This window comes from Diplotaxodon limnothrissa, linkage group LG19 (assembly GCF_057381915.1).
Source record: "Diplotaxodon limnothrissa isolate DT_005_m linkage group LG19, D_limnothrissa_male_GT1.1, whole genome shotgun sequence".
NCBI lineage: Eukaryota > Metazoa > Chordata > Actinopteri > Cichliformes > Cichlidae > Diplotaxodon > Diplotaxodon limnothrissa.
Window position 1 is genome coordinate 5,928,881 of NC_140614.1, and position 140,596 is coordinate 6,069,476.

A 140,596-nucleotide genomic window follows, 5' to 3' on the forward strand; every position below is an offset into this window, starting at 1 on the left:
GCTGATGAGGATGCTGAAGCTGGACCAGGCAAAGCAGCTGATGAGGATGCTGAAGCTGGACCAGGCAAAGCAGCTGATGAGGAAGCTGAAGAGGAGGCCACTGCAGGTGATGCGGAGGCTGGACCAGGCGAGGATGAAGACACGGAGGCTGGACCAGGCGAGGATGAAGCAGTGGCTGGACCAGGCGAGGATGAAGCAGTGGCTGGACCAGGTGAAGCGGATGAAGCCGAAGCATGCGCTGGACCAGGCGACGCTGAGGATGCTGAATCCGGACCAGGCGATGGCGTGGAGGATGCAGCAGAGGCCGGGCCAGGCAACGGCGTGGGGGATGCAGACGGAGGCGCTGCAGCAGGTGGCGGCATGGATGAAACTGCTGCTGCAAGCGTGGATGAGGCTGCTGGTGGAGCAGCTGGTGGTTGGACGGGCTCCTCGGGCCCCCCAGCTGACGAGGAAGAAGGCTGGACGGGCTCCTCGGGCCCCCCAGCAAAAACAGTCTCAGAACCAGTGGGCACTGGAGCCCCTGGCACACACAGAACAGAACCAGCAGGTGCGGAGACCTCTGGCAAGAACACAACAGAACCAGCAGGCACACGGGCCTCTGGCAGGAACGCAACAGGACCAGCAGGCACACGGGCCTCTGGCAGGGACAGAACAGGACCAGCAGGCACACGGGCCTCTGGCAAACACATAGCGGCCTGCAGCTGCGCAGAGCATTGACCCTGCTCAGGCAGCGACAGCTCTGTGCAGTCCTCAGCTGGCTTCTTAAACTCCAGGGGTCCAGAGTCTAATGGGGGCTGAAACCCAGCCTCTGGGGAGGCCCTGGAGTGCATCTCAGTCTCAGAACTGGCCAGCCTTTGAGGAATGTTGACATTGTTCTTGGGTTTGTCTCTCTGCTTAGAGTACGGAGTTGTTGAACTGTCCGTTATGGGTTGGACTGACATGGCTTGCTGTACAGGAGGAGTAGGTGAAGGTGATGGCTGAACAGGTAGTGGAGCAACCGACACAGGATGCAGGGCTGGTGACTGCTGAACTGAGGATAAAGCTAATGATTCTTCTGCTAACCGGGCTACTGACTGGGCCATGGATTGTAACAGGGTTTGTAATAAGTCTGGCTGTGACTGTAATTGAGCTATGGATTGTGAGGCTGAATGTGGCGGAGGTGGCGACTGGGCTTCTGGCCGGGCGGCTAACTGAGCTTCTGGCCGGGCGGCTAACTGAGCTTCTGGCCGGGCGGCTAACTGAGCTTCTGGCGATAAACAGTTTTTGTCCAGTGCCGTACAGAACATCACCCCTGAGTAAACGGTCCCACAGTTCAGACCAACAATACTGTCCTGTCCACTCACCACAGCTGGCTGCTCGGAAATCCCCAGGTCCGACTGTGGCGAGGAGCGTCGGCAGCGTGAGCGCCGTTTCCTCCTCGAAGGCTGGGTTGACGGGCCGGGCAGAACATCCTCTGTCGGACTGGGCAGTGAAGCATGAGCTGCAGGGTGGGTGGTAGCAGCCGGGGGGTGAAGACGGAGTCCATTCAGAATGAAATTCTGTGCAAGCGGGTGAAGTGAGCTGAGCAGCCAGGGGAGACCAGAAACCAAGCGCTGTAGCCGATTAGCCACGGCTTGGCGAAATTCTCTCCCCTCGTGCTCCAGCCACGCGTTGATTAATTTGTCCACGGAGTAAACAATGTCCTCCCGGAGCTCCTTGGGCGGGTTGAATGCTGCTGGGTCCATAGTGGCCGGTTCGTACTGTCACGGCTGCCGAGGCGAGCCGTGTGGATATAGAAGGAGGACCCAAGATGCAGGCAGTGGATGAGATACCGGTGGTTTTATTTACAGAGGTGTAGTGGCAAACAAACAGTGGGGCATAACAAACAACTAAAGACACCTAAACTGGGAGAACTAAAATAACAGACCTGGGAGCATATGACAACGGATGATGAATAGCAGAGAGACGCAGACGAGGAACAGGACACCGTGGAACACAGGGTAACAGACTGACACAGAGTTACACAGACTGACACGGAGGAACACAGACGAACCGGCAACAGGCAGGAGAACACACAGGGCTTAAATACACACACCAGTAATCAAGGGATGAGAGACAGGAGGGCAACACAGCTGGGAGGAATCTGGGCTGACGGGACAGGGGAAACGTAAACTGATCACACTCACATACGACACGGACCTTCACAATAAAACAGGAAACTCAGATACATGGAACCAGACAAGACATTGAACTAAACAGACAGATTCACAAACAGATGGGGAGACACCATAGACAGACAGGTACAGACGCAGACTTAGAGGCAGATCGAAAATAACACAGAACCTAAACAATCATCATCTAGAAAATGATAACAAACCAAAAGCGCTGGGTCACCGACCCAGGACCATGACAATTTATATAAAATTGTGAAATTGCACCTTTTTTTCTTATATTAAGACATCTCAGGTATTAAATGTGTAATTAAATGTCTTTACACTGACAGAAAGGGGCGTTTCACTGGACCACCTTGAGATTGAAGTGGGTTGTTTTCAGCCTGCGGTGTAGATGTAGATGATGCATTGCCAGGTTGACTACCATTTGCAATAACTAACCCCAGCCTGAAAATGGAGAAACACACACACACACAGACTATTGCATCATACCTCTCCGTCTGCTCTGAATTTAAAGACGTAATAATCCTTTCTCTTTAAAAGCAGATGGAGTAATCCTGTTTCATATGCAAAAGGAAAAAGATGAAACATGTGGTCAGACATGTGGTCACAACAAACTCTCTTCCTGTCATCTGCTCCACTCTTCCTTCTGTCTCTCTGAAGGAAATAAAAACTCTCCCTTTTCTCTTTTTCTTCCACTCACACTTTGTCTCTCACTCTCTCTTTCTGCCCATCATTCAGCCTGTCACAGCATGGCACAGGACAGGGACTGTGTGTGTGTGTGTGTGTGTGTGTGTGTGTGTGTGTGTGTGTGTGTGTGTGTGTGTGTGTGTGTGTGTGTGTGTGCCCTCCCCTTTATCACAGCTGCAGCTCTAAATCCTTTTAACCAGCAGCAGACGCAGTGAACAAATAGAATGTTTTATTTATTTTCTCCTTTCTTTGAATAAAATATCCATCCAGCTTCCAGTTTATTTTGTCTGCATGTTTCACTGTGATTTTAATATAAATATTTGTTTTTAAATAAAGCACTTCTGTAGCAAAACTATCAGGGCAAACAAAGTAAAAGCATCTTTTAGTATTTTCTATGTCAAAAAGATCAATTTAAGTAGTTATTGTGCAAAACAGGTTTCAATTTCAAATCGCCAATCTTTACTGAATAATCTTAATAATGACAAATCTACTGAATTATCAGCAGAAAATTTCAGCGATCAAGGTAGCCACACACACACCTGTAAGAGAAACAGAAGATCTTCATATTTCAAGTGTTTTACACGAATTCACTGGATTTCTCTGACTGACTAATCAATTATATAATTTCAGTCGTGATATTTCAGGAAGATCAACCTGTCACATGTGTGCAAATAATGAGGAAAGAGTGGCTCAAATATGTAATGACTGAATGATTACACTAGCGAGTTCAATACTGCACCACAATAATCCATTTTAACTGAGCGTTTTACTAAAGACGGTAAAAATTCATTACCCGTAAGTTCATACTTTAGTGGATTAACAGGGAAAACTTTCACACACTTTTAAAGTTATTGATTAAAAAGTAGAAGATGTTCACTATACTTTGTTCACTCAAAAGAAAAGTAATGCTAGAATGTAAAAACTGTGAAATCATTTCCTTTCTTCATTATAGACACAAAGAGTGAACGCACAGGGTGACCAGTAACCAGCAGCAGTGGTTATCATGTTTGCTGTGCTGGGATGGTTCAGGCTCTATATTGATCAGGATTTGAGGCAGCAGTGAAGCAGAGAAACAATGTCAGTGGAGCAGCAGAACAGAAGCCAGTCAGTGATAAACTCAACCTGCCTGACACGATTAATGCTGGTGATACAGTGTGACCTAGATAGGTGAGGACATGGCTGAGAGTGACACTGCAACTTCATTTTGACTTTCTCATATGTCTGTTTTTTAACTGCTGTTGCTTGTTTTTGCAAATGAACCAAACCAACTTCTCATTGTTTGGAAAATGATGTTTTAATTTAAGAGTGGCACTCCACAGGTTCACACAGCTCATGCTAAAAAGGCAGAGCGCTGATGGAAGCGGGCTCACATATTTACTTGTGACCTGTGATGTCTGCCTGCAGATTATGAGACTCCAGTTATTTGTGAAGCTTTGTTAGCCTGTTATGAAGGAGATACTGATAAACAAAGAATTGTAGCTACTAGTATGTAGACTTTTCAATTCAAATCAATTCAGTTTTATTTATACGGAGCAGAGAAAAACCCAACAATCATATGACCCCCTCTGAGCAAGCACTTTGGCGACAGTGGGAAGGAAAAACTCCCTTTTAACAGGAAGAAACCTCCGACAGAACCAGGCTCAGGGAGGGGCGGGGCCATCTGCTGCGACCGGTTGGGGAGAGAGAAGGAAGACAGGATAAAGACATGCTGTGAAAGAGAGATAGAGATTAATGAACTTTTAAGTGTTAATCAAGGAAGTGGCAGTAAGCCAACTTCCTTTAGTTACACTAACAATGTAAGTATTCAGACTTTGAGCTAGAATGTTGTATTCTCTACTATTCAGACATTATTGTTACTGTTCATGCTCAGCTGCTCATTGATGCTCACAACGCTCAGGCTTCAAACATTAATATCAATGACAGGTGCTCTGTTCACACAAGGTTGGTGAAGCTTGGCTAATAACACTGCATCAGGTGAAAAATTCCCATCTCACTACAGACACTCTGCAGTGTGTGGTTTTATATTTTTACAGTGTCTCTGTATGACACTATAATGTAAAGTCAGTCTATACCTATTATATAAATATAACTATTTACCATGCCGTAATAATAATCCAAAATGTTGTTTACTTCACAGATCTTTTTCGCTGCGTGTTACAGTGATCATTCTAAATACAAAGTAACATGTAATTCAGAAAAAACAGCATTGATTAGAGAAAACTGATCAAAATAAAGATTATTGTATTATTTTTAATTCCATCTTATATCATGACATAAGATAAATACTCTAAATACTCCAAATACCATTTTCCAAAATAGCTATTTAATACAAAGCAAGTTGAAACTCTTGCATGTATGACCTGAGCATCCAAATTTTCTACATTACATTTATTTCTGATCAAATTTCATGACTTCTCATGGTCCCCACTTCCTTGGCTTTAAAAACCCTCAAAATACCGCAGCTCTTCGGGAATGAAGTACAAACACTTTCCTCTGTCTTTCTCTGTAACATTAAACCCAGTGAAGCACTTCCTGTATCCAACATGATTCAGGATGGGCTCAGCAGGCGGGAATAGACATGATGTCATTCACTATGACCTCATCAGTCCAGTGACCACAGAGGAAGAAACGCAAGTTGCAATGATGGAGACAGAGTGGGGAAGTACAAAGGCAAGGCAAGGCAAGGCAAGTTTATTTGTATAGCACAATTCAACAACAAGGTGATTCAAAGTGCTTTACAGAGACATTAGAAACAAGAACAAATAAAAAGCATGATTTAAAATTGAATAAAACAAGCAAATAAACTAACTAACTAATTAACAAACAAACAAACAAACAACAGTATATAAAATCAAAACAGATAAAATCAGAACAGTAGATAAAATCAGTAGTTAAATGTAAGTTTTGAAATTTAAGCTTAAAGTGTGGATTTGGTGCTTTATTCAAATGCAGCTGAGAACAGGTGAGTCTTCAACCTGGATTTAAATAAACTGAGTGTTTCAGCTGATCTGAGGCTTTCTGGGAGTTTGTTCCAGATATAAGGAGCATAAAAGCTGAATGCAGCTTCTCCGTGTCTGGTTCTGACTCTGGGAACTGATAAAAGACCGGATCCAGATGACCTGAGGGATCTGGATGGTTCATACTGGGTCAGGAGGTCATTGATGTATTTTGGTCCTAAACCATTCAGAGCTTTATAGACCAGCATCAGAACTTTAAAGTCTATCCTCTGACGGACAGGCAGCCAGTGTAAGGACCTCAGAGCTGGACTGATGTGGTCCACTTTTTTGGTCTTAGTGAGGACTCGAGCAGCAGAGTTCTGAATGAGCTGTAGTTGTCTGACTGATTTTTTAGGTAGACCTGTAAAGATGCTGTTACAGTAATCAAGCCTACTAAAGATGAATGCATGGACTAGTTTTTCCAGGTCCTGTTGAGACATCTGTCATGGTTGGCTGTGTGGCAGACGGGCAAGCAGGAGTGGTGGATCCAAAATGCAGGACTCAGACACAGAAGTTCAACTTAAAGCGCAGCTTTATTGCTGGAAAACCTCTTACTAACTAAACTCACCAAAAGACAAACAAAAACGCTGGTGGACTAAAACACTGAAGCAGAAATACTGAACTGGAACTAGAGCTGGAAACAAAACACTGGTAACACGGAGGCAAAACACACACAGCTTGTTGAGGGTACGACGCAACACTGACTCAGAGAAACACAGGGACTAAATACACTGGGAAGTAATGAGGAGAATGAGACACAGAAGGAGGGCACAGCTGGGGGAAATTAGAACTGACGAGACAAGCAAAGCAGGACACATTCACATAAGACACGGACCTACAAAGTAAAACAGGAAGGATCACACAGAGACGCGAACTTGACACAGTGGAGACAGCAACTAAGAAAAACAGAGACATAAACCATAAGGCAGAGGACTCTAAGAACCGAGAGACACAGAGGGGAACTCAAACATGCAGACACAGACTTACACAGAACAGAGGGGACATAGAGAAACATGAAGGGCAAGGGATCGAAACTAGAAACCATAGAAACTCACACCAAGTACAATAATACAAAAATCACAATGAACTAAAACGCTGGGTCAGGAGACCCAGGACCCTGACAACATCAGATCTTTTATCCTTGAAATATTCTTGAGGTGATAGTAAGCTGACTTTGTTATTGTCTTAATGTGTTTTTCTAAGTTTAGGTCTGCATCCATCACTACACCCAAATTTCTCGCCTGGTTTGTGGTTTTTAGATGTATAGATTGAAGTTCTCTGGTGACCTGTAATCGTTTTTCTTTGGCGCCAAAGACTATTACCTCAGTTTTGTTTTTGTTTAGCTGGAGAAAATTGTGGCACAACCAGTCATTGATTTCCTCAATGCATTTACCAAGAGCCTGTACAGGGCCTCGGTCTCCTGGTGACATTGTGATATATATTTGTGTGTCATCTGCATAGCTGTGATAGTTTATTTTGTTGTTGTTTATAATCTGTGCCAGTGGGAGCATGTAGATGTTAAACAGAAGGGGTCCCAAGATGGAACCTTGGGGAACTCCACATGTGATACTTGTCTGCTCAGATGTGAAGTTACCTATTGATACAAAGTATTTCCTGTTTTCTACGTATGTTTTGAACCAGTTTAGTACAGTTCCTGAAAGACCTGTCCAGTTCTCCAGTCGTTTGAGTAATATGTTGTGGTCACAAATACAAAACAATACAGAACAAAGAGAATGACTCAAAAATGATGCTAATAGTCGTCATGATGAGGACAGGACGATACCACACAACTAAAAAAAAACACAGATCTAATCACCTGTAACGAGATCTGCAATTACAACTCTTCCACAGATTTTTAGTGAAGGTTTGTGGAGCAGTATGGCCAACGCGTCTCTACACAGGCGATCTGAAACAGACTGAACACAGCCAATCTTTGGTCTCACAGGGCTGCCAAGAGGTCTGCCATGCCTGCCCTTCACCCTCAGACCAGTCGATGTCAGCAACATGTGCACTGGAGCCTGAACATGTGGAGGAACATTATGTTGAACAATGAGTCCAGATTGTGCCTTCTACAGTTGGACTGTAGGGTCAAAGTGTGGAGAAGACATGCAGCGTGCTATGCCCATTGCTGCACTGCTAGTGTAACAGCTTTTGTTGGAGGCAGTGTGATGGTGCGGTGCAGCATCACCCTCACTGGAAAAACAAGGTTTGTCGTCATCGGCAGCAATTTTAAAGCAGAGAGATATCGAGATGAGATTCTGCAACCGGTGGCAATTTCATATCTCCACAGTCTGGGACTGAACTCTGTCTTCCAGGATGACAACGCCCCCGCAGACTGGGTTTATCACCTGCCTGAAGTTCTGACCTCAAGCCCACTGGAAACTTGTGGTATCAGCTTAGGCGTGCACGTCATGCCAGAGTGACCAAGTTGAAGAATGGGATGCCATCCCACAGTAATGTGTGATCAGCATGGGGAGGAGGTGCCAGGCTGTGGCTGTGTATGCTTCTTCCACATTACTGAGGTCCCTGTTTGTTAAATGAATATATTCTTAAATTGCCCGTATTTCTTGTTCCTTCAGATCAATTCAGTAAACGACACCAAACAAGATTTAATAGCAGAATAAGCTGTTTGGCCTTGGCAGAGAAGATTTGGCAATTTTTTATGGGCACAACCCACACACTCAACTCTGCTGCTCAACCCACAAATGCATTTTCGTTACAAATCTGGCACCATTTAAAAGGGAATAAACAGGCTTTCCAACAGATTGCCAAGAAGCCCTGTTACAACAAAAGAATAATCGACCAAACACAGATGTCCTTATTTTTTGTGCTGATCTCCAATAGCAATGTCATTCTCCTCATCATGTTTCTGCTCTAAATCTCCTCCATTCTTTCTCCAAATTCTCCTCTCTTGAAAGTTACTCACTAAAACGGTCAATCTAAAATATATCGTTAGTTTGTTCATATAAAAAAAAAATTATAAGGGTTATTTTAAAGAAACTCCAGAGCTATGTGTTAGAGGCTAATCAGACAGCGTAGACTAAATAGGTCATTTGCTTACGGATATAGGCTGGACATGTGAATCACACATGTCCAGCCTGGGGTAGCTCAGGGGGTAGAGGAGGTCATCTACTGATCGGAAGGTTGGTAGTTTGATCCCTGGCTCCCCCTAGTCTGCATGCCAAATATCCTTGGGCAAGACATTAACCCCAAGTTGCTCTCCGATGCATCCATCAGAGTATGAATGTGTGTGAATGGGTTAGTTACATAGCACTTAAAAAAGCACAGAAGATACATCTTGTGTGATTGGGTGAAGGTGGCATGTTGTATAGAGCACTTTGAGTACTCCGGGAGGGTAGAAAAGCGCTATATAAGAATCAGTCCATCTGCCATTTACACACGTGCACATCCAGGGCAGAAATACAAAGACACAGTAGTATATTATACATCCTACATAAACCACTGTATATCTGTTTACCACACATTGATACATCTGTATATATGTAGCACATGTATATCTGGCCATCTGTATAGCAATATAGAACATCTGTATGCTATACAGATCATCTGTACATATGTACATTTGTCCATAGTACATCTATATATTTGCTCTCTGTATAGCAATATAAACATCTGTATACATAACTTATTTGTACATAATCTGTTCATAACTATTCCCACCTTTTACCCTTATCTGTATATAATCTGCTCCTATTGCACTTACTGCTCCTGCACTTCTGATTAGATGCAAACTGTATTTCATTACCCTGTATTTATACATCTGTAATGACAATAAAGTTGAGTCCTAATTCTAATCCTGGAAAACTGACCAAACATCATCCATCTAGGGGTGAAAAACATCCTTTGACACAAAGCTAATGTCTCAGACTGCTCAGGAACTAAAACATAGCTTGTTGCATCAGGATGAACTGATCTGGAGAGACATCGGCCTAATCATATTCCAAGGAATGAAATGAAAAAAAGACGCTAGTTTTAGATCAGAAACCATTAGTCGTGTACTGTATCTGCACTAGAATAAAAATAATTCCAATAATAATTATAGCTTCGTTTTAAAGAATTATACTGCTGTCCTGTGTTCATATCACAATCCTTGTTTCTAAATACTTCTTAGTTTCTCAAAATGCAAATGTTTCAGGATGTAAAACATCTCCTCTGCTCGTCTCATGATTCAAAGTTCCACAGCTGTTTGTGAATCAGCAGTTTGCAGTCTGACGGGAGAGTGCTCACATGAGATCCCTTTCATCTGTCTTTTGTGAGATTAAAGTTGGGATTAAAGCCACGCTGGGAATGGTTTTTATGTAAGGCAGTAGGTGTTTTATCAGCTGAAATCACAGACTGGGTGTTCCCCAAATGTTCCTAAACTGAAGCTGTTTTCTCCCCGGGGGAACCCTGATTTGTGTAAAGATGATAAAGCAATTTAAAGAAAGGAGAACGCTTTAAAAGAAAATAAACTACTGAACAAAATCCATAAACACAAAACACTATGCTAGAGCACATTATTACATATTTTTACAACTATATGTTTTTAACATTTGCTCTGGTATTTGGAATGTAAAGTTTCTTGAGAAGAACAAAATCTATCATTCACATTGGCTCCTGGTGTGTAACATCCACCCTTCCTTGCATCACCTTTAGACATAACTAGGTCTCCATCTATTGGCCCCACCCAGACCACATGGTACACTCGCAGACAGAGCATTCAGGGTGAACTCATCTCTCCGCCGACGCTGTGTCATAAATCATTCAAACGAAACCAAAAATTGTGTGTTTCTGTTAAATGCAGTAAGAGGGTGTGCTGCTGTGACACCAGAACTTACAATAAATGGAGTAGAGGTGGACACATGGAAAGAAAAGCCAGCCACTAGACAGACTGCAGCAACAGAGATATTTACAGGGCGTGTGTGTGTGTGTGTGTGTGTGTGTGTGTGTGTGTGTGTGTGTGTGTGTGTGTGTGTGTGTGTGTCCCAGAGGTACTCGAGCCCTGCCTATGAATAATGCATAATAGGGGAAAGGGGAAGAAGATCTTCTGTCCCTGATCATTAATCTTTCCTCCTCCTCTGTCTCGTGTTTCTGACCAAAGAAATGCAGGAAAGGCTGCATCAGCAGCAGAAAACCACCCTGCACCACCAAGACTGATACAAAACATTTACAACATCCCTAAAAACATAAAAGTATCATTTCAAAAGCTAAATCGAAGAAACCATCAAACCGTTTTTGTCAAGTATTATAGTACATGTAGGTTCAAACACACGAGGGACGAGCTCTGGTTAAAAAGGAAAGTGCAGTTTAGCATTCCTTCTGAGTGTTTGGCCTAAGGATTAATTACAGCACATTTTAAACGGCATACTTAAAGGCTATAAATGCCATCCCCAAAAAGTAACTGAAATTGAGTGATACTGACCTTGAATACTGAAAATGTTCAACTGCTGTTCTAAATTAAGTTCATGAGGACAGAGGGACGTTAAATAAATCTACAACCAGGCAATATCTGCTTCCTTACATATAAACAGTTGTAACAGTTAATGCAATACTTTGGTTAAACCCTTTGAATTAAAGCTGGAAATCACATCTTGAATGTTTGATTTAAACCTGCTGTGTTGGTGTACAGAGACAAAATTATCACAATTGGGCCACTGTCCAAATACTTGTAGGCCTAACTGTAATCATTTATTTGCAAATTAATAAAAAGCGCTTTTTTCCCCTCTATTTAACAATTCCGATCATATAACACACAATTAACAAATAACTAAGCTCAGATTTGAGTCCCATTCCAACACATTTCACCATCAGTGATTTGGAGGCGACCATTTAAGTCTGACCATTAAGACGGAGAGAAATGATCCAGCCAAGCAACATGGACAACAAACCAGTGGAAGTCTGGATTTTTGTCTCATGAAACCAAATGTGTGCAAAGCTTTTAGTCAAATTCATCTTACAACAAAAAATTGAAAACACATTGAAAACTTTATGCATTAAAAGGTGAAATCACACTCACTGTAGCTATAAATATTAGCAGCTAGAATCCTCTTAACATTTTTAAGTTAATGCACCGTCACAAAATGTTTACCATGTACTGACTAACTAATAATATCTATTAATATCAAGACACTCCACATATTTTATAAAGGCCACACTTCATGCAATTAAGTAATTAAGTCTTATTAAATTAATTCCACAGAACTGGTTTAACTGTACATTACATTATAATACATTCCCCCCTTTACTTTCCAGTTCAGCTTCCTTCTGGGACTGGACAGAAGCATTAGTGGCACAAGCCATGTTTTTTTTCCTCCAGTAATTATGGATAATATTACACACACACATGCACACGCACACACACACGCACACAGGAATCAGACCCTCACACACAATGTGAAGAACACTTCCAATCATCTGATACATTCACGGATGATAAATGTTCCACGTCTCTCTGCAGGAGCTGATAACAGTTTCGCTGTGAGTCGGCTTTCTCTACAAACTGGCCGAGCTGATCCAAAGTAAAAAGGCAGGCAGAGAAAAAGAGGGAGGTCAAATCAAAGGACATTGTCTTATTAAAGATGATTATTTTGTTGAGGAGATTTTGGTTAAAAGGATATTCGACTGGTTCCCTCCCAACAGCAGCGGCTTGACTTACAAGCAGAAGCAGAGAATATGACGCTAAATGTGATTCAGACCATTTTTGCTTATAATAATTTGACAGTATCATTATAAAATATCTGAAAAGCTTCTGTGTTATTTACAGTAGAAGCACTTTCAACAGAATTTGAAACAGAGACTAAGTGAGGCTGAAGGTTGCTGCTAGGTCATCTTAGATCCATCGTGTGATTTGGACCCCCCTTGGAGGGGTTGCCACAGCAACCTCTTACCTTATACCTATTATCCCCTACTGTCACGCCAACCCTCTCCATGTCCTTCTACACTATATCCATTCTGTCCTGTTTTCACTGACTTTCATTCCTCTTTTCTCCAGAGCATACCTCCACCTCTCAAACCTCACTTCCATCTGCTCAGTACTCTCACACTCACTACAACAATGTTATGTGCAAACATCATAGACCATGGAGACTCCCGCCTGACCTCATCTGCCAACCTGTGCATCAGGACTGCAAACAAAGGGCTCAGAGCAGATCCTTAATGCAATCCCACCACCCAACTTCAAACACCTCACCAATGTCTCACTGTCCTCATAGTACCACCGTTGTTGGTACTTCTCTGCCACTCCTAACTTCCTCATACCCAGGTATTACCACAGTTCCTCTTCTGGTACCCACTTTGCCTTCTCTAGATCCAAAAAGACAATGTGGAACTCCTCTGACCCTCTTTATGCTTCTCCATCAACACTGTCGAAGAAAGGCTCTCACCTGGAGTGCATTTTCTCAGCATGTAGTCATACCGCTGCTTGTTGATCATCACCTCTCTTCTTACTTTCTCTACATGTCTCATCAGGTTTATCCCTCTGTAGTTACTACAGCTCCCTCGTTACTGAAAACCAGTACCACTACAGTTCTCCATTCCTCAGATGTCCTTTCACTCTCCAAGATCATGTTAAACAGTCTGGATAAAAAAAATCCACTGCCCCCTCTAGTAGACATCTCTATACAGGTTTGTCATGTAGACCAACCACCTTTCCGCTCTTCATCCTCTTCATAGTTGCCCTCACTTTCCCCTCACGCCTTTCTTCTCACTCTCTCATTTTCATTCATCAATCTGCTCCTCATAGTACTTGTTCCACCTTCTCAGAACACTCTCTTCACTTGTGTGTCTGTAAACGCCTCTCACAACTAGTTATGATATTTAGCAGCATAAATGAATGTCAAAAAAAAGTGTCTTGGAAATAAAGTTGGGAAGGAATTCTACACTTTGTGGAGTAATTAGTACAATTTAAGGATAATTTTTGTCAGCGTAAAACTGCAAAAACCTTTGATTTCGTCATCCAGAGCACATAACATCAAGTTATAAATTCAACATCTGTAAGGATGTTTTATAGCGAAATGAAAACGGTGAAACTCATTCTATATGAGGCCCTTCTTTTTCGGTTTCTGTGCTACAAATACAATTCTGTATTGGTAATTCATGTACGGGTTTATCCAAACTGTATCCACAAATGCATTCATTGGCTCCTAAATAAAAATTATAACCATAAAGAAGTATTGGAAGAAACACCCTTCAACCATGCTATGATTGTTAACACTGCATTATACAGCCTTTCTGCAACATGTCTTTGGAACGCCACAAAAAGGCAGAGGATAAATGAAGTAATGCTCCTCCCCTGACATTAACATCAGCACAAAAACTGTTTATCAGGAGCTTCATGGGTTTCCAAGGTTGAGCAGTTTATGTAAGTGGGAAGTGTTGGTAGCACAGTGCTTTTTTTCAGCATACATTTCTGATCTCCAGGAAATTTGTATTTTTTTCTCAAAAACAATTGGGTATTGTACAATAAATGGGTTCATCTTATATTCAGAACCAACAGCACTTGAAATTAATACATATGAACTGCTTCACCTATGAGCACAGAGCTAACATCCAACATTCAAGTGTTCCTACATTCTGCTTTTGTGGAAACAGAAGCAGAATAAACCTTAACCCTAACCCAGATCATGTGATAGCCACTCCAACCTCAGACACACATACACTATGGCTGGTTTGTTCTAGTTAAACATGTGGGGGTGGTGTGTGCCACAGACACACACACAGCACTATTGTGTTATAAAGAAGGGCAGGGAGACCTTCTGGTCTCTCTCTTTCTCTTTGAGCTTTTATAAAGCTTTATTACCATATCACAGCTTGAATGGTTTAAGCGTCCTTCTTAGAGCCACTTTTAAGGAAGCACTATAGTGCTCCTAAGGACAAAGCAAAAAACATGTAGGAATGACCATCTGACTAAACTACAGTGCAGTGAAAAAGGATTCCTGCTCGATCATCGTAATGCCAGCAGCTCACCAGCCTCTATCTTTACTGTTCTCTCCCTGCTGGGGCTGTAGTGCATCAGCTCTGCAGAGAGAAACTGCGAGGAAAGGGAGCTGACAAACCAACCAGCATGCAGTTCACCACATCAGCAATTAAAGAATGACTCCTGGTTTCTGACATGTTTTAGCAGCTGTAAACTGCAGCACACCTGCTAACACAACCCGTCTGTAAAGATCTTTCATAATAAGGTAATAATGGTCATAAAGTCTTGTGCCAACTGCTCCAAAATACAGTAAATAAGACCATTTGCTCAAGAATAGATGTCACACCACAAACCCATCATAAACAGCATTTCACATAAATCAGACTGAGCCAGTCATAAAGAGCTGTCTTTTGACAGACGTTAAGGATTTCTGCAACAGATCTGTTATCCTCATAGCAGCCTGATAACAACATCATTATTACAGGATTAGTGCGAGGCACACAAAAGCTACAGGTGAACCAAACATTCCTGATCGATAAAATGGGGCGAAACTGCAAAAATGGTTCATGAAGTTGGTTAAAAAGAAAATGCTTTATGACATTATTTAACCTTTATTTGTCTTTGAAACCTTGTACATGACTAACCAAGTAAAATCTGAACAGACATTCATGCAGAAAAGTTATCTTTACGCGCAGACTGCTTCTATAAAGGTTTATGCATGTTATCCCTAAAGCTTTGTCCAGATTTGTTTTGTTAAATGCCTTGAAAATGAACTTTACCAAAAATCAATTCAGGTCAAGGCGATGGCTGCTGGCTAATTAAAGGTGACCCCGGGAGAGTCTGGTCCTCTGTGGTGAAAGATCCACTCATTAGCCACCTCTACACTGTGACTGTGTTACCATAGAGCAACTGCAGGCAGGAGGCCAGGTGTTGAAGGTTAGGGGAGCAGGTTTAGCAGCAAGTAACAGGAAAATGGCCATCTTAGAAAACAAGTACACATATATATATATATCTAATATATACTCAAGACAGCAACAGAACAAATCACATCATGCAGACTTTCAGCTGCATTTCCACGTGTCTACAGCAGCAAAAGCTCTCACACTTTGCAGTTTGATGTCTGGAGTCTGAGAGCTGGTGCTAACAAAGATGTGTGGAGTGAGTCTCCTGCATTAATGCCAATCATCCTGTCGTAACCAGCACAGTAAGACACAGAGCGGCAGGCTTGTGTCCAAAGCCAAGCCTTCATGCTATTTAATTGGCTGAAATAACACCCGGTCAAGTTTCTAAGTCAACATGGGGGAGGTGCTTTCATCAGAGTAGCTGATGCTGTCTGAAACAGCAGCAGCCGACCTCCAGGAGAAAGAAGCAGACCAGATGGTGACGATAACTACTTCATTTTTAACTACCGTTTTTCAGGATTGGTGCAATGCTAGAGATGTGCTACAACAGTAGAGTAACAACCTCTTAATCTTTTTATATGAAGCACAAATGAAACACTTTGAATTATCAATGTTTTTATGCATTATTGTTGTGCAATGTTATATTTTACTGCTTCGATTGCGTATGTGTTCATTAGTTCACAGACACAGATGACTCCTTGGACTACTCCAAGTCTGTATTTTTAGTCAATTATCCTGGTAAGCACCTGCTTTTAGAAAAAACATCCTTCGTTGCAGTCTCAATACTCTGATATTCTTGCATTATATATCTAAAGTGCAGCACTTCAAAGCAAACAGAGCAAAACTGTGCAAACAGCGATTCTATCTGTTCCTATAAGTGCTCTTCTTTTGCATAGAACATTTCTGCAAATTCAATATGTGCCAAATGAGGAATCCAGTTCCATCCATCTTGGTTATCAACACTGGTAAAGCAAACCTGGTCCACAGTGTATTTCTAATGTGCCTAATGCTGTTTGTGAAAAATAAAACATGTCTCCAGTGACAATCAGAGTCTTACTGCTATTATCAAAGTCACACGGAGGCTGAAAACCTCACTGCACCAAGATAAAACTGTCCTCTTTCTTTGTATCTACTAGTGATATTCATTTGTTTTCATTTAAATTAAGTCCCAGTACTTAACCTGACCTGTAGTAAAAAGACATTATCGGGTTTAAACTTATTATTAGAGGCCAGTTTAACATGATAATGAGACTTTTGCTTTCTACCCAGCTCTAAGTCACTATGTGACCAACATAAACTCTTAAGGTTACTGTTTCTGAGTGTCATCATCACCCCATAAGATTAAAGCTAGTTCAGGATTAGTCCTTAAGAAAGCAAAGGAGTCATATTTCTTCTCTTCCCTCTCTTCTTTGTTTAAGCCTGGAGTTAATCCTATAAACCATCTTTAACAAGAGCGACCTACACCCACTTCACCCTCCATCACCTTTCTTCTGATGTCTATGCTTCTGTGCATCTCTGTTTCTCTCTCTCAGTCCAGTTTTACAGCTCAAGCGATAGTTACATCATATCCTGTGGAGTGGAAAACAAAGGCAGTGATCTGGATTGTACTGACCACGAACACTATACAGCTAACCAATAGGAAACAATGCTAATGACGGGCACACGGGAAATCGTACGGTCTACGGTCTGCGTCTACAACTACAACAACTTCAGACTTAAACACAGTTAAAAAACGACAAAAAAGCAGACGCAATTAAGCATAACTGAACTGATGTGAGGAAAAATGGAAAAGAACAACACTCTTTGTCAGAATATAGACCAATATGGGATATCTATCTGAACCCTGTTCATCAGAGAATCCACAATAAAATCTGAATACATGGAAAATAATGTTTGAAATCTAAACTCTAAGCACAGGACTGGAATTCACCGTGTGCTGTAACTAATGGCGAATAAATGCTCCAAATAAACACTATATATTTGGTTAATGTGAAGATATGTCCCTCCTATCAAGTTAAACTGATAGCAGAAGAAAGAAAAAGAAGAAATGCACACTTTTTGTTTTGCATCCAACAATTTCTATAAAACTATGCTGTAAAAAAGTATTGTCGTCCTTCCTGGTTTCTTATTTATTGCATATTTGTCACACTTAAACGTTTCATAGGATGAAAAATAAATGTAATAATAGACAAAGATAAATTGGATAAATGCAAAGAGCATATTTTAAATCATGAGTGAATTTATTAAGGGAAAAAAAGCAATGCACACCTATCACCTATCTGCATCTCAACCAGATTTAAGTCTAGATTTTGATTAAGCCACTCCAAAACATTACACTTTGAGCCATTCAGAGGAGGCCTTGCTTGAGTGTTTCAGCTCAGTGTGCTGCTACATAAACCAAGTGTCCTTGGGCTTCCAAGCATGTAGTAAGGACTTGATGTTTTAGTGAGAAGATTGATGATTCCCTGAATTACGACACATTAACCAGGTCGTGAAGAAGCAAAGCAGCCTCACACTATCACACTACCACCACCATGCCTGACTGTGAGTATGATCTTCTTTTGATGAAATGCTTTATAAGTTATAAGCCAGATGTAACGGGACTCGAACTTTCCAAACAGTTCAACTTTTCTTTTCTCGCCAATATTTTCCAAAAGTCTTGGGGATCATCAAGATGTTCTTTGGCAAATGTGGGACCAGCCTTTGAGACTGTGTTGGCTTTGGTCGGCAGTGGATATCATTTGGCTCAGTATCGTTTTTCCTGTTGGATCATGACTGCTGACCATAACTAAGACAAGTGAGGTCTGCAGTTCTTTAGATGTTGTTCTGGATTCTTCTATGACCTCCTCGGTGATATGTTGAGACGCTCTTAGAAAAAGTTCTCCATTTGTGAATAATGGCTCTCGCTGGGTTCTCTGTAACCCTTTCCAGACTGACAGGTGTCAGTGACTTTGTTTCTAATCTGCTGTTGAGTTTCTTTAGATCGTGGAATGATGCTTTATGAGATAATTTATTAAACAGGTATGGCAGTAATCAGGCCTGGGTGTGGCTACTGATTATTAACCTCAGCTTTCCAAAACAAATGTGGTTAATCACACTTAATCCATCCCTTGATTTAACAAAGGGAGCAATTACTTTTTCCCTTAATAAATAAAATCAACATTTTAAAACTAAAGGTTGTCTGAAGTTTTTTTGATCCGTCATCAGGAAGGAGACAAACACTTTTTTTAAAGCACTGTACTTCCATCACTTTGAGAAACTGTCAGTACTACAAATCTGCTTACATTATGCTCCTTTCAGCAAAAAAACTGTCCTGTATTCTTCCCCTGAAAAGGACAATGTTACATTTCTGTTGCAGGAATTAAAGCCTTTTGTATGCACAGCACTTTGCTGTCTTGCAATGAGATACTGTGCAAACTATAGTGATCAAACATGTGAATAATGAACTCTTCATTTTCAAACACAGCACAGGGAGACAGACCAAACAGGAGACAGGAAACCCGACTATGCTTACATTTGTTTGTTAGACTGGGTTAAGTGGAAGTGAATGAGAACTTTGTTTGAGCCCCATTTTGCATTAAGAACCTAAAAACATTCTGAGTGTTCAAAAACATCAAAAGCAGGCACCAGGTCCTAAAACTGCCAAGGTAGCAAACCAGATTTTGATATGAGGTGAAAGAGAGCAGTAAGAGAAGCAGGGGAGCAGACTGGGAACAGAAAGGAGAGGTGTTGCCCTCTTTCTGTATGCAGCAGGCAGAGCGAGCTTCTGCAGAACAGGCCTCCATAACAAAAGCTAAGATAGAGAGAGAGAGGCAGAGATTGGGAGTCACCTCCCTCTGCTTCTGTCTCCCTCTATCCATTTCCTTTTCTCTCTCTTTCTTTCATTTGCATCAGTTTGGGTGCGAGAGCGTCACACAACTTATTAAATCAGCATTCCAGGAAGGATTACAGTGACACACACACACACACCCTTTCATGTAGTCAAAACAGAAGAAAGGGTACTCAGAGCAACAGAGAGCAGGTTTAGCAGTACATACCACATCTCTGTTCATCCTTTAGTCCATCTCATTTCTTCCTTCTCTGCTTTTCCGTTAGAGGATGCAGAGTGAGGAGAAGGGAGGTGCCGTTGACGTTGTGGCAATCCCACTGCAGAAAGAGAGCGAGCGAGAGAGAGACAGAGATGATGCTAACACAGGAGAGGCTAAAGCTAAACTAGCCACCAGCTCAGTATGGGACGGTGGGGTGAAAGGACGGATGGGAGGGATGATGATGATGATGCGGCACCTTTCAGTTTGGAAACAGAGAGGGAGTGAAAGAGAGAGAGAGAGGGGTCGCCCTGTTACCTTGGAAACTGAGATGATGTGATGGAGAGGGTGGAGCTGAGTTCTGATTGGCTGACAGGGTGTGGTGCTCCCCTTCCTGAGGGAGAAGAGAAAGGAGGGGGAGGATGACAGCGCAAAGGCTGGGTTGTGAGAAGCAGCTGCTCTCTCTCTCTTTTCTTTTTTTCCTCTGATGCCAGAGGACACATAGGGAGCACAGGAAGTCCTCAACGCCCCCCACTGGACAATCCTGGAAGTGCAGAGGAAGATGAGGGAAGCCAGCACAGTACAGCACATTCCCTAACACCAAATTCTATGTTACACAGGTTTCTCACAAAGCAAAAGCTCTGTAACATAAACATGTCCCAACTTTGGGGATAAATAAAGTATAAATAAATAAATAAATTATGAAATTTAATAAGAAAAAGAAAAAGTCTCACATAAATTTTTATATATTAAAAGTTATTTCAAGAAATGCATTACAATTTTAAACACATAGGGAAATAGATAGAAAGTATATTTACATGGAGTGAGAGATAAAAGGGGCTTAATGTGTGTGTGTGTGTGTGTGTGTGTGTGTGTGTGTGTGTGTGTGTGTGTGTGTGTGTGTGTGTGTGTGTGTGTGTGTGTATTAACTAAATGCCTGGTTAATACACAGTACATTACTGCATATGCATAATAGCAGCTCAAAGCACAAGTTTGAAGAAGAGGTGTAGTTTCATTGTCTGATAATACTGCCAACATGCAGCAACAAGCTTAAATTGTGTGTATTTTGTGTGTTTCTTTAGGTTGTAGTCTTTGCATTAGACTCTTTTAAACTGCATTCAAATCCTAAATGTAAGCATTTATACAACATATAAACCACTAGTAACAGTTATTGGTGGGTGATAATGTATTGAAACAGGCACCGTATATCAATATTTTTTAAAACAAACATAAGTATTCTGGGAATACTATGGACAAGAGGGCTCATCTCATGCACCACCATCCTGAGGTAATTTTAGCTGAGGAAATTTACATTTAATTGGCTCAACCAAAAAAACAACCAACCAACCAGCTACCTCCTTTTTCAGAGCAAGCTAATGGCTCAGTCAGACGAGGGAAATGAGGACAGAAATGTCACTGCATTTACAGAAAATTGGTGGCTACATGGTGACTGAAATTTTGATCACATTCTGTCACCTATTGCAACTTGGGGGACTAAATGAGCTTGAGGATGTTGCACACTCTCCTAATCAGAGTTAGCCTTTCTGCAAACAGTTACAGTCTGATCTGGACCGACTGCAATCACTCAGAGATTGTTGAAGGTTTGCAAATAATTGCTGTGTCATTTATAAATGCAGGTGTTGATATGATGTTGCCATCAGTCTGACTAGGACCGATGACAGACTAACGCCATCTTATTACAACATTTTTTGCAGGTTCAAGTGATCCGATAAGATCCGTTTATCTTATCGGATGAAACAAAAGATTACAAAGTTTAACTTTGCGGACATAACTTGAAGCAGAAAAATTGGTTAAAAAATCGCAAAGTATATTCGCAATATATATTACTGCAATACTAAGCATATCATGCAAGAAAATCACAAAAATAATTCACCAGATAGTAACAAACACGTTGAAAAACCTCAAATAAATACATTTTTTTCAAAATCAATAGTGCAATTTTTTGTTAACTCCAGGATGGAAAGAGAGCCACTACATCTGCTGACAAATACTTTTTACCGATTGCTGTAAGGAAATCACTATACTGTGCAAAACACAGTATTTTTTTATATTTTTCTTCCAAAAAGCCAGATTTTCTTGTCAGCAGTTATCCAGGCTACTGAAGGTCTTTTAAAGTTTGTCTTTGGACACTGGCTGCTTTTTCACTCATTGTCAGTCTCGTTCTTGCACCTGACTATTTTTTAGATAATTGTTTGTTTGACAGGCATAATGTTTTTGCACCACCAGGGTGATTCCCAAAGATTAATCTGCCAAAAACGTGGCATGTCTTGTCATGGTGTACAATGTTTTGAAGAGACTGAACAAGCAGAGGACAAAAGAAGAAGTAGCCGTTCTAGAAAATGATTTACAGCAGATGAACAGGATCTGAAAGTAATCTTCTACAGAAACAGGAAACAGTGCTACTGTGTTTTACAGATGGCTGTAGCTACTTGCATCTCAGCTCCAAACCACGGGGGGTGGTTGATTCTATTTTGGTGATTCCATCAACTAAAACTGATGGAAACATGAACACAGAAAAGCACTGTCAGAGTTTGATCCACCAAGCACTAACATCTGGGAAATTGTGTGATTTAAAATGCCCAAACAGACAACAACAGACTTTGTCTGCCGTCTTTGACACCACAGCACCATCTGCTGCCAAGAAGGTAAGTTCAGGTAGGAAACTGGAGACAAAAGGCCGCTTTACATCAGTTATTCACGGCGCATTTCATTTCTTTCAGTGGCTGCATGTGCAGTTTTTTCTCTTAATTCACCTGTTCGTTTACTGCTAGAAATCAACAAACAAACTCCTGTGTGTATGAAGAAACTTCCAAAGGGAACAATATTAACTACAAAAATCTTACATGAACTGCTCGTGTGTGTCCACTATTACTAGCCTCTGACACTTGCATTCAAAATGTTTACATTTACTTCAGATGTTGGTCAAGTGGCTGTTTCTTCTTCCTCTTCTTCGTCTTTTTTCTTGAACAGAAATTAAATGTAAAGTGCTGGAAACTTGTATCTTCGCTATGCTTACAAAAATGTATATTAAAAAAATCATATATAGATAATTTACAGAGCCTTTAAGCTAGTTTATATATGAAGCTAATAAGCGACCCTAGCACTTGCAGAACATCCCGCGGCCACCAGAGGGCCTCCTATAGAGAGACGCGATGGGGTTGTGGGTGGATTCATGCTGACATAACGTTAAAAAAAAGATCTAAATAAGCTTAGTGGTTAATAGTATGGCAAATAAACTGCCTTATATTTAAATGTTATGCTAATCATGATTTATTAGGCATAACCAAAGTGCCTCTGAAGTAACGTTTTTTTTTTTTGCCCTTATTGTAACACTAATTATTATAAGTCAGTATTAATCATATGATTAATAGCTGCAGCAAATCAAGCACTCAACATTGATGTAATGAATTAATGGAACAACTGATATAATTTTATTTCTAATGACAAAAAATAATCCAATTTCCTGTGACTTTAAACTGAGTATAAAAGAAAGAAATATGATCCATAATTTATTCGTCATGATAATTGACACACTTAAGTCAATTCATTAAGTCGTGTTCTGTTTGTCAGTAAGCATAGCTGCTGATATTTAAGGCACGATGCTGATCGTTATTGAGGTTTTACATGATTTTTTTTATGTGCATGTGTTTTCAGTAAGGGAAGATGCTGATGTGTAAAGGTTTATACCACCAGATGGGGCACTTTACATTCTGTTGGTGGAAGCAAGAGTTGTAACCGGTAAAACGAATTTCATTTTTGTGACCTAATAAATATCATGAGTTTTATCACTGATGTTGGAAAATTAAAAAAAAACAAAAAATGAAGAAGACCAAACAAAACAAACAAAAAAAAAAGGAATGATTAAAGGCATATTTAAGCACTGTAACAATTTTATATGTGCTTTCATTTTATGCTACTTTTTACTTTAACTCCATTAGATTTCAAGAAAGTTCCTTTCACTCAATTCCAAACCAGGATGTCTCATAAAAAGTTCCAACTTTGTCAAGTACAACGTTCAGATTTTGTTTGATAATCTAAGAGTAAATAAGGGTAACCCTGCAGCCTAATAAGAACATTGTTTGGAGGGACGGTTTTGGACTAATGCTTAAGAGGTTGGAGAATAATTAATTGCTTAAGTACTAGTATATATTCCTGTTAAAACATCATGTCAAGGACCTGAATTCAAAATTTCTACTGAATATACAAAAAAATATATATATCAGCAAAACATAAAGTACACAAAGCCCTCAGCCTTCAGACACACTATTATTTTTATTATTATTTGATGGTCCAGTAATGGTTAGTCGTTAGTTAAACCATTCTGATACAATTGTATTCAATTCTTTAGGCCTTTGTTTGTTTTTTTCTGAACATCTTGAGTACAGATGCCTCTTTTGTCACATCTGCTATGTTTATGGTTTACCTGGGAACCCCAAGTTTAATGTTTAATTGCTTGTTTTACTTAAAGGGACATCACATTTACTATAGATAACCCTAATCTGACAAGTACTGTAACAAGGGAGTTCAGCTGCATTAGCTTCATTGTAGTTGACAGGTTTATTCAAAGCTTATATATTTATCTGTGAGATAGGTCAGTGTAGGTTTAGCCTAGCTTAGCATGAAGACCGAAAGGAAAAAAAACGTTAACAAAAATACGAAAAGTATTCTACTCAAATTACACTTCAATAATTTGATTTCTATATTCCATAAGAACTTTTTTAATCAATTATTAATGATAAAAGCTCAACATTTATCACTGCCATCAGCTAATTCTTTCACTATCATTTTTTCCTACATATAAGTCATGCTGAAGCTAAGCTACAGTTTGTTATGGAATTACAGAATAAATATCTACTTTTTGTAAAAGATCTTTTTTGTAATTTAACCCACCGCTTAAATTGTGAGGAGGAATTTAGTCATTACGTTGCACCGCTGCTAATTGTTATTTTTGCTAAATTTAAAACACCTTCACCAGAACACCATCACAGAATAAGAGCATGGTTGTGACCAGTCACAATGCAAATGAATACACAAACACACTTTATGAAGTACAGGGTTAATTTACTTGTACTTCATTTAAGCCGTTGTCTTATTAAAAAAAATAAATAAATTTAAAAGGTGCTGGAAATGCCAGCACCGATTTCGTTTCTGCTTCGACTCCTACGATAAGAAACCTTATTAAAACACATGTCACGTTTTGGTTTTTATTATAAGACTATAAAAATATACAGAAATATAAACAAAGATTGACAACTTTGGAAAAAAGAATCTTTATTTGGAAACATTATGGAGAGCAAACAAAGAAAAAAAAGATCTTTTAGAGTTTTTCCATTTCTGAAAATCATTTTTATTTACTATAATACAGCGGATGTTAAAAGTCAGTTGGTTTGTACACTGGTGTGATTGGATAAAGGCAGATCTTATTGGGGAAAAAAAAAGGTAAATTAAAAGAAGAGTCGATTGATTGATGGAAAACTACAGACGAACTTAGTCTTATATCATCTAGCAGCTGAACCCCACCCACCCTCCCTCAGCCCTGCCCCCCAGGAAAAACACTCTCACACTCTCTCCCAGCCTCACTTATTCACTTGCTTCAATGTGCCCTTCAAAATCCTCCTCTGTCCAAAATCATAAAATCTGTAAAGTAGGGTTTGGCTTCCATTAGCACAGCTTTGACCTCATCGCTCACATCTCAGAAGAAAATATTTGCCCCATTATAGATGCAGGTCTCCTTCAAAGTGCCCTCTCAATCAGACCTGTGATGTGAGGTTAGACAGGTGTTTGGCTCCATTCCTTTCCCCTCAGTAAAACTTGTTTTATCTCAAGGTCATATGCGAAACCAATCATCTAAGTTGGTTCTGTTAATTGCATAATTGTCCACAATTAAAAACATGACATTTTTAATGTCTAACAGACCAGTTTTTTGAGCACCGACTAAAAAAAATAACAAGACTTGCTTTACAAAGCAGTGAGCCATTATGAGGTCTGAAAAGAGTGCAACGAGGACACAGAAGGAGACGGGCGTCCAAAACAGGACAAAACTACATTATATCACTGACTCGTCTCTCAATGCTGACATTCACTGAGGGATAATGCTTGGCTGTAGCGCTGGAGAAGGCAGCAGAAAGTGCAGAGAGGAAGTTCATAAAAGTGGGTTAAATTATAAATGAAAGTACTTTTTAAAAGGTTCTTCAAAAAGGGGAAAAAAAGAGAAAAAGTTTATTAAAGTGAATTAAAAATGATGAGGAGCACAGCAGCTGCACGCGAGCAGGACATTTTAGTGGAAGTCTCAGGTTCACCACAGTAAAACCCTTTAAAAATAGACATTTTCAGTTCAGTACCTACACCGACATTCACTCTGTGTCTGCTCGTCAAGCTCACTGACAGTTTTTGGCTGCTGCTTTTAAACCGAGGTCATTTCTGCTGCCTAAAATGTGTTTCTGTCCATCTGAATCCACATGCTGCACCATTAGCAGGAAGTTTAACCTGCCTTGAACCTGTATCTGTCATCCTCACAGACAGCGACCACAAATAACACATCTGGCTAGCTTTTTAAACACACTCAAAACAAATATTTACATATTATTTCGTATAAATACATAAACTAATTGAGAGTACCATTAATATAGACTTTATAATTACAGAATACAGAAGCATTTTAGGGGCTGATTTAGGACACGACCTGGAAAGATGTTGTTTTTGGTGCCAATTAAATTTCCAAATAAACCAAATTAATATTCACTTACTGTTTATAAGACACAACTATATTCTATAAAAATTGAAATGACCTGCACACATATATTTCTGACTTTTGCTGGCATGTGCAGATTAAAAGTGTGGCTATTATCTTTATTGTTTCTAACACATCAACAGTAATGGATGCATTCAGATTTAGTCCCCCCGACTACAAAAATAGTTATTTATTAAATACTGTAACTATTATGTAGTATATAGCATTATTTTATTGGCATATTTTAATTACAAAAAGTGCAATATATACCTTTAAAATGTAATTGTTCGCTTCATGAGAATTTTATTCCAAATTGTTACCAACTTGTACGTTTCAGCTCATGGAAAAGCTTAAAAATGATTATTACACAGCAGACAGGAGAACTTGGATCCAGATGGACAGAAGACCAGAAATAAGGAGTTAGATATCCTCTACGGGGCTTTATGTTCAGCACGAGAGGCTTCATTTATGTGCCTCCGTCTCCCTCAGTGTGCCGCAGACGAAGAAAGCAATGAGATTTTTATTTGTGTGTGTGTTGGACAGGTCAAAGAGGAGTTCAAAACTAACCATCTGTTATCAAACCCACTCCCATCCCCTGTGTAAACACACACGCTCACTCTCTCATTCACACTCACACACCACCCAAACCACAAAGAAATATGATTATAGCTTCTGACAGATTATAGTCCAGTACCCCGTGGTAGTTCACTAAATCAGCAACTTCTGCTGCTGATATTTTTTTTATATATTTATATATACTTATATATACTTCTTTCCTCTATTTAGGGAAAACTATATAACCAAAAATATGATATTAAGTGTTGATTTCTTGCACTGCGGAAAAAGAACAAATGCCAAAAAAAACCCGAAAATGTTTTCTGAAACGTTCCCGTTAACCCAAAGAGATTCAGATAAAACAATGCAAATCTGAACAGGAGCTCATTTAGTTTCATTTCTTTCTTCTTTTTTTTTAACGTTAAAGCTCTTTTTTTTTTCACTAAGTGGCAAAAACAGAGACATGCAAACTTTTGATTTCAACAAACCAACAGAAACGGGAGAATGAAAAAAAAATGGAAATGAAAAGATGTAAAGCATCCTCTAGGAAGTAAGCCCAACATGGAAGACGCCTCCTTGAACCAAACAGGTCCAGAATGCATCGCAACGTAGTGGTTTCCTTATTCATGTGCCATCGTCGAGGGGTTGCCGTCCCTTCCGATTGAGAGGCGGTGCATTAACAGTTCGAGGCTCTATGGAGACACTCAGGAACAGTTAGTGTGACGACTCGCTCACATGGAGCATCACAAATCCAAAAGTCCACATTCTCCGTTCCTTTTTCCCTTCTGAATCCCCTCCTTCCCCATGATGGGAAGGTACAAAGTGGCTGCGATACAAACCACAGGTCAGTTCACACAGATACACCATCACACACATCATCAGCATCATCACACACAAACACACAAGCTGGGTCGATATCTGACGTTACAAAAAATATTTTTGTTTTAAAAAAAATGAAAAGAATGGAAAGAAAAAAAGAGCTAAGCAAACAGACATGAAATTGGCATGTGGACTTTTGACACAAATCGTGCATGTGCTGTTCTTGACGAGGGTCAAAGTTCATGTAGCGGGAAGGGGGTTCTTTGTTTTTTTCTCTCTTTTTTTTGTCATTTAGGATTTAAAAGTGAGAGCGCACCCATCTCCCACCTCACCGAAACTGAAAAGCTCTTCTACAAGGCTTTGACTTCATCTCGCGCCCATGAGTGTGTTTGACCTTTAGTGTCTTGTTGATCCCTCCTTCCTTCTTATGAACAAAGGTCAAACAAAAGAAGAAGAAATGTTTTCCTGTGCTGAAACCTGCAGGAAGACTGAAATCCTCACAGTCAGCATGTGTGTTAGTCAGGTAGCCGGTCAAGTCAGCTAATGAGTCCGCCAATCAGTCCGTATCAGATAATTTCACATTTGAGTTGCAGTCGCAGGGATTCAACTTCCCTTTTCTCTTATCTCGGAGCGGGGATGAGGAGGGCGGTGCTTAATAGGGACTTCTGGCCCCCAATGTGCTATTCCGTCTGGGTTAAAGGTAGGAGTGTGTCCTGGGATCCCAAGAGTCTGTGTCTGACCCTGTGGAACGATTAGTGTTGTCACTATGTGCCAAATCAAAGCGGTTCATTCGCGGTTTTCAGCTTCTGTATCATGAAGGGGGGCAGTCAGATACAAAAATTAGTTCCAAAAGGTGACGTGCGATTGTAATTCTCTAATCCAGGATTTTCCTCACAGGATGAGCAGGTCTCACAGATTAGGTTTGATCCAACAAATGGTCGATGCGCCTCTAAACCCCCAAAGCTCATTCACCTCCAAGTCGATGACAAACAGCAGCTGATGAATCCCCCGAAAATCAGCAACCAGGTTGTTTTATTTTCCATTTTTATGAGCCCGCCAGCTATTTGTAGAGCAGAGGATGACCTGCAATTGTCGGCCGTAAGCGGCTGGCAGCGCGGGCAAACAACCACCCTCCACTTCACTTCCCAGCATGCTCCTCTGGCTCTTATATGAGCGGGTCAGGGGGCAGGGTGTGCTGGATCTGCTGTGGCTGCAGGGGGGGCGGCAGCTGCAGCGGCAGCAGGGCCTCCACCATGTTGTGGCAGTGCGGGGGCGGTGTCCCTTCGCTGCTGGAGCTCTCGGCCACCTCGCCGCCGTGGAAGAAGTAGTCGCTCTGTACAATGAAGGACTCGATGACGGCCTGGTTCAGCTTGGTGGTCGACAGCGTGTCCTTGTTCTCGAAGTCGGGCCGCATGAGCGTGGGCCAGAAGCAGATGGACAGATTGTCGGCTGTCATCAGGGTTGTTTTGCTATGCTGGCTCACTCTGCGGGGAAATAAAAAGGTTCAAAGTTAAATCAACACTGGAAACAACAGCTCCAGAAAACAGGTGGTCTAAGGTGACAGCACGTAAGGAAATGAAAAATACCTTGACTTTTTATTTATTCTTTAACTGCTAAAAACATAAGAAAGCAGATAAAGGTTTGTCAGTTAAAGTGGACTCGTGATGTTCATTTCAGGCTCCATATTTTTATTCGTGGACTCTGGAGTGGCTTAGCATGATTCACAGTTCAAAATAATCCTTATTAATTAAATAGCCAACTTCCTTCCGACTGACTGCTGCTCATAAACAGAAAGTTTAAACAATAAGTGGGTGGAGCTTGTTTGAAACAGCATATAGATGACGGGAAAGAAGGAAAAGCAGAACGGTTTGTCTTAAAGTTGTCATACTCTGCTTGGTTACTGTGTGCAAACGAACCAAAAACCATGCATTGGGATTTTAGCACTCCATGATATTAACACATACCTCGCTATATTCTCTATAAAGTGGGAACAATGTGGGACTCTTATATCACATTTAAATGTATTCAGTTACTTAGTGAGGAGCTATTGCAATATTCAGTAAATTTAGTAAGACCGTTCTAACATGATTTATGCCGTTTCACTGCTTTTCACTCATTTAGGGGATAGTCTGGTTCCTTTGAAGTGGGGTTACGTGAGGTACACGCTCACTGTCAGTGTGCTATCTTCAGCAAATGGCAGCAGGCGTGCGCCCAAGCTGACAGGAGCCCCGAATGGCACAGGAGCGGAGAAATGTACAGCTGTGAACAGAATCGAATGCAAAAACCCACTTTTCTGAGGGACTGTTTTTGTCAGTGGAGCTCGGTGCTTATTAAGAGAACGACTTCTTTCTTAGTGTGTTTCAAACTTTGACAGCTGCTGTTCCATTAAGCTGAAGTGTTCCTTTAAACTTCAAGATATTATTTGCTGGTTTACTAGTGCTGTGCAGCGAACGGTGCTGGAGACATGGATAAAAGCCACATTCTGTGATGGAGTGACGACATCGATCAGCATGAGGAATGTCTGCACTTATCGATGCATTCCTAGTTTAATGTCTTATTTGCAGCTTTTGCTTCATGTTGTGTGAATTTCATGTTCTTTATTTTCTCTTTTTTTAATTTTCAACCATCTGTGTCGCAGAAACTGTCAATTCATCACAACTTGTGTCCTCCCCAACTTAATTTTTGGGATTTGCATGCCGTTGCCCAGCTTCAGAGTGACTTCATTTTAGCACCTGGTAGAAAAACCGTCCCTCTTAAAGCTGCTCGGCAGTCTGTGTCTGTTCACCATCACCCTGTGTTGCAGCTACAGGCTGTAATAGTCTCTCATCTCATGTCTCGCTTAATGTTAGGTCACCTTGTCCGCCTCTTATATTAGTCATGGGTGTTGTTTAGAATTTCATTTCATGTCGGACATTTTCCCTCTTTACTTATCTCACAGGATAACACTGCTGTTTAATTCAAATGTGTTCAGGTCCTCTCATATGACTCTGACCCTTTGAAACTTGTGTTTTGGCTTCTTTTTTTTTTTTAAGTCTTGCCCACAAACACCAAACCGTAAAGAAGCTCTAAAAATACAAAAATCCTCTTGCATGACGACCAATGAACCTCAAAGCTCTGAAAGAAATGTTGCTGCTGTCTCTACATTAACAGGGCTGCTTGCTCTATCAGTGAAAGCTAACAAATTAAGTAATGATCCCTGGATGTCAACTAAACTAACACAGAACCAGAGAAGAAGACAAACATTTCACTCCTGTGTTTTATCCATTAACTGTAGCGCTGCCGTTCACTAGATGTCATCTCCGACCATGTCCTGTCAGTCATGATCGATATTTGGCACAAAATCAGACTTTGCTTGATGTTTCAGAGTGATTTATACTCATTCTGTATCTGCAAACTATGTAGACATTTGCGAAGAAATAATTAGCATTCAGTCGCTGCAGCAGTTACAAAGTACAGCTGTGGTCTCAACTCAAAGGAAGTTAAAATGATATCTGCAAGCGGCTCTTTTCAAGTTTAAGCGATGCGTTCACTGTCACCACAGGTATACGGCCATTTTGACTTTGAAGCCTGCAAGCATTTCACTTAAAAAAAACATGGATAAAGAAACACACAAGAGGGAATGTACTCTGTGCACGCGTGTGTGTGTGTTGCCTTTCATTTTTACCTGTTGAGGTGTGTGATGATGTATTTGAAGACCTGGTAGTTGACGGGAGGAAACTTTTTCACAATCTCCCGCAGAGCCTGCAGACGCTCCATGTAGTCCATGATTTCTAACACACACACACACACACACACACACACACAGGGAGAGAGAGAGAGAAAAGACACAGAGCGTTTTACATTTTACACACGGTCTCTCTTGGGAAAGGAAATTATACTCCATGGAAAACAAAAGGCTGAAACGCTGCCAAAAGCAGCTCCCACGCTGTGCACAAACAATACACACGCAACCACACACACAACAACACTAAACCTTGTGGGCAGAAATAAAACTAGCCTTCCCTGTATAAGGTCTGACTGTGCACTGGTTAAGACAAAACAGATCAGCCTTTGCAGATTAGGAAAACAAACATTTGTTCTCAACTTTTCAGATTTCAGGGGAGACAAAAAAGAAACACAGCATCTGATTAAAGACCCAGTAATCATAACTGAGGCACAGAGCTGGGCAGAAACACACTGGGCAGCAGCAGTTTCCCTCCCATGTGTTCAATAATTCCTCACTGTCACCTGCTTGAACTATTATTTGTTGCAAGATGTTATGTCTCATTACCCAGACAGGTTTGATGACTAACCATAGCTGTCACAGAAGCTTATCATCAGATGCAGCAGGGACCACACAGTTATTTATTAGATCAATGTGCAATTTAAGCGATTTCAAACCACAGCCTCCTTTTTGAAAGAATTTCTTGAGCTTTCCACAGTATCGATCAATTCCTTCTTCTGATTCCGCCTCATTTTTTGACTTTCAGACTTCAGCAAAGTTGAAAAGATCAGTCACAGTAGACTGATTAGCTGCACAAGCATCTACGGATTCATTTGCTATTAGGAAATCAAATATCAGCAATTTGTCTGATACCTGATAAGTTCACGCCACAGAGCTGCCAAACTGATTCGTCTGCAAAGACATGTCATTAACAATGGCAATTCAAAGAAACAGAGACAAATTATTATTGCTATTATATAACCAAGTATAAGACCAATCAGTTGAGAACGTATGACAGTTTAGAGACTGATAAGACTGCGAGGGCTGTGCTGTATGAAGCCTGAGGGGTGTATGTTAGTGAGGCTGTAAGGCTTCCCTTGGATCACAACATGTCTTTGGAGTACGACTGTACTCATCATCAGGCATCATTACCGTAAAGTGTAAGGCAATAAGCTTATCTTCTGTTTTTCTGACAATGTGTCAGACAAAAGTGTGTATTATTATTGAGTAAATTAAACTGCAATTAAAGGGACTTGTGAAAAAATGTTTCATTAGGATGATGGTGATTTTCTAAAAACTCTTTGATAGGATGCCAAAGAGGAAGAACCTGAGAACTCTGGATACAAATGAACTTCCCTTTCTGCACAGCAGGAGGAAATGTTGATAAATCATTTGGGTAGACGGGAGGAAGAGAAAAGGGGATGACGTATAGCACAGGTCCTCAGCTGGAACACACAACTACACAGAACATCTGTATGCCTTAAACATTAGGCTTCAGGATGCCCCGCTTCTTTGCCCTTTCCCACAAAATTCCTAATTGGAAAGACACAGTGTGTTTGTTCGCCACATGATGCATATCTTTGGATTCTTGACTGCGTCGTTAAAAGAGAACAGTCTGGGAAAGTGTGACTTTAAAAACAAAAAAAAGTAATCGGATTTAGCATCAGACCCTTATTTGGTTTAGTTAAATGTTAAATTTGATCGGGGAAAAAACAAAAAACAAAACATTACCAAGTAACAAGAAAGATCCTGCTATATTCCTAGAAGGTAATTTGTCTGTTAAATTCTTCAGTATTCCACAGCCTCTCCAGGGAAAGCATCACTTTCCTGCCGGCGAATGCTCAATGGAGCTGAAACGCTCCACTTACTTATTAAATATTTAAAGAGCAGATGTGAAATAAGAGCTTCTACCTTTGGATTGTCATAACAAGGCCGCTTCAACAAAACCCCTGCCTGTCCTATCTGGAATATTCTCCAGGATATTCCAGACATTCCAGGACCAGCAGGACGCCATTTATATTTGTAGACACAAACGTAAAGGCCAACGTGTACCAATGCACAGATTTATTCATCCTGCACGCCATCAATCATCCTAACGAGGAGCCAACGGGAGCCTTTGACCCTCTAATGGCTGGAAGAGGTTAAAGGTCGTTAAATGAATGCAGTCACAGCTCGACACAGTACACCACGGGACCGATATAACGACCGACTCCAGCTTTTATTAAATATATATCAGCCTGACAGCATCTCACAATGTATTTGGTTCAATAAGGCGATAAAGCTCAGTGTGCACATGTGTTTAGGCGAAGCTTTGATGATCCCCATCGGGAAAAGACCCTGCTGCTGCTACAGGAAGCTATTGTCGTTGTTATTGTTGTCACGGAATGAAAATAAATAAAAGGATTATTAAAAATATGCTGAACAGAAAAGGCAGAAAGCCAAAATCAACTTTAGAACTGACTAGAAAAACTAACACAGTTTCCATTACATGAAAAATTAGTGCAGCAGTTTGAAGCTGATCCAGGCAAAACTGCAAAGGCTAAGTGCTTATTTACAGGTATATGTATTGTATGCCATTGTTTATGTTCACAGTCTCTTTTTTCCTTCTCTGATTACAATGTTTGAAACTTTTCCATGTGTCTTGATTCACTCTGTTATCACATCTATTCAACATGACCTGAAACCAGCAACAACAAAAGCCTGATTCAGGCTCCAGGATAAGTACACTGGTGTCAAACCTGCTCGACAAGTTGGTTACCCTCCTGATGGAAACGTACTGTCGTGTTTAACTGCTCCAAGTTTAAAGAAACAGACAGGAAAGAGGCACCTCAAACTAGACCTTAGTCACGTAAGGAGCAAAAAGATAGAAAGAGAAAGTCAGAGAAGAAGAGCTGATTTAAATGATTCCTTTACCAACTATCAGTTATTTTCCTGGTCATTAATTTGTATATAAATTCTGAAGTTTCCCATGAGAGATGCTGACCAGAAGCCCTGGTTCCTGCTCTATACGAGTCATTTTCTAGAGAAGAAAAACCAGCACCACCCTCCAGATTTCTTCTTCTGTCAGTCTATGAGACTTTTTACAGTTCTCCTTGTGTTTAATTTTGGCTTGCTAATCTGCTGGAGTCAGCCTGATGGTTTCAGCATTATAGACACACAAGCGACACACACACACATACGCAGGATGTCTGACAGCATCCTAGGCCTGAAAAAGCCTCTTAAAAGTGAATGATGTGACTCAAAGCTCTGAGCATGTGGAAACAACTAAACTTCTGCAGCATTAAGGCCAGCTGCTACAGCAGACAAGAGGTTAAAAGTAGAGCCTGACTGATTGGACTGAGGACTGTTAAGGCCGATACTGATATTTGGCAATTTAATTCTGCAGGCCTCTGGTGGGAAAACTATGCAACATCAACACTCATTACATGGTTAAAGGGTGTTTCTCCAGTCTCCTCTTAACTTCTTCATTTTTTAGCTGCATGCATGTGCCTTTATCGTGGTACGACTTTATGTTATTCGCAATAGCACAATAACTCAAAAGTTTGAAGCAATGCTGATCAAACTTTTACACTATACCTACACCTAGGGGTGTAGGTATAGTGCTTCTTGTTTATTTTGAAGCTATGGTGTCATTTTACTCTAATGTAAATCGAGTAAATGTAAATCGAGCCGATCGTGGCTCAAGAGTTGGGAGTTCGCCTTGTAATCGGAAGGTTGCCGGTTCGAGCCCCGGCTTGGACAGTCTCGGTTGTTGTGTCCTTGGGCAAGACACTTCACCCGTTGCCTACTGGTGGTGGTCAGAGGGCCCGGTGGCGCCAGTGTCCGGCAGCCTCGCCTCTGTCAGTGCGCCCCAGGGTGGCTGTGGCTACAATGTAGCTTGCCATCACCAGTGTGTGAATGTGTGCGTGAATGGGTGGATGACTGGATATGTAAAGCGCTTTGGGGTCCTTAGGGACTAGTAAAGCGCTATACAAATACAGGCCATTTACCATTTACCATAATGTATCACATTTGAGTTGTAAGCGGGTAAAGGAATATTCCAGCATGCTGCCGCCCAGTGAACCTAACCCTCCATTCACTGTTTTGACTCTGTTTAACATAATTACATCATTTCCTACGTGTTTAACAATTCCTTTAACTTAAAAGTTGCACCAAGTTTTTAATGTGTCTGTCTGGGTGTTTTTGCTATCAGGGCTTACAAAATTGCAGTTCATGACTCGGGTGTGTGTTCATTCTTACTTGCGGCCTCCACCAGCTCTGGGTGCAGGCTGTAGGGGATCAGCGGATCGGGCAGGTCAGCAAAGAAAGCCTTCAGCGCTCCAGCAACGGCATTCACCGCCACATCCATCGCCACAAAGTCAATACTGTGATCTACAGGGAGAGGGAGGGAGAGAGAGAAAAGAGGCTCAACAGCAGATTCGCAAGGTCACTCTGTTTCTGAAGCTTGTTCTGTAGCATTCGTTTCATCCTCTGCATCACAAACAGGAAAACAGCAAAACAACTCCACCCACACGCAGCTTCTGGTTAATACGTTCAAACTCACTGTCCTCTAAAGTCTCCCTTTAGGACCTCACAAACAGTTAAAGCACTCTCCTTAAACCCTTTGTCACTGTGCTCAGCACATTTGTTCTTTTCCTTGCTGTTGTAGCATCAAATTACATTTTTCTGCACAGAAAACTTCCAACACAGTTCTCCAGCCCTGTTCTTAAAAAGTATAAATCACATCCTTCCCATTTGATCTTTTCTACACAATAAAGGGAAACAGCAAAGCACCCCCATATACAATGCAATGTCATTTAAATATGCATGTCTGAATATCTTATTATAATATTCTGATCTAGTTCCCTCGAGTGTAATGTCATTCAAATTTATTCACGTGTAGCATAACTTGTTGTTTTTCTGGAAGGGAAACTGTTCATGATTACGAGCAAAAACAACAACAGTATCTGGCATCACTGGAGTAAAAATCCATTATAACCTATTAGAATATTGTAATTTAAAAAGTGGTAGAGGGACTGCATGGTAGCGTCTGTATGGAATGTATAGTAGCGACCGACTGATTGCTGAGGTAAGACTGTGGTTAGATAACCTGTATTTATCACCCTGTCATTTGTCAGTCAATGTCATTACTTTATTTTTTTAAGTGGAACTGGTTGTTGATTCAATCGCCTGAGATTAGTTGACCTTAGTACTAGGGCTACACGATTTCGCATAAAATGAGAATCACGATTTTTTGGCTTAGAATTGAGATCACGATTCTCTCACGATTTTCTTTTCCAGTATAAATATTTATTGCGCTTATTAACTGCACATCAACTTCGTAACAGTTGAGACTGAACATAAAAACAATAAATAAACATAAAACAACAAATGTCTCACGTTTTGTCGTTGCCGCAAAATGTTGTACTGCTTGAAATTCCGTCTCCACCGTTGCTCGACGCTGCGTGTATAGAGCAGGTAGTGCAACAATAGAAAAATAGTTGCGGGACGGCACTGTGTAGCGTTTGTCTAGGGTGTTGATCATTTTCCTAAATCCCTCGTTTTGCACAGTGTTGATGGGAGCCATATCTTTGGTCAGGTGATAAGTGATAGCCTCCGTAATTTCTTTGTGCCTGCGGGAGTTCGACGGGTATAGGGAAGCGCTGTATGAGGTTCCCGTTATTGATGTTTGGGTGGTTGACCGGGACGGATTTTCTCCTGTCACTTTCTCGTCATCCCTGACGTGCTCTCCGTTGTTTTTCCCCTGCTAATGTTAGCATCACACGGCACAGCTTCTGTATCACGTGGTATAAGGCTCCGCCCTTGTCGTTTGTTGAGCAGGAAGAGTGAGCGCTTGTTTTCATGCAGATTACATCCCGGATCAAAATGCCGGGACGTCGTCGTCTTTTTTTTTCTTTTCTTTTTTTAAATCGTTGTCATTTGGAAATGAGATCGCACATAAGTATGAATCGAGATCGCGATTTTCTAACGATTAATCGTGCAGCCCTACTTAGTACCCATCTGCCAGACGTTGCTAATGGATACTTCACCTGTCATCATTGCAAGCTGCTCAAGATCAATCCCACAGTCTCGGGTCAGCACAACATTACCAGTGTACATATATGAACCTGAAAAGGTGTATTGGTGTTTTTGCTTTAACAAAAGACTATTCGTGCAATAACATTTTAGTAAGTCACTTCAAATACAAATTATATGTAGCATACTTCTGCACTGCAAAGCATGAAAATAAATATGTAACATGTTATGTGACAAATGGGTAGAAGACATTGAGAGGCATTTATTTGAGTATTTCAGAGGAGCTGGCTATGGTTCATGTTTCGGCGTCTGTTAAAGAACGCTAAAAAACAAAATGTGCTAGCAGCTTGTTATTAGTTAACCAAAGTATCCTTCCTTTGAACACTCAGCTTTTAAGCTCAGCGCTTAGCAATGACACAAACTCGATACGAACTGCTTTTCTGGACTAGATGACCATCGTTTGAAATGGAGGGAGGTCATCTGGACATCTATGGCTACATATTCAATGGTTAGGGGGAACAGATGGCAAAATTACATCCCAGAGACACTTGCAGCCACACAGATGTATAAGCCTGTTATATGCATGTTAAGCCTGAGTGTGGAGCAGATTTGTGGATCCGGGACCAATAACCTGCACTCGTGTCCTCACATACGAGTCAAACAGGATTTAGCTGGGTCAATGTTTCAGTTTGAAAGGATATTAAAGAGCCTGTCAGTTGTGGTGATGCAGCAGTGAGGCCCACAGCTCAGTTTTTGTGTCTGAGCAGGAGAACAGAGCTCCTCTCTGATCACAGCTAACAGAGGTTATCATGAGTGTGTCTGGAGGCACAGAGGGCCGAGTGTTTCTCTGATGGAGCAGCGGGACTGGAACAGAATACACAGCCAGCTCATGAAAGCTTTTTCTTGCTCTATTATTTCTGATGAGGGAGAATGGATGCTTCAGCTCCATCACGTTTTACTTTCTGTTTCATTCACAAATCAGAGGAGAAAAAAAAGTGGGTTGGGTCCAAATCGATCAGCTTTCTCATTAACCCAGGGTAAAAATACTCTGTAATGACAGTTCAAAGGAATACGTGGAGAAAGAAAAATGCGTATTACTTGCTGTTATGACACTCGGCAACAGCCAAATGACATTTGGAGGGAGGAGAAACGGTGAGAAAGAGGACAGAGCCCTAAGGTAACACGACAGCTGTCACAGTGAATCTGAACGCATGCTGACAAACACGCTGAGCTAGAAACACTTGAAGGAAATGGAGAGCATTGAGCAACGGAGGGATATAAACAACAGGAAATGCACAAATGAATTTAGGAAGGACAGGGTGGGAAAGGAGGAGTCGAGTGAAGGAGGTGAGGAAAGGAAGGAATTTCAAAACAAAAAAATGGTGGCAGCCACCAAAGCCTCAGCCTCAGATACACATCATCTTTCATATTAAAAATGTTTTTTAATATGAAATAATCATAGAATAACCAAGAATATGCTCGAGCTCTTCTCCTGAACAGAGGACCAGAAGAAACAGAACGCAGAAAAAAAAATAAGAAATGCAGAAATGATTCAATAATCATTGCACGCTTCATCTCAGTCAAGTCTCCATATTTCAGCACCTGGCTGTAAAATGCCTGACGCTGCTGACCATGTGCTGGTGATTTCTGCCTGTGGTGACTTTATTTATACTAACAGCCCGTTTGGCAGCTCCCCAACCATCATGAGAAGTTTCGACTGTACTCCACAGGGCATGTGTTTCTCTTTAAGCACTTCTGCTGCGTGGTCAGGTTTGGAATCGGTCTTTTGGAGTTTTCTCTGTGGGTTAAATATATTGCACACATCACACATGTGCTGTCACGGTCCGCTGTGACGGACCGAGTGGAGAATGCGTGTAATGGACCCAGGTGCGTACACAAGTGAACAGACGGGAGTGAGCTTTAACAGAAGGCGAGCCTTTATTATGGCTGAAAACAAGGTGTGCAAATACAGCAGGGATGGCGTGGCTAAACAAAAACCTAAACTGGGAACAAACTATGGTGAGGCTATGGCTTGGAAGACAACAGACCAGTCATGGAAACACGGAGGGTGGGAACACAGACGACGCGACACAGACTGTAAGAAACACAGAGACTAAATACACATGAGGGATGATCAGGGGAAGTGGCCACACATTGGAACGCAGCTGACACACATGAACTTAACGACAGGACAGGAGGAGTGAGCTGAATACACTGACAGTGAATGCAGGCCTTCAAAGTAAAACAGGAAACATGAGACATGAACCGGGGAGACGTAGTACAGGGGGAGGTGACATAACTGACAGCATGAACTTGACAGTACAAGACACACAGACATAAACACACGAAGGGCAAGGGAGACGTAATGCAAGGGTAACATAATTACAAAAAGGACTGGACTACCTTAAAGAACCTAAGCAAACAATAAACATCAAAATAGGTTAAGCATAACACACTGGGTCACACGACCCAGGACCATGACATGTGCTGCTTGATTCTGGAAATGTTTTCCAAAGAACTCCCAGGTTCTTATAACGGCACGATTTAAGTTTATGGGAAAATAATTTTGAAACACATTCTGTGAAACTAATAAAGACTGAAAATCCAGCTATGCACGCTCTTTCTTCCGATTTCTTAATAGTTAAATATGTATTCATAGGTCTATTACCACTACAAGCATGTGTCTGAGCAGATGAGTGTTTTACCTTGATCAAACTGTTTCTGAATGTTGTCCTGGTCTGTCTTGTTCCCACTGACGCGATACAGGCCCTCTGTCGTCAGACCTGGAAACACATACAGCCATTTTCAGCAACAGCTCTAATGGACTTCATTCATGTGGACTTAAAGCAGCATTAAACACACAAAAAAAACTGTTAAAGTGCTGAGCTGAAACAGATGGGCCAACAGAAGCACCGTCTCATCTAATGTGGTTTTCCACATTAAAACATACTGAGAGTATTTGGATTTAAAGCTAAAAACTATGTCCTCTTTCTAGGATTTCAAAGCCTCTAATAATATTCACATTAGACATGTTACATTTAATTAGAACTTTTCTTTTATTTCTTTTTTAAATACTTGTAAATGCTTGTTGTGACACTGGTTATGATGCAATTAGGCCACAAGCTGCAGCAGAAAGAAAAACAAAACTTCCTAGAAAACATTTACACATTTTTTAAACATATAATTCATTTGCTCTGAACAAGGGGGAGAACAGCACTACAGAAACAACCAGAGACATATATTCCATCACAATCTCCTGAAACCAGAGGCAGCAAATATTATACAGCTGTACTTAATCCACAAAAGGTAGATCAAAGGAGAAAAGAGAGAAAATGGAAAGAAACTTTAGTTGGAGTGCATTTTGTTAAAGGAGGCATTTACACCTTTCTCCATTTCTTGTCAAACATACACTCACCAGTCATTAATTACACCCTGCTAGTATTTTGCCTTTACAGCCAGCATACATTCAACAGCGTGCTGGAACATTTCACAGAGATTGTGGTCTGTGTTGACATGATAGCATCACATAGTCGCTGCAGATCTTAACATCTGAATGATTCATCAAACCAGGCGAGGTTTTCTGATCCTCTGTTGTCCAATTTTGATGAGGCTGTGATAACTGTAGCCAAGATTTCCTGTTCTTGTAGGACCAGGTGTGGTTGTCTGCTCCTGTAGTCCATCTGCTTCAAGGTTTGATAACCTGATTGTAACAAGTGGATATTTGAGTTACTGTTACCTTCCTATCAGCTCGAAGCAGTTTGACTACTCTCCTCTGACACCAAAAGGGCATTTTTGAACACACTCCCTGAATATTTTCTCTTTTTCTCTGTAAACTAGAGATGGCTGTGTGGAGAATTCCCAGTAGACCAGTAGTTTACGAAATAATCGTACCAGTTTGTCTGGCACCAACAACCATGCCATGCTCGACGTAAATTAAATCAGCTTTCTTCCTCAATCCATGTGTGACTGCATAAAACTGCTGCTGCAATGCGATGTAATTAGATATTTGCAAAACTATGAAATGCATGTGTTGTAGATTGGCTATAATCTAATCTTTTATAAACCACCATCTCCCTCTGGATGCAGTTAATAAGGTGTGACAATAGTTTAATATTACTAGTTTCTTTTTTTCCTTTTTCTTTTAAACATACATTTTGAAATGAAAACCTTTATGAGTGGGACACAGACAGAGGAGGATGAAAGTGGTAGGTTAAACATCTCTCTTACTAGCTAAATGTCAGCTGAACATGACACACACAGCGAGATTTAGTCAAAAATATGACGAGTTTTGGGCCACCCACACTATGTTATTCATTATTAAGCATCAAAAAAATATACATCACATATACTGCAAGTATATGTATGAGTGCAAGTATAAATTATGACCTTTAGTCTTCAGAAATGACAAATTCAACAGTGTGAGACCAATTTGAGACGAATAACATCACAGAAAATCGCAGTGCAACATGAGCACCAGTCATCCAAAGCAGCAACAGCTAGATCAACAATTTTGCTTGCAGACTTCAGCTGGTCTGAGAGCAGCTTTTGTTAAAACCTCGGACCATAAATATCACAGCCAGCTGGCACCTGACAGCTGATCCCAGACCAGCACATACGGAGACAGTGTCTTAATTAGAGCAATAATGTGTGTTCTGCCTGCAGGGAAGAACACACACGCGCACACACACACACAGGCACACACACATGCATGTATACTGCAGTGTGGATGACCTTGCAGCAGCCACTACACAAAAACTACTGTCGTGTGTGTGTGTGTGTGTGTGTGTGTGTGTGTGTGTGTGTCCCTGCAGAGGCAGTTAAGCAGAGACAGTATTATGTAAATTCAGCTTTAATGGATTCAAGTAAATCGTGTCAACTGTGAGCAAGTGTGAATGTGCATGTGTGTGTCCGCTTGTGCGCATGCATTGATCTGCACCTTTCAGCGTTTTTGTTAAAAATGTATGCTTGCTTGTGTTGACTCAGGTGTGTGACATGTGGTAACTCTTAAATTAATAACACAAATTGTAGTGATTGTGCCAAATCACCACAGCCTAATCAGCAACCCACTCGACCTAATTTGTGCATGCGAGTGTATACGTGTGTGTGTGTGTGTGTGTGTTCACACACACAGCGTGATGTATAAGCTCAGTAAACAGAGTGGGTGGAAAAGCTCAAATATGTTCTGCTGCTGCACCTTCAATGTGCTCCAATTACTATATTTGTGAGGACTCACTTGGACCTCCACATTACAACTCAAAGCTTCGACCTTCAGCCTGATGACACACTGTTGTGAAATAAATTACACGGTAGAGCAACGCCTCGTCCGAATGTTTCTCTGAGTCACAGCCATATAACTCCTCTGCAGACGCTGGGTGTTCCTGATCTGCTTCTCTGCACTTAACGCACATTAACTTGGCAGCGACACATCAGACTTTCATGTTTCACAGAAAACTGAACATTGAAACACTGAACAAAAAGCACAAAACTGGAAAGATGACGGTTTCTGAAGTGGAATTTTAATGGTTCAGAACATGAAATGAGCTAAAAAGGTCTCAAAAGTTCTATGTGCACTATTTACCAAAGCCATTTATGTCAATGAGGTTTTAGTCAAGGTTGACAGGGTCGCAACTTTACATGTTTTTGCTTTACTCTTGGATATGGAAGCATAAGTTTTGGATTATACTTCTTAAGTTCTGCAATCCAAAAATGAATCATGAATAGCAAATTAGCATCAGCAGTGTTAGCATTTACAAATACCGACGTCTCTTATTGACAGCATGAGGCATTTCTACTCTGGATGCGTTCTTTCTTGGAAAACAACACCTGCACATCACCACTGAGGATTTTAAATCCAACAATCAAGATGTGATTGAAGTACAGACTTTCAGTTTTAATTCAAGGAGGAGTTTACTAAACAAATTGGTCATAACAGCAACTTTTAGACACAGTCCCACATTTAATCGGACTCACAATTAATCAGACAAACAGTTTGATAGCCAGGTGTGCCTGTTCCCTTGTTATTTCATGAGAAATGAAGCAGATATAATATCTTAAGTTGATTCAAACTGCTGAATTTTGAGATGTCAGAACGGCATAATTAAGCTGAATGCACTGAGTATCTCGGCTATTCTTTGACAAAAACGCTCTTTTCTCATTTTTAAGCTGGTTTTTTTTTTTGTTGCTATTGATGTTTTGTTCTTTTTTTAATGAATGAGAAACAATCAGCTGATGATTAAAAATAAATGAATGAATATACAATAAAATATTTGGGGGGTACTTTGTGTATGAAAGCAGAAATCCTCTCCTTTCTTTTGATCTATTCACTGTGTTCATATTCATAACACCAAATATTTTAGGGGTCTTAAAGATTAGTAAATATCATTAAAAAGCCTGGCAATTTGTCCAGTGGTGAAAGTGTTTGCCAATATTTTGCTGTATATATTTTCCACACTAGTTTTGATCTTTATATGTAATGGCTCCAAAGTGTAGCTGGAGACACAGATCCTCTTTGGGTTTGTGTCAGGAAGGCCATCCGTAACAACGTAAAACTGCCAAATCGATCCATGTAGAACATAGTGATGGGCTTTGTAACTTTTAGGACAGTAATTTGAAGTCCAATCCGATAAATAATTTGGACATTTTTCTCCTCTACTAGCTGATGATGATGCAACTCATATTTACTCTTTTTTTCTGTGCCCTGAATCTCTCATCACCTGACCTTAAAATAACCCCCAAAGGCCATTGCCAAAAATGCCACCACCCTGTACATCTGTGCGTCCTTGTGAGGACATTTGATTCTCAACAGGATGGAACACAAAATACACACACACACACACACACACACACACACACAGGACCTGAAGGAAAGGAAGTTAACAGTGGAGTTCATGTTTGCATGTTGAGATCAGACAGGACTCGTCCTGCTGTGATATGATCTAATATCCTGACTGACACACACACACACACACACACACACACACACACACACACACACACACACACTATAGCTCAGCTCCTCTCACATTGCTCAATTTCGATCTCTCTCTCTCTTTTTCTTATCTATCACAGCAGTTTCACGGTTTCTCCTGCTACCTGTCTCTCTGCTCACTGGCCAACTGCCACAGTCATTTTATTGCCACGATAACCATCTGCTGTGGGAGTGGGACAGGAAGCTAGTTCAATGAGTGAAAGTCAATCATTGGCTATTTTTAACTCTTATTTTACCAGTCAGGGACATGCGTTATTTTCTTTCTGCCCCCTGTGAAAGTCGAAGCTGATGATGATAAATGGCACAACGATTCGTGTTCCATGCCTGTTTAACAATGCGTTTTGGTCATTTTTCTATCCAATAAAAGTCATCTAAACAGTTATCATGGAGGTGATTTGTTATTTTGTTTGTAGGGTTTTTTTACCCTTTCATAAGCTTAAATTTATTTTGTTGCATCCCAAATCAAAAGCATTTTCCTACTGTGAAAAGCTGCAGTGAAAAACAATATTAAGCGTTCCAGTTATGCAAAGCTGGTGCGTTCAATAATGGAACAAAGACACATAAATAACTCTGAGAAAGAAAAAACACCCCCAATAAATCCCACTTTGTTCAACACACACATGAGGATTGTTGCACTGAGTAAAACACCCAAAGTCACAACCAAAAAAAGAAATAAATAAATATTCCTTCTGTTCTGATTGATTCACAGCAATCTGCAACTATGTGTGGAGATCCTTGGCCTGAGCAGTTTAATAAAAAGACGCCTGAATGGGGCGTTCACTTGTCCTGAAAAGCAACCAAACTGGGTACAAACGTTCACTGTTAAACATGTTATTCCCATTAAGATAATTAAGGTGCTGATGCGGCGGCATCGGCAGGATCGAGGAAATCAGATTAAAGGCGCTAAAGACGTTAACAGTCTGCTGCTGGGGAAAATGAGGAATATTTTCTTCACAGACTGTCGTCCACTCAAGAAGAGGGATAAATAAAGCTCTGGGGATTGTGTCTTTAAATTGCAAGTCATTAATGTTTTATTCAGCACTCTGCATTAACATTTACTAGCCTCGAGCTGTGAACCTCGAGATGTGGCAATAGAAATTTGAGGCGTTTTGAAAAGATTATGGGACAAAAAAAGAATATTCTGCTAGCAAAATGTTAGTTTGACATCGCTCTAATATTTGCTGTGTTTGTTGTGTTTTACCTCTTCAGGACTGGAATGGATGCTTAAATAAAATAATCTAAAAGAATTATTGGGAAGAATTCCTCTATGTTGACGACTCATATCCAATGGTGGGGGTTGGTCAGCATACACTGATCTAGAGGAAGTTTTAATATTTTAGCAAAACAAAGACCCAATCAGCTGCTTAGATTCACATATTTAAGGTTTATAGGTAAGTAACATCCATCCACCACACACGTTTTTCTGCTTATCCAAGCTTCTCTAATCCTAAACTTAAAGAAAGACATAGAGCGCTTGTTAAACTAAGCAGCAAACACGCTGCTTCCTATCAGCACATCCCAGCCCTCATGTTCCACTTTCTCATATCCAGGACACTTAGCTCTTATCCTGCTCGTTATAAATGGGACGTGGCATGCTAACATGCGCTGAAGATGAATGCGCAGGTAAAAGTGCTCAGTTTTCCCCAGAGGAGCCGGAACGTTTCCCACAATCCTTCAGCTAAGAAATGAGCTGAGCTTTCTGGTCTGGAAGTGATTCTGTGGGCAATCCACTCATCCAGAAAGAGGGGGTGGAGGGTGTGTGTGTCGGAAAAGGAGCATGACCTCAGGTGAGCACTTTCTTTGTCCTCACCCTTTATTCTCATACACACACACACGCACACACACACTTGGCTGAGTTTGTGGTCTGGTGGAGTCATCAGTTTCTCCAACGGTGTGTTAATTTAACGACCGGCCCACCACACAACCATGGGTCAATATAAATCAATATGAAGGCTGCGAGGAGCGCGTGTGTGAGTATGATTTAATATCTGGGCACCTTAGGTAACGAGATCCATACCCCACACATGCACACGGTCTCAGCAGGAAACAAAACCACAGCTGTAGTCTCCTTTCAATCAGAGATTGCAGAGTATATTAACACACACAAAGGTAACTGTTGCTAAAAGATTGTTTCTTAAATTCTACATCTGTTGTTCATCTTCTTTATCTTTACACTGATTCTTGATAATAGTTATACTGGAATGATGAACATGATCACTGAAGTCATTTTTGCATGAATGAATCTGATGTTCATTTTCGACACTGGCTGAAAGAAACCACAAAAATGATCAGCCTGGAGGTTGATATGACAACTTTGCTTGCATGCACGCGCTCTCTTCATTGTTTATAGTTGCTGTGCTGTGCAGATTGAAAAGGAAGTGTTTTGCTGAAAAGAACTGGATCCGCTAATACCAGACCATGTTTCAATGGAAGCTGATAATCCCAGCTTTGAGACTTGTGATAAACACCATCATCCTGGAGCAAATCAACACACCAGGACTTCTCTGACCAAATAGTAACAAAAATACCACCTCCCAGTTTTACGCCCACAGCAACCATTCAAACGGCATTTCATATCCATGCCTATCCAGACTTGACCTTTGACCATTTGGATATAAAATTCCAAAACACTTAATCATTTTTAACTTATCCTGAAATGCTGTGATAACACTGAATGAATTCTTCAGTTGTGGTTTTATGAGGTCACAGTGACCTTCACCTTTAAATACCAAATTTTAATAGCTTCATCTTTGAATCCGAGTGGTCATTTGTGCCAGATATAATGAAAATCCCTCAAGGCATTCCTGACTGGTGTACACAAATTATTATAGCACACTGAACGCTGTGATTGATTAAATCAATCAGCTCTCAGTCCCAGATGGATATCCCATGGCTGTTAGCAAAATGAGCGTTCCAAGTCGGCAGTTTCCTGGTCCATCTCGGTAACAAATGATTCATGTTCAAAAAGAAAAAAACCCTAGCTTTTTGGAAAGCAGCAGGGAGCTGGCAGTAGACACCCCAATTAACACTGTTCACACAATGTTTTAAGTCCCCGTTTCCCCTCCTCGTCATAACAGGCACATGCAAAGCTAACATGGCACACAGAGACACACACTGGAAATAAGCAACATTTAAATTAGCCAGTTATTGTTCAATGACCTACACAAAGACTCTGAAACTCTCAAGACTACAAGATCAGCCAATAAAGTGTGAGATAAGGGATGGAAGATTAGAATGGTATACAGTTACACATTATAACCTAAACCCTGTTAAAGAGGCAATGGGGTTTAAAAGCCATGGGTCTTTATCAGATAAGGAGGATACAGAAATCTGAACCTACCAACGCTGTGGCAACTGTAGTGCTCAGCATTACTAGCTTGACCCACATTATTAAAGACGCAAGAAGTGTACCATTCAGGATCTCACTTGAAATGGTGTATTGCCTTTGATGGCAACTCTGTAGGAGTGCAATACTAAGTCTCCAGAGTGAAGTATTTTACTTTAATAAATCCATCCATCCTCTTAAATATGTATCAAGATCAGGGTCACATGGGGCTTATCGCAGCTGTCATAGGACAGGAGGCAATGGATCCCCTGGACAGATAGCACATCTATGGCAGGGTTAACACAGACAGACATCCATTCATGCTCACATTCACACTGCAGCTCCTAACACAATTCGAAGCAAACAACAACACATTTTCTCACGGTGCCTCACTAGTACTGGGCCAAAGAGGTGAGGATTCAACTTCTCCTCCTCCTTTGCCTCACTCTGTTCATGCTTTCTTTCTTTCGGCCCCATCTCCCCTTTGGCTCCTTGCCGCTACTTCAGCTGTTAAGCATCATCTTCACTTTGATTTATTGGAACTGGATTCTATAATAAACAGTCATCTGTAGCCAAAATGTAACACTGCAGCGAGCACCATAACAATTTATCGAAGAGATTTTAGGTAATGGAAAAGAAAGCAAAGGTGACAGAATAAGTAGCTGCAAACCACAGAATCTATGTAAATCACAAATAGTGTACCATATTATCTACCATCCAGACCGTTTACAACAAAAACACTCATGAGACCTCTGAATGGATCCATTTTTTCTCCCCTCCAGCTGCACAAGCCTAGCTTGAAACTTTTAAACAACTTGATTTTATCAGAGGTTTTCTTATACTTTCTTTTTAGGTAATGTATTTGTTGTCTCGCTTACAATGTATTTGGGTACAATGTCTTGAGGTAAAACATTCCTTTAAATTTGTTAACGGTTTTAAATTTTAAATAAACTTTAGGAGAAAATACAAAAAATAAAGGTATAAAACTACCTTGATATTAAAATGAATTCCTTCTAAGTAACTAAAATGCTGCATTTGAGTCAAAAGTAGGTTTTCACATTGAACACACAGCTGAATCAGGTCATAAGAAACTGTGAAAAGAATGTCAACTACTCCAGTGTGACGTCATTATAAAATTCATTTACATCTACAACCAGATGTCTCCCAGGCGCCTCTATTTATGCTCGAGATTTAAAAGTTTTGCTAATTACTACAGTGTCCTCACAGTCCAGCCTCGTGATCTGAACTCGTGTGCATTGAACTGTGTGTCACTGGGTATGGTGACAGTAGGGCAGATGTCGGGCTTTCAGCAAGCCAAGACAGCAGCGCGTGCACACACACAAATACACATGCATGCACACTAATTTTCTAATGTAACAGAGACAGATGGGCAGTATTATAAATAGAGTTGTCAAGCTATAGCTACCTAGTTACTGCTCTGTTTATACACACACACACACACACACACACACACACACACATTCAGTTTGTCCTTTTATAATACTTTTTTACTGATTATCCGTTCATCCTGCAGAAGAATGTGATCAATTATAACCACATCTAATAAATTATATTTTAGCAGAAACCATTCAAGCCCTACTAAAAAATTTAAATGTGAAAGAGAAAACTGTTTAGAAAAACATGAGGTTGAAAAGGCTAAATTTGCAGGTTTGTAATTAAAAATGAACCTGTGGTGCTGGATTTAGATTTAATTAAACAATAAAATCAATTAATCTTCAGAATTTTTGAATGTTTTTCTCTGTTGCCAGTTAAAACGGATATGAAGAGATAATGTATATGTTATTATGTACAGTAACAGACCACATGACCTCAAACCCTCCAAAAATACTTGATAAATATTTCCTTTTGTACAAAAGGAAATAAAGGCTTAGTGGTACTGAAACATTGTGCAATATTCCTTTACATTTTTAAAAGCTCAAAGAAACATTTACTACAAATATAAACTACAAACATCTACTACAACTGTGGGTGGGGGCACTTTGACAATGCTAGCATTAATGAGTCACGCAACAACACAACATGTGTCACTTCTTATCTGTCATATTCTATTAAATACACAAACATCAACACAAACACACACACACACTAACAGCATGCATTTATTTTTAGTGAAGGTAAGTGATGACAGAGAGGAGAGGAGAGCATGGAGAGAACAGATAATGATGATAAGGGGAAGAGGGGGAGAGCAATCAGAGGAGAAAGATGTGAGTGTGAGAGGTGGGGGAGAGAGAGGAGAGAGAAAAGAGAGATAAGAGGATAAAGAGAGGGAGTGATGGGGTGATGATAAGGGACTGTGGAAAAGAGAAGCTGAAGGTATAAAAGGAGATATGGATGACAGAGAGAAGATAAAAGAGGAGAAGGGAGAGGTAGGGGGAGGGTAAAGAGGTCAAGCGTGAAGTGATAGGAGAAAAGGAACGAAGGGGCAGAGAAAGGGCTGGATAAAAGGAAAGAGGATAAAGGTCGAGAGATGGATGGACAGAAGTCGAGGAAATGGGAGAAACAGAACAGAATGGGAGAAGATTGCAATAGAAAAGAGGAGAAAAGGGAGGAAAAGGTGAAATCAATCCAAGACAATTAAGTTGTAGTAGAGGAAAAAGGGAATGGAGAAAAATAAGAGAGAAGTCAGTAGGTGTAGAAGGTGTAGATGAAGAGGGAAAAGAGGGATGTGTGAGAGAAATGGCAACTGGAGGAAAAAGGGGAGGAAGGGAAGAGGAAAAATATTCAGATGTAAAGAAAGGAGGGAAAGGAGGATGGAGAAAGAGAGGGATTAGTGGATGAAGTCAGAATAGACTACTTGCACTAGGGCATGTGACGTATTTCCGTTTCCAAATAGTACCGCTTGTGCGTTTCCGGTACGTTTGCTTATCTATCGGTAGCTATGCTAATGTCGCTTCAGAATGAGTATAAAAAGGAAAGTATTTAAAACAGAACATTTTCAAAAACAGGAGAAGAAATACTCCGAGCATTGCTGTGTCCCACTTTGTTCAGCTTCAGCCAAATTTAACGGCATACTAAGTTTTCATGCCTTTCCGACCCATTCCGACTTGAGAAGACAATGGCTGGTAAATATACGCCGGGATCATTTCACGATTACCTCTCACACCAGGGTCTGCTGCAGACACTTTGCCAGTGATCAACTCATAGAGCCAACAACCCTCGATGGTCGAAGGCGGCTTATTAAAGGTGCTGTACCAACACTTTTTGAGTGGAATGGCTATAAAGTTGAACCACCGCGGCGTAGTGTTTGGGAGAGAACGGAGCGACGCCCTGAACTAGTTCCTCCTGACGATCAAGAAGAGCACAGTCTTACAAGAGATCATCAGAGGTGGGACCAAGTCATTGTTTTGCAAGTCTCAAGTAAGTCTCAAGTCTTTATCCTCAAGTCTCAAGTCAAGTCTCAAGTAATGTCAGGCAAGTCAGAGTCGAGTCTCAAGTCACTGGTGTAAAAGTCCGAGTCAAGTCACAAGTCTGAAACTTTGAATTTCAAGTCCTTTCGAGTCTTTAAAAAAAACAAACGAAAAAATAATGTTGCAGTTATGCTAAATGTAAATATTAGACCATGTAATTTTTAAATCTGTGTTTTTCTCAACACATGACAAAATAGTGAACTTAGAAAATATACACAAATTGTGAAATTGCACCTCTTTAAAATGCAGCTCAATTAAACCTAGCTCCAAGAATAATTTTCACCGACAGTTCTGAGATAAGCTGCATGTTATTCTTGGATGTGGTTGTAGGACCAGCTTTAAAATCGCATGACAAAAATATCATACACATTAAAAAAAACTGTATCACCAACGTAGCCTGGACAACATTTGCTAGTTAGATGAAGTCAGCTATCTCATCTTAGCATATTTATATGCATATTTATAATCATACGGTTCTTGGAGTGAGTGCACACACTCATGAAGTTTAGTAACTTCAGGTCACTGCAACAAGCCCAGGTACAGTTTACCGACGGATGGGTACAGGACCTTGAAATGCACCGTGTAGAACGAAAGACCATCGTACGTATCATAAGTTTACCAGTCTCACAAATCGTCTTCATAAATACACATTCCTTAACCGTTTATTAATAGGACCTTTGAGCTCAACGGTAATTAATTAGTAGTGGAAATAATTTCTGGTACCCATCACAGAAATGTAGCAGTGACAATAATATTGGATGCTGTAATCGTACTGGGCAATTAGTGATACAAAAAACCTGTTTTATCCTGTGAATAAAAGTATATATTTTTGTCAATGTACCATAATAACAGAAGCGAAACACAATATTGTGTCAGGACAATTCACTATTTATGCACAATAAATAAAGGAGCATAGCGCGACAATTTCTGTTCAGCGCCAGACTTGCTTGTAACCTATATCACCAATTATGTTAAGAAAAATGACGTATTAACTACTAAAAAACACTGACCTTCGTGTAAATGCTTGGAGCAGACTAACATGTGAGCTGGAGTGTTCTGGGACGTTATATTTGATCTTTGAATGGCTGCAATCCAGGCCATCCGTCGCGTCTTTGTTACTTCGGAAACATGAACAATTTCTCTTCAACGACGTAATCCGATAACAACCGATCTCTTTACCCGTCGGCTTCCCGTGGCTGTCATGCGACCGGCTATTGCAGTTAATAATACAACAGCTTCTTGACATTTTTGTGTTTCTTTTTATCGCTGTATAACTGATTTTAATTGAAAGCCTGCGTGCGCTAGTACCGCTTGCCACGAGTTCCCAGAATCCTTTGCGGTTCTACCCGTGAATGACGTCACATTTTCAATCTCTATATAATATGCATGCTAAATTTTATATTTGGGGTAAAATATCAAGTCTTTTCAAGTAAACCGGTTCAAGTCCAATTCAAGTCCCAAGTCATTGGTGTAAAAGTCCAAGTCAAGTCACAAGTCTTAGAACATTTTTTCAAGTCAAGTCTAAAGTCATAAAATTAATGACTCGAGTCTGACTCGAGTCCAAGTCATGTGACTCGAGTCCACACCTCTGGAGATCATGACTACTGCTCAGTCCCTGAGCCATCTGCATTGGACATATCTGCATCAGCTGCAGAAGACCTGTCCAAAGACGTGGAGACTCTGAGGAAGGAAATACAGGAGTTACGTGTCCAGCGAGAATTTGGGTTACAGCGTTTTGCTGGCTCCGACACTGACATCCGATTCTATACCAGGTACATCTAAGTTCTATTCAAGCTAACTGTTTAAAATATACCAAGGTCACCATCAGTTAAATTTAGAAAGTTTTTCCAGTCTTAATGAAAACAAAATAGAAATTTACTTTTTCTCTGCTGATTGTATGTTTTATGTAGATGCTTTAGTATTTAAACGATATCCTAATGCTACAGGTAAAATACAACACCAAATACTCTTAATCAGACTATTTTATACAGCATTCCATTAGCATATTTGTCACAGTTCACATTATTTTTATGTCAGTGTGTAATGTTAATTAATGATTGACACGATGTATGTCTCTCTCGTGAATAGATTTCCAAGCTATGATCATTTGATGGCATTCTGGGTTTTGATTGAGCCTTGCATCTATAAAATGATCCGGGTTTCAAGAGCCAAGTCAGCTGCCAATCGGAACGAAGAAGTGTTGACACCTGCACGCACATCAACAGTAGGTTATGGGTTTGTTGGTAGTTAGAACTAGAGGTGTAATGTTATTGTATTTATGTACAATAACATTACTTTATGTACAGTAGCATACATACACAGGTGTATGTATGCTAGACTCAGTATCCTTTACATACATACACCTGTGCACTACAGCACCTCATTGTTTACCCCATGGTACAGTATGGTATGCCTAACCATTACAAAACATTTAGCCAAGAAAAGAATAATTTTACTAGTTCATAGCTTAAGGAGTAACATTTTCCCTTTTGTTTTCACCTTCCAGAGGCAGCTGCTACAGCCAATTGATGAGTTTTTTCTTTTCCTGGTTTTCCTGTCAGTTGGTTTGAAGGAGAGGGACCTGGCACACCGATTTAACATACACCAGTCCACAGTGAGCCGCATTATTGCAACATGGACAAATTTTCTTGCCACTGCACTGGGGTCTCAGTGCATCTGGCTTACACGTGAAGAAGTGCAAGCTTACCTCCCTGAGGAATTCAAAGATTTCTCAGACACCCAGATGATCCTTGACAGTACAGAGCTGAGGTGTCAGACACCATCCTCACCACTTCTCCAAAGTGAAATGTACTCTTCGTACAAATCCCACTGTACGATGAAAGCCCTGGTTGGCATAGCTCCACATGGTCCAGTGACATTCATCTCTAATCTGTATGCTGGTTCGGTTAGTGACAAGGAACTATTCAAACAATCAGGCATTGCTGAGAAGTTGACTGAAGACATGGCAGTGATGGTAGATAAGGGCTTCCTAATCACTGATTGTTGTAAATGCAAAGTGTACTGCCCACCTTTTCTATCTAAGCAGAAGCAGATGCCAGCATACCAGGTTAAGGAGACGCAGGCCATAGCCAGACTCAGGGTACATGTGGAGCGAGTCATTAGGAGGATCAAACAGAACAAACTTTTTGATAGCATCATTACCATGTCACATGTTTATAATATCAACCAACTGTTTGCAGTGGCATGTATGCTGTCAAATTACCAGAACACAGCATTAGTTAAAAAATGGGTTAAGTGAGACAAGATGGATTTTTCCCAAGACACCAGTGCCAGTACAAGTAACTTATGGAAAATGACCTGCAGCTGAGGCCACTACAGTTGAATTTCTTCCTTCTCAGCTGACAATACTTGATTACAGAACTGGTACTTGAGTGCCGATAGTTGAGTTTCAGTTATTGATAATTCAAATTCATTGCAAATGTTTAATGTTAATAATACTGTTTAATTATATTACTATATTACTATTCAGATTCAACAAAACTATTTATCAAAATTATAAAGTAAATCACTAAATCGTTTTAAAATCATAAGTGACATTGAACTTTTGTAACATCAAAAATACCATTTGTCATTTTCTACAGTTCAGTTGTGTTATTGTCTAAATGTATATCAGTATGCTAGGCATGGAGTTTTAAATACTTACCATGTAAATAAGTTCTGCACAAATTCAACGTTTTAATGTGTGTTTTTAAAAATTAAATTGATGCCATTGCTTAAATAACAGTTTATTGATGTCACATAAAAGTAACATGTAACAACAAAAGAATTCATGAAATATATTGAAAATAAAACATCAGTTATTTTGTTCCAGCCAGCCTGAAGGATCTGTTTTTCTTTTTGCTGTTTTCACTGTTCATTTTTTCAAACACAGGTATCTTGGCATATATATGTAAAAAAAGAAATAGTCTGCCTTTTCTCTGATTGCATTGTGCACATCTGTATCCATGTATATTCTTTGCACTAGGTAGTCCTCTTGTGCCCACACAACAAAGTCACACCACTGCATCCCACTGATGAGCAGTTGTCCTTGCACTTGCCAGTAATATGCGTGGCTCTTTTTTAGTTTAGGGGTACCACATTCCATCTGCACATATTTGCAGTCAATAAAGTTTTGCACATTGGGACATTTGAATTCGACGAAGCCAAACTGGGGGTATTCATTGGGGTCAAAAACAACACCATCAGGAGATGCAGCAAGCAATGGGGTGAATGACCAGACCAAAGGGTGAGTAGTTAACATTCATTAGCCTACTATACTCTGCTGCTATTGCAGGCTCCATCTCAGTTCCTCTCCTCATGTCTGCTGTCTGCCTTGTTCCCTTCAATATACGCTCTGCTAGTGACTCGGCCGAGCTCTGGCCTCTGACGTGACACACCTCCCGAAACCTAGAGGCAGTCACTCTGGGCCTGCGGAGCTGATGCCACTCAGACGAAGAGCTTTGCTCACGTGTAGCTTCCTCTATTTTGTGAGCCATTTCCAGAGTTACAGACAAGCTTTTCAGATGCAGAAGCTCTTCTTCTGAGCACACAAACACACAATCTGATGGCAAGATGTCATACCCCTCCAGAGGCAAGTGCGGTGTTGGTGGTGCATCGCGGTGTAGTGTGATGTACCGGGTTGTCAAAACCGGCTGCTGATATGACAGAACACTGCCCTCCTGCACCAGCCCAAAGGCACTTTCCACAAGGGGCTTGTCAGGTCTCATGTTCATTGTGGTCACAAGTGGCCTGTCCTCAATATTAAATTTTGCATATGCCTCCGTTATTCTGAACAAGCAGGGATCTGGTAACGGACCCACCATGCCTCTGTAGAAGCCACTCCTAAAGAAAACATCAATGACAATAATGTAAGGGAGAAGGTTATTATACTGAACAACAACTAAACTAAAAACTAAAAGGTGTAAAACAGTGGTGCATAAGTTAGAGACTGGGATGTATATGTACATGACTGAGTTAGCCGTCTTCAGAAAGTGTAATGTTGTATGTAAATTAATACCTATTCTGACACATGTATGTATGAAAAAAATAGCAACATACATTTGTAACACATGAAACCAAATTTTACAAATGTAATTACCGTACTCCAGTCTGGGCCATCCTATTTGGTACTGGCTTAGTGAAGATCATGGAGTTGATGGGTCCTGGCCTCACACCCTAACAGAAGACACATTTACTATGGATGGTGTTGCTGTTCATATGTAAACATGGACTAATTCAAAAACTTTAACCTCATTTAAATTACCACTGTCCGTGGCTTGTGCCATTGCTGTTCAGATTCCGTGCAGCTATGCACAGGGGGGACAACCGGCACTCTGAGTTGTGAGTAGTGTGCTGTTTGGAAGAGCAGTGCCACTGTGTGATTGCACATAACAGCGCCTGCCACACAGGAGCACTGGCTATGTGTCAGTATCACCGGCGATGAATCCAGAAGCTTAATCTAAGAAGAAAGAACGAAAATTAAAAATGTAACATCTTCATGGAAGAGCTGAACAGGAACATAGTTCAGTGTTATGGTTACGCACCCTCCTGAATGCTTAGTGTTTCCTTCTCTCCCTATTAAAACAACTTAACCATGCTTGATAACTGTAATAACTTAGATTGTGTATATTTGCAGTATTAACTTGTTGTCAAATGTTTCTGATCACCCAAACACACGTTGATTTAACTATCTGACTAGTCAAATTAGGAGTGATAAAGCAGGGAGACAAGGAAAACATTCAAGTTGATGGGCCTTTAGGAATGAACTTAACTAATGCTTAAATGAACTGAACCCCACAGAACGGGGATTAACAACTTTACACAGCTTCCTGCCTACACTTAGTCTGTGTGGTGCCTCACTCTTCCTCATCGACCTGTAGCACAGGGCTCTCACACCGACCTCCCCTGACAACCTGTCTTTATTGGACACTGAATAAAGATACAAGTACCATTAGCATTATTTCTGTATTACTCATTTCAGCATGTCTTAAACATATATATTTTACACTTAGCAAGAGTAGCATTAGGTAGTTAACTACCTCCATAGTTAGCCAACTACCTAACGCTAATATAACAGTGTCTAACAACAAAAGTGACATTAGTTAAGAAAACCTCAACTATAGTTTAGGACGACATAAAACACCGTTTAAGAAAACATGTAATGTAGAGAACTGACATCAAATGAAGGACATAGCGGAGTAACGTAGTGTTTGCATTTGACGTTAGCTAGCGTTTCTTTGTCGGTTAATTTACGTTTTCTTACCTTCGTAGTTGTGTATATATGATGCAGCATATAACTTAAATCCTTTATCTAATTTGCTGGCGGGGGTAGTCGTCACTCTGCAAATCCGATGAACATCGGTGATGTTCAATTTTGGGAGCTCTTGTAGGCATCGAGTGTAGAACGTCGCCATGGTTTAACCGCACCGGAAGCACTGGAGCAGGACTACATAGAACGCGGAAGTGTTAGTGCAAGTAGTCCATAAAGGAGGAGGCAGTGGATCTCCTTGAGCTCAGTGTCGAGCTGTGATGTGTGATGCAGCTAGACATTAAAATCACTTCTTTATAGCAAAAATCAGCTTTTTCAGTTCACAATTTCTGCTTTCACATTTTCTAGAATGATCAAACTTGATCAGTTTTACATATTACTTATTTATGAGCTGATCAGTGATACATTTTTCGATGAGAACGAGGGAAAGTACGTGTATTTCATGTATTTTTGCATTTTGTATTGATGGAACCTTCCAGGGACACAATGTCCAGGATTGTATATTTACACGTTGTCACTGCACTGTTCACAAATCTAAATCATCACATAAATCATCATCTAATCACTGGAGATGGGAAATACAAAGAAGCTGTAAACACCATTAGCAATGAGCAGGAACTCCAGCAACACTGAGGCACAAAAAGAAGGAAAAAGAATCTGTACAGCAGACCTCACCAACTGCTGATCCCATTTCCACTAAGCTCGGGGAAATGGTCGCTCAAAGCATTCAAAATGACACTGGGATGCAGTTACAGCTACAACAAGGTGACATTTCACTCGTGATTGGCTCAGACGAGGATGAGCTAGGACAGTTTCACTGCTGTCTTGTTAGCACTGAGAAGTCGAGGACGTCAGTTTATTTTAATAGTTCAATTTCTGCTGAATGTCAAAAACGGATACATTTACTGTCTTGGCGCTCACACAACTGACTGACTGAACATGTCAAATGTTTTTGCCTTACATTAGTTATATAACTTCTTTTTTAATAACTCAGAGTGGTATGCAATGATCCATCAGGTTATGGGACATAATTATTGCCACAGTCATTCCTTCAAATTAAAAGTGACTTTTTAAATTGAAACTGCAGTAAATTATTGTCCTATGAATGCTGAACCTGCAACTCACCAGAATTGGACATGTTTTTTTTTCCTGAGCAACTCTCACTTCTCTAGAAAATAGCACTAATAGCGCTCTGTGGATGTTACAGAATACCTATTGGACTTATATGTAATTACTCAGTGCTGTAAGAAAACTAAATTTAGTTCAGCTGTACGGGGGTGCAGTTTGAGGTTTGAGGAAAGAAGAAACCACCAGAGCTAAATGAAAAAAAAACTAAACTGCTCAAAATGACACCATGCCAGCTTGCTTGACCCTTTCGCTGTCATTTGTTTAATATTCACTTTACTGCCTTTTTTTTTATCCCCGCTCCCTCACATGTTTGCTGGCGGCATCCTGGCAAGAAAGAGGAGCGAGAGAGATTTACACAAAGAGAGAGGAGGGCAACATAAGGGCTTTTCAAGGCAAACTAATGGAAGACTGGACCGCTCAACTACAGCCACAGGACACACTCTCGCTCTAACACACACACACTTGCACACAAGCCCCATTAGACCAGATGACTGCCTTGGAGCCAGGTGGCATAGCACTAGCCTCTCTCTCTTTCTCGCCTTTTTTTCCCCTCTATCTGCACAGTCTGTCCCCAAGACAAAAACACAGTTTGCAGTATGCTATTTTACCGCACACACACAGCCGCCTCCAGCCCGGCTCAGGCTGGCCTCGTCTGTCCTTGCCTCCAGGTTAGACAGGGCCCTGATACTGTGCTGCAGACACATTCTAGGAGCCATAACCAATCGCCCTAATCTAATCCTTGCATAGCCTGCCTCACTTTAAGCAACAGAAAGAGAGTCCATCATATACAGCTACATTTGACAACGCTCTGCAACCGCAATCGTCTTTCAGATTGTTTTCATAAATCCCTACATCCACACAGATGATCTGAACAGCAGGAAACCGATAAATCTTCTCATCCTCTTCTTTCAGCAACTCCCCCCCCCAAACAAAAAAAAAGATATAAAGAAAAATGTTCATCCCAGCCAAAATATTATTAAGCAGGAACTGCCTCACCCAATATTCTGCCATGAGGCTAATTCATGGGGTCCAGTGCAGAAAGCAGATGTCCACGCAGCTTTATTTATAATGAAATATAAACTGCTGTGCAACAGTAATTCAGTCTAGAGACACTATAAGGAAGAAATGTGTCAATCAAAGAATGCCGAATAAAAATCTGAAAAGAGAAATCCAATCCAACGGATTTGCTTTGCTGACAAAATCCCAAAGTTTAGTTTACGTAGCGTTTTCAATGTATCCATAAAGCAAATTAGTACGGTGACCACAGTAAAAGTATGGTTTTATCTCCCCTCATTTAGACTGGCAATTTTAAATAAATCTCTAGGAGTTACTGAAATGGCTGCAGGACTTGTGTCCAGAAGCACTTTGATACCATATCAGCATATCAGAGAGGAAAATACCACTTTCACAAGAGCAAGAAGCTCTTTGTTCTCGATGAAACAACAATAAACGATCAGAAACTGAATAAGACAATCTGTGTGTCGTTTAGGTTGTTTACAGACGGACTATAAAAGTGGGAATAACAGGGAAATTTCTGACGCAGCTTCTTCTCAAACAAGACTACGCCCACTTTGTTTAATGTTTGCTACGGCCAGCCATCCTTTTCGACTGGAGAGCTGACTGTCAGAAAACACCGAAACATGTGCTTCATCATTTTTCAAGAGCCAGAGGAGACATTGTCAAATGATTTGCTTTGGTTGACAAAGAGAAGGGAAAAAGATGCAAAGAAAGTCAGTTTACTGCTTCTATAATTACCAGGAAAACAGCAAGTCCTTCACGTAGCGCTGAAAGCAGCACATTTCTCTAAAAGCAGCTAAAGGTCAGGGATGTGAACATGTGTATGGCAACAAAAAATAGACAGCTCTTAGATCATTATCTCAATATAAGAGTCTAATAAAGACACAAAATCCTGTGATGGCATAACTCACTATAGATTAGGCTACAACCCGTGTGAAAAAAAAAGGATTTTGACCAGAAAACAAACTGTTGACACATGATTTATCATCATTTTAGCTGCCAGGGAACAAGTAATGAAATAAAGAAAACTGTATATAAAATAGTTAGTGCTGTGCTAACTCGCTAACTCGCCCAGTGTGTGGGGCTGGACGGCGCTAACACGTTAACGAGCTAACCGTGCTAGCACGTTGACGCCATGCAGCCCCATGCACGGGGCAGTCGAGCTCACTAACGGAGATTTGCCGCGTTAATGCGGTTATGGCGTTAACGTCATTTTAACCAGATTAACGCTGACAGCAGTAAAAATAGTATGATTACTTAATCGTGCCTCTTAGGTACTAATGGTTTACACCCTGGCCTAAATCAAATTGTATTGATTTTAAACAGACAACAGAACAACAAAAAGTATTAACTCTAAATTTTGGGTTGAGAAACGAACAAAACAGAGAGAAAAGCTCATAGTAGTAGACGTAGTCAGACAGAGACAAGGTCTGAACATTCCTGAAGCCCAAAACAGGTAATCACATACAATTAGCCAAGCTAAAAAAAAACAAACCCAAAAAACAACTCTGTCCTTTTTTACTCTATCCTCTGTCTCTCACTGGGGATGATCAGCACACAGAGAATAGATAAATGAGAAGAAATATACAGAGAGAGAGGAAGGAGGGCAGAAAGTGCAGAGCTTGCCCAGAGGGATAAGGTGATGGGATGAATGAGGTCAGAGTCCCTGCTTCACCTATTCACTGAAAAAAATCATAAACTGGGTGGATGGGAGAGAAGGGAGCGGCTGCTTAGATACTCAGCCACAGGCACGCACACACCCACAGTCAAGTCCACACCCACATTTTCCTGTCTCTTGGTGTGTCACTGACCAGGAACTCCACAGGGAAGAGATCAGGACTCGAGGCTACATAGCAGGATGTAAGGCTGTGTTATAAGAACCAAAAATGAGGGTGTTGTAAAGTGTCACAAACAAATCAAGCATAAGCAATAAAATGCTCTGTAGCCGCCTGATCCAGCCTCACTTGAGCGCAGTCACATGTAACCGCAAACACAACCTGTCACAAGAACAGCGAGCCTTTGTGGCGTCTGCTTTTCACGCACCCATTATCTGCTCAGAAACCACAGAAACACAGATCGCTGTCATCACCTCTCCGCCTCTCAGCTGGTGGTTTATTACATGTGGTTAGAGCTCATCCAACCACAAGCTACTGTGCCACAGCTCCTCGCTCTAACTGGGGAAAGGAATCAAACACCAGCCAGTGACTCATAAGCTTGGGAAACAGGGCTAAAGCTGTGAGTTAGACAGAGAAGGGGGGGGGAAAAGAGATGCTGGTCTTCGGTTATAAGAGCAGAATATGAATAAACAAATGAAGGTCAAAGGTAACTGCAATAGACTAATCAGAATGAATAATTTGCCTCAGAACAGCACAAAGCTAATCAGTCAGTCACTGCAGCCTGTTGTCATGTGAACAGTACTGAAGAAATTAGCTGCTGGGGCTGAAATATCACATACCTCTGAGTTTCACTAAATGCATTCGTGTGAGAAAGCGAACCAGCGACCCAGATATAACTATAAAAGGTCAAGACTTTAGTTCCTGGTAAACAAAGAACTTATAAATCTAATTTTGTGATGATACAACAGGAAAATCAAGTGTCTACTGACTCTGGGATGCATGGAAAAAAGCCAGCCTGCTCAATTTTAGCGAACAACACAACAACAATTACAATGGTTAAATAATTAAATGGGGAAAAAAAGAGTTGAGGGTGGTGGAGGGTTGTATTCATCCGCTGGGAAGTTTTTGACTCCAGGGTTAGGGCCAGTCTCTCTCCAGCCGGCTGTCTGAGGGTGCAGACAGGGGCAAAGAGAGCCCCGGTGGCAGAGGACTCGCATGCCTGAAGAACCCTACATGGCAGCCTCAGGGCAAGCTACAGATAGCCCAACAACAGTTGGTTTGATGGCCAAAGGCTATTTTTCCATCATCTTGACCTGACCTGCACTAATCAGCCAGTGAGTTTAAGCTTTCAGAAATATGAAGAAAGAAAAAAAAATACAACTGGAAAGAAACCCAGGACAAACAAAACAAAAGCATTGTTAGGGAAATGAATGCAAAAGAGGATTTGTTTTATCCTAATTGTTTTGTTTTTATAAATCGCTGTAAGGCAAAATCATAATTAAAAACCAATTAAATGCCTAGCCTCACAAAAATAATATAGTTTAGTGGCCTTACAGATATGCCTGGTTAACAGTTTGTTAATGGCCACACATCAATGGACACAAATAATCCCACAATTATACCAGAAGCCAGCAGCGTGAGTCTGTTATCTAACTTGTTGACAGGTCCTGTTTTGATACTTTGGGTCACTGGATCGTTTTATGATTGCAATATTGAAACCTTATCTGTTGATACACGCAAAAATACCATCGTCACAAGCTACTGTGTTGGAAATGGCTACTACATCCTCTGGTGGCCTAATTATGGTCTTCCAGTGTATCCTGGGAAACAGGAAGTGCTTGGTGTAATTTAACAAAAGCTTAAGAGAAAGCTTAAGAGTGCAAACGACTCTTGTTCATTGATTACCGATGGTGAGCTATCGAGTTGGCTGACAGTTGACAAGATCCAGCATAAACTCTCACTCAGGAGTTTGTGTGGCAGAAGGAGTCAAAACATGAAATGCCAGGATCTGTTTGGATTACGCTGCTTTCCACTGATCCTGTGAGGTATGATCATGTTAATGTCTCAACCCCCTTTTTTAGAGTGCTCTGTGGGATATGTACTTAAGCTTCTCCACTGTGTTAAAACTAAAACCAAATCTGAATTTCGGTTTTGCTTTCAAATGGTCGTAACGGGACTTCCAGAGCGATCTAAAAATAGCGACAGCACTGGAAGCAGCCCAGAGGTACAAAAGGACGCGACCCTCGAGGCAAGAACATCCCAAACTAAATCTATGGCTCTTGTGTTTTTATTGTTAAGCCTTTTTTGTAGAGCTCAGTACTCAGAAAATCACCTGCATGATTTAAGTGCAAATGTGAGGGTGTGATGTGTACAGCGAATGTAAACACTAGAACTGGAACAATGAGTCAATCAGCTGATTAACAAGAAATCAATAGACTGGCTGTTTTGATTGGACAATTGTTGTTTTTCTTTAAGTGACATAAATACATAAATTAAAATCAATACCATGCAGATTAATCTTAAAGTGCTGTTTTCTGCCTGTCTGCAGCTGCAGATTGTTTCTCTTCTAGTCTTCAAACAAAAGTAAAAAAAATAAAAATATATTTTTTTAAAAACAGCCTTTTTTCTTCCCAGACAGTGATACCAGAAGGTCACAGGTCAGACAGTTAGACCAGTCTCAACGGGGACCAGGCAGCTGGGAGCACTGGCTCTCTGACCATTGAACAGGAAGCTCATTTTGTGTTTCCATTGGACATGACGTAAGTCCAGCTGCCAGCAGGAAAACAACATGTGCATGATCACAACACAACACAGCCCACAGAAAGAATCCCAGCACAGGGAATGGGAAGCAGGCCAACCCGCCAATCAATTTTCAACTTGAACTCTCACTTTGGCCGATTTCCTCACTCTTCTACTGGAGCACAGAAAGCTGAAGGCGCATATCTAATAAACAGAAGTGGAGAGAATGATTGGCAGGAAAGGGTAGAAGAACACGCTATATTAGAATTATTTTTCATCTCCTGTCAGCTGTGTTTTTTAGCCTCTTATATCATTCTGAACTCTCTTTCTGCAACCCCTGGCTCTTTTGAATGACTATATTTTTCAAGCACATACTCAAAGGAGGTACTCAAAAATCTATGAATTATTTTTATAAAATCTATTTCACTCCAATGAAAATCCCTTCATTCCGCTGCAAAGTCAGGAGTGGAGACCTGACTTCAAAGCAAGGCTGAAAATAGCCAATAATCAGCTTTGTGTGAAGCCTGGTTGACATGCTTGCTGAATAATTCTCCAGCAGAGCTCAAAGTAGAAGTTAAGAACCAGTGTACTGGGGTTTCCTGCCACTTCCAGAGTTGCTCCAGCTGGCTATTCGCAAAAACTGGCATTGTTGCAATGAACTGAGGAACACACGCTTGTGCAAAACAATGTCTGGAACGATAAATGAGGCACCGAAGCTCACGCTGACGTGTGCGGTCATTAACTTACCATTAAAGGTTGTAAAGTTAGATTAAAATAAACTTTGCAAGTGAAAAATGTGCTATAGTGGAAGTATTGTGGATTTCTTTTGTTGAAACAAAATTGCTCTGGCTGTGTAATTATACTCGATGTGTTCTTACATTTTTTAAGCAGTTAATGGCTGCAAACGATCTCTAAACCTATTTTTTATAATAGTCAGTGAAATTGGCAAAAATCTGATATATTCTTATTAGAGCAAATTTAGCCCATTCATTGTGCTGTTGGTAAATGTCATATTCTTAATTAAGATTGTTCCTCATTGAGAAATAGTTTATTTGAATGACTGATTTAATAAATGACAACAATATATTTTGAAAAGCTAAAACGATAGACAAACGCATAGACAAAAAGCAATATGTGGCTGGGTTATTCATAGACTTGACAAAGGCATTTGACACTATAGATCATGATATATTAATAAGAAAACTGGAACGTTATGGTGTCAGAGGGGTAGTTTTAGATTGGGTCCGGAGTTATTTAAGTGACAGAAAGCAGTTTGTGAAAATAAATGGTGGTTGCTCCTTATGTATGGACATTGCTTGTGGTGTACCCCAAGGGTCAGTTTTGGGTCCAAAATTCTTCAACTTGTACATTAACGACATCTGTAAAGTGTCCAAAGTATTAAAAATGGTTCTCTTTGCTGACGATACAAACATTTTTTGCTCTGGTGATGATCTGCAGAATTTATTGGAGGATATGACTAATGAAATAAGTAAAGTGAAGTTCTGGCTTGATAAAAACAAATTATCATTAAATTTGAATAAATCTAAACTTATGTTATTTGGAAATAGTAGTTTAAATACAAATGCAAAGATTCAAATAAATGGTGTTGATATTGAAAGAGTCAGTGAAAATAAATTTCTGGGGGTAATAATAGATGAAAAACTTAACTGGAGAGCTCACGTAAGATATATTCATTCCAAAGTATCACGAAGCATTGCAGTACTAAACAAGGCAAAACAGGTATTCGACAGAACATCACTTCATATTCTCTACTGTTCACTGGTTTCACCATACTTAAGCTATTGTGCAGAGGTCTGGGGCAATAACTATAAAACCACATTACATTCACTTTTTACTCTTCAAAAGAAAGCAATTCGAATCATCCACAATGCAGGTTATAGGGAACATACAAACTCACTATTTTTGCAGTCTGAAATATTGAAAATTGACGATATAGTGAAATTCCAAACAGCACAAATTCTATTCAAAGCAAAAAATAAAGAACTGCCAGGTAATATTCAGAGTATGTTTTTTTTGAAAGAAGGAAGTTATAATTTAAGGGGTTTTTGTAACTTCAAAACAATGAAGGTACGTACTACAAGAAAAGGCTTTTGTGTTTCTGTTCAAGGAGTGAAACTATGGAACAAACTGAATATGGAATTAAAGCAATGTCCAAACATAAAACTGTTCAAAAAGAGTTATAAAAATATGATCTTCTCGATCTATAAAGAAAAGGAAAATATTTAAATTAAGTGAATGTCTCTATTTAAAAACAAACAAACAAAAAATTCATGATGTGATATTATAGTATATAGTATATCAGAAATCTGTTCACTATTTTTATTACAAATTATATCAGTAAGGAAGCTGACTAAATATTCACTGATAATTTATGGGACAGGGGTGGGATTAAATAAGTGTATACTTCTTCCCACTCCCTTTCAACATGTAAATTAATCAGAATGTTTTTTTGTATGTAATTTGTATAGTATTTTTTTTTTCTCTCATTTCTTTTCTAAATGTACTTGTATATTGTTCACATGTTGAAATAAATTACCAATCAATCAATCAATCAATCAATCAATCAAATCAAGAAAATGTGACATTTGTAAGAAGTCACTTTCTTAAAAATGTGACTTCTTATACATGTCACATGTCGATGGTCGTTTGAAGCGCTGAGAAACCGTCGCCCCCTCCTCCATCCTTCCCCTCCTCACATTATACTAAGTGCTGGGGAAACTAACAACCAATGGGACTTCAAAATGCATCAGCATCAAAAAGCCATTTAATCATTGCTCTGCCTCCCTCTCTCTCTCCTTCCTCCAGCCCTCATGCCAAATACCATTTCATGTCTCTGGGGAGCAGGAAACGTTTAATAAAACTTCTCTAATCGAGTTCAGCGGCAAAGAGCTGTGTGTCCTCGCTTTGTGCTTGTCATCTCTCAAAGACTTCTTCTTCTGCGAGACCCAGTTCGTCAAACGGTTTTATTCTCCGAGGCCAAACTGATGTTTTGGGGTTTTTTATGTAAGCAGACCTGACAAAAATTGACCTCATTGTGCCTTTTACGCTTTGGCTTCAAGCCCAAAAAAAAATATAAAGTTTCAGGAACAGCTCAGGGCTACACACAAAGCCTGATCATTTCATTTGACTGCCATTTCATTCAACGCAAAGTTTACCAAATGTAGAATTTAAGCAGCAGTTCATTGGTACCATGTGGAAATACATGCATCTTGAACTGGTGCACACTGGAGCCTGGAGCATGTGTGTTTTTGCCATGTTAAAATACCAAGATGTCAGCATTTTAGGTTAACAAAGAGCATTTTGGAGGAAGAAAATGTGCAAGCCGGTGTTTCGCCATGTAAAATATGAAGAATTTGCATCAGCATCCAGCATCAGCGAGTACTCAGAGTTAATTATTGACCGCTGTGGTATATATATATTGGTAAAATGGTTTCAGGGTGGCTTATTAAAATGGCAGCAGTAGCTTTTAATTGAGCTGTTTTAAAGTTTGAAAATAGCTTCATTTTAATGCCACTAAAAAGTCTGCAATTTAACTGGAATGACGGCAAACTCAAAGGCAGTGCTCGTGTCATCCTCTAGGACAGCTGGACCGAGTGACTCTCTTTGAACAGATCTGTCTTCTGTAAGCTGCTGAGACGCTCGGCCGCCTGAGACTCTGCTGAATGATACCCGACGCACCGCATGTGTTGCTGAAGCAGTCATTTTTCAAAAGCTACTACTGCTGTCTGAATATCTGTGAGTTCACTTCTTCCACAGTGAAGGGTTGTCGAGTGCGTGGGTGTAAACTTTAAGAAGTACCTCACGCTCTCTCCTCTTACTATTCATTCTCGCCTTCCTTTAAAAGCCCCATTTTGTGCAGTCTTCTTTAAAACGTTTTAGCTTTCATTTCTTTTCCACAGCACTTTTCTCTCAGGTGTATTATCAGGTCGCTGCAGCTCTGACCCTTCGCCTCCTCCCTACTGAATGCTAGCAGGACCTGAACTTCTCAGGGGGCTGCAGACTCAGTGTACGTCATTCTGGATAACAGAGTATAATGCTGAAAAGGGTACAGACTACAGATATAAGCGAAACTCTGTACTGACTGCAGCCAACTGAAAGCCTGATCCCTTGACTGCTGCATTTTGGAGACATGTACGGTCAGGGCCTTTTTGTGCACTGCAAAGGCTACACACACTTGCACACTAAAGAGAACGGCCAGGCAGAAGCACATTTACACTTTGGGAAACAGACAAACAAACTCGCCTTCAGTTAAATTCTCATATACAAATATTCCTTCATTTTCACTAACACAATATTTGGGATCTTTGGCCTTGCAAAAAAAATATATGCGCATGATGAACAGCCAAAGAGTCCAGAGTGGTCTCAGAAGGCAAATCTGACAGCTGGTAAACTGCAAAATGAAGGATTGGGAATTGGTTTATAAATCCTAATTTAAATACTAAAAAAGAAAAAGCTCAGCAAAGTGTTTCAAGTTGACTTAACGGTGAAGCTGTAAGTGGGAAACTAACACTTTTCATCTATTTGCTTCTAATTATCTGCCGTTCTAATGTGGCCTTGTTGTCAGCTAATGGCAAACAAAACAAAGAGCTGACAAAAGTGGGCGTCGAGCAGCCCATGCATCTATTCTAAAGATGTTTTAACGGGCTTTAGACATTTCCATTTAACACAATGGAACATAAACAAAATTGTAACACCGCAGATTTATACCTTAAGGATGATGACAGATTGTCATCACAGCTGTGCGACATCATGTGGTGACAGTTTCAAATCCTGTAATAGTCCAATGAAAATCCCTATCTGGAGCAAACTGTCCCAATATAAAGCTCTTATTAGACAAAGGAAAATATACCAGTTCTGATATGTTTGCAATAAATTCTGTCTTCAGATCTTTCTATGCTGTTTTTTAATTACATACCTCACACAGAAGAACATCAGTACATGCGTCCCTGAAGAAAAATCATGTAAAAAAACAAAAACAAGTCTTGAAAACCACAGGACAGTGACAAGCAACAAAAGGATCTGTCACTGAAACAGGACCTAATTGTATCAACTATCTGTTGCAATAGATGGTTTAAGATTTTATTAAGTCAAGGACAATGCTTTTTTTAGGCATTTCTTAATTAAATGTAAAGGATACTTTAAATTGTCCTTTTAATAGATGGTATAAGATCCCATATTATGGATGAGACGCCAGTAAAAACTTCTCAGGGTTTTTCTCTTAAATTCTCACTTTAAGAGTGTTATGGCACACTGATACAGGAAGCTTCAGAAACCTTGAAGCCTTTGGTTCATTATTTCTGAATCTAAAAACCTTTATGGGTTCCTGGGGCCCTTGGGATGCCTCTCAGTTGTATTCTTATTAGAATGTGGTGACTGGAGCACACAAAAAGGGATAACAAGCAGATCTCTCCTTGCAGGAAACAGAGGCAGCAAGTGCAGAGCAAACATCATCCTTATTTAATGCAGGCACTTTATCTGAGTTCCTTTAAGAGTTCTTTGGCACTGCACATTACCACAGAAAACTTTTTGACACATCACACTTAATTAGATGATTTCTACAAAACAAGCATGTAGAGCTGACGGCATGTAACTTCAGAAAAGGCTCCGCATTAAATCTAGCAGGTCGGGTAGAGTGCGTGTATGAACCACGCGATACAGCCTTAACATTACACAAACCCACCGAATAAATGTCACCCACAGAATCACATCTTTCAGTCACATTTACAGCCACGCTCTGTCTCACACACACACTTTTTTTTTTTCTCTCACAGACACACAAAGTCACAGCTTTTCCACTCACACGTTCTGTTCTGAAACCACAGGCACCACAAATAGCCATCATCACCTCTCTGCCTCTGTGCCTCTTGTCTGGCAGCTTATTACATGTAGTTAAACTCAGCCATCCAGCAGTCACCCCCACCCCCAAAGAGAGTACAGCTCCATCCTCGATGCTAGAACCCAAAATCAGAAAGCGACCGTCCTTGGTGTGTAACTATTATCCAGGAACATGTTGAGTTTAGATTGATTGACTGAGTAATTTTCTGGAGAGGCCATGAGTTCGTTTGTATATGAGCAAAAGTAAATTATGTTTTGTTTTTTTAATAACAGACATCTCCTAAGGTGGTAAATTAAATATCTTTAAAGTCTCAGATAACTAAAGCATAATGACAGAGAATGTATATAATAGTTACCAGTGCTACTGTGTGGTTGGTCGGTTCATTATTTAGTCATTTAGAAATACAACTGAAAAAAAGACTACCATCATGAGATCCAAGAGACCTTTAAATTGTTAGTTACAAGTAGATACTTCTTTTTCTGAAATTCTGAACTTCCGGGGTTTTTTTTAGACAGAAAAAGAAAGAAAAAAAAGAGGGAAAACAGTGCATTTTTTAATCTAAACAGAAACACTGGAAAAAGTGTTGAACGTCTATATTAGTTGAAAACAATTTAACCATTTTTAAATGTTTGCTAGACAGAACTTAAAAAGAAAGAAAGTAACTAATAACTAAATACTTAATCAAAAAGTATGCACACAGGATGCCCAAGCTGACCACACATCAATTTAGATATACTGGAGACATGTATAAGGTAAACAAGTATGATAGCTTTAGTTTGTACTCTGAATATCCTAATAAAGTTCCTTTCAAGTCGATGAAACACTACTAAAACAGGACCACCATAAACAGGAGGAGTACTTTTAGACTTTCACCCCCATTAATGTGAAAAGTGGCTGGTGTCTGGAGGAAAACCAACAATAACACAATATCACAGTGAGGTTTTAATGATTCCCACTTGGAGCTTGTCAGCTCAGGAGTCAGGAGTCAGATGGAGCAGCAGCTCTGGAGCTGGCACACATTCAGACTCTTACTTAAGCAGACATTAACAGGGTGGATCATTGCTGACGAGGGGGTATGAAACCATTTTTGCAATAAAGGAGGGTCTTTTTAAATCTGTACTATTACGCCAACACCCACAGTCATTCTCGAACGACTCCACCCTCTCAACTATAAACTAAACAGTCATACAGTATGTTTTAACCTCAAGGCATCTAATGAGGCAAACAGGCTACATACTAAATCCCTAAACTCCTCTCTAACATCGAATTGCAAAATTGTTCTTAAACTGTCTAGATACCAAACATCTTATACAGCAGGAGGCTTTAAAGAAAGAAAGAAAGAAAGAAAGGAAGAAAGGCACAAAGATGTTCTGGCTGTATGTGTTAAGAAACGATAGTCCAGAAAAAGGAGGGATGGGAAAAGCTGTTAAATCCACCAACAGACCGTCTGGACTTAGAGGGCTTCACAGCACTGGCCATGAAATCTCCAACACACCACTGTCAGCTGGCAGGAGTCTGCACGCACACACACTCACACGCACACACAAGCAGCCCTGGGATTAATCCTGCATTTGGTTGGCATCCACCAGCAGGCTCATGTAGATCCAGCTGAATATCAAAACATATTCGGAAGGGATTTTTCAGGACAGGAATTAACAGCCGCAGAACCTAAAAGAGCTCAGATAAAAACACTACCTCCAAAGTAGGACCAACGGCTTTTTCACACGCAATGATTACTGTTAGGAACACGGGGAAATACCTCCTTTTAATGTACATACTATAGATTAGCTACACATATGACTGTAGATGGAGAAAAATGCAGAAGAAGGTGCTCTCAGTTTAATGTACTGAAGCCGCTTTAATGTCAAAATCTAGAGCGTTTCAACATTGACACAGTGATAAAGACACTTCAAAGTTTGATAACAGAACTGACCTTGGATGCTTGAGGTTAACAAACAGGATAAAACATTTCTGGGGAAGACGTCCCAGTAATTTAGAGACTTGGGGGAAAGTTTTTTTGAGGTCATTCAGCAAGAGACTCTTTCACTTCTTAGAGTTCATTCAAAGCACTAAACACGGAAAAGTACTAGCCCATGTGTAAATACATAATGCAACAAACCTATAAAATATGAAACTTGTTTGAAATATTCATTTCAGTGGTCAGAAGGAAAAGACTCACACTTGGGCTAACTGCAAGGGGGCTTTAAAAGCACAGGAAAAATCTTACTCCTTGTGAGGCTAAATATGGACAACCAGGCTGTAATCAATCAGCGCACACAAACCTTTAAAATGGTCAGAGTTTAAAGGACTGTATAAATATGTGTCCATGACTTCACAGAGGAATCTCCCCAAACTATGGGAGAGGCTTTCTTCACGACAGCTGGGAAGGACGCCAGGCGCATACACAGCATGCACTGGGGCTCGTGTCACCAGCTGAACCTACACATGTCCAGACAGGTCGCCTTTCTTATCTTACACTTTCATTTAGACACGCTGATTCCTACAAGAGTGGCTGCTAGTGCTGCGCGATACTTCAAATATTATTATCGAACCAATACCAAGTAGATGCATGGTGTATACATGGTACAGACTAGAGCAGGGCGATATGACCAAAAATATTTATCACGATATACATTTGAAAATTTGCGATAACGATATAACTGACGATATAATTGACACTAGACAAAATACTTTACAACTCCACAACTTTATTAGTGCAAAAAGAAAAAAAACGATGTATTTTCACTTAAACAAGCAGCTGTTTTTTTATATCCATTAAGTTATATAAAAATTTAACAGTGCAAATGCAAATTCCTTGCTGACAGTTGAACCAAAAGGCATTTCCAGTGGAAACTAGCTGACATATCCTCAGCATAACCATGTATAATATCCACAAAACTTAAAAAGAGGTTATACACACACAATACGGTAATATTATGTTGAAGCATAGTACATAGCACTCCGCGAGGCTCCTGCCTACGATAGCCGTAATGCTCCGACAAGCCATCAAGCGGTGCGGCTTCGTAGCTTAGCAAAGTCGTACTAAAACATTTGACAGATTTTCAAGCGCCGTGTACATAAAATCGTTTCAAGGTCAATAAACACAACCAGAATTCATACATAAGGCACACGGGATTATAAGGGGCACTGTCGATTTTCAGAAAAATCAAAGGATTGATTTTAAGTGTGCCGTGTTTTCCAAACAACACGGTAATAATGACAGCCCGCTAACATGCTCTACCAAAAATAGTGCTTTGTTGTGTATCTGACGGACGAAAGCTAAACCAGTTCCACACCACTGAAGTTGCAGCATTTTTACAAACCAATTCTGGTTCATCTGTTTCATTCAACGATCTGCTTTCGCCCTTCTCATTCTCCATCGCCGCCATGCTTTTTCCGCCATGTGCGTATTAGGGCTGCCACAAACGATTATTTTGATAGTCGACTAGTCACCGATTATTTTTGCGATTAGTCGACTAATTAGATCATGCATCCATTGGACGTACAACTACAGCTTATTGCGCCAGCATGCATCTGCTCTTATATAACTATCATTAGCTTACAGCTTTAAGTGTTTAAGGTATGTGCTAACTAAAAATAAAGACAAGATAACAGTTTATTGAAGTTTAATGAAATTTGCAGATTATTCATTGGAGTTTAATAAACTCAGCCGTCTGCTCCTTGCTATCTAAAATATAACAGGACACCGGAGTATATTCTCGAGCATCTCACACTTCTGATAATCAGTTGTCTGCTTGACGTTTATTCAGCTGTGTAAAAACTATAACTTTAACCTCAGCCAAACCGATTTACTCAGGAACAAATAAAATACTGAAAAAAGCCAAACAATAACATTTTTAAGTTATCTAAGGCAACGTTCACACTGCAGGTCTTGATGCTCAATTCCGATTTTTTTTTAATCAAATCCGAATTTTTTTGTCTGCTTGTTCACACTACAAACAAAATGTGACAGCAAACGCGCTCTAGTGTGAACGCTCAAAGCGCAAAAGAAGACGTCACACACAACGCGCTCTTGTTAGACCCAGAGCAAACAATATTGTTTGACTGATGGCCCTTACTATAAAGACTTCGGATTTTACGTTTCCCAATTTTTGCTTTAAGTTATTTTGTTATTTACATAATAATGTAAATAACATTATAATTGGCGTCTGTCTCGTGTCAGTGACGTAAAAGACAGATTTAATGCGACATGACCATTCAAACAGCAGTCGCTTTCAAAAACATCGGATATGTATCGGATTCAGTACCACATACGAAAGTGACCCAGATCAGATTTGAAAATATCGGATTTGTGCCGTTCACACTGTCATACCATGATCGGATATGGGTCACATAGGGTCACAGCTTCTTCTTCTTCGGGGTTTAACGGCAGCTGGCATCCTTGTACATGCAGTGCTGCCATCTTCTGTTTCAGTCCGTTATTACACTCTTAAATCCTACTACTTATTCCTGCGTCTTTTGGGATCTTAAAAGCTTCAAATGACGCGTCGACTATTTAATCAGTCGACGACGATTTTGATAGGCAACGTAATCGTGACTAGTCGACTAATCGTGGCAGCCCTACTGCGTATGAAAACAAAAGCACTGCGCATGCACGTTTTACCTATGAACAGTATGATATGGCCCAGCCCTAAAACAAAGTATAGATTTTATTCTGCTGGTACTGATTCAATCAAATATCAGCCTCGGTATCGATACTATTGATATTTGCATCGATCAGCCCATCGGTCACTAGCAGCTGCTGCTTCAGATGTAACCACAGACTTTTGGGATTGGGTAGTTGACAGGTTTTAAGGGGGCTTTTGAGAGCAGTTGGCTTGTAAAAGTTATTTTCCACTGATTCAAAATGAACAAAATGAACCTTTGACCATGAGGCTGACTGACTGCAGTGAGTCAGTATTTCTATTTATCGTTGAACCTAATGACCATTTTAAGTAGTGATGAACGAGTATAACCATTTCCCTATTAATCAACGAACTTAATCTCAACAAAGATATGTAAATATAATGAAAAGCAGCACATCTTCACATTACAGCAGCGGCAAATACTTAACCTTGTTTTTGTTACACCAATTATTTGAGACACAACAAAATTGAATAACCCAAACACACTCTACCAGTCACTGTGCAATCAAACATTTTTCACATCTGCAATTATCCGTGCATGTTCTTACCGGTAACATCTCATTTTCTTTTCTCCTTTCTTAAGCAAGGCTAATTAATGGATTGCACGTACTGGTGTACATTTCTCCACTGCCATTCCTTAATCAGTTTTTTGATCTCGGTAATCTTTCACCATCTTATTTGTAATCATTCCAGCAGCGCTTTGGCAAGAAATCAAATGCCACGCCAATAAAGCATATTCAATTTAAGTTAACTTGTATTGACTGGCAGGCTGGCTGACATCCCACCATATATCACTGCACCTCCCCCATTCTCTCCATGCTTCATCCTGCTCAATTACTCATTTGAAATCAGTGCCTGAAAAACACATACACGCCTTGCAAGAGTTCTAAAACAACCCAAAAAATAAAATAAAAAAGAAAATATCATTGCAAAATGACATAAAAGAGGTAGAAAATGAAAGAACAGAGGGAATTATAGGAATTAAGGGAAAGAAAAAATAGAGAAAACGCATGACTCACCTGTGCGCTCTATGTAGTCGACACATTTCTCGATGAAAAGTGGGATGGGGCGATCCGGGGTTACTAGGTTCTGCAAGGGAACGCCAAAGTAGTTGCTCTCCCAGGTTCTTCGAGTGGGTGGGTACAGCGGTTTGGGGGGCTTGGAGGATTTCGGCTAAGATAGCAAATAAAAGAATGAAAAACAGAGATGAGATGGCAAAGATCACAGGGTGTATGAAGATAATTGAATGCAAAATAAAATAAATAAATAGAAAAAATAGTAGTGGGTGAGGAAGGAATGATGGGGGAGAAGAGAGGATAATAAATAAGAGCAAGTTGAGAAAAGAGGAGGAATTCAATAGAAGAAAAGAGGAAGCAGAGAGGAAAATGAAAACATGGAGAAGTGAACAAAAGGTTTAAAAAAGAGATTGAAGACAAGGGGTGGAAAAATAAAATGGAAAAACAGTAGGAACAAAACCGGGAAAATGACATAAAAAAACAGTAAAGGAATGAAGGGGCAATTGAGAAATAGACACCAGGGACAACAAAGATGGAGGAGGAGAGAGGGTGAAGAGGAGGCAGAACATTATCACAGGAGAAAAGGTGGAGGAGGAGGAGGGTAATCGGGGAATAGATCAGAAAGAAAATTAGTGGGATGAAGGGCATTCGAGTGGGAGACAGCATGTAGAAGAAGACAAGGAACACCAAAGATAAAAACAAGAGACAAAACAAGTCATTCAGACTGAAGCTGGGATGTGTAACAAGGTGCAACGTTAGCTTTGATTTCCCACACTCTTCTGCTCTTCAAAGTGTTGTCATGCCTACAGCAGTTCGAGATTCACTCTAATTGGCCAGAATGGTGACTAAACACCTTCCGTTTTGTACTTCCTGGTCTGGCTTTCGCTCTCCTCTCTGATTATTTAAGATGGTTTGAATATTCCAACAATTCCCTTTTATGATGCCCATGTAGCGCCGGTGGCTCTTCCTCTACTGATTTGCACTTTATTATCTGATCTGTGCTTCCATGGTTGCTGACTTGCTCTGAAGCATTTTTGTGTGTTTTGTCTGTGCAAATAGTCTTGAGAGCTTGAAAAAAAAAAAACCCTCAACTTCTTTAGGTTTTTTTTGAAGATGTTTCAAGACGTTTTTGTTTCCAAGGTGTAATAAAAAAAGTGTGGGTCATTCAAGTTATCAGCCAACAGGTGAAACAACTGTGAGACATTGCCCTACCTCACCATCAAGTGAGTCACTGAGGTCACCTGAGGCAAGGTGTGAATGGGGGTTGCAACACAGGGGAAGGCATCACAGGACTGCACTGTAGATGATTGATAGCTACTGTCGCAAGCCACCACCTCTGTTCAGTGATGGTCGCTAAAAGTAGGTGTAGATTTCCACCTTTGCCCCTCTTTCAAACCATCTGTTTTCTCTATTCAAAAAGTGAACACAAAGGTGTGTTCTTTCTCCTTTAAGCAGACATGTACAGCTGTTCTGTTGAGGTGGCTCTCCTATGATGTGCTATGCGTTTGTGGAGTGGCTGTTTGGTCTCTCATATGTAGTTGTCTGAGCACTCCTCACTGCACCGCACCACATACACTATGCTGTTTAACTTGAGGAGGACAGCCCCCACTAGGGGTTTACTGGAACATCTCCATTAGATGTTCTAAAAATGTAGAAGTCCCTTGGGAAGAGAGGCGAAACATCTTCCAAAAAACCCCTAAACAAGTCCAGTTGCAGGGCTCTAGAGTGCGACCAAATTTCTCCATGGTGCGACTAATAAAAAATACTTGGTTGCACCGGTGCGACCAAGTAAAAAAAATACTTGGTCGCACCGGTGTAACCAAGTATTTTCTCGGAAAAAAAGTTTCAGCAACCCTGAAAGTCTCCGTGTGTTCAACAACAGACACACATTATGCCCATGTCGTGTTCTAAACCAATCAGAGATACTCAGAGGCGGGGACCTCTGTGATTGGCCGTGGTCCAGATATTCCTGCAGACCTACTTGTGTTTACGTTTGAAAGTGCGGGCAGATAGAGAAGGGTGAGTAGCCCAGGTCAGAAGTGTATGAATTTGGTATTGAGAAAATATGAAAAGAACAATTGATAACTTTTTCGTTAAGTTAAGGCCTGATCAGTCCAAAATTCTGAGCCAGCGCTCTCCGTTTTTGTCAAACACTGGTCCGGAGACGGCATCAGAAAATGAGCCACATACGATCGACTCCCAGCCGGAGTCCACTGAAAGTAAAAGTGAGAAAATGTATAAATTTCGAATCGAGTGGCTTGACCAGTTTCCCTGGCTAAGATACAGCCAAGCTGACAATATGATGCACTGCATTTATTGTCGCGAGTGTGGAAAGACCATGGCCGGCAACACAGCATTTGTCACTGTTGCTAATACGTTTCGAATTGAAACGCTGAAAAAGCATACAGCATCGAGAAGACACCTTATATGCCGCGATAAATGCTCTGCCAAAATGTCCCTGCTCCCCACTGCCTTTCAGCGGCAGGCAGGAGTAAACAGGTCATCGGAGGAGGCCGAGATGATCATTAAGTTTAACATCGCCTACAATATTGCAAAAGAAGAAGTTCCGTTTACTAAGTTCAAGTCAGAAATAACTCTTCACAAGAAAAATGGCTTGGACATAAACCCCACATACAGCAATGATGTTGCGTGCGCCCAGTTTATAGGCGTAATCGCTGACACACTGAAAAAAAAAGACCTCAGTGGAAATTGCGAACAGTACATACATGGCCTTCCTGATCGATGGAGACACAGACATCGCCACAAAAGAATGTGTCATTGTGTACGCTCGTATCTTGCAAAAAGGAAGACCAGCGAATATACTGATTGGACACATTGAGGTCCAGCATGCCCATGCCCAAGGTAAGCCATGTCATGTCACGTAGCCTATGTATATCCCTGGGGCAGGGATAGCTCAGTAGGTAAAGTGGTCGCCCCATGATCGGAAGGTCGGCGGTTCGAATCCACTTAACGGCTACCCTGAGGTACCCCTGAGCAAGGTACCGTCCCTACACACTGCTCCCCGGGCTCCTGCTTAGTGGGCTGCCCACTGCTTCACTGAGTGAATGGGTCAAATGCAGAGAAAAACAAGTAATTTCCCCATGGGGATCAATAAAGTATCCATTATTATTATTATATGATTAATAATATTACGTCGTGTTACTGAATTAACCATATCTAGCATATTCTTATCATTAAAAATTAAACATAGCAATAATACATGAATATAGAAACTCAAACTGAAAAAGACTGCATTGTAAACTCTTGATCTGATAAGTAAATGGTATTTTTTTTTATTTGTTTAGGAATTTATGCTGCCTCAAAGAAAGCATTTGCTGCTCTTGGGGACCAGTGCAGTAACTGGTTGGATAAAATCATTGCTATGGGGGCTGATGGAGCTGCTGTTAATTTGGGCAGCAAAGGGGGTGTCAAGTTAATCATTTTGAAAGGTTGTTAGTTAATCATTTACAAATCAAAAAAACGTGAACATGTAAAACTGCGCTGTTAAGTAATGCAGTTAAAAAATTTGGGTACGCTTAACTTTTGTGCTTGTACGCCTAAATTTTGTGCTGGTGCGCCTAAATTTTATTTTTAGGCGCACCAGTGCAACCATGGCAAAAAGTTAGTCTAGAGCCCTGAGTTGCCTTCTTTTCAAGACTACAAACCTCTTCAATCAAAAGCAGATGTCCCTGCTTAAGAATTTTTTTAAATGACAATGTTTGTTTTAACAGTTCTCAAACATGTCTGCAGAATATTTATCCACTCTGATCACCTAAAATTTACTTTGGAACACAAAATGACATTAACAGTACCTCCATTTCCCGCCTGTAATATATCACAAATAGCACTATACCTGTAAGTAATTAACTAGGAATTTATATACTGAAGTCTGTTCATGTGTGGGCGTGAGCATGCATTGCATACTAATGCATGCTTTTAACTTCATTTTAAACACGACTGTTTGATTTGTGCATGCGTGATTTTAAAATTTTCAGCTTTTCACCACAATAAAATGTTGCTCTAACAGTAATAATGTGCACAAAGCATTTTCTTCTTGGTTCTAGGGAACACACCATGTCTGGATGTCGTCAGAAGTTTCAGGCAAGCCTTTAAAGAGCTGTCAAAGACACAGTCTTTGCTCTGAAATTATACAGACACCAACTGTCTTTAACAGTGTGTCTTTTATCAAGCACCTTTATTGCTTGTCTAGGGCCTGCAAGGTGTGGAGGCTCATAAACTACTTTAGCAATGGGGCCAATCAATAAATTATCAAATTAGTTTGTTCTCCAGATGAGTCTCAGGCCAACAAAATTCGCTCACACCCACACACATCTGCTCACCCCTTACTATATGCAGTCTTTTCTGTGCTCATTTACCCATGCACTCTATCAGTCTCTCGCTCTCTCCCATTTTCAGTGCAATAAAATGCTATTTCACTCATTCTCAGACAGAAAAAAAATCTTTTGTTTGACCTCCCTGTTCTGTAAAGCATTTTCAAAGCATCTTATTTCCAAAAAAAAAGGAAACAAAATAAATGTGATTCTTCAAAAGTCAATCTATCATAACAGACAAGTCTCACCTTCTTGGATTCTTTTGGCGTCTTGGGCGTCTTCTTCTTTTTCAGCTTCTTGTCCTCCTGCTCTGGGTCGGAGGTGATTGCAGGATTATCAATCCCACCCTTCCAAGGGTCGACAGGAGAGAGCAGCGGGTCCTCCTCGCTGCCCCGATGGGCTCTTCTGTTTTTCTTTTTCTGAGTGGCCGGGCCAGTCTCCTCTCCATCACTGTCCGAGTGGAATCGTCTTTGGTAGGCTTTCGTCTTGCTGAAAAGGATTTTTGAGCGATCTTTATATTTTGATGGCCGCCTTGCAGCCTGGGATTTCCGATCAAACCCATTCTCTTCCTCTCCTCCTCCGTGGAGAATGTGTAACCCACCAAAAGAGTTCTTTATTTTGATCAGGCGGTTGTGTGCATCTTCAGGCACAGCATATATGTCATCATTGTGGAAGCCCCTGGGTCTAAGCAGGGTGTCCACAGGGTCTGCATAGTTGTCTGATGGCTCCACATCTTCAGTGTGCATCACTGGGGCACGTGGCATTCTTCGATTACTTCGCATACCAGCTTCAATGGTTTTGAGCAGGTTGGGGTCCAGCTTTTTAACATTAGGCCTGGGGAGCACTGGTTTGGGCCGGACGGGTGGAGGCACTTTGTGGTTGCGTTCATGGTCTCCGACAGGTGTGCTATGGACTGGGTACTCATTGCCCTCGAGGTCGATCCTGTATTTAGCCCGCTCACTGGGTGTGGGGAGAAGCTGAACATCATCGCCTATTGGACTATAAGGTGGAGGGGCCTCATTGTCATCGTCGGACTCTGGGTAGTAAGTGTTGTAAGCTGGGGAGTGGCTATGGGGAGAGGTGGGAAAGACATCCTCACTGGCTCCTGTGGTGCACTCACGTGACGAGCTGTCAAACAGGAAGCAGCTCTCAATGTTAGGCTTCTTCTCTAGCACTTCATTGAAAAAAGGGGTGAAAACCTCAGTCTGTCGATGATACTGGGACAGCGAGTAGAGGGCCGTAAACTTGGCAGCAATCTCTGTGGCAATGTGCTCCCCCTCGGTCATCAACTCCTTGATGGCATCATTCTCAAAGAAATCCGCCTGGCTGTCTGTGATTGCCACCATCTGCACGGGGATTACATCCTGGACTTCTGCCAGGAAGGCTCGCAGGGTCGCCATGGAAGCTTTGCGTTTGGCAGAGTAGACCAAAATGTAGCCATGCACTAGTTCATCTTTACGAACACCAATGGCAGAGTGGTAGGAGAGGACGGTGACCTGGATCCTCCTTCTGCTGTCCCCTATGATCTTATCCAGTATCAGTGTGTTGCTCTGACCAGGCTGTCCAGCGCTACAGCAATGCGAGTCTAGAAACGGCGAGAGGATGAGGTCAACGCTGAAGGGATCCCAGCACATGGCGCACATGACTATTCTAAGGTCCATCTCTGACATGTCTTTGATACATGGCAGTGGGGCCAAGACCTCAAAGCTATGCTTTAGCCCCTCCAGCACTGCTCTGAGACCCTGCTTAATTTGGAACTCAGTGAATTTGCGAGGAAAGGCTCCGGAGGGGATGTCGACAAAGGTGCACTGCAATTTGTTTGCCAGCTGCTGACCCTGGTGCCTCAAGATGGGTATGTTTTTACAAACACTGTCTCTCTGATTTGCCAGGATGAGAATAAAAGGGAGCGGCTGAGCAAATCTATCTCGCCGACTCTGTGCTATCTCCGCCCTTATCCTGCCTATGCAATCGCCAATAGAGTTAAGCGACTCTATTGAGTTGAACACACAAAAGCAGCCGTGTGGCTTAAAAGTGGTGACCCATGTGTGGCTGAAGAGCAAAGTGGAGTTGACGTCCACAGGAAGAAGCTCCAGTTCATAGATTTTACCATCTAGAGTGTACTCATCGTCTGTAGACTGAGCTCGGATCTCATTGGCTAGGTCCTGTGAGAGACCCTCCTTTCCCAGGAGGCAGAGGTTTATTTTATCGACGTTGGCACTGTTATAGTAAAGATTAGAGCGTCCGTGGTCGAGCTGTACCAGCCTGTTTGCTAAAACTTGCTCCACTTTCAGATCCACACAGTTCTGCCCGCTCAGGCATGTCTCCTTAGTGGGATGATAAACAAACCCAATGTGTTTGAGGAGGAGCGACTCTCTATCTGGGGCAAGTTTCTGCAGTGCTCTGTATCTGGGCTCCTCATTCAGCACACTGTGAATTTCACTCATCTTGTCACAGCTGGGGGTTGCATTCAGGTCCAAGTCATAGAATAACTCGGCGTGCTCGAAAAGCATTTCCTGAAAATCCTCTTTAGCCCTTTCAACTATTTCCTGCTGGTGCCTACAGTAAACATCCCTCCTATCTGATTCCGTGATGTACTTGTAGGCCTCATCCTCCATGACAAAGCACATGACTTCCTCCCAAGGCTGCCCTGGAGTGATAAAATGAACCCTCTCCAATGTCTTCTTGAACCTCTCTTTCATTTCCCCCCTCCTCTTCTCAGACAGAAGATGCTGGACGTGATTATGGTAAATTCTCTCACCGTCCGGTGTATCAAGAAGGTCAAAGGGTATCCTACGGTCACTGTTATCAATATGGTCCGTCTCGTCCCACGGTGTATTTTCCAGTATCACAAACCAGTACTGGAAATCAGACCTGTTCCGGATCACACTCTGTGCCTCGGGCCATGAAAGGTGTTCAATCTCGTCCAGGTTATTGAGGATGTTGTTAAGGGTTTTCGGTAGCGTCGTCAGATACTCCTCCCTTCTCCTCTTAATGTGCTCCTGTTTCAGTTGTGCAATGTGCTTTGTGAACATGTTGCGGGCCTTCTTGGTGCCCTCCAAGGTAATGAACTCATAATAGTCAGACTGCCCCTTTAGATTATTCATCACAGTTTTCCAAGTGATGTGATAATCTCTAACTGAGTGTACCATCAATTTCTCAAATCTATCTGTTGCTGAGGCAACAAGCTGACGTTGGATTTTATAGGCCTCCAGGTATGGCACAGTTTTTGGCTTCCCTCTTGTTTTATCCAGCTGCTGGATTAGGGCGTTGAAGCAAAGCTCTGTGTTGACATTGGAGCGTGCTGACGTTTCAATTAGCATCAGGTTCTTCTTACTGGCAACAAAGCCCTGCAGGTCCCTCAGGTACTGGTCTACACACTCATCACATTTCGTGGCAGCAACAACAATAGGCTTCTTTGACTTGACAATTTGAGAGTAAAGGCTATTGACAAATTTCATTTGGTCATCAAACTTCCTGTTGCAACCCTTACTAACATCAATGCACAACAAAAAGGCATCGATGTTTAGCTTCCCATCAGGCATTTGCTTCTGATCAAAGTCCTGCTCCAAGCCCAGCTGGTCTGTGCAGATGTACATAAGCTTCTCTGCTGACTGGAGCTTGGTTGCTGCTGCCCGCTTTGTGTATGGCTGCAAGTTCGTACTCCGATGCGGAAGAAACGTCTGGTCATCGATGAACTCCGTTTGTTCAATGATTTGGATTTTATAGTCCAATCCCTCATCCCCTCGATGCGACACCTCTCCCCAGTACAAGAAGTGGTCGTTGTTAACTACACGACCACCAAAGTCTATCGTGCTGAGCACCGAGGTGTGCTCCGAGTAGTAGTTGTCTGCATCTGGACGCACATATCGGTTGCATAGGCAGGACTTCCCCACGCCACAATTTCCCTTCTCTTTCTCCGTCCCCGAGAGGCCAACCACGCTGACGGCGAATGTTGGGGGGCGTGCATCCTTGTTCTTGGCCATTATATCCCCCCACTCATTGCTAAACTAGTTACTCTCAGGAAGAAAAGGTCATGATATCATCCCAGGTCTGCTTGTCAGTGATACAGAGATGCATTCATTTTCATTTTCCCTGGTTCCAGTGAATGCTCTTCTCCGTATATATCTCGGTTTCTATCCTGGATCTTATTCAAGCTGGGATAGAGCAGCCCACGGCTCCTTTTATCACCTGCCTGCAAGATATGGAATTCAAAATTAGGAGAAGATACAAGCAAATCAAACAAATCCACATTTTCAGCCTTCTGTTGTACTTACTATAAAAAATATAATCAGCTTCTATTTGTCTACATCATGCTCTGGAACACACATGGACATGTAAATTGTGAAGCAATAAAAGAAAATCATACATGTTCATCTAAAATTAGATTGTGTTAACAAAAAATGAGGTAAAATACATTTTATCATATTTGAATAGGGAAAAAAAGCTCACTCGTGGGTTTGAGGAGGTTTTAGTCAGCCCTTTTATGTGTAAATAATAAACTACACTGGTTTAAAAACCCTACTACAATAGGTTTATAATGTAAAAATGTGATGCAAAGGCCTACAACAATTTTGAAAGTGAAAAAGGGAAAACTTTGTTATCAAAACTGCAATATCAAAATGGCATTCTAGGAAGACAACAACCAAAGTGTGACAGCAACATTTATATAAGAGAGGGAGAGTAGTACAGTCACGGAGGGCTCAGCAATGTCACTCTTCCCGTTGCTGAGAAAAATAAGTGCTTTCAACCAATTTGTGCCGAGGCAGAATAAAAATGGCATGCAACTCCAGCCCTTTGATAGCCACTGACCTAGAAATGATTTACTTTACTCTGAGAAAGAAACAGAAAATAAATCAGTTCTCAGATTTGTTACCATTACCAGCACAAACCAGCCTTGCATAATTAAGAGTAAATGTATAATCCTGATTACTTTGCTTGCTGTTGTCACAATAGATTTTGCCTGATATTCCGGTTCTGACTATTAATCCTGATTATAACTGTTGACTATTTGACTAGCAGCATTAACAAGCAAGTGAAACTAAACATTTCACTGTCGACAATCAGGATAATCAGCAATTCCTGATTGAATAAACAGAAAATGCCTACATGTGATTGACCGGGCAATCTTTCTGTAAATATTATCTAAATTAACACGGTCAAATACAGCTGAAACCTTCCATGACCTTACTCGAGGCTGATAAGTGATAGCTGCAGAGACAATTAGAGTCACTGTTGTTTTTACAGAACAGTTGCAATCAGTCAGTGAATCTGCCTGCGTGTGCTGGAATTTCTACATGCAGAACGACGGCATGCTGAGCCTGAGAAACTGCACCAGAGCAGAAATCTGGTTTGCTGACATAAAATGACGAGGTTTCCCCTGACTCTTCACAGAGACCAAGGTGATGATGTCACCTGTGGGATGGGAGTGTACACAGGGCTCAGCAGAAACAAAGACATTAAAAAAAGGAGGGGACATGGCTGTAAACTGGCTCATGTCAAATGACAAAAAAGATTTTAAAAGGCTCACCTTCCAAGAATCCTTTTTGGATAGACTACAAGCCAAACCTAACTTACAAACCAAACTTAAGCATAAACTGGAAGAAACTGGCTTAATGATAGAAAATGTGCTTTAAACTGCATGGTCTTTATATCTCAAAACCACCCAGATAGTCTGTCAGGTTTACAAACCTATGTACTATATGCTACAACATGCTACTGTGCCACACCTGACTGTAGTAGCAGTCAGATAGAAGTATATACGAGCTTATAGATATTTTGAAGGCAGAAATTATAATTATTCTATGTATTTTTTTCCTGTCTTTCTAACTGACTTATTGCTGATCCTGCTTTTAGTGCCACATTAACTGACTGATCATAGGCTATATCCAGTTTGTCTCCCCAGCAGCCAAAACAAGCCTAAATATAGAAATGACAATAAACATCAAACTACGGCCATCTACTGACTGATGACACTCCACCCAGGAATACATATGGAATCTTCACCTGGTTACTAACTTAAACAATCAGTTACAAACTGCAAAATCTACTCGTGTGGATTTGAAAATTAATCACTGCAATGCTACATTCCTGGCACCTCAGTGTTTGAGATCTGTCACCCAAATTCCAGCATCTGCTTTGCATTAATTTCAGATGATATCAAAGTTGTCAATCCACAAGGTCAATATGAATGAATAAGTGCCACACATGAGAAACAGTGGCAGTAATGGGCAATTAGCTTCACACTGAAGACAACCAGAAGGGGCGGGTGATGGTTTTATTATTGCAAACAGCCAACACTAGAGCCTAAACTGCATTTATGCTGCACTAATAGCTAAAAGTAGCCGTGTGCATCATGATTAGTCCATTCACTGTGAGGCTGCAGGGGGTGGATTAAGGTATCACTTGGCAAGCTGGTTTTAGAGATGACTAAATGCTGTTAAGCCCTGAAACACAGCAGAACACACTGCCAATGATGATAAACCTTTTAAAGCTACACTGGCTGGAATTTGTCAGTAGAATTAAACTTTTTATTGCTTTATTTATTTAGTATTATTATTCCATCCTAAGTCTGTGGTGCTATACCAGAGAAGGGTGTGCCAATCATTTAAAATGAGGCACAACTAGTTTCTTCTGACCTGGGTACAGACAGCTCTCCTCCCACAAGAAGTGAAGAATCAGAACTCAGAAGCAAAACAGAAACCACTTCCTAAAAGGTAGCGTGAGCTCCCTGTTAGAGGAGGAACTGACTCCCCCAAGTATTGAATCTTGTCCTCCACACTAAGGACTAGTTTACTGCTACAGCCTAACTCCCAGAATTTCTGAATTTCAACTTTTTAAAACCATTCATCATCTGCCATCATCAGAAGAACTACAGTTGATATAAAGCACCAATTTATTAGGCGCATAACGTCCACCACAGAATGCTACAAAAGATCTACCACATCCAGAAATAATCAGTATCAAAAGGAAACTCGTCACTGTGACACTGATCAAAATCTAAAAATTTGACTCCAAGTGTCAGAGTATGCAGTGGTGTTTCCCGTAAAGTGCCTTCCTTGTAAGACGCTCATTCTTTAAAAACTGTGTGTCACCCTCCTCCAAAGTCAGGTACAGACCTGAACCTGGGCGTCACTCATCTGACTTCCCCCTCCCTGGGGGTATGAATGATGTAAGAACAACAGTTTATAGGCCAAATGACACAATCACCCCCCCCCCCCCCCCCCCCCTCATCACTCGCAGGGCTTGTCAGTGCTAGTGCCTTTATGCAGTCTGTAGAAGCCAATGCTAGCTATGAATATTTGCCAGTATATTAGCATAATGCCAATACCAATATCCATTTTTTCCTGGGAGCAATGCAGACAAAACTGCAAACCCTTCCAGACTAGCCTATCCATGAATATCAATTCTAACAGAAAAGGAAATGTTAAAATGATAAAGACGGGAACTCCACTTTACCATTCTTTCTACCAAATCCCTACAGGTTTCACACTATGACACAATACATATATTATTTTGATATCTTCTAAGGAAAGACTAGGATTTATTTGACTTTTCAGACCACTGTTAATAACCGGATCGTTAGCTTTTCTCCAAAAAGGCCATCTAAGAGAAAAAGCTGAAGAGAAAAACCTGAAACACACTGACACAGACGACAGTGATGGACATAAGAGCCCCATCACATCATTTAGTGAACCCTTATGGTTTTATGGACACTGAAAAGACACAGTAGCACATTCTAAGTGGAAACAACAAAGAACCTAATTGCCATTATCAACACAAATGGGTCCCACTAATAACTGATGCTTTTAAAAATAAAGAAAAATCTCTGTAACTCAGCATTAGGGCAGTTTTTTTTTTGCAGCGAGGTCTGCAAAAAAGGGAGGAAGCATTATGATGGGGTCTTGGATAAAAGCCGGACTGCCCCTTTAATGAGAGTTTGGGAAAGGGGCAAAGGGAGAAGCAGCAGCCTGAGTCGATGCAAATGGCATGCAGAGCTGCTGCAGCAGGACAAACCCACTGACCTGCCTGCGTATTGTGAGGCACCGAAGGGGGGAAAGGCGTTAAAAAGCACCTAATGACATATGTGGTTACAACTCTTCAGCACCGCTGAGACGTTAAGGGTGTGTATGTGTAAACACACCCTCGTTAATGTCGGGAAAATTCAATAATCTGCCCAGCGGCACTCCTGGATGTGACCCTCCACTCAGCCCTCCGTCCCCTCGAGCTAATGTTAGCAGGACATTAACGCAGAAAATCCAGCAACTTCCAAAAGCACTCAAAAACAATTAAACGACCTATTAATGCGAGGCGGGCGTGAAGGCTATAAACTCAGACGACAGCTGCGATTTTTTCCCTACTCCGTGATTACTTCAAATTTTCTGCTTTAACATATGTGTAACAGTGTTATAAAGCCAACTGAAAACGGGTGGGTATCACATAAAACATCAAAGTAGTCTAGAAAAGAGGAGTGAGAGTGAGTTAGAGGAGTTAACGTGAATTAGTTATGCTGGAATTAAAACCAGCAGACCTTTATATTAAGTTAATGCGTCAATCCTTCGAGGCTAATGCTGGGAGCCCCGGGAACTGATAGGGCGGTTATGTATCTACCCTAGAGAGAAAAGGCGATACCCGGCTCGGCCTGCCTTGGCCCTGATACTGCTCCAGGAGAGGAAAAACCCACCTTTCCCAATCCTACAAGCTAGCATTAGCCGAACACTGTTAGCCTAGCATGCCAGGAGGATGAGTTAGCTAGTGGCTAATGTTAGCAACAGCCTCACATTGGGAAGACTTATTAAAATTACAACCTTGGCTGATTTAACAAGCCCGTCTCACGTCCCCATCCCAGGTTCTTTTGACTCGGGATGGCGCAGTGGTGCGGGCACCCTTCACCCACAAAAAAGGAGTGCTAGTTTAGCTAATGAAGTACCAATCCCAGTCCAAATACATTCCCCTACCCACCTAATAACATGGTCGCTCCCAGATCCACATACCACGGAGAAGAGGAGAAAGCATTCCCACATTAAAAGGCAATCAAAACTCTTTTCACAATCCACAATCCGTGGTCACTGGCGACTTCCCCAAAATCCGAAGTCAGTTTTAGTTGAAGGTGTAGTCCACTGTAGTCCTACAAGCCCGGTTAGCCCGTATTTTAGTGTATTTTGGTGCTGTTAGTGTGGTATGCGTTGAAAGCCGAAACCTGGCTCTGTATGCTCCCTCCCCTCTCAGCAGCACAGCCAGGCAGTAATGGCGACTTTCTCTCTCTCTTCCACTCCCTCTGCTGACACTATGTCGCTCTACCTTTCCCGTTCTCTCTCTTGCTCTCTCCACTGATCCACCTGACTCTCTCTCTCTCTTATGCCACATTAATAATATGTAACATGAGGTGTAAAATCAATTTCACTGGCATGCAAAAGAGCACAGAGTAAGTTAAAGGTACCCATTGGAAACTGGAATTCTTGTGTTCAAAGCTAATTCATTCAGTTTTATATTATTATGAACAGAATTTTAAGAAACGGCCACCATTACCTCGTGTTAACAATTAATTTATGTAAATGTTTAGGATTTTATCAAATGAGATTATAATACCATAATAATATTATTAGTACCAAATTGTCCCATGAGATGGGTCAACCAAGCTAGTCAGTAAGCCTTTGTGTTAACATTGGTGGCTAATCTTGAGGAAAAGGTGACAAAGCTAAAAAGAAATAAGAACAGCAGTATACCAAAAATATATTTTAACACACCCACCGGTAAAATGCTTCCCCCTGGTGGTAAACGTTTTAGTTCAAATCTATAGGGGTGATTACAAAAAGTATCTTTAAATTTCTAAACTTAGCTTTAATAAAATGTTAAACATGCACAGATTTTAACACAACATATGGAAAATATGATTACACTAACAACAAAAAAATTTTAAGACTTTCATTTTGAAAGGAGAAATGTGCAAATATGAAGCTATTTGCATCAGACTAATGATATCATTTAAAGCTAAGTTATCAATAGCTTTATCAATTGCTTTCTTAATTCACAATAACACAACTGGTAAAACAAGCTGATCAGCTTCGATTTCCTTTGTTCCATAAAAAGGCAAGTATAAAATAGCATCACACCTGACTCTTCATGTCAAATTGAATCTTGATTTTTGTTTTTTATCATCCTTCTCATATTTTTTGCCTTTAAATTGTCCACTGAGTTCTGTGTTGCTTCTATGTTGCAAGTTTCATCTTTTTCTTTTGTTTTATGTTGAGTTTCTCAACTTCACCTGTCACATCTGTTTTATTCCAGATTTTTACATTTCAGTATCTGACTTTCATGTTTTTTTATGTACGTTATGTGATGAAAAAGAGAAATTCTTCAGTATGCTATATAACAAGCAGAGTTGGCTAACTGGATATGGGGTGAGCAATGCGTCCTTTGCTTTCTGTGTTTGCTGTGTCAACCACTGTGGGTTTATGGTACTTAAAGCACTTGAAAGAAAAGTGTGAAAGACACAAGAGTAGCTATAGCCACTTGGACAATAGCATGAAAGCTTTTTGGCAGCCTTAGCATAGTAGAACAGCTGGATAAAGGCTATCAAATTGGCAGAAGAAAGCACAATGAAGAAGTGACACAAAATCACCACATTCTGTCTAGAATCAAAGACTCAATCATAAGCACAAATCCATAAAACTGCAGTGTTTATACGACTCGCATGCAACTGTAGTAACAGAATATCGAGAGATATATTCTCCCTTCTTTGTGATTTTTCACCCTGTCCATTTTTACCTTTCCGTCTTTGTGCCTCTGTCTCGTCCCTGATTCATTTCAATAATCCTCTTTATTGGCATAAATGTTAGATGAACCATGTTGCCAAATCATCTAAACACAAATTCAAATTTCACTCTCGCTCTCACTCTCTCTGTGATGTAATTAGGGATTGTTTTTTCCCAGTGAAAATTGTTTAATCATGTATAATGTGCCTGTGGATTATTCCAACAGGGAATACAGGTTCAGACAGTGAGTGGATGCAGCGTGTCCTCGGGAAGCAGTTGAGGTTAGTCAATGAATTAAGCACTGTTTTCTCTCTAGGTGCTTAAAACAACAAAGTAAATTCAAATGTCCTTTCTGTGGTGTTACTGTGTAAATACTGACAGTAAGTAAAGGAAACTCTGCACACACTGTTGGATAGTGGTGAGCCACGGTTGCACAAAGGAGTCCACACAATGAAAACCCTTCATTTATATTTCAGTTGTTCTGGACTGGGATCAATATGGACTGCTGTGGTTCCAGTGAATTCCCTTGAGTGAAATGGTGTGTTAATGAGCCTCAGAGCTCAGAAAGACTACACTCCCTCTGACAGGAGTGAACACTAAGCAGGGATGGGTCAGAAAAACCTAGCAGACGGTGAAGTCATATCAATTTATTATAACCAATACAGGGAAAGCCGTCCTTTGTCCTGAAAAAGAAAAAATGCCATTGATCGTGACCTGCATTCAGTTCAGGTGTTTGTTCATCTTTCACTTACAAAGTGTTTCTGTCTCAAACACACTTGGTTTCGAGTTCAGTCCATCACCATTTTGAAAGCTTCCATTCCAGAGCTCCCATTTCACACCAGTGATGTAACAATGCCACAGGGACAAATCCATCAGAGAAGAAGAAACACTGAAAGCAATTTGTAAACCCAAGGGACACCAGAGACCAGAGTGAAACGTGGCTATAGTGGAAAGGTTTGCTTTGAGTGTCCACAGTTATAGACAACCTGCATGGCATTATACAGGCTCTGTGGCTGTATTTGTTGTTGTTTTTTATTGTAGGCCATATTTTGCAAGCTCAGGCTTGTAAATATAATCTTTTTCCACTTCAAGAACTTAAAGTAGTTATCAGAGTAGATGGAGGTCGTCCTCGCATAGAGAAAAATCATGCTAGATTGTTTGTCCAGCAGCTTATTACAAAAATATATTTATATTTTATTGTTAAACAACCTTTAGCCTTTATTTGAGCCCCAAAATACTGTATTTGTGCTCAAGCACCTTCTAGTAGCAATTATGATGGTGCAAAGGGGAAGGCCTTTTCTTCCATTATGACAAACAAAATACTGAGTAAACAATATTTACACTGCTGGAGAGCCCTGTAATCTCCACCAGTGTGCAAACAAGCATTTTATGTTCATGTAAATATGATGGAAACATCAGTGCACCTATTTTCATTGCTATCTGTCCTCTTTCACTGTTTATTCCACTTACATACTTAACAGAACATAAACAAGACATATGTACAGTTTCTGCACCCTTTTAATGACAAATATGATATAATCACCAAGTTCTTTTAGGTTATGGTTGTTATGGACAACTGCAAGCAGTGTGATACAGCCTGAAATAATTTTCGGGGGAGTATGCTGCGAATGTAGTTTAATGTAGTTTTATTATAAGGAAAAGTCAAATTTGCTGAGAAATTTGACTTGTGTGTGTTTTTTGAGAAGTTTGCAGTGACTGCCCACAGGCGACCCCTGCTGTAGGTGCTGATGCTCGATCAGCACCTTCACACAGAATGTGCAGCTTTTTCACTTTCTTACACTTTTTGTGAGCCTTTCATGTTTCACACTTTTCTGGGGGTTTTTTAAACTCCTCACGGGGCATTTTTTTCCTCAGCATGCATCACTGTCCTTCATTTCTCTCAGTCGCAAAGTTTGTGTTGCAATAAGACAGCATCAAACTTGGCATGAGGTTTCGACTGCAGCAACAGAGGCCTGTAATTGGCTGTGTTGGGGGTGGGGGTCGGGGGAGGGTGGGACACAAGAACAAGTACTTCCTCTTTGACTCTTACTGATGAGGTTTGGGTAATCCAGGCAGGATGTAGTGGCATATAAAGAGGCAGGATTTTCATTTTTTAGATTACAGCAGCATTATTCACAACGCAGTTACTCTAGCCACTTCCAAAGGAACCACAAGGCAACACACAATAATTAAACAGCAAGTACAGCAAACCACAATGTTCCACAAAAAAGAAGAGTGAATGATGTGCCAGATTAAGAAAAAAATTCAATAAAAGTGCATTATTAAATTAAATTCTAAGCTAACTATTCTGATTTAGTCATGTTCTCCCAAACTCTCCATTTATTAAATAATCTAACTTCTTGTATGGTTAATAATCAGGAACATCTTGGAGTGCCTGTGATTTAAACACACCAACTCCTGCTTAAAAGGAACATTACCAATTCACTATTAAAGTGGGGAAATAATTATACGCGATCCCCTTCTGAATTTGTAAGTTTTCTCACTTAGAGAAATGACAAAGAAATGAACAGTCTCTGGTTTTTATGGTAGTTTCATTTTCATTGGGTAAAACACATTACATCAACGTTCTAAATTGATTTGCACGTTATTGAATGAAATAAGTATTTAAACCCATCTATCCATTTGCTTCCGCTTGTCCTTTTCAGGGTCGCGGGGGGCGCTGGAGCCTATCCCAGCTGTTATAAGGTGAGAGGCGGGGTACACCCTGGACAGGCTGCCAGTCTGTCGCAGGGTTAACACACAGAGACAGACAACCATTCGCGCTCACATTCACACCTATGGGCCATTTAGACTAATCAATTAACCTATCCACACCAACTGCATGTCTTTGAACAGTGGGAGGAATCCAGAGTACCTGGAGGGAACCCACGCAAAAATGGGGAGAACATGCAAACTCCACACAGAAAGCCTTCGGCCTGATGGTGTAATTGAACTCAGGACCTTCTTGCTGTGCGGCAGCAGTGCTAACCACCATGCCACCGTGCTGCCATGTGTATTTAAACCCCCACAACCCAATTCTGGCATCACAGACCGGCAGTGTGCACATGTGGCACAATCAATCAATCAATTACAGGCACCCGTGAGCTTAACTTTTTATTTGCATAAAACACACCTGTCCACAGAATCAATCAATCACCACCAGGAGAAAGACCAGAGCTGTCAAAGAAAATCAGGGACAAGTTTGTAGACATGCAAAAATCTGGAATGGGCTACACGACCATCGTCAAGAAACATTGTGAGATGGTGACAATGGTTGGTGCGATTATTCAGAAATGGACAAAATATAAAATGACCATCAATCGCCCTGAGGAGGAGTTTGTTAATGATCTGAAGGTTGGGGGGACCACAGTCAACGAGATCACCGTTGGTAACACACTATGCTGAAATGGACTGAAATCTCGCAAGGTCCCCCTGCTCAAAAAGGCACATGCACAGGCCCATCTCAAGATTGCCAGGAGACATCTAAATTATTCAGAGAAGGCTCGGGAGAAAGTGTTGATGTCAGATGAAACCAAAATTGAGCTCCCTGGCAACAACTTAGCCTGCTGTGTTTGGAGAAAGAGTATGACCCCAAACACGATCCCCACAGTCAAGTATGGAGGTGGAAACATTATGCTTTGGGGATGGTTTTCTGCTAGAGGAATATCACAACTTTACCACATTAAGGGGGCCAACTGACGGGGCCATGTACCAGTCTGCAGACCTCAGTCTTGTAGAAAATCTGTAGAGGGAACTGAAGCTTTGAGCTGCCAGATAGCAGCCAATAAACAGAAGAAAGAGTTTCTGTAAAAAGGAGTGGACCAAAAAGAAAAAGAACATCAGTTTGCACCGGGGTTGTTTCTCCAGTTTATCAGCTCCTTGGGGGATTTGGATTCTCACTGCACACAACATCACCACTGGACAAATGCCTAAAGAACATCCTATTGATAGAAATATTGACTTTGTGTAAATGTTTCAAGAATTAAATTAAGTTTGAGCCCAGATGATGTGAAGCCTCACTGTTGCAAACCTTTTCACTTTTTTTATTTCATAACACGACATCATCACTCCCAAGGCTGGAGAAGTAACCTCTGTCCTTAAAGCGGTCACGATTATTTTGGCAATTCTACAATTGAAACAGCCACAACAAATTTTCTCAGGTTGATTTTTGGCTGTTTGCAATGTTTAATTTAAAACCTAATCAAAAATATTTTCTGTACTGTTTTTTGTTGTTGTTGTTGTTTTGTTTTAATTAGTAGTTCAAATACACTAGAGATACCATCTACTTGATCAATTATTTATACAAAACAAAAAATAATTGTAAGCGAATTGGCCCGCTGATACAAGCTTTTCAAACGCGAACATTATCTCAGTGTATCATTAAAGTTTCAAAAATTATATATATATATTGTTCTTCAGCTGCACAGCTTGTGATTTTCCTCTACTAGTGACAATAATGTAAAGCATCTTCAGTCCAGCACTCGCAATGATTCCTATCGTTAGCATTACAAACCTATCTGCTGGAGCAAAAGAGTCATGGTGATTCATAAATGAAGGTGAGGTACATCTGCATCAAACCTGATCATCGTGATTAGTTATGGGAAATAACTGATTTGAATATTAGCTGTTTAAAAATGGGATTTCATATGTTTTTATAAAGATTATTTGTTGATGTCCACAGACTTTAGGATATGATATAATATATGATTATAATAATTCATATGCATTTTGTTGATGGCTGATTGTGATAATTAGGGCTCAGATCTCGCAGTCCTTCCTCTCACACATAACAAGTACCCTCCACATGTTACGTTGTCAAGAACTGGCATTTATGGAAGCCCATGTTCCCACTATCAAAGAATAAATAAAGGCATTCGTGCATGGACATATATACATATAAAATTATTCAAATATAAAAAGACAAGTTAATTATTCATGTTAAGTCATAACTTATGTCAAAATAATACAATAAACAGTGCGAAAAAAGTCAGCAAAGGTGTATGTTAAAACTGTAATTCTGGGCTTTTTTTTCATAATGTTTATATTTTTGCATTTGAGTCTTTTTTTCCAAGGTGTCAGTCAGTCCAGTAAGTGATCAGGATGGATCATTGGTTTGATCAGTGACCTCCTCTCCACCACAACTTAGTGTCCAGCCAATTACAAAGCCAGCCTAGCTTATCAGTTCATCCACTTTGTTGCTCCCAAAGTACATCACAACATAACCGGGGTAAAAGAAAATCTCCAGGATTTTGCTCCACACATTGAAAGCTCTCAGCTGTCTTAGGAAACGGAGCCTGCTCATCCCCCTCTTGTATACTGCCTCTGTGTAGGTCTTCCATCTCAGCCGGGTGTCAGTGTGGATGCCCGGCTACTTGTACTCTTCCACTACATCAGTATCCTGTCCCAGGATGCATGGACCATATAACTGTCCTCTTCCTTCTGAAGCTGATCATCACCATCTCTCTGGTCTTATTCACAGATGGTTTCACCCAGACTGCTATACAAAATCATTCACTTGTGCTTTGCACTCCTCCACCAGAACTTCCAACTGCTGCAGGATGAAGAGGAGACAGCATAGTCCCTGCACTGCAAATCACCAAATCAGACAGAGCACTGCCTTATCTCACATCTTTTAAAATTGCAATTCTCGTAATTTTCACTGAGCAAGCTCTGCTTTAACTAAAATATATATATTAGATTATTTACATTCTATCTCATAATCTTGTTCTAGCAAGTCATGCTCTCTGAATCACAACTGTAACAGCTGGTCAGGAAGAGCAATCACAGCTCGCCCGCTTACAGTCTCCGGGAAACAGAGATTCTTGTGTGTCACTGTGTGATGTGCGCTCACAATGCATGCGGTGTCTCTGGTGCCACTACTCTGAATGGAAGAACTGGAGGTCGAGCGGTGGCACCACTGATATAAAGAGGCCCTTCTCAAGTCAAGAGCCGTCTCCTGTTGCTTGCTGACTTTTCGAGAGATTGTTACCCTTACATCAGATGTGGAGCTGTGCTGCTTCAAATCTCACTGTGACTCATCCTTGTTAGTGAAGAGCTCCTCGGCCGTGGTGTCAGCAGCAGGTTTGGTGCAACGATTGCTCTGAAGTGTTGCTGGTCTGGGTTCATGGTTGGTGTCGGTGGATGAGTGCGGGTCTTTGTTGTAATCTATGATATGGAGGACAGTTAACCTGCAGGATTTTATTCCACAACATGTTTAGTTAGCTTGAAAAATTCAGCAAATTTTGATCATTTTACCTGTAGAAAGACCTTCTGCCCTTACATTTCTTTGTACATAAGATAACCAAAGCTATCACAATTAATTCACATCACTATCTGAGTCAAATTCACTGGACATTCACTGTTTAGCTGTTGATAACTTTCTCAGTCAGAAAATATCAACCTCCTGATAACAAGAAAAATCACAGTCAGTCATGATGACAGTTTGATGCTTTAAATACTTTACTTTTTGCTGCTAAAACATTTAAATATGACCAAAAATGGAAAGTTAATGTTGACAAAAATGCACAGTATTTTTAAATGCAAGGTTTATCCTGCCCTTATCCTCACCCTGAACTTTGCAGCATCTCTCTTACTAGAGCTCAGAGCACTTTAAAGATTATAAAACAGCACAGCTCGCTCAGAGTCAGACTAACTTTCTTTCTGTCACACACATCATTCAAAAGCAGCACTCATGGGCTTATGAAACCGTTTTTTTCCTTGGGAAAATCTCCTTAAAACCCAGTCAGAAAGTAAAGCCCCGAGGGTGTGAGAACTGCGAAAGAGACATCAGATCGGCTGAGAGGACGCCCTCTCCTCCCCTACAGCTCAGTGCAGCAGGTGCTAAGCAGGTCGACTCATAAACCGTGAACCTATTTCTTGCGTACTTTGTAGCATTATATTGTGTAAAGTACAAATGCACACATACAACCTAAAATATAATAACTTTTTCTTAAAGTATTATCAGACATGCACTTTTAAGAAGTTTGTTATTTTCTATGCTTGCCATTTTTGTTAAAATATTAAAATGTTTTCATTATTTTTGATTTCCATATGCCTATAAATTAGTGCTGTCACGGTTAATCTTGTTAAAATGACGTTAACACCATAACTGCATTAACGTGGCAAATCTCTGTTAGCGAGTTATGGCGGATCGCCTCGTGCGTGGGGCTGGATGGGGCTGATGCGTTAACGAGCTAACGCGTTGACGCCGTCCAGCCCCATCCTGCCATAACTCGCTAACGGAGATTTGCCGCATTAATGCAGTTATGGTGTTAACGTCATTTTAATGAGATTAACGCTGACACCACTACTATAAACATAAACCTTCCTCACAAAAAGGACTGTGTAAGAAAAAAGGCTATAACTATGCAAGCACTGATTGGCCACTGTAGTGCTGTAATCTGCAGGTATTCAGCTAAATTTAACTTTAGTTTAGTTTCAGCAGTTAAGTCTTACTGGCATTAACTAAGCTAGATATCTTTAGCTGGGGTTATCTGCTTGTTTTGTTTGTCACCAGCAGTTTTAGCTGCTGTCGGCTGCTGGTGTGCAACAAACTGTAAAATTGTCATCATTAATATCACCCCATTATTATACGAATGAGTATTGGGGCCACATTAAGAATAAGTTGAAACCTAATAAGTTGAAATGAAATTTTGTAAAGTTGTAATTCTGCATCTGTCCATTACCAGCCATGTCATTTTGTACAAATCAACTCTTTTAAGTTTGTTTTTTAACAACAACTATTTTTCAGAGAAAAAAGTTGAAATACATTTTCTAAAAATTATGTTCCGACTTTTTTTTTCTCCAAAATACATTTTCAACTTTAATCTCGAAATTGGAATATATTCTCTTTTTTCTATTTCTGTTGCCCAAATACTTCGTGGTATCATTATGGAAACCATAATTGAACAGAAAAAAAATGCAGAAATCTGCTAGTCACAGCAATTTCACCTGCTAGCATTTGTTTGACAAATGAGGGTGTTTTTTAATGTCACAACAGGTATGCTGGACCAACAAGTCCAATAAATGGAGCCCCCACCTCGCAGGTTACTGTATAGGACTTAAAGGATCTGTTGCTAACATCTTGATGCCAGATACCACAGCACGCTTTCAGGGGTGGAGTCCATACCTTGATGGGTCAGGACTATTTTGGCAGCAAAGGGGGGACCAACATAAAATTACCCAGGTGATCATAATGCTGTGACTGACTGGTGTATATAGCATGGCAGTTCAGTCAGGGCCTTGAGTCCAAATAATGATAATTTAGTACAAGATTCTATTAACAAACAGTATTATTTATAAGTAGTAGTAGTCTTATAATAGTAGCAAGTAGCAGTTAGTTTGTTACTGATGATTTACTTATTGTAGTGTGAGAAGTGGCAGCACTGTTTCATTACAAGTGCATTAGGCTTAATTTTAAGTTAAAAAAAAGAAAAATATTCACATGACTTTCTGTTTCTCGACACATTTTCACATGACTCACATGAAGTCATTTTAAAACCTTGAAAACACTCTCTCTGTCTCTGTCTTTGTGCCTGTTCTGTCACGCTCTGAATAGAACTATGAAGGAGACTTGTTTGATAATCCTTTATGAAGGTCTGGGCTGGCCTATTGTGTCTGGGTGTGTGCTCAGCTGGGACAGCTGTAATGCTGAAACCCAGCAGGGAGAAGCAGGAAGCTGTCTGAGTATTTATATCTCCCTCTTCTCCAACAATACAAAGCTGTGAACGAGCCAAGTCCAGCAGGATTTCGCACTGAGTCACCCCAAAACCATCCCAGCAAAATCTTATCTTTATTATGGTTTTATATTGCTTCTTATTGTACAAGTTAGATGGAACGTCCACATAAATTTGGTGTCTGAATGGAGAGAGCAGGGCTGCAAGTAACTCTTATTTTCATGACTCAGTCATTCATTAGTTATTTTTGACAATTATCTTGATTTGTTTAAAACTTGGTGGGACCAGGGGGACGTAAACATGTAATACTGTATATCCACCTGCTTACTCACTCTAATTAATAAATAAACATTTTATTTGGTAGAGTTATTTCATAATCCACAGATCTGAGCAGTTAAAGGTCTTTCTAAATTTGGATATGGTGCCCAAAAATAGTACAGATCAAAACAGAATGATCTGAACATTTGGATTGAGGAGATCCAAACAGGCAAAATATTCACTCTTTTTTATCTCAAAGTCTGTGAGATCAAATGAATGAAATCTTTTATTGATGTGAACAAAGTGATAGTTGATTCAGTGTCATACTGCAGCCTTAAAGTGCCTTTCCTCATGCTGAAAGGTCACCGGTTGGAACTAGCGTGAGTTCATCAGCTCCCTCGACTTCTATCAACGAGTCCTTGAGCGATGCCGCGAACTCCCCCCCCCCCACCCCCACCTGCGTTACCACCGCGTTGCCTTGAACCAGTGCATCATCGGGTGTCTCAAGTGTAAATGCAAAGCGTGCAGACTGTACAGTAAAACCTCTCCCAGGGCTCGTGGTAGCGCCAACGAGCAATTCATCAGACGCAGCCTGCCTCTGCCTGCCTCATGACTTCCTCTCTTTGATGTCAAACCCTGCAGTAATATGCAAAAAAGGTTAGGAAGATGCCGCCAGGCTGGGAGCAATTGCTCCTATGAAGCAAAGAGTGGAGTAGACTGTGTTTCATTTTCAGAGGTCAAAGTCTGCCAGTGAGTTTCATCTTGACACAACAGAACTGTAAATTATATAGTGATACAGCAGCACCGCTGCCTTTCCCTTCATAAAGCTTATCCTTATAAGACAGTTTCTTTCTCTGAAATCAAAGTGTAGTGATGACACACTTTTACTGGTGTATAATTTGTAGCATGAATGTAGATGTAATATGAGAAATATCCATATATAAGCTTGGGGGTCTTATTTATAGAAATATTGATTTATCTAGTACAGTTTAATGTTTTGGAGCAGCAATTTCATACACCAGTTTTATTACAGTTCTAATATTTCCTTCTGCTGGAATTAGTCCAGCAAGAGTGGACATTTACTGAGGTCACAACCTATAGACTGTATATAAAGATGGACAAAATAGCAAGTCTCTGAAAGAATATGCATCGCTACCATTCAGCCTTTCTGCCAGTTCCTTCCAGTAGTCACTTATTGTATTGTAGCTTAGTGAAAAAAACTGCAGTGTTTCCCTAGCACAGGGGTCAGGAACCTTTAACACCCAAAGAGCCACTTGGACCCGGTTTCCAAGCAAAAGTAAACACTGAGAGCCGCAAATACTTTTTGACATCTAAAATGAAGATAACACTGTATATATTGTTGGTTTTTTACCTTTATGCTTTGTGTGAACAACTAAGGTGTGTTGCTTATGAAATCCATGAAGTGCTACAGAGAAAATTACATTTTATTTATGTAATTAACACATTTTGAACTCTTAAAGAAATATAACAAAAGGAAAGCTGAACTAAAATGATCCATGTAGCAAACAAAAACAGTTGTGAGCCGCCACCCTTATATCACCATCGGGCTTTTGGAGCCTTGACCTGACTTTTAAAAAACAACTGAAAAAAAAGCACTATGCTGCTGAAAAGAAAGAAAAATAGATGTTTGCAAAATTCTGCCTAAATATGTATTTTACCTGGTTAATGTGTGTGACGGGGCGTGGTCTGCAGTGCCGCTGTACGGGAGTTGGACGCAGCTGAGCGGCACCCGCAATCACGCCTCGCCGCCTTTACATCTGTGCTCTCTTTGCTGTTGTGTTGTCGGGCTGTGAGCTGCAAAGCTACAGCCGGCTGTATGCGTACAGCAACCGTGTGAAAAGTGGTCAGTAAAGAGATGCTGAAAAGCATGTTCATGCAAACATCGTCGGGTCTGCCGTGATATGTTTACAATGGGACTTCTGCTCCTGAACCTCTGCGCACAGCGTCTGCAAATCGGGGATGTACGAAGTCACTTTCATCTTTACGCAGGACTGTAAGCTGTCGTCTGTGAGGCGTGAGCGGTGTTTGTTTTTAACATAGTTCACAGTGGAGAACAGCTGCTGACATAATGTGGATCCAAAGATCCATAATTGGCCTCTCTGGGGTTGAAAGTCTCGATAAATGCACGCCGTTTCCTACACCGGCTTCCACGAGTGTGACGCTTATTTTGAGCGATGAAAAATAATGAAATATAAAAATAAAATATAATTTTATTTTTATATTTCAATATCACAATAATCTTCCAATTTAGAACTACAAGATAAAAAAGAACTAACATAAATAAAATACACTTCATCTAAATACTTCTAATTTATTTTCCCAAACCACGCGGAGCCGCAGTAGAAGGACTAAAGAGCCGCATGCGGCTCCAGAGCCGCAGGTTACCGACCCCTGCCCTAGCATATCCAGCCTCACAGCAATGTTATTGCTGGCCTTCACTTATTTAAGCACAGGGGTAAATGGTGGCTTATCTGCTTATCTGTGGCAAGGCACAGATGGTCAATGTGGAAAAAACTGGCTGCTTACACAGTGCTGTATCGAAGCATAATAATGGAAAAATGAGTGGAAGGAAAAGGTGCACATGCAACAGGGATGACTTGTTAAGAGGATTGTTGAGAAAAGTTGATTGAAGGACCTAGAAGTGATTCATGAGGAGTGGATTAAGGCTGGTGTCAGTGCATCAAGAGTCACCACCCACAGATGTCTTCAGGAAAGCTTCTGCAACTGTTGTATTCCTAATATTGAGCCACTCCTTGTCTCTTGTTTAAGACACAACATCAATAGCAAGCATGGACTGAAGAGAAACAGAACTGGACTGCAGCTCTGTGGTCCAACGTGTTTTCATATCAAAGGCAATTTTCCAAACATTTGGAACTAAAGGTCCACGAGTCTGAGGAAGAGTGGAGAGGCACAGAAGCCAAGGCACTTACAGTGTGACTGGATGATTTGGAGCATCATGTGATCTGCTGGTGTTGGTGGTTGGTCACTCAGTCATTGAAGACTTCTACCAGAGCACTTTATACTGTCTGTTGACAAGATATATGGAGATACTAACACGTTTCCAGCAGGACTTGGTGCCTAAACTACCAAATGGTTTGCTGACCACGTTATTACTATGCTTGAGTCAACGCACCTAGCCTGAACCCCATACAAAATCTGGGGGGTATTAATGGCTCGAAAACACCCAACCCAATAATACAGATGAACTGAAGGCTATCAAAGAAACCTGGGCTTCAATAACACTTTAGCGGTCCCATAAGCTAATCGCCTCCAGGACACACCACACTGATGGAGCCTCAACTAAGTACTCAAGGTAGAAATGAGCATATTTTCGGCTCAGTTGTTAATACCTTTTTATTCATCTTTGGAGATATTTTAATATTTCAAGGTACTGGTTTTCTGATTTGAATAAACTATAACCTATGATAATCAAAATCAAAATAAATTAGCAAAAAAACAACAACATTTCATAATAAAGTCATAAGCCAAAATGGCAACACAACAAGGTGGAGTGTTGATGAGGATTGAACGCTGACAAATTCAAATTTCAAAAGGTTTATTGAATAGTGACAACCAAACACAGATGGAGATGTCAGCTAAAGGGAATTCTGGGAAATGTTAAAGTTACAGGGACCAGAGCTACTGTGAGAGAGGAGAGCTAGGTTAGCCCAGCTAAATCAGACGTGCGCTCCACAGAAATGTTCCAGAGGGTTATGCATTAGGTTAGTCGGGCTGTTTACTTCAACTGAGAGATTATTTGTTTTGCGTGGGTGAACGGAGCCATGGGAAAGTGGGCAGACAGGTGAGCTGATGTGGAAAGTTCTTTGACAGAAGATTCCAGAGGGAATGGACCAGGTCAACAGGAACAGGGAGGTCACAATGAGTATGGGGCTGCTCCTCTGCTGTACAGGGAGTGCCAAGAAACAGGAAACAGATATTTGACTTGAAAGCCCATAAAAGACAGTGGAGTCATGAAGAAGCCCGATTACCACTCTGAGCAGGCAGACAATCTGGCATAGATTGTATAGACCAAACTGAAGCTGGTCCTAAGCTACTCGCAGGAAACCGACTGTCAAGAACCAGGTGTGTCTGCTGAAGAGCGGGAATCCAGGACTTCCACCACCACCACAATCAGATATTCACCTGTCCAACCCAATGTGGACTTGGATAGAGTGTAAGAACAAATAAACACAACAGTTTATTTGTCGTAGTCCAGCACTGTGGCAAATAAACTGTAATGAACACACAGCAGATAAAGGTTAACTTTTCAAATTACAGAAATATATATCTTAGTAAGTTTCTAATTTATTTACATGAACTAGTAGGCTCTCCTAGGGATGCACCATGACACAAGTTCAACATAGCCAGGCTTTCTTTGTGTTAGCTGGATCAACAAAACCAAGGTCAGCCAGAGATAATGGTTATCACGATGTTGGTTATCGTTTGAGTCATTTTCTATACGTTGAACATTTCCCTGTGCTGCTCATTTAAATCCAAAACCTGCAGCTAGTTCAGTCATGGTGAATGGTGAAGGAATGTTTTTTTTGTTTGTTTGTGTGTTGCTGTTGTTGTTGTTGTTGTTTTTAGGAAAAAGAATGACCTCTAAGTTAAAGGTTGTCTCTGAACCATCTTGGATGGTAACCGTAACCTCATTAACGCGGCAAATCTCCGTTAGCAAGTTCACCCGTGCGTGAGGCTGCACGGCGCTACCGCGTTGACGCCATGCAGCCTCTCTCTGGGCCACGCGATAACTCGCCAACGGAGATTTGCCGCGTTAATGCGGTTATGGCGTTAACGTCATTTTAACGAGATTAACGCTGACAGCACTACTGTTAATATATATTTTTTGACTGCGCCCTCAGTGCTGCTGTTTCTAACTCTTCTGGCACATTACAGCTACGAACCTTTAAAATGATGATACACAGGGGATGACACATTATTCCATTGGTGCATCCTGGTCATCGCACAATGTGTTGGCCGACTGACACTGAACACGACACACCTCCCAGACCCATTGATCTTGCCTCCTAGTGCTCTTCTCTATTTCCTCAAATGCTTTTGTGCTTTCTTCTTGTTGTTGTTTTGAACCTCAGGGCCACCATTGATTATAGAGCTGTGTATCTGCACTGTGGTGCTTTAATTGCCATGATTTTTAATCAAAACAAGTTCCCGTTAATATGACTGATTTATTTGCATATGATACAAACTTTGATACTAAAAGATTACATTTCCTGTGCCTTAAGTATAGTTTAGATGTTTTAGAGCATTGCCATACACGTTCCTTAACAAATGGAGGACGGCATCTGGCCTTGTAATTTATCTCCCGGTTGTAATTGGAATTTTATTTCTAAAGACTTCAGCATATTGAGGATCTCCTGCAGTGCTCAGAGCTCACGGTGAACGCTGAGCCGAGAGAAAGCAGCAGCAGCTCCGCTCTGCATATTCTTGCTTTCTGAAACTTCAAAGTTCCCTCAGACGCAGCCTCAGTCTGCCTTGGACTTTCAATACACCCACTGCTTGGCTAACAGCAATAAAGAAACCCTCATCTTTAATACAGTGCGCCTTCCATTTCTTTCATTAGAACTGATTCTTGTCTGCTGCAACAACACACACACACGCAGACAGAGCATCTAGGAAAGAGAAAAGCATTCTGGTGACCTATTTGGTTATTTTCATCAGGATATGATGACTTTATCTGCTTACTATGAGGGTGGAAGCAATCTATACACACACACACACACACACACACAGATTTAACAAGCCTCCACAGGGGGTCTTTGCTGCAGCAGAGAGCAGCTGGCTGGCCCGGATACTATTAACAGAAGTGTGTGTTTGAGCTGCAGCAAAAAGACATTTTGGCAAAATCTGAAATATGCTATTGTGGATGTGTGCCACACGAAACCCAGTTCTACTCAAAAAATGTGAGGCTCATGAAGGCAAACATGCGAAAGTGGAGTGCGTGCATGTGGAGCTTTAACTGTGCTGTGCCAAGCCGGGATTGGATTTCCACTCTAGAATCATACAAGATATGCTGGATTCGTAAGGCTGGATTAAGTCACATTTTATCAGTGAGATTCCTGAGTGTTCATGGCAAAATACTCACGCTAAAGTCAATTTAAGTTAGCATCAGAGGTTTCAGAGTACCGATAACGACCTGCTTGAGAAACTGACCACATGGGTTGTTTTTGCAGGATGTTATTACAACTTGTAGTTAGGATCTCTAGCAGCTGTTCATGTAAAATATATGTCTAGCAAAGACGTAGTACAGTGCATCGCCGGTAACCTGGAAAATGGAGCTTCCTAAGACGTATTTTAAGGTTGTATTTCAACCCAAACTGTGATTCTTTGCTAGCTCTAAAGATTTAACTTTCATGTTTAAATGTTACCGTGCAAAACTACAGCAACAGAAGGCTAAAAAGATGAGAGTCAGGTGTATTTGATGAATCAGCAACATGGTTGTGTGGCGATTAGCGCTGTTGTCTCACAGAAAGAAGGTCCTGCGTTTGACGCCACCACCAGGCCTTTCTCACCAGGTACTCCCACTTCCTGTAAATTGGCCATAGGTATTAATGTGAGTGCGAATGTTTGTCTGTCTCTCTCTGTTAACTGCATCCCTCTGTCAGATTAGCGACCTGTCCAGGGGGTACCCCACCTCTTGCCCTGTGATCGCTGGAATAGGGTTTGATAAGCAAAAATAATGAATGGCTGGATTGTTCTGTCTCAGAGCGATTCTAATTAAAGTTCATTTCTTGATTGATTTATCCTTAAAAACCACCAAAAATGTGCATAAATTTAGTCGTTAGCGTTGGTAGCATTTGTATGCATGTGTGTCATTTGTGTCTGTAAACATAATAACTCAAAACGCTTTGAATGAATTCTGCTGAAACTCTGTAGAGGTGTAGAGGGGTATATTTTAGGTGAACCTAATGAGTTATTGGTGGAAAATTAACAAAATGAAAATTCAGTGAAAATTCTTACAAGTGTACCATTTAAAGGTTTCAAATATGTTACATTTGACTGCTGACCCATCCTTCAAGGTCAACAGATTGATCTGAAGATCACAGTGATAACAACACTATTGTCATTGTTTGTATTGACATGAATCATTACCTTAGGGATTAATAAAGTATTCTGACTCCGATGAACAAATATAAGGATTCAAAATTTCACATGACAACAAAATAAACTTGTGATCAATATATATAAATTTAAATGGATTTTACTACACAACGAAATGAATGCCACGCATGTACCAAATACAGATAAATTAAAAAGAAGTGTTTAAAACTAGCTAACGTTCAATGAATGCTGTAGTAGCACAAAAAAAGAGTCCACTGTCTCTTTAGTTTTTGTTGTTTGTATTTAGCTGTGGAATGAGTTGTGGAAATGAAGTGAGAAACTAATATTTAAAGGTGCAGTTCAGCAAAATGTATTTTACAGTTTTCATTATGTGCCTGTGATATTATACGTATTATTTTTAGTGCCATTTTGCAGAAAAGAATTGATTTTCACAGTAAAAATAGGGGATTTCTACATATTAAAGATTAAAGTTATGTATTGTTTCTTGAGTAGTTGAATGTTTCTGCTACAGAGATGTAATGTTTTGCATTTAACGATCTATAATACCATTTTTCACCGTAACCGTTCACCTTCTACACTGGGTTTCTGTAGAATCCAGACTCAAAATCAACCTTGCATCGTGACGTAGCGTTTTCAGTTTTCTCACACTGAAAACGTTACGTCCAGATGAACAGAATCAACCTTTTGGGGTTTACTTACCTGGATGATTGAGCATGCATCAAGACATCCTGACCCATAATGTTTGTAATACCTGAGCTCCATGTTTTCAGGGCTTGCATGTGAATCCTGGATCTTCCAAAAGTAGAATGGTAGGCAGAGCCTTTGGCTATCAGGCTCCGCTGCTCTGGAACCAGCTCACAGTTTGGCTTCGAAGGCAGGCATCCTCTCTACACTCAGTTATCTCACCCCCGACTGTTTGAGCCAGACGGTAGGCCACCCTTGAGTTGAACTGAAATGTCTATTCTCTCTAGAATATTAATGTATGCTGTAGCATTAAGCTTTAATAATTTGATTTTTAGCACAAAATTTATGTCAACATGAACATGTAGTGTGAGGAATTTAAAAAAGGAACCTTGTAGAGCAACAAAACTGGCAAGAGGAAGAAAGTACAGATGAGTGTGAAAGAAAAGGTGGTGACAGAGAGGGGAGAGAGGGACAAGATGTGAGGGGGAGGAGGTGGGAGGGAGGAGGCGTGAGTTGGCATAAAGAGGAGAGGAAAGAGTGGGAGAGACAGAGGAGAGGTGACATTTAAAAATAGAGGAGAGGAAGGATAAGAAGACGTATGAGAAAGAGGAGAAAAACAGCAGCAGTTTTCCCTCCTTAGACGACCTCAGACATTAGACATTGTGAAAATATAATCTGTACATTTATCTTTATGCTAGCCAACCTGTGATGATAGATAGTAGTCAATGCAGCTGGTGAGAGCGTCATATAGAGTTTAAGAAAGGGCTCGTGTCATTATGACCTCACGATTGTAGCCCAAAAAAAGCCTCACCTACAGTTTAGTTCACTGGATTAACATTTGGTCAGTTTCATGCCAAAACAGGTGGGTCCATGGAAGGAGCGGTGGTGAACCAGCAACTGGGTCGTAGTGATGCACGTGGGAAACAAAGACTAGCCTCTGTGGTTCGTAGGTAGCTCGTCTACCTACAGTAAATGACTCAATTTACAAATTGATGAAAAAGTTACTGCTAGTCCTGATGGAAAGGTGTCAGAACACACAGTGCATCACACTGTGTTGTGTATGGAGCTGCATAGCTGCAGAGCAGTCAGGGTGCCCAATGCTCACCCAATGTGTCGAGCCAGTCATAGCGTTTAATCTCCTTCCTGACTCTAACAGGGGCCACAGGGATCAATTTACCAAATGACCATTATTTTGTATTCAATAGGGCTTTAAACTAGGGACAACAGATACATTCATGGGAAATGAAGTGGAGAAAAACTGGAATCATCTTTAAAGAGAAGGAGTCTGCAGAGACTTGGGACAACAAAGGCATTTTGGAGACACAAAAGCAATCTGCCCCACAAAAACTGCTCAGGATTTTCCCGTAGCAGAGATGAATGCACCTGTAGAATACACTGACAGGAGTAACTAAAACAGTCAACACATACGGGAAGACTGCATTAGTGAGCACGATGAGGAAACGGAGCAACAATTAAAACAAAAGCCTGCAATGAATCAGCTCTGTCTGAAGCATTCAGGTTCTTTCTTTCCAGTAAAGCGTGACCAGCAACCTCTCCAGCGCTCAGTGACTCCACAGCTACAGGATGAGCGTTATTCTGGAGTTTAAACAAAATGTTATACATAGCTAATAGTGTGGTTTCTAATCTAAATGAACAAGACACAAAAAGATGAAATCCACTGAATTTTATGAAGATAAAAACAAATCATGACAGCTGCATTTTTCTTTTTTTATTTTATTTCTTCATCTCTTCTTTATCTTGACTATTGCTTTAGCTGTTGGACAGACTGTTGTTCCCAAACACAACAGATATATCTGCTTTATTTCAACTTCTTTCATATGGTGGACAGGAAAATATGATTGGTTTAGTTCATTTTCCTTAATGTCTTGCTTTCTGCCTCTACTTCCACAAAACTGATTTAGTGTCTGGCCTGTGGCTGCAGTGGCCAGAGTCTCATGAGATTCACAAGTTCCTGATCCAACTGCCAAGCTTCAAATCACGCAGACCAGTCGACTTGAAATGAGGAAATGCTCAACCCTCCATTTACAACTGTGCAATTGTTTCAGGCGCAATATAATTGGTTAATCTTGTCATGTGCCAGATTTGTCGAGCTGACTCAAAAGTTGTTGTTTTTTTGTTTTAGTTTCTTTTGAACCGCTTGTCCTCATGGTGATTTTGGAGCTTTAAGAATTTAGTAAGTGGTGATAAGTGTATAAAAAAATTCAAAATGCAAATATGTCATAAATCAAAAGTTTCATCATTATGGTATCAGAAAGATTCTTGACTTTTTTTTAGAAATCATTGTAAATAATCTGAATAGGGAAATGAAAGCGGAAGTATTTAAAAAAGGATTTTTTTTTCATCGCTAATCGGAAAACCCCCAAAACAGGATACTAAAAAGTGAACTTTCCTCTGCAGTGAATCAACAGCTGCCTCCGGGGAAAGGAAGAAGAACAAGGAGATAAACTCATTAGCAGAAGGAAGACAATTTGAAGAAGTAAAAGTTAATATAAAAAGAAATAACTGAGCATGTTTGATTTTTCAGCTCCTTATCCTAATATTTTTTGCATTGCCTTCTTCTCTTACTTATGAAAATGTCTCACTACAAAGAAAGATGGCAGATTGTGTCGCCTAATCCTATCAGTGGCTGCACAAAGCTGGACTGAAAGACCGCTGAGGCACTGATCATGGGAGCACAGGAACAAGCTCTGAGCACACGATCGATAGAGGCTGGGGTTTACCGCACCAGCCAAGGGCCAATGTTCAGGCCCCTGAGACAATCCAGCACATAACAGCAGGGTGCACGATGCTAATAGACAGGGCATACATGGAACTCCATAACCAAATGGAAACCATAGTGTACAGGAACATCTGTGCCGAGTATGCCGAGTAAGATTTAATACATTTATTCTATTATTGTAATATGGAAATTTTTATATCTGAGATAAACAATATTAATACAGTGGAACCCTGACTTACAAAATTAATTCGTTCCCGAGGGTCTTTCGTAAGTCGAAAATTTTCGTAAGTCGAAGCACCCATCGCACCCATTGCTAACTGCAACAACAATACGTCGCTCAAGTGGAACAGCGAAGCGCAAGTACGAAAGCCAAGGGGGTTTTCACATGATTCGGAAGGCATTGTGGGCATTCTGGGCTCAGCCAATCAGAGCCAGCAGATTTCGTAACACGGGCAGAAATATTGCCGTTCGGTGCCTTCGTAACTTGAATTTTTCGTTTAACGGGGTATTCGTAAGTCGGGGTTCCACTGCCTATATTTAAGGTTCCAGGGTGTCAGAATAAAAGCAGCAGGATAAAAGGTTCGAGGCAGGACTAAAAGATTAAACATTAACCCAGACAACTAAAGCATCCACAGAACATTTTGTTCTCTGCTGGAGGTGTACACCAGTCACTTGGTGAGTCTATTAGCAATATTTCATAAAGTACCTCAGTTCACCTGTATCGCCATAGCAACCTCAGCCTGTTTTTAATTGGAGCCTGAGGCCAGTCTGCATCCCTTTCATCTTCCATACACACACACACAGATGCACTTATTATCTCAATCGCTCACACCCACACACACCATCACACACTCTGAGGCGTTGGCTCCCGGTGGGACGGAATGACGATGAGTGGGCGTCAGCAGTCTTGATCTTAGAGGTTCAATATGGAGTTAAATTCTTGCTTCACTGAAAAGGTTTCCTCCATTCAGGCTTCAAAAACATCTGTATTGCAATTCTGAATATACAAAAATGTCTGCTCAATATCCATCGATCCCATTTTCTTATCTGCTTAAAGGCCCACCATGTTAGTAGATCATTAGTGCTACTCAGAGCTTTGCAGCTTCTATATGTTGAAGCTGTGTTAGCTCTTACATTTGACCTACACAAAATGCCGCTGCTGTAAGGTGAAGAGCTGTTGGCTTTCATCAGGACTGACTTGAAGTACATTTCCGCAGACTGTGCATTCATTCATTTTCCATATTTCTTTGCTCTAGGCGGCATAAAAACGTGAGGAGGAGGACCTGCTTGAGGTGGAAGGGGTTGTTATTCAGTAAACCCCACCTATACTGCGTGATCCCCTGCAGCACCATTTAAAACCCAACATATACAAATAATAAAAAGTATGGGTCAGCATGCATACACAATGCCTGGACCCTACAACCGATACACTCCTGTCAAAAGTAATAATATCTATGCTTTTCCTGTTATTGCATGAAGACGTGTGCCATCTTAGCCTCACTGAGGACAACGTTTGGTGAAGGGGCAGCGTCTCACATTTTATGCTTTCTACAGGCTCTAAACAGCAAAAATTCCTTTTCTTTTCCACACTAGAGCACAAACAACAGCCATCTCTGCATGTTTCCTTTGATGCACTTTCATACCTGCGAGCCAAGCACGACCCAAAAATAGACAACTCACAGACTACATCTCTAAAAGCCTTGTTTAGAGGAGAAGGGTTGGACCCTGCATGGTTTTTGTATTAGAGCCCAGATCTTGTTAAATATAATTCTTAATTAAAAACATGAACGCTAAGCACACTTTAGCTTTTGTCTCATTTGTCTTGGTGTGTTGTTCTAAATAAGGTTTTTGCACATTTTTGCTTCAAGTAGTTCCAAGCATTTTTACATGAGTCACCAACTGATGTGGATCCCTACTTTTTTCCTGAAAAACAAAGAAACAAAAAATCAAACATCTTCTTTATCCTCAGCAAGGGCTGCTGTCATGAAATCCCCATAGTAGATATATAAAAAATGCTGTTTTGCCCACATCCTGCTACATCACCATGTTGATGTTACAATAAGCCAAAAATAAATAAATCACTGCATCTGGGTTTATGCACCGCCTCCATCAGGTCAGACTGCACATGCACGTCCTTCATAGCTTCCTACACAATATTCTGGTCACAGAAAACATATTATTATTATTTTTTTTTTACATAATCATGTTTGAGTTTGTTATTGCAGGGACTGCAACTATGACCATGGCTGATAAGGAGCAGCAGCTCTGACCCATCTGGATATGCCCCATCTGCAGCAATGTTTAGGTGGTTGGAAAGTGTCAAAGTGCACTGCAAAAGGAGGATAACTGTTATACTCTCCACACGCCATACCTTTGCTTTCATTAAGGAGGATCACAAAAGGTAAAAATTTTCTTGTTATTTAACGACTATGTAGTATTTAAGATTCTTGTGCATGGCCCCTGCTTATTTTAAAGGAATCATGAAAAATTGTGGTTTAGTGGGATTTATATAGTGGGTTGTGGGTGTAAGGACTGTCATGATATGGATGCGGCACGTTAGTGCTAACAGCTGTGTGAAGTTTGGGTTTCTCACTATACAACTGGTTAATGTTGACAAACACCAATTATGAACAGAAAGAAATGATTTTATCTTCCTTGTAGCCATAGATTATGCACACACACACACACACACACACACACACACACACACACACACAAACATCTGGGCGTCTGTCCTGAAGGCTTGAGGGACTCTTGTGAACCACAAAGCTTATTAACCCTGGAACATGCACGCACAAACTCACAGACAAAACACACAATCAAACCCATGCATCAACGGGCATATGAATGCACTGTCTCGTCACACACACCGACCTATAACAAGACAAAGGGACGCTCTATCTTTTAACAGGAGAACTGAACAGGGCGTTGTACTCTATCTTTGTTCTGTTTCAAACCAGTGGTGCACACACAGTATCATGGGAAATGAGAGGAGCGGGAGGGGCTCTCAGTTTCCCCTGAAAATACAGAGGAAAGGAAAGGAAAAGAAAGGAAAGGAAATGAAAGGAAAGGAAAGGAAAGGAAAGTCCTAATGTGTGCTGAGGTGTTTGCATTTACACTTAAATAATTCAATAAAAGAAATCATCCAGCTAAAATGAATGAGAGAATAAGTATGTCATCATGGAGGTGCGGTTTGATCATCATCCAGGTGAACTGCAGAATAGATTCTTGTTATGCAAATGGGATTTTCTTAATATGATCACAATTCCGTAATAACTTTGCACGTTTGCCTACCACTCAACAAAAGAGTACTCCATACTTTTTCTGATTGTAGAGGAGAGTTCATTTTCCTACCTTTCCTAAAGAACACAAGATACAATTTGTTCATTGCACTTCTCAGCAGTCTAGCTAAGCTAATGCTAAAAGATTTGACACTTCCATCTATAAACGGCATGAGGTTACATTATTTACACAGCTAACTGTTTACACATTGTTTGATTACAATTATTATTTGCATGTTTAGATTCTTAAATGTTGATGTGCTTGTGTTTAAAGCAGCTTGTTGAATCTACCCTAGTGGATTCCCACTTTAAGCTCAAGATATGACCTTGTAGCTTCTGACTAGTGAGATCAGTCAGGGACTGATCATGGAAGTTGAGCAGTGGAGTTAAATGACCGTGAAGAGTAAAGTTATCTGCATCATCATCCATTTCTGCTCATTATACAGGATGTCCCAGGTAAAACAGGACGGTTTTCAAAGATCAATAAAAGCACAAAATTACAACAGAGAGATGTCAAACTTCTGGAAAATATTCTCATCTATGCATTCAGTACTTGGTTGAGGCTCCACTTGTGTGGTGTGGCAGGGAGGCAATCAGTTTGTGTCACTGCTAAGGTGTTATTGACACCTGGCTTACTTTATTGGCTTTTGGCTTGTCTTTATTATTGGGTCGGGTGTTGACTAAATAATCAAGCACAATCATAACATCCATCCATCTGCTTCCACTTATCCTTTTCAGCATCACGGGGGGCACTGGAGCCTATCCCAGCTGTCTTAGGGCAAGAGGCAGGGTACACCGTGGACAGGTCGCCAGTCTGTCACAGGGCTAACAGAGACAACCATTCACGCTCACATTTACTCCCACTCACAGCATTTTACAGTATTTTAGTGTTTCCAGTTAACCTATCCCCACTAACTACATGTCTTTGGACTGTGGGAGGAAGCCGGAGTACCCGGGGAGAATCCATGCAAACACAGGGAGACCATGCAACCTCTGCACAGAAAGACCCAAAAAACCATTTGGTAGTTTAGGCACCAAGTCCTGCTGGAAACGTGTTAGTATGTCCATAAATCTTGTCAACAGACAGTATAAAGTGCTCTGGTAGAAGTCTTCAATGACTGAGTGACCAACCACCAATGCCAGCAGATCACATGATGCTCCAAATCATCCAGTCACACTGTAAGTGCCTTGGCTTCTTCCTCAGACTCGTGGACCTTTAGTTCCAAATGTTTGGAAAATTGTCTTTTATCTGAAAAGACTTTGGACCACAGAGCTGCAGTCCAGTTCTGTTTCTCTTCAGTCCATGCTTGCTATTGATGTTGTGTCTTAAACAAGAGAGAAGGAGTGGCTCAATATTAGGAAAACAACAGTTGCAGAAGCTTTCCTGAAGACATCTGTGGGTGGTGACTCTTGATGCACTGACACCAGCCTTAATCCACTCCTCATGAACAACGTCTAGGTCCTTCAATCAACTTTTCTCAACTGTGATGGCTGCACTTACAGCCACACAGTGGTAATACCCACCATGTTAGTGTAGAGGCTTATAAGTAACATTGCATTCACATTTGTCTTTCTTTAAATATAGGAATTAATTTACAGGACAATAAATAACTGGTTTTGGTTTAGAGTTAATTCACATATCCACATAACACTGCATTCTAAAATAAGTGCGCACATTTTAGTTTACACTGCTATGTATGATTAATCTTTTGTTTTCTGAGTTACCTTAGTTGCAGCTGTTCCAGTCCCTTGATTAAGGAGCCAAGAGGTGGAAAAGGGGCGGAGCAAGCTTTAAAGGAAGACTGCAAATTGGTTCATGCTATAACTCGGGACCATGGGAGGGGGATTGGAGTTCATTATGTTAGGTTTAGTTAGGTTTTGTGTGTTTTACCCCTTCTTGTGTTTTTTGTGGGCTGATCAGCCACTATTTAAGTTTCCCCTTTGTCTCGTTAAGTTAGGTCAGTTTGTTGGAGGTGTCAGTTGTGGTGTCAACTTTGAGTAGTGTTGTGTTATTTTGACCTCTTTTATAGGCCCAAGATTTTGATTCTTTTTGCATGATTTAACCAATTATGTTTTTTGGGTTACATAAAAATCTTTTTTTTGGACTTTAACCTGTGCCTAAGTTTTCTTTCACTGCTCGGTCCATCACACAACAATCCTCTTAACAGGTCATCCCTGTTGCTTGTGCACCTTTTCCTTCCACTCGTTTTTCCATTAACATGCTCAGATACGTCACTGTGTAAGCAGCCAGCCTTTTCTACACTGACCTTTTATGCCTTGTCACAGATAAGCAGATAGTCACCATTTACCCCTGTGCATGGTGGGATGGGTGAGTGAATACTTTTGGTAACATAGTGTATTTATGGTTGAAATAAACTGGGATTGACCTTAAACATTTTTCTGTGCTCACTCTGCCAAAATGACTGAAAATCAAATCAAGTTCTTAGATTACATGTGCTAAATTATATATGATTGACTCCACAGACACAAATATCACTCAAGGTAAATTTAAAGACTGGATAAAAACCTCTAACTCTGCAAACCCAATGAGTGGATCGGGAGGGAGAGGTGAAAAAAATGAGAAGGGAAGAAGTTTATTTTTTTTACCTCATTCTTGAGAAGATGAAGACAGATTACTGGAGAAGTGTGGGGTTGATGCCTTAAAAACAGGACACACATACACACATACGTTCACAGTGACACAGTACAATTGAAACCAGCTGCTGCTGTTTATCCGACCACAAGCAATGCAGCTGTTGCCACGGGAACAAGGCTACGCTCTGGGGCTGTGGGCAGAACAGTGATCGCAAGGTCAAGGAGAAGTGTGTCCATGGAGAGGAACAAAAAGTATGTGGGGGAGACTTTCTTTGAAAAGAGAAATGTGAAGAATCTTTGACCTTACTTCTGAAGAACCAAATAAAGAAAAGGACCCTCCGAAAACTAGAAAGTCACTCCTGACTGCCAAACTAGGCAATAACCCTTGTCCTGGTAAAGGCAACCATTCAGGAAAAATATCAAGACTTCACACTGTTTCACAAACATTGACTTTTTATTGCAGCACTCAGTTTCTTTCATGTGGTACCTTTGCAGAAAAGAATGATTTTTTGAAAACAGTTGGGTAGTGTAAGTGCAAACACTAGGTTGACATGAATAATCACATTCTTCAAAGACCATTTGTGTCATTTTGTAACAGCGCGCATACAATGTCAAGGTATAGCCAGTGTAAGCAGTCTTAGCACCAGCAGCCTTCCCACCCTGCAGGTTAATCTCCAAACACTCGTGCAAATCGTTGTTCCCCTTTTCTCTAGTTGGGTCTGACATAGTCTCCATCCAAATCTTTCTGCAGAAAGTTCTGCAGAACCACCCTGCTTAGTCATAGTCGTACTTCTTACTTTGCTTGTTTTAAATTTTCAGTCATCATACCTCATGCGGAATCATACCTCTTTAAAAACTGGTTCAAAACTCCATGAGTTGTAGTGATTTTAATTGTGCGCAGACCTCCTGGCTTTATAAACATGGTATATTAGGAGCATTGGCTCCAGAGTAGTAGAAGTAAGGAACAGGCTGAACCCTGAAGTTGTAGTTTGTATTTATCAGAAATCAGCTGGCGCTCTAGAAGGGACTGTTCTGTCTCAATTTCTTCTCATCCAGCATTCTTTATACTACACATACAATACAGAAACAGTTGACTTACAGAAGTTTTTCAGTGGCTTGGTAGTTTCTGGAGCACCAGAACAGCATCAGAAGGTGGTGGAAAGCCTTATGGACACATAACTGGACTATGCAGGGTTCACTGGAAGCAGACCCCTGACACTCCTCACACAGATACAACTTTGTGTCTGTGGATTTTGTAAAATCCATTTTGTAAAATCCACAGAATTTTACAAATTCTCAGGAAAATTCAAAGTCTTGTCCTTCCCCATTTGCATCATTATCTAGCAGATGGTGGCTTGTGTCATTTTCTACATTATAGTGTCCGGGGACACAAGTCTGATCAATCACATTTACTTGTTGCTTACCTGGGGAACACCTCCCACCAGGATGCATTATGGAAGATTGCAGTCTGATGCTTTGGGCAATGTTCTGCTGGGAAACCTGTCATCCATATGAATGTTACTTTGACACATACCACCTACCTAAGCATTGTTGCATAGCATGTACATCGTTTGATGGAAATGGTACTCCCTGATGGCCGTGGCCTCTTTCAGCAGGATAATGCACCAGGCTACAAAACAAAAATGGTTCAGGAATGGTTCGAGGAGCACATCAATGAGGTGTTGATCTGGCCTCCAAGTTTCCCACATCTCAGGGATGTGCTGGGCAAATATGTCAGATTCATGGAGGTCTCGTTGCTAAAGATTTAAAGGATCTGTTGCTCACATCTTGGTGCCAAATACCACGGCACGCCTTCTAGTGGAGTCCACGCCTGGATATGTCAAAGCTGAGGACCAACACAATATTAGACAGGCGGTCATAATGTGACTGGTCTAGAAGCTTTTTGCATTTTTTGGGTTTTTTTTACTCTAGCTTCAACATTTTTTATTAAAATTTATTTGATTTATTTGATTAAATTTAGCTCAAAAAAGATAAGAGAAAGATTAAATGGTGCAGACTTGACTTTACCAAACAAAGCTACACATATGAATGGTTTGACTGAAATTAAATGCTCTGATGTTTTTTCTTTTGAAGTTTGTTGATATAAGTGATATAGCTTCAGCACACAGGTTCTCATCATCTTCATTTTTTCACTTCCATTGTTTACAAATCAAAGGTTTCACCTGTGTTCCTGAACACAGTTGCATCAGAAGAAGAAGATGGGAGGGAACCGGTGTTTGTTTCTGTGTTTGTAAAAGTCAGCTCTCTCCCACTCATTTTCATCTTCTTCTTCTTCTTTTGCTTATTCTCTAATTTGGGAATGCAGGATGTGGTTTTCATAACAATGCGGAGCTATATTTCATTTCATTGCTGACTGAGGCACAAACACACACACACACATACACACATATAAATATGTCTGTAATAATCATCTTTCAGTGCAGAAACTTGCTGGTTTTTATAGAAAACACACACTCGCACACATACTTGTAGGGGTGTTTGCCACAATGAGCAGCAAGCACAAATTCATGCACAGAAATCTGGAATAGGGCATTAACATTCCCTGACTTTCACTCACACACAGACTCGCTCATTATCCAGTCACACACACAGACACACACACATATTCGTAAGTGTTATGTGTATTTCACATTATGCAAATATGCAACACTGACTGAACACTGGCACAAAAGCATCTCGATGAAACACACACATACACACACACACACACACACACACAAAGGAGGAAGAGGAAAGTGGAAACGCTCCTGGAGGAGTAACACAAGTAATTCAACTGCAGCAGATCTTGCGGTTACTTAGATTTTGAAAACTGTGAAGAAAAATATTTGATCTCTTTTCATTACACAAACAAAATTACAACTAAATAAAACGTCAGATTTTAGAAGGCTTGCATTTTTGGCAAGACATATGCACAGTTTGATACAAAGCCTTGTATAACCATGCTAATCGCACTGGTAACAGACAGCATATTGTACAAAAGAAGATGAAAAATCAATTATGTGTTCATGAGAGCCTTTCAGGAAGCAGTCAGCCTTCCTTTATCAGACGTGTGGTAGATGTGGACGCTCTTTGGTTTTCCTCTTGGCGTCCACCGTTGTCCAAGTTCTTTCCGCCATGTTGAAGCAGACTTTGGTGCTGTGCAAGTAAACAGTCCATGCTAAAATTGGCCTGACTCAAAAAGAAAAAAGGAATTTAAAAAAAATTCAGCAGCGGGCTTTTTCCTCATTTGGTGAGTGTATCAGAAGTGTTTGGCAATCAGCAGTAAATCAGCGTACACGAACCCTCTTAAAAAGGGACACAGTCAATCAGTTGTTCAATGGACCTCAGTCTCCATTTAGATAAATGTTTTGCTATGTTTTGTTAAGGCTGAGGGCAACTCTGGACTTCCTTAAATACAGCCTTCAATTATGCAAGAAGGACGGGGCACTTGGTGGCCTGCAGCGTAAACAGAAAACAACCCAAACCTGTGTACATAGATGCAAAAAAAGGAATAGAATGAGAAATAATGATAACGTAAAATAACCAGATGGCTCTGGAAAAGAAAGTCTGATGGTTGATAAACATTTCTTTTACTTGTTCTACCTTTTCGATTGATTATGTATGAAAGCTGCTTGTTTTATAAGGAGGGCACCTGTTAAATATGGAAAGGTTTTCTTGAATTTGTCAACATTAGGCAAGACAGAAGTTAACATATCCTGAATCTGTAATATATTCCACCCTGTTATATTATTCATCTCTCTCCTCAGTGACAATTACTTGCACAAAGAAGAAAAACTGAAAACACATCTATCTCTTTTTTACCTCCTGGGTCTGGCACAGAGGGGGAAGAAAAAGAGCGAAATAGCTGGCAGAAACACAATTTGACAGAATACACTCAGGAAACAGTGTTTTATGTGCATGTGAAGTTTTCCCATGAGCCGAGGATGAGAAGCTTCACCTCATCTCCTCCCGTCTGTCTGCTTCATTTCCTGAGCTGAAATAGAATTGACTTCCTGATACAAGGTTAAATGAGTTTGATGTCAATTCTCCACAGAGGTACGCACAGAGAGAGAGGGTTAGTCAGTGAAATTAATATGTTGAGTGATGGGTCGACATCCTCCCGCTGGGTTTACCTGCATGTGTGTGTGTGTGTGTGTGTTTAGCATCCATGATTTCAAAGCAGCATTGTGCAGTCAGACATCTTGCGATCTCAGCTCTCAGCTCACACACCATAAACTGAGGATCATGACAGTGTCTCTAGTTTACGCAGAATAGTGTAAAGACTGAAGTGATGGAGCTGCCAGAGAGGCAACAGTAACTCAGATAAGCTGTTTGTTGACCTGAGCAGAAAAGCAGCTCAGGCTCACAACGCTCACGTCCAACCTTGAGCCAAAGCCTTGTGTCAACAGTCTGGAGCGCTGCTGGTGGTTTAATGGTGCAGCGAATGCTCTTTGGCACACTTTGTGCTCCTTAGTACCGATCGATCATTGTTTAAATGGCAAAGCCTGTCTGAATATTGCTGCCATAGCTGCCACGTGGTCAGTTTAAGATAATACAATGTGTCAAAATTCATATCTAAATAGTCCGATGAACATGACAGAATTCAGCTGACTCCTCAATCACCTGAGCTTAATCTAGTACCACATCTCTGACATTTAGCAGCGTGAATGTGCAGAAATGTCATGCAGCCATGTCAGCTATGGAGAAGAATCCCAAAGGAAGGTGTTATCTCGTGGAGTTGAACACTCTCCTATTTTTGACTAGCTAGTTTTTTAGTAACAGTAGTTCATCTTAGACTTCTTTTTTCTTCCATTAGGATTATAATCAAGTGTTGTGATCCTGATTAGATTCATCCAGTGTGTTATTTGTAGAGAATTTTCAAATCAAAGAATCCAGGCACCAAAAAGCCCCTTCATGTTCCATGTTGCTGCAGGGATCATGGGTGCCTAATTCAGATCCCCAAGTGAAAGTAATTAGTAATTCACTGATGGAAAGTTAATCATTTATTCACAGAGAGAAGTTAACTATACACGATAAAACACAAAGCAGTGACATGACACAAATCCAATCCATGGAAAAAAACCTCATTAGACTAAAAACAGCCTGAAAAAGATGCAGAGCAACCAAAAAGACACAAAATAACAACAAAGAGATTTAAAAAAAAAAAAAAAAGAGACACAATATGATCACAAACAGATACAAAATTACCTCAAAGAGAAACCAATTAAAATTACTCTAAAGGTTTTTAAAAACCTTGTTTTAGTTCAGTCGTATTCGATGATGGGTCCAGACTTTGACTATAGGCCAGTGCGAAAACTTAATTTTGTTTTCTGAATCATTCAGAGGTGGGCTTATAACACGAGTGTGCTTGAGCTTGACAGTGCAAAATAATCCTTCAGGATCTTCTGGTAAAGAGCAGTTTATGGTTTCATCAGTTATGACAAATCATCCAGATCCTGCAGCAGTAAAACAGCCTCAGACCATCACACTACCACTACCTTGTTTGACTGTTGCTATGATGTTGTTTTTATGAAATGCTGTTACTTTTTACGCCAGATGTAACAGGACTTGAACCTTCCAAAAAGTTCCACTTTTGTCTCGTCCACATAATATTTTCTTAAACTCTTGGGGAGTTTGGGGGAAGAGTTAGATGACCCTTTGTGGAACTTTTATGGTCAGCAGTGGTTTTGGCTAAGAACTCACCCATGGATGCCATTTTTGTTTTGTCACTTTTCTTATTGTTGAACCATGAACACTGACCATGACTGAGTGAGGCCTGGATGAGTCATCAATAGAGTAATTCTGGTAGGCCAACCACTCCTGGGAAGTTTTCTCCATTTGTGGATAACGGCTCTCACTGGATTCTCTGGAGTCTTAGAAAATAAAGTCACTGGATTACATTTGACTGAGATTCAAATTTGTCTGATGACCTGAAACATGCATGTGTGACAAATATGCAAATAAAATTATAATTAAGGAGGAAAATACTTTATCATAGCACTGTAAACGTTTTGTTTCATTTTGTATTCGTCTGTTACATCTATTTTACATATAAAACGAAGCAAAAACAAAAAGCAGCCTTCATTCTTTTGTGAAAAGCAGAGAGGCCTTTGTGTACGGGCTGATTCACACACATACCGAGTGGGGAGGGGGAGTTCTCTGGAAAACTGACAGAAATCAGCAGACAACTCAGATAAGAAATCATTGTTCATTCCTTGTGTGTATGTGTCTGTGTATGAACCTGTATGTCGCTGTAACGCTGTGTGGATGAACAGAAATGTGCCGAAATTCTTAGTTGAGACGAGTAGCAGTGAATGTAAGGTCCTCTAAAGTGACAGAAATGTGTGTTTTATGTGTGGGTGTAGTTCTGCGCCAACACACTCAGACATTTCACAGCTGTGGTCAACAGTTTCTGGCAGAGAGCGTGTGAGAAAAACGCCTGTTTTAACCCAAAGACTCAGTCTGGTCGTGTCACTGACTCCCTCCTCTTTGTTTTATGCCCCCTAAAAGTCATGTGACTCTTTCCTGGTCAAAATAAACAAGATTTTAATATATTTAATGATTGCAGCTATCATTAATGAGCTATTGCACTTTAGCTTGTCTCTGAAGCCATTCTTCATCCCCATGTCTCTCTATCACCTTTACTATAGTAACAAGTTTGGACATTTCCTAAAATACTGCAATAACAGCAGTGATTCAAATCCCTTTAAATAACAGCAGACATTTAGCCTGTTATAGCAAGACACTGTGAACACAATGCAAAAGGTGAACCCGCGAATAAACAACGACTCATCAGTTTCACTAGAAGAATAGATTTTACAAGAAACCACGTCATTAAATTGGCCTAACTCAGACTGGATGATGACTAGTATAGAAAAAGATGACCACAAACACACACACAAAATATAAAGAGGCACAAAACAACATCAAAGAGGCACAACAAAAAGCCCTAGAGACACAAATATACACCAGAGACACAAACGTACACTAGAGACACAAAACAGCACTAAAAACACACTAAAGAATAGAAAGACACCAAACAGCCACTGACACACAAATGTACACTGGACACACAATTAAAAACACAAAACAACATCAGACACACAAATATACACCAGGGATGGATAACAACACTAAAAAGGCACAAAACAATCTCAGAGAGATACAAATGTACACCAGAGACACAAAATATATAATTTTTTAAAAACCACACACACACACTCGCAAAAACACACACATGCACACAAAACAGGATTGGAGGTATGTAATAATAACAGAGTGACACAAAATGACACAAAACAATTTTAAAGTGACATTAAATAATTAAAACAACACACAAAATACAAATAGGATAACAAAAAAGACACTAAATAACCTAAGAGAGGCACAAACACACACTGGAAACAGAAAACAACATCAACAGGAGACAAAAATGCACACCAGAGACACAAAAGAAAACACAAAACCTCAGACACAAAGAGTAACCACAAAGAAACACACTGACTCAAAACAACCCCAGAGAGAAACGCACTGACGGCGGAGATGCAAAAACGCCTTCAAAAAAAACTACAAAAGGACACAACCAAGACAGGAAACAACCTCCAAGAGACACACAACAACCTGAGAGATACAACATCCTCAGGAGACACAAAATGACGCTGCACGGACACAAAACAATCTCAGAGTGACAGGCACAAACACCGGGAAGACACAAAACAACCTAGGAGCAAACAAGGACAACTCCAAAAAGAGACAAAATGTCCAAAAAGCAAACATACGACCTCCTGAAAACACCTCTGCAGACACACAAGAGAAATTGTCCCTATTTGCCACACAAAAGAAATGGCTTTAGTTTCTTGGCCACCCCGATATAAGTACTGCCTGGGCATCAAACTCTTTATCGAGTGAACCCTGACAGCGTGACGAGGGAGACTTCTGACCTGTGTGGAGAAAAGATGAACACAGAATAACAGCCAAGAAAATCACAGAGGAGCAGCCAGAAACCAAAATGTTTCAGGTTACACATCCTGATGTGTAATTCATTTATTTAAATGCACACAGCCCTCTCTGCTGGTTATTCATGGAACTGCATAAAGCAGATGAAAAGGTCATTTTCGTACAGGATCTATCACTTTTACTCTGTATACAAATAAGAGCAATACTTCATAGAGGCAAAAATCCTTGATGTTTTTATTACTTTGATTTCTCACTAAAATGACAAAAACACACCAGAAAAACAAATTCAAATTGACTGTTAAATCATTGTGTATATCATGATGCAGACAATTATCTAATACAATAATATTCAACACTTTTTTTTCTGCAGGAAAAGAAAAGGAAAACAAGACAAAGGAATTATTATATTACTGTCTTTACTTTACTGGCATCCAGCTAATGTGCTGCCATTTATGGCCAACAGCATGCGAGCAGATCAGAAAGGGTTAAGACTAGGGTTGTGTAGCTGACCGTTTTATGAAACGCTGTCAGAGAACTACATGGACACACAATAAAAATACTGTTACAACATGGATAAGAATCGACATTCTTTTGTGCGTTTTGGACAGCAGATGACTTTGTGCGTTAGTCTGTGTTCTGTATACGTGTCATTCAACGTCTTCATGCGTCACCCAGCTGACTTCATCTTGAAGCGTCTGTCAACTACTGACTTTCTGTAGTCTCTGGACCACAGCAGACGCCACCGTCCTGTATGCTGCTGCCTGGACAGTGAAAATAAAATCAAGTTACACCTCAGTGCTGCAGTGTAGCTGAGCAGGTATATGAACAGATTTCTACTGAAGCTGAAGAATAAATAACTAGGACATAATATTATATTTTTGTTGTATTGTGTTATCTGCTTTCAGTGAGTGGTTTACCGATAAAGTTTGAAGTTTTACTCATACTATTTTGTTCATTTATAAAATAAGAATGAGAAAACGAAAGAGAGAAATGTGGGGTAGAATAAAAAAAATAAATAAATATTTCTTTTTTTGAAAAAAAGAAGAGCAAAACAGAATAGAATAGATTCAAACAGAGACCTCAGGGCTGTTGGGAGAAGAGATGACCACTGGCTGTCCTCTGTCTGATGTCTCTCTGATGGTTATGTGAAGAGGGATGTCACCTGGAAACAGTCACATATACATGAAATCACATGTTAAATATAAAAGAAATCAAAAATGGTTTCAATGTTTTCAGAAACAGAAAATCAAAAGCTTTACTTTGTTGTTTTCAAATGAAATAGTTCATAAAACCAATGTCAAATCATCCTTGTGACGGCAATGAGACACATCCAAGTCACTCGGTTCATTCCAGATATGGGGGTGTTGAGGCAAAAAGCTTTTTTTCTTTGCAAAATTAATGCCACTTTCCAGACAGGTCTGGGTTAGGACTCTATAGTAGTCTAACAGTCAAAACATAGCAACTAGAGGCATTTGCAAAAAGCAAGTGTTAGATCTTCAAGGTCACACAAACATCTACCACGATGCGGATAAAACTGTCTCATGTGACAGGCCAGGTCCATGAAAGTTGTGTGCTATGACTTAAATATGGGGTTTGTTCACCATCAATAAGATGGCGAAGAAAATGATTAAGTTAAATTGTACGATGTGTGTTGGGACTATCCACAGCTTTGCCCCAGGGAATACAGAGAGTGCTGCTGAGTTCATGCTGTCAGGCTGCTGTGGTAAATGTGAATCTCTAAGCTGCATTCCTCTTGGTAATCTATATGAACTATAGCTTTTGGGTGCCAGTTTAGCAGACTGATTGAAGAGGTACCCATATTCCTTCCGACTGAAATGTGGTGGCCCGGGTTTGAGTCTGACAAAGGTAAAAAGCCCAAAAATAAATCTTAGCTTTTAACAGATAAAAGAAAAATCTGATTCCTGAGTCTTACTTTGTCAAAAGCCCACTAAAGAATTTAGGAATGACAACATGAATGAAAAAATTCCTATAAAATATATATGTTCCCTCAACTTTATGCATGCCACTTTTACTGCACCTAATGTCTTGGAGCATACGAGGGTTAATACGGACAGCAAACTACTTCGAGCACCCTCGGACATCACTAAAAACAAATTAAATGAAAGTGACGGTCCAACCTAAAAATGTGACTCCCAAAGTGTCTGCAAGCTGTCGGGCCCCATCAGAGCCGAAGATGTGGGTCTCATGATTGCATTTGGGGCACTGGAAGACGCTCATGTTCTGAACCAGACCCAGAACCTGCAGGAAAGAAAATATCACTTCCTGTTGTATTCATCGACCCAACCTGAATCCAATAGTTTATGCATACACTGACACACACATCAACACATTACCGGCACGTTCACTTTCTTAAACATCTCGGCTCCTCTGCGAGCATCCAGCAGAGCGATGTCCTGCGGCGTGGACACAATAACCGCACCTGTACAAGACAAACATCACATGACCCGACTTAACTTTGAACTAAACATGTGTTATTTACTTCTGGGGGCTACAGCAATGAGGATACTTTTAAAAAGTGAAGTTATGTGTTTAGAAAACATCATTTGTATTAGGTGATGTGTGACAAACCCACCTGCTATGGGGATGTTCTGGGTGATCGACAGCTGGACGTCTCCAGTCCCAGGAGGCATGTCCACTACCAAATAGTCCAACGACCCCCAGTCCACCTACAATCACAAAACATGTTTCATCAGCTTCCTTTAAATTCAATAAACTGACAGTGCAATCTAAACTGGTCTCACCTGTCTGAGCAGTTTCTCTATACCAGACATCACCATGAGCCCCCGCCACACTATCGGAGCCACATCATCAACCAGAAAACCCATAGACATGCTGGCAGAGAAGAAAGTGAATCAGAAGAATAGGTCACATAATAGACATGATTTAGGGCTATTTATGGGTATAACAAAAAGGTTGTGATGTAATGTTGATGACAGTCTCACCAAGGAACCCCATAGTTGGTCAGGGGGATCATCCGATTATCTGAAAGATATGTAAAAAAAAGAAATAAAAAAACACTTTTCTGTTATAAAATGTTTACTGGAATTTTAGAAACCTTCAGCTGAATTGAACTAGCCATACTGTCACTGAGCTCTGGGTTTCCTTTCAGGTTCATAAGTTTGGGAATCGATGGACCAAACACATCGGCATCCAACAGACCCACAGACTTTGACTGGAAGAGAGAGAAAAAGTCATACAGTATAGCTCTGAGGAGGACAGACTAACAGCTCACTGTCATATGTGTGTTGTTTTTTGTTGGCTGAAATTACATACATATATAGTATATAAAATATATAATATATAATGATAAAGCAGATTCCTTACCATGTCATTGGCCATTAATCCTAGAGCCAAATTCACTGGCATGAGAGAAAAAACAGACCAAATCAAATCAAATACTTCTCATTGAAAATGTTCAAACATTAGGCCACCTGAAACATGATTTTCTTTTAATATTTTTCTATTTAAAGATCTTTTATGATCAGCGCCAAAGTAAAAAGTATAAGATCTTACGTTCAAAATGGTTTCTTGTTAAGTAACGTTTAGCAGAAAACACTGCAATAGCAGATGAAATCTACTTCACCAATTACTTTTCCATTTCAGAACCTTTTTTCTTCCCTTTTTTTTGGCATTGTTCTATAAACTCCAAACAAGGCCATACCTAAAAAGGAATTCATTCAAAAGCACCAATTTTACCCTCTTAAAAATAAAATAGCTCTGGAAGAAAAAAGATGGTGAGAGAATTTTCCATTGTTTAGTATGAGTTTTACTGAGCACCTGCAGTAGTGGACTTCCCAACACCACCTTTTCCTGAAGCCACAACAATGACTTGCTTGACCCCTGGGATGGGCTTCTGTTTGGGGAGACCTCGGGCCATCTGCTGCCTCTGCCTCTCCTGCAATGCCTTACTGTCCACTGACCTCTGTAAAACAACAAACCAGTAAATAATGTAAACAACGCAAAAGTTTAGTTTGTGTTTGAGAGATTAAAAGACCAAAAGACACATTAACGCTGAAATTACAGATAGTCCCAGATGACACTGTGGTCTATGATAAATGGACTTTGATCTGAACATAAAATGTAAACAAACCTTTTCTTGATGCACGCAGGTAAGTAAATCCCAAAAGGTTGATTCTATTCATCTGGACATAGCATTTTTCAGTGGGAGAAACGTTTCATCACTCATCCAAAAGACTTCTTCAGTCTCAGCTGACTGCAGGTTTCCCCAACCTTATAAAAAGACCCCAAAGTCCATCTTTTAAACGAACTGCAAAAGAAATTTCCCTCGTACCGACCATAGCTGGACTTGCCATCGGGCATACTGGGCATCTGCCCGGTGGGCCGATGGAGTTTTTTTTGTAACGGTATAAACAATAAATAGGTGGTGGGTTGGCCAGATGCTGGCCGATGTGTAAAAATAACTCAGTTGTTTGGTGGTGGCTGTGGCGGAGCTTCGACAGAGGCCAGCAGGTGGATGAGGGAAAAACGGGAGGCAGGAGGAGGAGAGACCCTGAACTTCAGGTAAGAAGTTTCGACCTGCAGTCTATCTGGGTCAGATGTAAACCAAGTTTAGGTGTAGTTTATTTTCGTTGTGCTGACTTTTTACAGTCAGTTATAATAACTCACACTGCATACTAGCTAGCATGATGGAGTTTCTATACATCTGGGTGGGTGCTATGATGTTACTGATGTTGAACTTTATTCATAAGGTTAGTTAGTAGAGTTGCCAACCGTCCCGTAAAAAAACTAATCGTCCCGTATTCAGAGAAAATATTACACTTTTCGTATGAAGGTGAAAAGGAACACAGTTTGTCCCGTACTTCAGCTAGAATGGAAAAAGACACAAAGCTGGAGTTATTCTGCGTCTTTACACTGTCAGCTGCCTCTTCTTATGTGACGTATATATGTGTATATATGTGTATATGTGTATAACACATATATATGTATATATTGTACTATTCTTAGTTAGCGTATTGTCTGTTTTGTCTTAATGTTGGTTTATAATGGAGCACTGTAACAAAAAATTATTTCCCCCAGGGATCAATAAAGTATTCTGATTCTGATTCTTCTCTCATTCTCTCCCCCTCCCTCTCCTGTTTCTCCTTCTTTAGTGAAAATGCCTGGGCCGATTTTATATATTTCTTTAAGCAAGTTCTTCATGACTGAGCCAAGTGTCCTCTTTTTTGGAAATCAAAGTATGGTCACCCTAGCATAAGGTTGGGGGAACCTGTAATCAGCTGAATCACTTGAATAAGTGACATAACGTTTCTCTCACTGAAAACGCTACGTCCAGATGAACAGATTTAACCTTTTGGGATAAACAAACCTTATACCATATATAATAGAGAGTGCACAGAGTGGGATTACTATGCTTGCTACTATTCTTAGAAACATGTTCACGATATGTAATTGGTTGTTAATAGTATTAAGGTAACAGTATATATATATATATATATATATATATATATATATATATATATATAGTTCTATAATTAACAGTCAAGTATTTATGAAATCAATAACCACTTCCGGTTTAAAGTTTCAAAATTATCTTTTCGTGTTCTAAATGTGGGTGTTACAGCTAAAGTTTAGAACGCTACATAAAGGAGAACAGCAACATCTGATCAAGTAAAACCATTTTAACTCTTGTGTGTGTTAAAATAAAGGTGTGTTCCGGATTGTTTAATTCCCTCAGTATATTTTACGATTGTCGCTTTTATTCTGAACATGTTATTTCCGGTCGTGTTGTTGAGTTTCCGTTTAGCTTATCACCAACAGAGAGCTACATTAACTGAAGTCGTACGAAGAGAAACACAGAAAAACATTACCTGGCAGCGTTTAAACTGTACACAGCACGTAGCTCCATGTTTTATTTCGCTCCCCGTTCGTAAAACCGAAGATTTATAAACTGATATTTTCAGTAAATGTGACAGTCTGCTGTATGCGAACAGGGCCATGTTTAGCTGTTTAGATGCCCCTCAAGTCGAGGCATGTTTGCGTCATAGTTGCGCAAAATGCGCATGCTCGTGGCGGGTGGGAGATTTGTTTATCCATCGTTAGTCCGTGAGAACTAAGCGCTTTCTAAAATTTAATATGAAACATTTAAAACTGTACGTTAAAAAGAAAGAAACTCGTGTATCAACAACACAGGTTTTAAAAATTATATTTTATTCTTCATTTTTTCCCCCCTATTTTGATCCTGAGTGGTGAAAGGTGCTGAAAAGTCAATTTAAGGACGACACTACAAGTAAATAGACGGGGAGGGGGAGCAAGTAGGTAAGGACGGTATGCGAAAATAGCGCGCAGTCCTGAACATGTCTGAACAGTTTCAGTTAACGTTGACACGGAAGTGGGTTAAATGGGTCATGTGTTTTCTTCTCATTCATTAACTTTATAACAATAAAAACATATAAGGCACCATTAGTTATCCAAGCATCTAAATATATACGGTTGAGCATTGCAACAGACGAAAAAGAGAGATAAAAAAAAAAAAAACGAGAAATAACAAAAGAAAGAAAGAAAGAAAAACAGGGGCAATGTAGAATCCAAGAACCTATGCATAGTGTGAACAGAAAGGGAAATCATGATCCACATCTTATATAGGGAGGAGGCGTCCTTTTAACATGAATTGAACTTACTGAAAAGTGTTAAAAGTTTATGGGCTTTGTTTCATTTACAAGTTTCAGCGACTTCTGTCACCATCTGTTTATACATGGTTTAGCTTTGAGATGTCTGCATTTAAGAATAAAAAACTTTCCCACTAACAAGACATTTCTAATCACCAATATACTGAAACTTAGCATTGTGCTAATCAGTACAATTTAAGCATTCATTGCACCTGTATATACACCTGTGCAGCAAATGTATGGTAAAGATACAGCTAATGAAACTTAATTATTAATAAAATATACATCATGAAAAACAAAATCTGAAATTGATTCAGTTTAGTAATGTTTAGTGTGCTTATAAAGGCCCCAAATGCTGTGATATATACAGTAAATGATGTGGAAATAATGAATAATATATGAATAATAATGAAATCACTGCTGATTGTCTGGTTGTTTATGTTTTCAAATGTTTTTGTGTGTCCGTAGGTCTGTTTGATGACGATTTGGACTCCTCTGAGAGATGAGAACACACCCACATCTGTTTCATAGATGTGGGGTGTTACGGTTCTGAGTCAGCTTTGTGGCATCAGACACACACCTGAAAACCAGCACCTGGACTTCATGCAGGAGAGACTGCCTCAGTAATGATGGACTCTGCTCCTCTACTGTTACATCCTCACGAAGGAGGTCTAGGGGTGTGTGTGTGGAGCGGTAACAAAAGGGTCCGGAACAGAATGAAGAGGAAAACAGGTGTTTAGCAAACATAATTCCAAAGAATAACACAGGAGATCAAAGTCCAGCTATGTATGAATGTAGTTTTATGCACATCTTCTCCTCCCACTGATCACTTCTTCCACCGAGTGGATAGATCACAGCATTCCAGCTTTTCTCATCATCTGTTGTGTGTTTTGTGTGTTTCTTTTTTTTTCTTTTTTCTTTTTTTTTTGTGTGTTTCAAGCGTAATGTGCTCGGGATTCCACAAATGATCCAGTACCTGCATCCTGCTGGAGAACTGTACGTAAAACACACAAACACAAAGTGCTAACATGCAGTTCATACATGTGCCCATCACTGCACTGAATTATGAAGCAACCAGTGCACAGAGTTTGGATCAACTGATGAAAATTCTCATATTTTTGTTTTTAGGGCAAAAAGAGGAAGAGAACACGAAATCGCACCTCGAGCACAGGTGAGAGGAGATTTCTGGGAATTACGACGTTTTTTCATGTGAAATGTGATGAAAAGAAGACGGAAATCTGTTAACAAAAGAAGACTTACTGTGTTTTTGTTTGTGTTTGTTTGTGCAGCATCTGAACCTAAACAGGAAGATCAACAGGCCAAGAGGCTTTGTGTGACGCCAGCTCAGACACAACCATCTTCTTCCTATTCAGTTGCGAAGGAGCCTCTTGAGCAGCCACAGAGACAGCCAGCTGTTACCAACCTTCCTGATCAGCAGTCAGCGTGTGTGCAGCTGCAGAACACACAGACAACAGTTGATGCACCTGTGTGTCAAGTAAATCCGGTCCTCCCAGCTTCTCGTGTGGATTTCTCCCCATCTGCATCACTGGCCTCCTCTGCTGCACCCGTCCAGCTCCAGGCCACTTTTGTCAGTGACACTGATGAAGCACTGCTGTCAGTGGTGGAACAGCTTGACCCCCTCCTCACTTCTGAGCAGTCTCAGCAGCCCTCCTCTCCACTCACTGGTCATCACCTAAATCAGACCAACCCTGCTTCTCCTGTATATACGTCTCTATCCACATCATTTACCTCTTCTGCCACATTCTTTCAACACCAAAAAGAGCCTATTGGTTTCGCTGACATTCAGGAAGACATGTGGTCACTCCTTAACCACCTCCCTGCCGCTCCACAGCCGGATACATTCTCCTTTCCTAACATTCCTACTCTGATTAGCCCTGCTTCTCTGGAGAATTCCTCTCCATCCAAATTGCTGGCCTCCCCTGTTGCGCCCACTGAATGCCAGTCAACGCCTCCCTTCTTCAGCCAAACTAAAAAATATGATGTCGCTACTTAACGACCTCCAACCTTTGCACAGCCTCTACAGCCCTCCTCTCCTCAAGCAGACTGGTTCTGACCATAATCAGATCAGTCCTGCACCCCCCAAACCACGGCTACCTTCTGTAATAAAGTCTTAGCTCACTGCAGTCTTTCCTCTGTTTCAGAACTGCTTGCCAGAAATCTCTCCATGTGTGTGTGTTTGTGTGTGTGTGCACGCGTGTACAGATAATCCTTGTTTTGGTGTGTAAATAAAGCTTGATCAAAAAGTAAGTCAGCTCTTGAGTCTGCTTTTGGATCAGCCTCTCGTATGAACCCTCTGGGTTTGTGATGATATCACTCATATAAACCCTTTAAATAAGGCTGCCATTCCCTGGTGGTATGTGGTCTCACACACTGAGGCAATGAGAGACCTTTGGTACTTTATGCTAGGGAAATGGCCTCCAAAATCCAGTGGCAGTGTATCTGTTTATGTAAAGCTTTATACCTGGCTGTCAGCAAAGCAGACGAACAGTCTATCAGATAAATGCACATCCTGAATCTGGTTAATGAAGCAGCACATCACAGGACACAGAGGTTCACAGGGCTGCTGCATTCCATTTGTAAAAGAGCACTGGAAAGAGAAAACACACCTACACTTGCCGTTCATAGGCACACAGCTCTTGTAAATTAAGCCCTCACACTTTTGATCATTGCCACCATAGCTGCAAGCAAACCTTTAGCTGAGCTGACCTCTCAAGAGGCAAGACAGAGAACGAACACTGCAGGTAGCAGCTCCAAATACATGATGTACATCTTGCACTGGGGCAGTAATGTCAACTCCTCATTATGGAAAATCACTATAGGCTGTTCTAGAAGTCGCTAGAAGTGATGCCATCGCCTAATTTGCATAATTGGTCATGCTTGTAAACTACGCTGTAGGAAAGAGAAATAACATCGTGGAAAAGACATAAAGTGAGTAAAAAACACCCTAAATGCATTTAGAATATATTTAGAACTACAAGTTACATTTATCTTAATTCCAACTCTCCTCCTTTATCTGGGCTTGTGACCAGCAAAAGTGACCCGAAATAGGCACGCTTTTTAAGTAGTTTTAAACCACACAAGACTAAGGGTAAAAGTTTTTAACCATCATTTTGTTAACAAACTACATTAGCAATCTAAATGGACCAAAAACAGACAGTAGAAATAAACAGTGTCAATGTGAAAAAAAGATGGGGATTAGTCTGGTCCTAATTCAGGCTGATTGCTTTGTTTTGTTTTTTCAGACATCCCTCCACACACACACACACAGGCTGTGCTGGCTCACAGAAAGAGTGGGTTATCCTCATTTTCATCTCATGTTCAGCAACTGCAGCACTTGACTTAAATGAGTAAGCAGCTGATGTGCCAAAAAGCTGCAAAACATTATTGTATTTGGCTCTCGGAGGAGGCGGATGCACTTTTTCTCCTCTCCTCTCCCTTATCTTCCCTGCTTATGTCCTTGTCTAGTCTCATGTTTTTTGTATTACTTTCCCTGGAACACACTCTCACAGTCTGTTTCTAAAACCTAAAGAGAATTATGGATTTGATCAACTGGTCTCTGAATGCTATTGACACCCTTTTCTCAACGAGAAGTCTGGGCTCGGGAGAGCCCGAGTGCCCTGGAGGGACTTCCCCTGCCGGATACACGATGGACGGGTGGCAGAAATGGAGGATCGTGTGCCTGGCGGGACTGTCGATCGAGGACGCTGAAGATATCTATCTATTCAAAACCATGATAACAGGGTTCTTCCTGATCGGAGCTGGCTTGGCCCTGGCTTATCGGAGAATTAAGACAGCGGAACGAGCTGTTCAAACCCCCCCAAGGCTGCCCGCTGGGATTGAAACGATGGGACGAGGCGCGACTTCTCAGAACAGGCTCATTGAAAGCAGCATGGTTAAGACCTTGGAGACGCTTACAGCTGCCGTGAATACTCAGAATAACACCTCGCAGAACAGCTCACTGCAGTTGTGAGTTCTCAGAATCGGCTCTCTGAGCAAAAGAATGACAACACCACGGAACGCAAGTTTGATACCATCATGGGAATCTCGCGGTTCTCCAACGGGAGATTGAGAGACCAGTGTCGGAGTGTTAAAGAACAGCTTTGAAATTCTCATGAGTTGTTGCAAAAGAAAAATTACCATCATAATCCGGCTACCCCTTTGGCGCCAGCTGTGAGCTCAAGGCTGGAGCCGAACAAAAACTCCCTGATAACGACTGTGTTGAGTCTGTTCCTTCCCATTCCCTACAAGGCCACCTGGGTTGGCTGGAAGACTGTTTACTTAGCCTGGCAGGGCGAAGGACACTGTCTCAGCTGAACTATGGACACGCAAACACATATACTGATACTGATAAGCACTCACTGACGCATCACCCTCCCTACCCCGGATCCAACGCCACCTCCAACGCTTACCTCCCCTCTGATGTGGACATCGGGTCAGCTGGAGGCGCAGTCGAAGATTGCAGCGGTCCCAGATCAGATGTACACACTGGAACGCTTTCCCATGTTGCTTGTCTGTGTTTATTGTGCTATGGTGTGTTGATATCTGTGCATTCCTGTATTATCCTTTTGTGTTACACATTTCGATGTTTTTTTTCCTCGCTACCTGGCCTGACCTGTCTCCCCAATGTGATGTTGGTGTATTCTATGTACGGTCGGCAAGGTCTGTCATCTCGGTTGTGGGCAAAAGACCTGCAACTGACAAATAAAGGCTATCTCATCATCTCATCTCGTTATCAGGCAGCTGGTGTTTTTTGTTTGCTTTTTACCACACTCATCTGGCTGAATACTCTCTCAACTTCAGCATTTGAGTGTGGCAAGGACAATACAGACACATCAGCCTTTGCAAGTTCTTGAAACGGGTTGATATCAGCTGCATCCCTGTACTTCCAAAACTCACTCCAGAAATTTTTTGTCTCATTCCAGATGGATAGTACGCCATTGGTGGACACTCTTATCTATCGCTTCATGGGAGAAGCCAAGGAGGTTAGCAATTTTTTCTATTTCTCCAGGGCTCTTGTTGTGCTTTAGAGTTTCCTCCACATTGAAAACTGACATGTACTGCAATGCTCCAGTGTTGTCCGGCAGTCTCACTCTCGACTCATTAGTGAGGGATAAGGCTACACACCACTTTGTGACATTTTTTTTCATCCTCAGGTGCAAGGTGCAACTCAGCTGCTTTCAACTCAAAAATGTAACCAAGGTATGGTGTCATGGTGCTGGGTCGTTGACCCAGCGTTTTGTGTTTAGTATGATTATTGTCTTCTGTTCTAGTTTATTCTTATTTTGGTATTCTGTGTCCTCCCCTTGTGCCCTGTTTGTGTCCCTGAGTTCATGTTGAGGATTTCCTGTTTTACTTTGAAGGTCTTGTCTCATGTGAGTGTATTCTGCTTTACTCCCTTGTCTTGTCTTGCCTAATGAGTCCCAGCTGTGTGCCCACCTGTTCCTCGTTTCCTCATGTGCCTGCCAGTGTATTTTAGTCCCTGTCAGTTAGTTATTGTTGTCGCGTCGTTAACGTCGGTTACCTTCAACTTGCTGTGTGTTTGTTATGTCCAGTCCTCCAGCACCTCTGTTTAGAGTCTCGGTTTTGCGGCTTTTATTTTACGAAGAGTTTGTCCAGCAATAAAGCTGCGTTTTCAGAGTCCTGCATTTTGGGTCCACCACTTCTGCCTGCCTGCTAGTGATGGGATTTCCGGCTGTTTTTAGAGAACCGGCTCTTTCGGTTCGGCTCACTAAAAAGAGCCGGCTCTTTCGGCTCCGAACCGGCTCTTCAGGTTGTTTTGTTGCTTTAATTAATTTATTATTAAAAATAATATCAAATTATGTACAAAAGGAATTACTAATGTAAAAAAAAAGTGGTTTTATTTATATATGTTTATATATAAATATATGCGGTGGCCCCTAGAGACAAAACACGTACAAACTCCAAAACACATTTCTAGCATGAACTGAACTTCTAAAACAGAGCTACCTAGATCACTTAAATTACACAATTGAAAGCATGAAAGCATATGTGTATTGTTTGTGTATTTATACACAAGCACTATATTCATATATAGTCAAATAATTAAAAAAATTAATTTAAAAAACAAATGTTCATTTACAGTGTTGGGAAGGTTACTTTTAAAATGTATTCCATTACAGAATACAGAATACATGCCCTAAAATGTATTCTGTAACGTATTCCGTTACGTTACTCAATGACAGTAATGTATTCTGAATACTTTGGATTACTTAATATATTATCATGCTTTTTACAACAACGTGAATGTACTATTGCTGTGTGATTTATTACTATTACTGAAGGTCCGTGACTCCGAACTGTAGTAAAGGGGCCTCTGACTAATATGGCGGGGTCCATGACACAAAGCACCACAGAAACTTACTTTGGAGTGGAGGTGTTGGATGGGGGAGCAGGAGGGACAAAATCCCAGACTGGAACACAGATGCAGAGACGGGTACAAGATAACAGAGTTTATGAAGATACAGATGTTCAGCAGCTGTGTTCACTGGTGTGTTTGTGTGTTTTACGTACAGTTCTCCAGCAGGATGCAGGTACTTGATGATAAGATATTTAAAAGTGTTATATGGGCACCGACTGAGAACACAGCACATGTCAGGATCATTATTGTCTTAGTAACCAAATTATAAGCAGAGACACAAAACCATGCTCAGAAAGGTTCATGCTTGTTTTTTTGAGTGTATTGAGTGTATGAATATTTATGTTACGATATGCAAAAAGTCCATCAGTTATTGGAGGAAACAGCTGTGTTGCTTTACACTGTAAAAAGGAATCTGTAGAAAAATAGAAAATGTCCAGGTAATGTCCTGGTTCTGCAAGTACATTTTAAGATTGAGGGCCGGTGTCCTGCAGGTTTTAGATGTGTCCATGATACAACACAGCTGATTTAAATGGCTAAATGACGTCCTCAACATGTCTTAAAGTTCTCCAGAAGCCTGGTAATGAACTGATCATTTGATAATATCAAAAACCTGCAGGACATCGGCCCATGATATGCTATACATATGTAGTCAGTTATGGCCAAAAACTCACCTTTGATTACTGACTTGCATTCACTTCATCAATGAATTGGAGTGAACACTTGTCCTACATTAACACTGTAGGGTCTTTACCTTACAATATAAAGTTACTTGAGACAGGATTTGTTGACTGTTAACTGGTGCTATATGAATAAAACTGAACAGATCTAAAGGTGCTCCTGAGATTTGCATTTATTAGAACAGGATGAATGGACGACCACAGCCCTCTCAGTACATGGCTGACAGGACTTTTCCCCACATAATAAATCAAACACAAAATAGATTAAGACAGATTACTATACCAAACTTAAAGATGAAAGTGCATTTAGTGGATTTGGTTTATCAGCTCTTACTTTTCAAAGACATTGAGGAGAAAAGTACAAGTATAAGTGCTTGTTCTGATGAAGACTTTTAAACTGTAAACAGCAGCTAAGTGAATAAGGATCTGTGTCCACGAATCCGAGGCAGCGACAACACTGAAACGCCATAGTTCAAAATCCTCAATGCGCACCTTTTGTCCACTGTGTTCAAAATGCTCTCAACTGTTAAAGTAGAGGAGAAAAGTTTGACATATTTCACGACCATTAAACGTTAGAGAAGCCTCTCAAAAAGAGGTCACGGTTACTTCCCAAGCAAAAACCTCTGCTTGTGCTCACAAACCCTAAAAAGCAACAAATAAGACAATAATAAGACAAGTGACTACAAAGTGACACCAGAGGTTGGTGAAGAGCAACCATGAAGTGAGACATTGTGTGCAGACTTTCTAGTGATACCACTCTTCATATACCTGTGTGATAAAGTCCTGGTAGTCCATCAAATTCCATCGGAGCTTTAAAGAAAATACACTCAGCTTTTCCTCGGATTTTCAAAGTTGTTCGGTTCATACAGGAACTTGAGCAATCACACTTAACGTGTCGCTGTTTTGCTCCACCACCTCAGCCAATAAGCCCGGTCACAATTTATTTTGAGGAAAAAAGAAACGAAAAAAAGACATTTTAAGAAGTTTGTTTTTTGGTGCTGTTGTTTACATTTAAGCTAAAATAAAAGTACAAAGTTTAGTATTGAGAAAAGTAAGGTCGGCAATGACTTCAGTCTTAGCAGAGGGCAGTGACACTATTGGTTTAACCCCAAAAAGATGATTTTGTTCATCTGGACGTACCTTTTGTGGATGGATGTTTTTCCCACTTAAAAAGGTACGTCCAGATGAACAGAATCAAGATTTCCATACACAGGCGATTTAGGTGCATTTAGAAACTACTGATTTACGTTAATAAGCGAGTGCACACATTTCCGGCCTCTTATCACTTAGATTTCTGAATCTTAAGAGTGAATCGATTTACAGCAGGAACTGCACACTTAGCCATCAAGCGTTTTGGTAAAGTAGCACGAGTAGTGTAAAGTTTTGTAGGGTCCTGTTAAAAATCACACAAGCATCACAGCACATCTGGCATATTTAGTTCCATTTATTATAAACTATAAATTCCAGTTATCCACTGATCAGTAGTTTTTGAGTAAATGAATGTCACTGATAAATCAGTGGTGATTCACCTGCAAGTGTTTTTATAAACTGTATTTTGTTTTTGTAGAACTCACCAGCAGCTGTATTTGAATATCTCCTGTTCCACTTTTCCCTAACCTGGAAGCAAAGGATGGCTTAATTCTGACTAGGACACAAACCTTGGCGCTTATCATAGACGTTACATTGTCCGTGCAGCAAGAGAGAGAGCAGTGACTACTGATTAAGATCATTCAGAAACGTGTCCCTTTCTGGCAGCTGTGGCAACTTCTAATAAGAAAGTTTGCATTCTTAGAACAATGCTGGGTCATGTGTGATGTGTCATCGTGTGAGGTGTTACATTTGGACTTAATTCTGCTCAATTAAGTGTTTTGATCTTTCATTAAATATGGCAACTGTGTGGTGTGCTGCAAGTTGAAACCCACTGTCCTCATGAGCACAGTATCTAACAACTCACCTGAAAAAACTGATTGAATTCAGCTGGACACAATGGTTTTCAGTGGGAGAAATGTTTCATCACTCATCTGTGACACTGGAGAAGTCACTTGGATGAGTGACAAAACAATTTTCCTTGGAAACATCCAGAGGAACTAAACCTTTGGGCATATCCTTGCCTGTAATTCATTCATCAACAAATGTTTTTATGTATAAATCTTTTCTTGTTTTTCAGATCTTGTTTCTCTTGGCTTAATTTCACAGAAGAAAACCTCTCTGGAGTTTAACACAAAAACTGAAGTCAAATAGTGAATTCACGTAAGACTGGAATTTATAGGAATAAAAAGAAATAAATACTGCTTAAGCTGAATAATTGTTGGGTTAAAGTTACTACTGAAGTTCTGTGTTCTCTCTCTCTCTCTGTGTAATATATATAATACACACACACACACACACACACACACACACACACACACACACACACACATATATATATATAATTTTTAATAACATTTTTATAAAAATAGTTTTTATTTTAAATTAAATTGTTAAATAATAAATTAATTTAGTAATGTCTGAATAAATACAATTATTTAAAAACGTATTTGTAAATGAATGTACAAAGGCATAATTTATTGTACAATTCATTATTCAAAGACAGAATTCTTTATTTCGATGCATGTGGCTCCTCCATGGAGTACTAGCGATGCCTTGCAGAATAATCTCTGCACAAAGGTGTCTGGAGTTACCTTGGGATATGCATTAGCCTCTCCTCCCACTCTTCCAGCAAGATCGTGCTGAGAGTCAAAGACAGGTGGCCATATCTCTACAGTCTTTAATGTAGATGTTGATAAGTTTCTGTAAGACTGCTGCTTCACTGATGATGTTCACATTAAGGAATAAACAGCACTTATAAATTCATAAATAGTTTGAACAGCAGAGGGCAGCATAAAGCAAAGCAGTGAATGAATGGGAGATTTCAACAATTACAGAAAAAAAAGATACACAGATGAAAATATG

At 40.5% G+C, this 140,596-nt stretch overlaps 4 protein-coding genes across 5 annotated transcripts; 1 reads left to right on the forward strand and 3 right to left on the reverse strand.

Moving 5' to 3' along the window:
- Positions 1-27,919: 27,919 nt before the first annotated feature.
- On the reverse strand, positions 27,920-89,113 carry arhgap5 (Rho GTPase activating protein 5). The gene is made up of 7 exons (XM_085342353.1): positions 88,838-89,113; positions 80,128-84,071; positions 75,552-75,705; positions 40,226-40,303; positions 35,745-35,876; positions 31,467-31,572; positions 27,920-29,286 (listed from the first exon to the last, which is right to left on the reverse strand). Exons 2-7 carry the CDS (start codon positions 83,860-83,862, stop codon positions 28,968-28,970), a joined length of 4,524 nt encoding a protein of 1,507 aa, XP_085198479.1. The 5' UTR covers positions 83,863-84,071; positions 88,838-89,113; the 3' UTR covers positions 27,920-28,967.
- On the forward strand, positions 50,182-54,691 carry LOC146611592 (uncharacterized). Its single transcript, XM_085343500.1, has 4 exons — positions 50,182-50,220; positions 52,810-53,033; positions 53,350-53,485; positions 53,768-54,691. Exons 1-4 carry the CDS (start codon positions 50,182-50,184, stop codon positions 54,518-54,520), a joined length of 1,152 nt encoding a protein of 383 aa, XP_085199626.1. The 3' UTR covers positions 54,521-54,691.
- Positions 55,093-57,857, reverse strand: LOC146611593 (uncharacterized). 2 transcript variants are annotated; one of them, XM_085342687.1, is made up of 5 exons: positions 57,524-57,857; positions 57,098-57,189; positions 56,525-56,719; positions 56,360-56,436; positions 55,093-56,103 (listed from the first exon to the last, which is right to left on the reverse strand). In XM_085342687.1, the coding sequence occupies exons 1-5, from the start codon at positions 57,672-57,674 to the stop codon at positions 55,464-55,466; spliced, it is 1,155 nt and encodes a 384-aa protein (XP_085198813.1). In that variant the 5' UTR covers positions 57,675-57,857; the 3' UTR covers positions 55,093-55,463. The 2 variants fall into 2 exon arrangements, with proteins under 2 accessions (XP_085198813.1, XP_085198812.1); XM_085342686.1 differs by lacking the exon at positions 57,098-57,189 and having other exon boundaries at positions 57,524-57,618.
- Positions 89,114-124,141: 35,028 nt separating the features above from the next.
- Positions 124,142-129,913, reverse strand: nubpl (nucleotide binding protein-like). The gene is made up of 11 exons (XM_085342846.1): positions 129,770-129,913; positions 127,719-127,863; positions 127,266-127,300; positions 127,023-127,113; positions 126,884-126,923; positions 126,683-126,773; positions 126,514-126,607; positions 126,275-126,360; positions 126,059-126,179; positions 125,000-125,082; positions 124,142-124,681 (listed from the first exon to the last, which is right to left on the reverse strand). The coding sequence occupies exons 1-11, from the start codon at positions 129,896-129,898 to the stop codon at positions 124,619-124,621; spliced, it is 978 nt and encodes a 325-aa protein (XP_085198972.1). The 5' UTR covers positions 129,899-129,913; the 3' UTR covers positions 124,142-124,618.
- Positions 129,914-140,596: the final 10,683 nt, after the last annotated feature.

Coding starts and splice junctions, on each gene's coding strand:
- LOC146611593 (XM_085342687.1), bottom strand. CDS start 57,674: ATGGCGACGTTCTACACTCGATGCCTACAAGAGCTCCCAAAATTGAAC. Junction 57,190..57,523: donor ATATATACACAACTACGAAG/GTAAGAAAACGT, acceptor ATCTTTATTCAG/TGTCCAATAAAGACAGGTTG. Junction 56,720..57,097: donor AGGCACCACACAGACTAAGT/GTAGGCAGGAAG, acceptor CTTTCTTCTTAG/ATTAAGCTTCTGGATTCATC.
- nubpl (XM_085342846.1), bottom strand. CDS start 129,898: ATGGCCCTGTTCGCATACAGCAGACTGTCACATTTACTGAAAATATCA. Junction 126,608..126,682: donor TAGAGAAACTGCTCAGACAG/GTGAGACCAGTT, acceptor TTGTGATTGTAG/GTGGACTGGGGGTCGTTGGA. Junction 124,682..124,999: donor CTTCTCCCAACAGCCCTGAG/GTCTCTGTTTGA, acceptor TTCACTGTCCAG/GCAGCAGCATACAGGACGGT.
- LOC146611592 (XM_085343500.1), top strand. CDS start 50,182: ATGGATGACAGAGAGAAGATAAAAGAGGAGAAGGGAGAG. Junction 50,221..52,809: donor TAAAAGAGGAGAAGGGAGAG/GTAGGGGGAGGG, acceptor TAATGACTCGAG/TCTGACTCGAGTCCAAGTCA. Junction 53,034..53,349: donor GACATCCGATTCTATACCAG/GTACATCTAAGT, acceptor TCTCGTGAATAG/ATTTCCAAGCTATGATCATT.
- arhgap5 (XM_085342353.1), bottom strand. CDS start 83,862: ATGGCCAAGAACAAGGATGCACGCCCCCCAACATTCGCCGTCAGCGTG. Junction 40,304..75,551: donor CGACTACATAGAGCGCACAG/GTGAGTCATGCG, acceptor ATGTGTTTCCAG/GTCTGACGACAGAGGGCCTG. Junction 35,877..40,225: donor TCAGAAACAGTTTGATCAAG/GTAAAACACTCA, acceptor CTCTCCCTGTAG/ATCACAGTATTGACTTTGTG.